The 144,179-nt window shown below is 35.7% G+C and overlaps 2 protein-coding genes, 1 non-coding gene and 1 pseudogene across 3 annotated transcripts; 1 reads left to right on the forward strand and 3 right to left on the reverse strand.

The window, feature by feature from the left end:
* Positions 1–24,694: 24,694 nt before the first annotated feature.
* On the reverse strand, positions 24,695–48,602 carry Ap5m1 (adaptor related protein complex 5 subunit mu 1). The gene is made up of 8 exons (XM_020183188.2): positions 48,268–48,602; positions 43,574–44,219; positions 38,737–38,964; positions 37,157–37,296; positions 36,355–36,440; positions 36,145–36,263; positions 32,779–32,875; positions 24,695–30,180 (listed from the first exon to the last, which is right to left on the reverse strand). Exons 1-8 carry the CDS (start codon positions 48,339–48,341, stop codon positions 30,098–30,100), a joined length of 1,473 nt encoding a protein of 490 aa, XP_020038777.1. The 5' UTR covers positions 48,342–48,602; the 3' UTR covers positions 24,695–30,097.
* On the reverse strand, positions 26,195–26,301 carry LOC141421977 (U6 spliceosomal RNA). The gene has a single exon (XR_012446646.1). It is a non-coding gene; the product is annotated as a U6 spliceosomal RNA (small nuclear RNA).
* Positions 48,603–48,698: 96 nt separating the features above from the next.
* Positions 48,699–113,411, forward strand: Exoc5 (exocyst complex component 5). The gene is made up of 18 exons (XM_020183186.2): positions 48,699–48,964; positions 66,406–66,500; positions 67,530–67,677; positions 69,728–69,922; positions 73,755–73,819; positions 76,347–76,375; positions 77,698–77,807; positions 79,071–79,115; positions 79,219–79,359; positions 80,335–80,417; positions 81,484–81,693; positions 83,323–83,470; positions 99,760–99,868; positions 103,349–103,469; positions 104,881–104,967; positions 110,123–110,231; positions 110,401–110,616; positions 111,237–113,411. The coding sequence occupies exons 1-18, from the start codon at positions 48,938–48,940 to the stop codon at positions 111,423–111,425; spliced, it is 2,127 nt and encodes a 708-aa protein (XP_020038775.1). The 5' UTR covers positions 48,699–48,937; the 3' UTR covers positions 111,426–113,411.
* On the reverse strand, positions 73,082–73,175 carry LOC141422037 (U6 spliceosomal RNA; annotated as a pseudogene).
* Positions 113,412–144,179: the final 30,768 nt, after the last annotated feature.

Raw genomic sequence — 144,179 nt, forward strand, 5'->3', positions numbered from 1 at the left:
GAACACTTGTGCCGCTGGAAACCACACTGATCAGCTACTGTTGCCAGAATCTTCCATATTCTCTCCATATTCCAGGCTTTAGTTTTGCCTGAAATGCTCTCCTTTCTCTTTTTACTTCCTAATTCCAGCCCAGGCTTTAAGGTTAGACTTAGTGTTGTCTCTTCCCAGCATCCTTTGGTCATAGTTTTTACCCTTCCCTCTCTGCTTGAGATCTTCCAGAGACACTTGTTCCCAAGGCACTGTGAAATATGCCAGCAGAACTCGCTGCCTGGTCCTGTGAACACACATTATTTGTCTTCCCCACTGAACTGCAACTTCTTTGTTTTCTTTGAAGGACGAGATTTGAGTCATTCAAATTTGTAGGGATGGCAGAATGGCTCAAGTGTTAAGAGCACCTGCTTAGCAAGTGTGAGTTCCTGAGTTCAAAACCCCAGTGCCACCATAAAAAAAAAAATGTCCAAGGACAGCCTGGGCTACACAGTGAGACCCTATCTCAAAACAACAAAACAAAACAAATTTGTTACCTGTTTTGAGTCTGACACATAGTAGACTCCCTAATTAACACCCAGTGAAGGATAAATAAATGAATGAGTGAATTCAGGGAAGAGACATCACTAACTATAGCTCTTGATGCTGTGAACCCATTCCTTTGTTGTACAAGCACTGTTAGAGTATGTCTCGTCTGAACAATAAGTCCTCATCAAAATTCCTTTTTTCTTTTTTTTGGTGGTGGTACTGAGGCTTGAACTCAGGGCTTCGCTCTTTCTAGGCAGGTGCTTTACCACTTGAGCCACACCTCCAGCCCTCATCAAAATTCCTTTGCCACCAGATTCAGCTAGAAAAAGAGTCAAATGTATTCATTTTTACAGACACAGAAACTCAGGCCTAGAGAGGTTAGATGACACTTAAGGATGGGATGGGATCTTGGGCTCCTACCTTCTCACCCAGTGCTTTTCACACTCTCTCAAGTACCTGCAGCTGCAAATACTTTTGAGTTTGTTTCTTTGAGGATGTAGATGTTTAGTCCCGAACTGAAATGGCTTTCCTGTGTATTTCAGGCAAGGAGGCTTAAAATTTTGGCTCCCTTGGCCTCTTCCACATATGTCAGAAATTCCCCAGAAGAAAAAGAAGGTCATTTTCTCTCTTCTCCTGCGGGGAGAATGAATATGGCCTCTGAAATGGGATTCACTTGCTTGCGTGGGTAATGTTCCTTCCTTGTGGTTTTTATAAAATTCATTCACATGAATGTCACAAAATGAAAACATTTGGTGCTGGTGGGCATTTATGAAGTAAATGCAAATCTGAGAGCTATTTCCATCTCTTTTTTTTTTCATAAAAATATGGACTTCTCCTCAAGGTAAACCTGGTTTTCATGGTTACTTCTGTTTCCCTCCTTTTTTCATTTTCTCTATGTGTCTGCCCCATCTGTTCAAATGAGGCCTCCTGATTTTTCTTTTGGTTTATTTCTCTGATCACAATATTTATTGCTTGGGACATTCACATACATTTAGCAAGTTAGCCTGACTTTAGTATTGAACATAAACCAGTTTATTATCTGATTTATTTGAGTTACTGTGTCTGAAATACTGTTAGGCATTTTATGCTTTTTTTTTTAAAAAAGAATGATTTGTAGATAGTTAATCTGTCAAATTACTGCCTTTTATCATCTCTTAGGTTTTAATAAAGAAAAACATAGAAATAAAAGCATACACCTAAATGCTGGGGGGTAAACTGGAAAGAATTTCTATCATCCTGAGGCTTCTAGACTGCAGAACCATAGGCTGCATGTCACCTTCATGTGTACACATGATGTGTGTATGTACTTGTATATAACTGTATACAGCCATCACACATGCTTCTTGGGGTATCAAATTAAAGCACCTTCAGAAACATATTCTCTACTAAAGGCAGAAACAATTTTGAGTACAGTGAGGCAATGCTGCGAAGTCTAATTAAGATAATTGTATAACCACATACTTCTTTTTTATGTCAGGTACTTATCACAGGATTTTAGCCTTCTTAAATAAAAGGACATTCCAAATATTTATTAATAAAACAAATCAATTTCTTGCTCCCTTGTAATTAAAGAATATTTAAAATTCTGGGCAATGAACCTGAAATTTGTGATTACACATAGAAAAGAAATGATTCTGGGACCGATGATGGCTCTGACCTCCTTACTGGGTCTGCCTGCCCAGTTGGGGTCTGAGCATTCTCATAGATGCCCTTTCCCCCTGCCCACCCTTCCCGCAGTATCCAAGAATGACTGTTCTGGCAGCCTCAAGTGTCCAGTAGGGGACACTGTTGCCTAATACAAGGCCTATTGTTCTAGACTTTGGTTATCGCTTCAGATCGTTTTTTAAACTTTGCCCTTTCCTGAGATTTAATCTGTTTAAATTGATATTGGTTATTTGCTCTTAAGTTTACTGTGAATTTAATCTTATGCTACTGTTTAATACATTAAAGTGCTATTTTAGCTGCACTGATTAGCATTAATTTCCCCCAGAATGTGTTCTGAATATCAGTGAGCTTATTCAAGAAAATGAATGGATAATTTTATTGTTTTAAAAACAATGAAATATTTCACTACTTTGAAAAAAGTGCATGAAGTGAATTTTGATGAGATCCATTCTGGAATCCAGCTAAGGCTTTTGGATAAATTAAATATACAAGTTTTGACTTGAAAAATTTATTTCTTCAGCTGGTAGAGATGCATTATATTTGCATTTTTGAGCCTGAATAGTTTTAATTCCATTTTTATTGTACAAACCCAAGAGGAACATTTGTCATGTTTTCACTGATTACTTATACAATCACTCTTTTCAGATACTGCATGAACCATGAACCATAATATTACATTCCTTGCTAATACATTTTGGCAAAAGTATTTACATGAAAACACAATACATAAATGTAATGACTTTCCCAAATGAGTACATTGTTGCCACAAAGCAATCACCTTTATTTTAATACAAGTAAAATTCATTAAAATTTTCTCAATTAGCACTGTAACTTTTCCAAGCGAATTAGTGAAGGAAAAACACTGCCTGTTTTATCCTAACCTAACTGATTTGCCTTTTCTTACCAGATGCGTATTTGGGGAGGAGAGAAAATAAAAGAGAGAAGAGTTTAATGTTAATAAACTGGATACAATGCTGATTGCTAGGGGATTAGGTATGGTCCTGATACACTTAGTTTCTTTTCAGTTGGTTTCAAAGTATAAGTTAAATTTGACAGCAAAAGCCTTTGAAGCAAAGATACTACATTCGAGACACTCTTTTGCTGAAAAGTAGAACTTGGAGGCCCAAATGAACAAATCCTTTGAGTTGCAAACTTAATTGAACAAAAGAAAATTTTATTTTTCCCTTCTCACTAAAACGTTTCAATCCTGCCATAAGTCTAATAAACAGATTATGGCATTTGACACAGTTGAGTTGAGCCCTGTACCTGTACATACAAATGTAGCTTTTTGGGAAAAAGTACAGATTTCAGATTAATTTAACTTAACTTCACCTTTATGAAGTAAAGGTAGTTGGTTATTCATTTATATGTAGTGTGAAAACTTTTTTTTTAAGATGAAAAATGATGGTAGCTGTGCCCACACTGAATGACTCAGAGCATGGGCTTGTAAAATCAATTACATGTTCCAGTAAATAGAACAATGAAACCTCTTGCAATTGCTTTAAGTGGGGCGGGAAGGCGGTCAAGATGGGGGGAGATGGTGGGTGTGATCTAACCAATGCACATTGTAAGCCTACTCAGAATTGTCACAATGAATCCCCATGTACAATGAATATATTCTAATAAAAATGAAGGAAAAGAAGAGACTAAGAAATGTTAGTTATCCTATATTGATGAGGTTCCTGTTGTTAAGATACTTAGTATCATTGAATCTAATTCTTAGAATACCTGTTTAGCAATTTTGAGATGGATTGTAAAATGTTACTTAATATTTCCAGGGGTATAAGATTAAGACCAAAAATTCCAGCTTCTAGCAATATTTTTCTAGGATTTGGAACAACTAGTCTCTGTCTTGTAGCAAGTTAGACTAAGGTATTAAGATAAATTGTACTTTAATTATGAAGAAAGTTATCTTATTCTTTCCACAATATTCCAAATAGCTTTTAACTTGACAGGGGGTTGGAATCCTAAAAAAAAAAAAAAAAAAAAAAAAAAAAAAAATCACAGCAATAAAGAAGGAGTTTGTGTTATTCTCCAATAAAAGGAACCAGGCTCCTCAGAAAAATGACTGAATATAGGCTGAGCCAAGGAACCTAGAGTATTTTGTAGTGCTAGAGAGCTAGGAATTAGTCAAAACTCAAAAGCAAACATACCAGATATAGCAAAAGGACACAGACACTAACCTAAAAGCTGCCAATTGCCAAACCTGAATAATTTGGGCAACAAAATAAATAAGGCGGTATTAAGTTATATGCTGAAGTACAAAATAAATATTTATGAGTGCAAGATTGAATAAGTAAACAAATAGGGGAGAAGATCTAACTCTTCCATATGGAAGAACTCCAAATGATACTCACCACCACCCCTCAAGGAGGTAGTTTCACTCTCTGCTCCTTGACCACCAGCTGTGCTTCTTCACTTGCTTTTGATGAGTAAACAAATAGCTTTACAGTGGAAAAATGTGACCAGGATTAAAATACGAGTAAAAAGTCATGTTGGTAGCATGTCACCATGATAATATGGCCGTTGTGGTCTTACCATGATTAAGAAAGACATCAGCTAAGCCCACTTCTGAGGAGCATTTCACAAAATACCTGGCCAGCGCCCCTCAGAATAGCCCAACGTCATCAAAAACAAGAAGAATTTGAGAAATTGTCATAGAGTAGAGGCAGTTAAGAAGCCAGGATGACTAAATGTAATGTAATATCCAGAATATAATCCTGGAACAGGGAAAAATTAGTGGAATTAAATTAGCTGCGGAGTTTAGTTAATAATAATATACTCCAGTTTTGACCAATGAGCCAGGAGAAATGGTCAATGGTATAGAAGGAACTCCATTTTTGCAACTGTTTTGTAAGTCTAAAATTATTCTAAAATTAAAAATTTATTTTTTAAAAACAAAAATATTTAAGGTTCCATTTCTGTTCCATTGATCTTGATAGGTTTGGGGGAAGTTATAGGGGTGGGGAAGAGGACAAGCATGAATGATTTGTGAAAGAGCTCCCCTCTGACACCCAAAGATTTTGACCCTTCTGGATGTTAGTGATCATGATGTCATTTGGATTTGAAGTCCACTGTTTTGTATGGAGCTAATGGCTGACATGATGAATGTGCCTGATCATAGGCAGGAATTGTGATTTTGACATAAGCTGGAGTGGCATCTATTGTCCTAGGACTCCTTTTGCCTCTCAAATGAGTACGATTCCCAGTTTATTGGATCCTAGATTTTTCCTAATTGGCTCCCCACCCTTTTTTTTTTTTTTTTTGGATAAAGGACCTCCTCTACTATTTTCATGAAAATGGATATAGGAACCAAATTTTGGGGAACTTGAATCTCTAAATGTCTCACTTAAGTGATCTTTTGACTGAGTCTAGAATTTTAGAATGTAAATTATTTTCCTTTACTTTTCTCCAGTTAGTGTTCTCTTAAGAAATCTGATCCAGTTACAAATCTTAGTTGTTTATGTCTAATCTATTTTCTCTTTTTAAAAATCTTCTGGATCTTTTCATTATCCTCTGAAATCTAAAAGGTCATATTTATTAACCTTATAAAATTCTATTTTTACTTACTTACTGGACACATATTGGACCCTTTAAAGCTAGAGTCATGCTCTTCATTCACCTGTAGAAAATCCTCATGGTGGTTTTGTTGTTGATAGCCACCCCCTCCATTTTTCCCTGTCTAACAGTAGTTCAGATGTTGGATTTCCTTTATTTCTCCTCTAATTTTTTATGACTTCCTTAAATTTTTTCTTTGTCTTTGAGTCTAATTTTGAGAGAGTGTCAATTTCTCTTCTAATCCACTTACTGGATTTCTCTGTTTCTATTACCATACCTTTAATTTCTAATTCTTGTTTTCATGTTTTTCTTAATATCTATTTTTAATAGACTCTCCCACCTCAGGAACAAGGTTTGATTATAGTTTCTTTTTTTTTTACGTTTTTATCTCCCTCTGCAGCCTTTGCTTCCTCCCAGGTGCAACTTACTGGTTTTTCTTTAGCTTTGCTTTGACCTTATTTATTTATGCTGAAGTTTTCCTCAGACATCTAGGGAGTTCTTGCCTGGTTCATGATAATTAAGAGCAAATCACCTAAAAGCTCAGCAACAATTCTTTGCTTAGCTGGGAGGCTCACTGGCCATGGGTGTCACTACAGAGTGACTGCACTGGTTATTTGTGGGAACTTCCACGCATACCAGTAGTTCTAAATTTTTTCTCCTGGCAGGATCACATTTTCAAAGAAGAAATTTTATCACTTCTGGATAGTGTCAACCTTGCTGTCTGCTTTATGGGAGCCAAGTGGAGGAAGGGGGCTGGCAGTGTGTCCAACATTTAGTAATGAACATTTTTCACTTAATCCTCTTCTTTTCAAGATAATGTCCACACCATTAACTGTGCCTAGTGCCCCCAAGCCCCCCTACTCCAGTCTAGATGTCCCCTCCTTTTTAAATATTGCTCTAAAAATCAGGCACCAATTCACCACCAGGAAAGAGAAGGGATAGAGGTCCATTTAGACTCTCAGCAATCTTTACGTTCATCCTGTTTTCAGCTTTGTCTTCATATACACTTTTTGTAAGTACTGGGGCCATCACTCCCTGAGGCTTTGAGTCAGTTCTGAGGATTATGTTACTCTCCATCACCTTAGGACTCAGTTTCCCCTGGTTTACTAGGTGAGATAGTAGCTGTCTTGTTTCCTAGCTGCCAACATTTTGCTGTTATCATCTTTCCCAGTGTTTTCATCCTTGAGATTTCATACCTGTTTTTATTAAAAAAAAAAAAAAAACCCTTTCCTGTTATTTTTGTGTGTCTTGGTAAGTGTGTCAGGAGAAATTTTTAGCTACATAACTGTCATCTTTAGATGGAAGTCAAGTAGAATATGAGGACAAAATGTCCTCTTGGGTCACATACTTGCATCACACAATTGAATCATTCGATCTGTTTTACCCTGAAATCTAGAATTGGTCTTAGAAAGGACTGAATAATTCAAGATGCTGATTTTCCTGTAATTGAGAATTGAAAGAAAGCTGATTGATGTAATAATTGTGTCAGTTAGAACAAGTAAGGAGCTCTTCTTGTAAGTACTTTTATATACTAAGACTTACATATGCAGTAATAATTTTCTTCTTTTACTATTAGATCCAAAAAATTAATGAAGGAGATAAAAAAAAGAAAAACTTTTCCTTTCTTTCTGAGCATGTCAAAGATAGTCTTGAGAAGATAACTCTTCTTTGAAGGGGCCTTAAGGGTCCCCAGGATTAAAATATAATAAACTGAGGGTTACACAATCAAATGTACATAGGAGCCATGTGAGTATAAAAAAGGAGAAACAATAGAGCCCAAGACATAATATATGGCAAAGGGTCCTTGACCTTAGAGTGAAGGGGACCATACAAAGCATGGGGGAGTTGGGAGAACTTGGGAGGGAATGTCCCATTTATGGTGAGTTCTTGCCGTTGAACTTTAACTTGCTAGTGACGTGTGGGAATGAGCAATACAAGTTGTCAAGAGAAACAAGAACTATATATTTCAATATGAAATCGTACCATGAGATATTGAGATGAAGTATTAGAATACTAGTATGAAGCAGCCCAATTTAAAAACAATTTAAACATTGACAAGTAGTTAAAAAATTTTTAAATACCATGCAGGCTAAGGAAAGCATATTTGTGAGTCCAGATTGACTTGTAGTATGCAGTTTAAAACCCATGCCCCACCCTTCTATTTGCCCTAGGTTTATATTTCAAGATCATATAGGGTTGTTCATAATTGTGGCAAATGTGGTGCCAGAGGCTGACTTCATCTCTGGGGAACATTAAGCTTATCAAGATACAAAAAGGGAGATTTAGATGATTAAAAATGGACCTAGAGATCTTAAATGTTCTTTGCCATGGAGCAATACTATTTTCTCATATACTGTTAACACAGTTCCTCAAAACCAATCTGTTTTTCCAAAATCCTAGTCAGAATGGATCCTGTAGTTCTATATAGCTATAAAAGGAATGAAGAGGCTATTATCCATTAATAGGAAAAGATTGCCAAGAAATATTATTTACTGTTAAAAAAAGAAAAGAACAATATGCTTAAAATGTTTTTGTGTTAAAAAAGTAGAAAATAGAAACACATTTTTATATTTGCTTGTATATGCATGAAGAAAACTTACAATGTTATATTTTAAAAAATTAAGAATGACCTGCTTGGCTGGTACAGGGCACTGAAGGACAGTCTGGAGAAGAGGCTTTTGCTGTATGCATTTTCTCAAATTATTATATCTTCTTAAAAAATAAAAAAGTTTCATTTAAATTATGAATTCATGACAAACTAACTCAAATTTGAAAAGGGTGTTTTATTGGCTTATGAGTTCAAGGAGTCCAAGAATAGGACCAGCTCAGTAAGACATGCTAATAAATCGGTCCTTTCTTGTTTCTGTTCTTTTGTATCTCTCCACTCTCTGCTCTTGGTTGCATTCTTTCTTACAGCATATAACTGCTTCACTGGGTTCTGGAAAAATGGCTACAAGATGTACGAATCACAGGCTTACATTATTCTTATAGTTTCCCACAGAGGAAGGTTTTCTCTTCTTCTCTGGCAGTGAAGTCCCAAGGACTGTGAGACAATCTTGGATCGCATATTCATCCCCAACTCCTGAACCAATCATTGAGGTCAGGAGCCAGTGTACTCCAGTTGGCTAAGCCTAAGTCACATGAAGATGCTGGGGTCATCTTCACTTATACCATTTAGAAAAGGGGGTAGGCTGTTCTCTCAAGCTAGAATTTATGGGCTATCAACACATATCTAACTATAAAAACCAAATGTGCTCAAAGCTTCAATGAACCTTCTATGTCCACATGTTCAGGCCTATTTATCTATACCTGTTGCAGAACTCAGTAAACTGCAAGATGCTAAGGACATGGAAAGTGACTGCTATCTACCCAAAAGTATGCTCTCCATTTCTCTGGGCAAGGAAATTGAAGCTAGAAAATGACATCTTTTCCTAAGATCCTGTAAAATTGCTATTCTATAAACTTAGAAACTCATCAAGCCTTCTCTTTAAAGACTGTTTATTTCCTCTTTGTATAAATAGTTTCAGCATCTAGAAAAAAAATGAGAAAAAAGAAAATGTATGTCAAAAGAAGGTATAAGATAGGAAGTTCTGATTTCAGAAATGGTGAACTAATCTTCACAAATCTGGCTTCAAAAAATGGTTTTTTGTAGTGCTAGGATTGAATTTAGGGCTTTTTAGATGCTAGGCAAACAAACTCTACCACTGAACTATATCTTTAGCCCTAAATTTTTAGAAAATAAAATTGTAGGAAAAAAAAAAACTTAACTAAATTCATCAAAGAGTCATGCGACCTGGGGCTGCAGCCAAAGCTCAAATGTTAGAGCACCTGCGTAGCAAGTTTAAGGCCCTGAGTTCGAACCCCAGAGTCATATAACCTGATGAAGGAAGACAACAGTATGATTGTCCAATCAGTGAGCTAGCTACTTGTTCACCTTGAGACTTTTTCAGAGCCTGGAGAATCCATATACATTAAGAACCAATGTAGGAACACTCAAAAGTAGCCATCCTTTAAGGGAAAGCAAAGTCAACCAAGACATTTGGATCCCTTGAAATATCAGTTTCCCCATGTGTAAAATTGAGATGGTAGCTTTATTTTGCAAAATGGTTAGGTGTTGTATTAGTGTCTGCTACAGTGTCTATGCTCCTCCCCCCTCAAATTTGCATGTCAAAAGTCCTAATCTCAATTGTGATGGTGTTGAGAGGTGGGGCATTTAGGAGGTGGTTAAGTAATGAAGGCTGAGCCCCCAAATGGAATTAATGCCCTTATGAAAGAGACACCAGAAATCTCTCTTCCCCTCCAGTCATGTGAAGTGCATTAGTTGGCTGTCCGTTGCTGTGACTTGAGAAAAATCAACTTAAAGAAGGAATGATTTATTTTGGCTTATAGTTTCAGTTTATGGTCACTTGGTTTCATTGTTTCTGGGCTATGGTGAGGCAAAATGCAGGGAGCATATGGTGGAGTGAACCTATTCATGACACAATAGTTGGGAAGTGGAGACAGAGAGAAAGGAGAGAAGAAGGGGAGAGCAGAAGGAAGAGAGAGAGAGACAGCAACCAAGACCAAGACCTACACCAGAGACAAGATAAAGCCCCCAAAGGCGTGCTCTCAGAGACTTATTTCCTTAAACTAGGCCTGACTTCCTACAGTTTCCACCACTTCCCAGTGGTTTATTCAGTGATGAACCCATGGGTGAGATCAGAGTCTTCATGATTCAATCACCTCTGGACACTGGATACTGCTGCTGTGGGAACCAAGCCTTCAATACATGAGCCTTTGGCAGACATTTCAGATCCAATCTATAACATAAGGTTACAATGAAAAGACTGCTAAGGACTGTAACCCCGGAAGTGGACTTTCGCTGACACCAATGCGGATTTTCTATATCAAGATTCTCTAACTTAGTAACATCTGCAAGGTCCTTGCCAGCTAAGGTAACATATTCACAACCTTTGGTGATGCGAGTTTGGACATATTGGGGAGGCCATTATTCTACTTACCACAGGAGTATAAAGTGAAATAATATTTGTGAAAGTTCTTAGCACTTTCTGCATACTGGATACCTGATCAATGTTAATTTCAGTTTGTAAGTTTTACAATTCAGATACTGACTACAAATGCTACCCAGCATTAATTTCGTATTTGTTCAATCTCCAAGTAGGAGTGGAAAACATAATGGTACATTCTCATGCATGCCAACTTAATGGCTTACATTTATGAGCTCCGTGTATGTAACCTCAAAGAGCTTTCTATCAAAAAAAGACACTTGTCAAATGGAACTATTTTAAACAAGGAGTCAACAACATGTAAGTTCTCTTCAGTTACTCTTTAATGAAGATAAGATGCAATACATGGGTTATGCAGAATTTTCACAAAATACTTAATGTTCTCAAGATGGTAGTAAAAGGATCTTTTCATCAATATACATTGCGACATTGTACTTCAGTACATTACCCCATTTGTGTCTTTTTTTTTTTTTTTGTGATACTGGGGTTTGAACTCAGAGCCTACACTTTGAGCCACTTCACCAGCCCTTTTCTGTGATGGGTTTTCTTGAGGTAGGGTCTCATGAACTATTTGCCTGGGCTGACTTCGAACTGCAATTCTCCTAATCTCTGCCTCCGGAATAGCTAGGATTACAGGTGTGAGCCTCTTGCACCCGGCAATGTGTTTGGTTTTAAGGGCATTCCAATATTCTTCTTTTGGGGATGGCCCCAAACTATACTCACAGCAGCCCTTGTTGCCCTGAACCAAGGGTCAAAGGCTGATGTTTGATCAGCCTTTTGGTCTTTTTCCTGTCCTTTCACGCTCCAGCAACTTCAGTGGTTAAGGAAAACCCCCATCACTTTGGAGAAGGTATATGGTGGCTTTTAAGAGTTTCCCAAAATGGCTTATGAAACTTAGTTCCTATATCTAAAGAAAGGTACAGATTAAAGCTTTATAAGTTTTAGTGAAAAACAAAACAAAACAAAACAAAACACCCATGATACCCAAAGGGGTCAATCTTTGCTGTAATGAAGTTTATATTTGGTTTGATGGGCCATCCCTAGTAGGTGTACTTTCTGGTTAATAATAGTCTTTGTTTAGTAGTCACTCTCCTAGGAGGGAATGCTAATGTAATACTCACTGAGTTTTCTGCTGCTGGCTGGGAATTATCAATAGGTCATAAATAAACTACCACTATACGGAAAAGACAATAAGATTATATATACTCCTACTACCTCCAATTACAGTAAGAGCAACAATTATAAGGTTGCACTCCTACAGCCACCCTGGGGAGAAAATGAGAGGAAAATGTTCCATTAGCTTAATGAAGAGAGCACGGCAGAGTCACAGTCAAATTTTCTCACTATTAGCACCTATGGTGTGCCCTCGCACACAAGGGAAGCTCGAGTTGCAGGGTAACAATTAAACTTTCTGACAATTAGCACCTATGATATACGGTCCCTGTACATTTCATTCTTTTCGCCTCTTGCCTATGAAATTTGAGTGAGTCATTTGCTTGCAAAAATGAAAGGAGTCAGAGTGAAAAGTTTATTTTACAGATGACTGACTGCAAAGCATCATTGGTAGGCTTGTGGGAGAATGTCACTGTTTGTGGGGGGGGTAAGAAAGATGAAAGATCTGCAAAGAGACATTCACACAACCTACTTGGGAAAAAATGGACTTGAATCAATGCAGTTTAGCTTCAGCATTATCTGTGTTATGAAGATGACTACTGAGGGGAAAAAACAGATGTCAGGCTTCACATTGCAACTGTCCAGGAATCAGGTTTGCCTCCTGGAAGGTGAGGTATTAAGAAAGAGAAGAAAGACGTCTCCCAACAGGCTGCCGTGAACTCACAGTCTAGCTTTACCCTTTAACCTTTCTAAGCTCCAATTTTTCTTCTTTGCAAAATGGAAGAACTAACAGAACAAACTTCCATGGGTTTTTGGGAGGGTTAAAAGAAAAAATGAATAGGGATTAATCAATAATAAGTGCTTTAGCAGATGTTGTCATCTACGTTCAGAATTAGTCTGAAACATGCATTTGTATGGCATCAGTAAATATTTGTGTGTTAGTACTATCAAAATTTCCTCCTGGAAACCATGATTCAAAACTTTGAGTGGTAGTAAGAAAACAGTTGATTTGGTTTCCTCTCAATGTAAAGAGCAGTAAAGGGTATTCATGCAATTTGCAAATATAATATGTCTGAGCTGTTCTACAAATTGTCTATAACCGTATGGACAGATACGGGCAAATAATAGAACTCTCAATACCGCATTGTCCCAAACATAAGGGACTTTTGTTTGACCCAACTTCTATATCCAATCAAGTGGAATCCTGATGTCCATAGTACCACTCCACTCCTGCTGTTGCTTCTGCTGGCCTCATGGAGTCACTAGGGACAAGTGGTTGTTCTTCTGTCCATCTTTCTGGGCAGGACAGAGCAGTTCTTGGAAGAAATCTAAATTCCCTTCCTTGGAGCTGACTTTGGCTGCAGCTGTAACGTGTTCTTTTTTCTACTTTCTACCTCACATCCTCCAGTACACCAGCCTTCCCCAGTAGCTCAGGATCAGGACTGCGTATTCATGTTCTCAGAATACTCTCTCCCCCTTCCCTTAAAATGCTCTTAAAGGGCTTTCCTGGTGCGTGAACTTGCAATTTATGACTTCCAGCTATACTTACTGATAGAAAGCTGAAGCAAACAAAAAGGCAAGTCCAAGACTTTGTCCTGTCAAGAAACAGTACTACCTAGGATACAAGATTTCAAGCATTGTTACACTTCTTTTTTACTGGTGTTTCAGAAGGTAGTTTACAAATGCAATTAGGCTTCAGGTGTCTTCATGAAATGAAAACACTTGTTTTTAAGTCTTTGAGTTTCTATCAAGATGTTGGGTTTGAGAAGTAGAAATAATTCTTAATTATACCTTCAACTGTCCTGCAACACCTGCTGTCTTTGCCAGTGCAGCACTGGTCACTTCTCTCTCTTGGTCACTTCTCTCTCTTGAATGGGGTGTGCGGATGTCACATTTCACAGCACTTACTGCTCCTGTCCTGGTTACTACATGGCTCACTTTTTCTTTTGCCCCTCCCTTCTGTTAGCATTATGCATTGTTGTAAAAATTGCACCCCACTTTCACCCCCAGAACTCTTCATTCCTCTCTCTTCTCTTTGTGAACTCTAAAGAATTTATCACCAGAAGACATATGGCAGATTATACTTACTTGTATCTTTATTTTCTGTCTTCTCTTACTAACAGTTAAGCTCCAGGAGAACAGTTTTGTTTTATTCATTGCTGAATCTCCAGTGTTTAGAAAAATGCCTTGCACTTAGTACATGCTCCAAAAATGTTGTCTGTAGGTGGAACTTGTGTATTTTTGTTTTGAGACAGAATCTCACTAAGTGGTCCAGTCTGGCTTTGAACTCATGACCATCCTGCTTCAGTCTCTGAATCTTGGGATTACAGGTGTGCACATCATGCCTGGCTTTGTTAAAGAAATTTTTTTATTGTGACTCAATATAGGAAATTATAAATGGAAAATTTATAAATCTAGCAACTATCTTATGAGCTCTCCCTATCACCAGCGGCACTTTTTTCTCAATATGATTTATGTGATTCTTCTCCCTAAATTATGTGACTACAAATGATAAAATCTGATAACCACACTGATAATAAGAGACATGATTTTAAGAAGATTTTAAAAAGAGAGGCTGATTAAAAAAGAGATCACTTTGTCATTCTACCCTACACACATTTTTCAGAAGTGGAAAGTGACAGTAGATGAAGTAGTTGTGATTGTACAGCTATCTGCACTTCTGTACCTAGAGTTCTGTGTTTTCGTTTTAAGATAGAAATTTCCTGTTACTTCCAAAAAGACTGGATAATCTGTCCTCATCAGTATAGAAGCTCCTTTAAGTTCATGAGCCCTATATGCCTATTTGAACCATGAGCAATGATTTTAGCTGTGACACTCCACCTGAGTAGGATTAATAGGGAGTTGCTGATGTGAGTTGAGAGGCAGTATGGAGATTCTAGACCCCAAAATACAGAATACTCCAAATGTCAAAAATTGCATCATTGGCCTTTGTGCTGAGCTTTACTCACGGCAATCTTATTTGAAAAGCAAATCCTCTAAATGTTGGAACACTAATACTTCAGTGGGGAGGCAGAGACTTTGAAGGTGTCCCAGAAATTCTGGAGCACAGAAACAGGGAGAGTACTGGGGAGGCAGCAGAGTGGATACTCAGACTCATAAAAGGAGGAAACAAAAATGCTGGGGTCAACCTTGCCCTTCAGGGCAGTTTTAAGTTTCCTCCACAGTTAAATGAATTTCTCTCTTGATAGGCTTTATAGTGTTAATGGTGGGATACCATGGAGAACTAATCATGTATAAAGGCACTAGGAAGCATGTGGCACTTGCTAATTTACTGATAGATTTCCTTCCAAGTGAATAATCAATGAATATACAAGGTTCAAGCGCAGACGCCTCTGAGTGTTTTCTGCAGTTGGGTGTACCTGGCACTGAACACCACAACACAAAGCGTATCTCACGGGTAGAGATGAAATGAAGTTATCCTGTAATGTGAAGAGATAGGGTCGCCCTCTCCTGATGGAGGAGAGTTATGCACAATGATAAAACTGACCAAAAGTTGACCTTTTTGTAATCGTCATGTGCCTACAACTATAAAGAATGCTAGTGATAAGTAGTTCCACCATCAAACTATCTCTTATTAGTCTAAATTCAAACAACTGCTGTGGTTATTGTTGAGTTGAAATAAGATGTATGGAGATTTCAGCACACTTTATAACTTACTCTTTAATAGACACTGGATCCTGCACTCAAGTCAATGTGGAGAATTCTGTGAAAACTCCACGCACCGTCTCTGCTGCGTTCTCTCCTTTCAGGAGAAATTAACAATTGAGAAGACTGAAGCTTGCATTGAAGGCAATTTCTTGTGGTATTACATTATTTTGCTTTTAAACAGTATATTTGAAATGAACAATTTATCACAGTGATTTTTAAAGGTGGAGAAACAGAACCCGAGTTACTTCAGGAAGGTCATCCTGTGCAGCTTTTAGTGCAATGGTGAGACCGCATGACAACTCTGATATGCAATACTTTTGAGAAATGAGATTTGATTTCAAACATCAAGTCTTTTACCATATTTGAATAATACTTTTCTATTGTTAATCATTTCTTTTAAATTAAATTATAACTGAAGAAGACAATGTTACATCAGTGGTATTATTTAGTTTTCTAAATTGTCCTACAATTTGCAAGATGTTTTGGTTTTATCAAAATTCACTTAACTGGTTATTGCAGTATTATGAGTTATTGCAATTGACCAATATTTAGGTATAAATCCTCCCTCCCTTTTAAGATACATTTATGTAATTGAAAAGGATTGGTATTTTTGTTATGTGATACATAATTCCTTTCTTATTTCTGTACTAACACAATTACTATGAACATACACACATGCATATATATTTAAAAAAAGACAACCCTCACTATCCATGCTCCTTTTTAAGTCATTGCTCTTGTTCCTTTCATGACTACTACTGAAAATAATTTTGTCATGTGGAGGTGATGGGTATAAAATACTCTAGGTCTGCAACTAACACGTACATGGATACACACTTAGATCTACCAGGATCTCTGCTAACTAGAGATAAATCTCTATCAACCAGTTGCAGCTTTTCAAATCTGCTTTGTACCCTCGCTGGTTGATTTTTCCAGTGATTACTAGTCAGTGAGCAACATAAGGCCAATTTGTGTTCCATTTTTAACTCCATTAGAAGATGAGAATTCTTATTATTGTAATTACTTTGTCTTTACTGGTTAAATTAACATTCAGTTATGGAGGTTGCAGTGCAATATATGATATTATTTACCTACTGTGTGTTCAAAGTAGTCTTGTCACAGAAACAGCATGCTAGCATGAAAAGCATTATAACAAATAAGTAAATACATGTCTTTTGTGAATTAAAAGGGGGTAATTATGTCAGCCTTACTGCATTTGTGGGTGAATAGCTAAAAATAATTGAAGTAAAAATGTCAGGAAATATTTAACATTAAATACAAATAATCACAAGATTGTCATAAGAATGACCTGTAAAACGTAATTTTTTGTTTTTCTTGATAGAGTATTCAAATCAGAATATGAAAACACATGCAGAAATACTTTTATTTTCTCTTCATTTAAAGCAGTCTCAGTCTAGACTATACACTACAGGTACAATTGCTGTAATTTTCCTGTCAAAATAGATATCTGCAATAAAGACCCCCAAATTATTATTTTTATTTTTATGATTTATCTTTATGCTTTGTACAAACAGAGCCCAAGTAAATCCTGATAGTGAAAATATTTTGACTTCCTAAAAAACATGTGAGATTGTGTTGTGTGAGTGTGCTTATTTTTGAGGTTCTTTTAAAAAAAAAAATGCCAGAACTTGTAGCTGAGCCTCAAAATAGTCTCTTTGGTTAACTATGCACTATGCAACGATTCTTCCAGTGTGCCAGGTTTGTTTTGGGAATTCCCTTCTTTGTGAATCGACTTCAAACGATGTGGCATATTCTTCCAAATATTTGTTGGGTTTTTTTCTTTTTCTTTTTTTCACTTTTTCCTTTTTGCAATGGCGGGGATCAAGCCCAGACCTTGAGCCTGCTAGGCAAGTCCTCTACCACTAAGCTACACTCCCAGCCCCCAATTTTTTTTTTTGAGTCTTATGAACGTAAGGCAATTAATTTAGATAAGTTTCTATTTATAAAGAAGAGGATACTATAAGGTTCATTTTTCTTCTGTGGCTTCTAAATTAGCTTTCAGGGCTTTTGCAGAGACATACCCTAAATATTTTCTAGCCAGTACCTTCCCTGGAATCATCTCTAGAGAAGACTGACTTGGAAGATGTATTTGGAAATATAAGCCTTTAGAGTTGTTAACGATGTGAGTCTTCCTCCATCACTTTCAAATAGTTAGACAGAGTCCAGTGCCTTTTGATGTGAAGCAAAAGAGCGGGGATGTCACAGTGTTTGGCAAGAATGAAATGCTTAAGGTTAGAAGTCACCAGGAATCTGTCTGACACAATCAGTCTCAAGATCATACTACATTTACACGTTTTTTCTCTCTTCAATTTTGTCTAGAATATTACTCAGCAATGGATTAATGACATTATTTTGCAAAAATAATTATTTCAACCTGATTTGAGGAACTGAACAATAAAAGACCCCATAGTAGAGCACTGATAAAGACCAGGGCAGTATGATAAAATAGGATACAAAATAGATTTAAGCAAAGGGAAAAGAAGAATAGAATAATAAAATGAGGACACTACAGAACTACATATCACGACATGAATATGAGCAAACTCTGCACACCTTTAATAAAGGCCAAAATTTTAGTTCTCAGCTTTCTAGTTACAGAAGCAGAGAGGAAAATGCTACAAGGATATATAGCATGCAAGTTCATTTTGTTTTTGGTATTACTGGGGTTTGAACTCAGGGCCTGTGTCTTTCTATTTAGGTTCTGTGCCACATGAGGCATGCCCCTATCCTTTTGGCTTTAGTTATTTTTTTTTTAGATAGGGTATTGTGCTTTTAGCCAGGGATCCCACCTTGCATCACAATCTTCCTACTAGTGCCATCCATGTAGCTAGGATTACAGGTGTGAACCACCACACCTGGCTTTCAGGGTCTTGCTTTTTTCCCTGGGCTGGTCTCAAACCATGATCATCCTATCTTCACCTCCCAAGTAGCTGGGATTACAGGCATACACCACCATGCTCAACTTCTAATTTCTTTTTTTGAGACAGGGTCTCATTATGTACTCCAGGCTAGCCTTGACCTTGAGATCTTCCTGCCTCAGCCTCCAGACTGCTGGAATTACAGTTGTGTACCACCACACCTGGCATATGTTCATTTTCTCTGTGTGTGTGCCAGTTACCTTACCTGGATGAAAATCTAAATTTGACTTTGTCATTGACACAACTTTTCATTACCGATTTTTCCTTATTTTACTGGAACATTACCAAAAATACTTGGAATGTAGGAAATTATGAGCTACTTGCAGTTTTTAAGTTATTAAGAAAATGGAAACAGCTGATATTGATAGTTGGGAAGAGTCAATAAGCAAACATCACCTATGTTTCAATCGCTCGATATGTACTGTCTCACTTAATTCACGCACCAGACTTATCAGGTAAAAGTACCAGCTTACAAAGGAGGACCCTGGGCCAAAGGTCTCCTTAAAGAGAGATGGCATTTGAACTGTGGTCTGCCTTACCCTAGAGCCAGGACATATTCTCCACTGACTAGCTGCTTAGTAATGCCTCCCGGGGTCTGCTGAAAAGCTGTCATGGGCAACATAATGAGGCGTCATCTCATTTTAAATGTCCTAACCATCAATCTTTGATTTTCAGGAATTTGTGTACCCTGGGTTTCAACCTTTGTGGTGGAGGACTCTCCCGTACAAGAAGCAGCTTGGGTGGGAGAGAGTGGTCCTGAGGGTGCACCCAAAGCTTCAGTGTCCTGTCATTCCTTTTCTACTTTCAGACATTAGAGAAACCTGTCCTCATGGCAGAGTTGCAGCTCTAGAAATGAGGAAGCAGGCCCATCAGACATCTGCAGCTGCAGTGTGAAGTACCTTACTCCTAGAGCTAACTTGTACAAAAGTGCTGGTGAAAGAAGACAAAACAAAATGTACCTTTTCTATGAGAATAATTCTGTACTCTTTTTAGCATTACTAAGATATAAATGCTAAAGTTCTGAAATTTTAGATGTTCAGAAGCTAAATTTGACAACTCAATATTTCATTAAATCAATCTGATTTTAAAAACTGTCAAATATTTAAAAAATTATTTTGCAAAGTTAAAAAAAAAAAAACTTGTAGGCACTGGTGGCTCACTCTTATAATCGTAGCTACTCAGAAGGCAGAGATCAGGAGGATCACGGTTCAAAGCCATCCCGGGAAAATAGTTTGTGAGACCCTATCTCAAAAAACTTTTCACAAAAAAATATGGACTGGTGGAGTGGCTCAAGGTGAAGGCCCTGTGTTCAAGCCCCCCAAAACCTCAAAACAAAAACCGAAAAACAAAAAAAATCCCCAAACGCCAAGGAATAACAGTTAATACTTCAAAGCATTCTTTATCTTTCACATAATAAATCTGGGAAAACAAGCACTAAGTATAATCTTTACATTTTTTTCTTAGGGCCTAGTACAGTATATAACAAATATGTATTAGAATATTCAGCATGTATACATCTTTATCAGATCTCTAATTCAAGGTGAATCATTGAATCATCTTAGGAAGAAGCGACTTGCACATGGAAGTTGGTTATGAATGACGCAGACTTTATCTTGAACAATGCAGAGACCTTCAGAAATTAACTAAGCTCTGTTTGTGGATTAATGAATGTATTCAATCTTCCTGTGAATGACTTTTATTTTCACTCAATACCACTTCTGATAGAATATGGCTGTTTTCTTATATGCAAATTTTGAGTGACTGTCTTTCCATACATCATGATGAATTGTTAAACTGTAGCAAACTTTACAAAATGGTTATACCCACTCTATTTTATAGCCATTTTATTAACTCCAAGGACCCATTCAAGCAACTAAGTGTTCCTGCAATACTATACTGCACATTCAAAACTAAGGGCAAATGGACAATTAATACAATTTTGATAATCTGAAGGGACAGCCACTAGTTATATGTAGAGACAGTTCCATGAAAAGGCCATTATAAACCGTTGATATAGAAAGGAATGAACATTGAATACCCATGCTCACAGTAACCCTAAGAAACTGGGAGGAAACCAAGGACCACAGAGGTTAAGTAACTTCTCCAGGACCACCCAGCTTGTAACTAGCAAAGCTGGGATTTGAAATCAGGCTTGTGTGACTTCAAAGACTATTATTTTCTCTTTACCACTCTGCCTTTATGGTTAATGGAAATGATTAAAATAATCACTTTGGGGCTAGGAGTACAGCTCAGTGGTAAAATGCTTGCTTAGCATGTGCAAGGAAGGTCCTAGTCTCTCCAGCAAGGCAAAAACAAAACAAAACAAAACAAAACCCACTTGGACAGTTTGAATACTGGCAACTCTATTTCATTAGTATATGGGATCAATGAAAGCTGTGGTTTTATGGGATGGAGAAAGTCACAGCCTTTCAGCCACAAAATATCAAATCAAATCACACCTGATTCTGGGAAATATAGTGGTAACCTAGAAAGCTGTTGTACAGAGAATTCCAGAAGAAAATTTCTAAGGTAGGAAGGTCACTGAAGCTTAACTGGAAGGATTGTGTCCTAGGATGGGCAGGTTCCACTGACGCAGTCTCTGTGAAGTGTGTCTGAAGGGCAGTAGCATTAATGTCAGTGAACTCTGGGAAATTCTGGAGATGGCAACCACGAGCAGAACTTACCTGCGTAGGTTGTGGATTGAACTACTGTTTGCACAACTAACTTATTATACACGTATGCAAAAACCAAATTAACTTAAACATCGTTTTAGGTGAAAACTTGCTTTATCTAGGTACTTAACATTTTGCTGCTTCATTACATCAACACAAAGCTTCTTCTGTGTTTCTGGTGGCCTCAGGAATACAAAGATGTGAAGATGAATGTCATTGTCAAAAAGTTCAAAATGGGTGGGAGAAATGAAAAAATCTGCATGCTCATATAAGTTAATGTAATATGTATATTTACCATATATATATATATATCCAAAGGAAATATGGCTGAGAATGCGTTACAAGATAGAAATTGTACTAGATTTGAACTATTCTAAAGAAAAACTTAGCTATCAATTGACTAAATGTAATATACATTAAAATATCAATGAATTGTACAGCATTTCCTTATAATCTCATCTATAAATTGTATTTTCTTTATTGATAATGCTATACTGGCATGTGAACACATTGAAAGTTAGCAGAGGTGAAGAGAAAACACATTTTAATATGGAGGAGTGTTTTTGTATTTGTGTGAATTTAGTATATTAAACACACTAAATGATAGCTATAATTGGTTTATTCCACATATCCAAACTCAAAACAAAGTATTGTGTTGCCTAAATGCATTCAGTATAAATCTCCCTTTTGTCCGGTTGTATTAGACATTCAGGTTTCAGGGATTCTGTTGGAGTAAACCTACAGATACGATGTTGCCCTGGGATGCCCTTCCTTCATCTGCATGGTGAACTTCAATCCTCGCCTCTTTGGATGGTTTCTGTGTTAACAATGTAGAGAAGTAGTTTTCTGCATGACGACGCCAATACATTGCAGAAGTTATGATTCAAAATCTGGAACTATTTTTTTGTCTTTATGACTAGTTCCAGAATTCACCATGTTTAACATTATGAATTTATATTGATGAAATAAGGAAGGTGTCAATTTCAACTAGATTGCCATACCTTGTTTTTGTTCAGGCCTCCCATATCAAATACAGTGAGTGGCATGTGGTATTTTAATATGCATGAGGAAAAGTATATTCTGGGCCTGAGACTAGTAATTTTCACAGTAGTTAAAAAGTCCCAGAGCTGGAAGTATAGCTCAGTGGTGCATGCTTAGGATGCTCAAAGCCTTGGGTTCAATTTCTAGCACCCCCCCCCCAAAAAAAAGATGCTCTTTTGGTGTTATTAGTTAATAAGGTGTGAGCATTCCTAACCACTTCTATTAGCAACAGCACTGCATTAGCAACAGCAGAGGGTTGATTCTTGCATTTAGATTTGTACAATTTTTCTTAAATTATGGAAAATAATTTGGTCCTAGATTTTAATAAATATATGATGCTCTGTAAATTGTTATAGAAATGGTAAATAATAATACCTGGCTTAGAAATTCTTAAGAGTTTGTAGCATAGGCTAATTATACATAGCTGTGATAAAGATTTTTACGCTGTAATAAAGAAGACTAACAACTTGTCCTGTTGATAAACGTAAGAAAGTAGTTCTTCAAAAATAAGCTACTTCATAAGGGATTGCAGAATATTGAACTCTTATTCAATAACATCTAAAGTGATCAAGTAAAATACATTATTTTAACCTCTATTAACTTCTATTACTATTTCTAAAACACATGACTTAAATTGTTCATTTGAGAAAGCTTTCTAGCATGAACAAATTTTAGAAATTTTAGAAAGCTAAACTTCTTAATGATTGACTTTTCCATTTTACTGGTACAAATAATATTTGTTAAACTTTTAAATGTCAGACTGGCATTCCTGTTATTCAAGAACTGTCTGTTCCATTTTCAATTTAGTCTGTATGAGTTATTTCAAGATGACTGAAACTCTCAAAAGTTATCACACTAAGCTGGATGAAGTGGTGCACACCTGTAATCCTAGCACTTGGGAAGGCAAGGCAGGAGGATCTAGAGTTTGAAGCCACACTGGGCTACATAACGAGTTCCAGGCCAGCCTGGGATACACAGTAAGACCCTGTCTTAAAAAACAAATCAACCATAAAATAACTACACAAACCAGAAGATATCTCTCCAAGGCACATGTAAGGAATTTCATAATTGTTTTCATTTTTTGTTATTTTCAGTGGATTGAGAGTTAAGATTATTAATTATGCATTGTAGTTTCTGGGAGGAACGTTACATAAAGAATTTGGAAGAAGACAGAAAGTGTACTCAAGTAAATGAGTTTTTTAAAATGGGATACATTTCCTAGAGAAAAAAAAGACTTAAAAGACTTTTTTAGTCTGAAACTTAAATATTTTGAATACTATTAAGAAATATTAAGTTTAAAGGTCCTTTATTTTTCTAAAGTGTACAAGTGACTCATTTTTATTATCACTTACACAGTGAAATAGTCTGGAGAGCAGCAGGCTGCTGGAAGATGCAACAAGTATTCTTTGAACACTTCAATAAACACAATGTAAACATTCACTTTAATGATGTTTCCTTTGTCAGTGCAAAACTGAGCGCATTTTTTTCCTTGCCTCTGGCTGAGCCATGACTAGCTGAGTAGCAACAGCGGAGTGCTGAAAGAATTTTTCAACAGTAATTTGCTTGTTCTAATTTACTTTTCAAGGTTGATGATCAGAATCATTCCACTGCTTGCAGAAAGATCTATTTCTATTAATTTGATCCAGTCATTCTTGTTCTCATCGTAGTTAGTTTCCCTGGCAGCTTCAACACGTAAGTTACTAAGTCAGAGTGCTACTAGTACTCTATTCTACAGTCTCATATACAAATGAACTCCTGTATCTTTCAGAATCTAATCTGCTATGTCAGTTGAGAAAGTATGGGTACACTGATATGAATTACTCATATGTACTTTCACATTATGGTGAAGAAAACATTGCTTTGCCTTTTACTCTTTGAATAGAAATATTCTTGCTAGTTGGTAGACTATCACAATAATACCAAAGCTTATTTGTTTAATCCTTCAAAAAAATAAATTCTAAGATATTAGTCATCAATCAGATCAAGATACAGAGCTTCATGTAATTTTTAATTTTCTATCTCATGTAATTTTACATGATATGTGTTGAAAGAACAAGGCTTATTTCAAATGTACACCATTCTAAAGATACAATGGGGAAAAAATAAAGGTAGTTTCAAACTCTTCAATAAATTTAAAAATAAATAAATGTTTTTCCAATCTCTTTTCTATGCTAAATGTGTGTTATTATAAACTCAACACTTAATAGTTAACTTTTTTTGGCAGTACAGGGGTTTGAACTCAGGGCCTTGTGCTTGCTAGATAGGCGTTCTATCACTTGAGCCGCGCCCCTTGCTGCATTTAAAGAGCCCCAGAAACTAAAGTTCTGGAAAGTTTACTGATATCACATTCTTTATACTAAGCATGACAATAAACCCAGCAGAAAAAAATCAAACTCCTGCTTCAATCACTGGCAAATTAATAGTTAACAATATAAATAAATTGGATCACACATTTTTTGAGATTAAGTAGGCAATGCTTTTAAAAGGAAAAAAAGAGGTTTTAAAAATGCAAATAGTCATTAGTTATCTCTTTATTACCTGTAGAGGGCACTCAAGTCCCTTGAAGATAAAGGTAAAAATTTTAAGAGGGATAACAGTTTACAAATTTCCATCATCATTAGTATTTACTAAACAACCAAATTTTAACAGAAAATATCATCTAAAAGAGAACACTTAAACAGTTTGACCTTAAACATTTAATATATTTTTTGATATGCAAGTTTTCACTTCCAACTGGAAAACCCATCAGCAGGTGGTTTCCAGTCCTGAATACTGGGCAATCTGTAAATGCTTGTGCATCAATACTAACACTGCACTGACAGAAATTACACAAATTAGCCAAGTCTTTACAGACATCAATCTGAACCTGAGAGCAACCTCGTTATAAGGCAGGAAGCTAAGGACACAGTTATGCCATTGTACTACTCCAGGCTACACATGGATAATGTTGTGTCTATAAAATAGTTGAAGAAAATTAGAAGCTAGTTGAAGACTTCATCTCCTGAGAGTGTAACAACTCTGTATAATTAATCTCATGAGATTTTCATTTTAATGAATATCTTCATTATTATTAACTAACATTGTGTTTGAAGGGAAGATATTTGAATATTTGACTTTAAAACATTCTTTCTTCCTCTGATATGATACTGAGATGTTTTACAGGGAAACTTGCCAACTGAGACACACTAGCATTGCATACATTACATAAATACACACACTCATACACGTATGTTGAATATAAATATATTCTATGATGGCATATTTTAAAACCTACTGTAGCATTTTACTAACTAAATATTTATTGCATGGAGAAGTCATTTAAAAAAAACTAGTTTCTTAGCAACATAATGATGGGATCCTGACCTCTAATACCATGTATTGCAAATTGCTACTATATAACAACAGCAACTATAAAACATTTAAAAAATCTGTTTATAAAAGCAAAACTAATAAAAATATAATCTTAAAAAACTTATTACAAAAATTATATATGCATATATATGTATACATATAAAATATCTTGAAGTATACTTGAGAAACATTCTCTCACTCAACACCTTGCAAAATACTGACATTGATACTGAAAATAGTTTTAAAAAGTGAATCTTTGAGAAACCTAGCATGAAATTAAATTTTCTCAAAAATTTTAAATTTAAATTTTTTTCTCAAAATTCCAGAGTATTTCAAATTTTAAATTTATAGAAGAGGTATCCAGATAAATAAAAAGCCAGAAAACATATAAAATAATGATTTTGAAGTATTTTGGTAATGATAACATTTACCTTTTTATGGAAAAAAACCTTCCTTCTGAAAATGAATGCAGTTATTCTTTTAATGGGACTATAACAAGTTATTTCCTTAGGAAAGGAAAAGCAAAGCTCTGAAATCAGAAGTTTTAAGATGCACAATTGTATACAACATGTTTCCCCAACCTGGATTTCTTTAGCACAGAGCATGACATGTTCTAATGGTGGTGGAGATGAGCAGAAATCGTGCAGTTTATGCTTCATTTTGTAAAAATATGGACCCCTTCACAAATTTACATGTCATCCTTGCACAGGGGCCATGCTAATCTTCTCTGTATTGTTCCAATTTCAGTGTATGTGCTGCTGAAGCGAGCACGAAACTGTGCAGTTTAATAAAGCAGAAGCATTTCTCAACCTAAATTGTAGCTGCTCTGATTTTTGTGTTATCTCAGGACCAGTAAGTATACACTCTATTACATGAAACAAAACAAGAAGCCATACTTGGGATGTAGTCTTTGTTTTTTTCTTTCTTCAAAGACTGTTTTCTAATATTATTGTTAGGCAAAACAAAAAGAAATGTTTGTTCTATTACATAAGAAATAAACTTCATTTGGTATTCAATTGACTTTCAAACTTAGCAGACAGGACTTTACATCTTCAAATACTGAAAATAAATTGCATTCTTGGCCCTTGCTTTAAAAGGTTATAGAGAATAAATGCACACCCTGGTAGTGTTCTAGTGATCTCGCTAATCTCAGTTGCACTTTGTCAGAACGAGGTAACTGGTAGTTAAGTGAAATACCCTAGATCAAAGGGGGATTAATCACCAACTGAATCCTTGCTGAATAAACCTGTCATTCAAGAAAATTATTTCCACTGAACTTAGCAGAGGATTGGAGGTATTTGCATAACAGGGACCAACATACTTCAGCCAGGTTAAAAGGTTCAGAATTCATCCCATGTTTAGCTTTTTGCCTCCTTTTCCTTTCAGCAGCCTGGTACAATGGTTTCTAATCTGATAATACAGCTAACTATCTAAATGATGTCAGAACAGGAAAGTATTGCAAAGTTTGGATGAGGGATGGATCAATTTCACTTTCAGTAACTCCTAAATCTGATTTGTTGGAATTTAAGATGTAATCCTAAAAAAGTCCCTTAAACCTGAGGACTGTTTATTAACATCCCTTTTTTGACCTTTGTCTTAGGAACAACTATTCTGCTGTGGTAGCAGTCCCTGCAGAGGTTATGGATGTTAATTCCACCTACCTACCTCCCAGGGGTAGTGTAGGAATCTAAGAATTCTTGTCTATGAAGTATATTTAGATAGTATAAAAACCAGAAGAAAAATATTAGGAGCTTTTACTATGTACAAAATGTCTGCTGTGAAAAAAACCATACAACATATAAAACTATAACAATTTTTAACACAGTTGAAACATTGAATTGGCATGAATAAATTAATTTTGTGAGACAGACATACCTATTTTAATTTTTTAAACAAATAATTCTCGTAAGAATTCTTGACAAGGCTATTTATCTCAAACTTGACAATGAGTCAATTATTTTAAAAAGTGTAAAATACTGTCAGTATATGGGTATTAAAGTTAAAAAAATACTGTTTAATTAAAAAAAAAAAAAAAAAAAAGGAAAAAAGGTTTTTCCAAAACCATGAACCATCTTTTTGAGAGTTCATTCTCAGAAATTTGATACTTTTTCTTTTCATACCTTTTGGGTTTAATGATGAATAATTACCTATGTGATAGACATCAGATTTCATAATCATATTTTGGCACTGAAAGGGAACTTAGCAATTTTGCATCTAGAGCAGGTCTGACACCATCCAAATCTTTCACTGGAAGTAGTTGCTCATATTCACTGCAAATGGAAAGTATCTTTCAAGTTAAAAAATGCAAAGAATAGTTATCAAAGAAAATGAATAAAATCCATAGTGAGATAATTTTTTTAGAAAATGATTGAAGTTTTAACCCAAGAAAGGACTCTTAGAGTGTCTTATAGCTTAGAATAAGAACATGTCAATCACGATTAAGCTTCTGGAATCGGAATCCCTTTGAAATGCAGCTGTTTCTTCTTTAATTGTGGCAGCGGACTCTGAAGAAAAGAAAGGTCCAGCCTTAAAGATGAGTAAGGAATACAAAATAGCTCAGGATTAGTTGTGGAGTTCAAAGGTCGCTAATTACACTAAGGAGTTCCCAGACACAGGGAAAACATTAAACAGGTCACCTACCAAACGGGAAACAGACTCTGTCTTCAGAAATTATCCTGAAGTGACAGGTTTCTAGACAAAATCAAAAGCATCATAGTGTGCCCAGCTGATCTCAATGGGATGAAAACATGAGTTGATTTTTAGTTCTGTAATGTTATGTTAGAATGGAATGGCAACAGATGGCTTTAGGTTCCCCATCTCCCCTCTACTTTCAAAGCACTCCCTAGATTTTCCTCAGGTTTCTAGAAATGTCAAATCAAAACTCATCAGTTTTTCTAATTTGTTTATGAAGTCTTGCCTCAAAGTTAATATTAACCCAAGTAAAATGTTAAGCTGTTTTTGCATTGATGAGAGATAAATAACTTATGGGGAACAGTATTTTCTTCTTTCAAAGGTAAAGTTTTTACTGCTAATTACCTATGATTACGACAGAATAGCAGGTTAAAGTCTTGGTGAGGCAGTTCTTTCCTTTTCTTTGTTTCTTGGGGTAATTATGAATATAGAACCTTATGCTATGGTAATGTTTTGCAGGAAATGAGGGTTTATAATGAGTAGGACTGATCTTAACTACAAAATCGTATTTAAAATTCTAAGTTTATATGTACTATCCCTTCAAACTATTATAGCTATCTTTTGAGGAGTTAGCAGCTTTTTCTAAGTTTTTTAAGAGATTCATTAAAAAATAGAACCCAGCACACAACTGAACTAAATACTAAACTGTAATGCATATTTTTATAATGCTTCTAATTCTGTTCTGTAAAAAGAATTTTGTCTTGAATTAAGTGCTGAGGATCTGGAGATGTCTTTTTTTTCTTGAATGCTCATTTAAAGCCCAACTTGACATTGAACTGCTCTGAAAACACAATGTGACATTTAGTCATAGAAACAGATAGGAAAAAAAGAATATAGCTAGATAGTTCCTGAAGAAATCAAGAAACTGGGTAACAAGAAAGTAAGAGTGATAAACTTAAAGAAAATATGCTACATAAAATAAAGAGTTATGACCTCTCTACCACAGAAAGGCTTCTTGAATTTTTATCTGAATTCATTAATTAATAAGATTTTATTTTAGTGAAAGATGGAAAAAGCAATATTATGCCTAAATTTGTCTTTAAAAAATTGGATACATATTAAGTGATCACAAAACACGACAGTCATCTTTGGAAGGTATCATGCCCATCTTGATATGCCTACTGACACATCCTAGGCCAAATGCTATTTTGGCAGGCTAACAATACTTAAAAAGTAGCTCTAAAAAAGAAAAGCAAAACAAACAAAAACAGTAGTGGTAGAACGGATAAAGATCTTAAATAGAATTATGCAGATTCTTTATTAGTCAATATGATAGACCTGATTAAAAACAGTACTAACTAAAACAATTTTCTTTTGTCTTCACTGGGTGTTTTTTTCAAGAGATTTATAGTTATTTTTTTTAACCTGGTCTCTGGTACTTTGTAACAGCATGTTGGAATAGGAGCTTAGTACTGAGGTTTAGAGAAGCAAATAGTTTCTTGCAGGTCAATTACTATCCACTGGACTGGGCTGCCTGAAGCTCTGCACTGAGAAGACTGAGCTCTTTCCCAAGAAGGCTTAGTGTAGAAAGAGGGCTGTGATTGATTAGCAATGTCTGCTGCAGGGGTAGGAAGGAACATGTGTGGCACTTTGACCCAGGACTAGTCTAAAATAATCCAAAGTGAATTACTACTTTTGCATGTTCTGAATCACAGTGACATAAAATCAATGGATAACAAAAACTGGAGACATTAACCTTTAAAATACTCCTTCAAACCACAGTAGACTAAAAACATCAAAATGAGTATTTTTATAATTAAATCATTCAATAATTTTTTTTTCAGTAACGGGTTATGTGTATCAACATTAGAAATAACACAGTGATTCTATTTAAGCTGTGTTACCATTATACAAATCCCATTTAAACACGCAACAATTACAGTAACAATGATCCATATGTTATGGGAGCAGGAGCTTTAGAATTCCAGATGTAATAGTCAGAAGAAATTAGTTTCCGTTCTAAAAATAGAAAAAGAGAGGAAAATTAGTGATAAAAACATTTTACGTTAGCAAAAAGTCAACAAGAGAGCAAAGTCATGATTTTTTTTTTTGAAATTGTGGATATGGTCATTTCATGGCAAGTTTGAAATATTCATTTTAATTTCACTTTATCAAAGGGCTTTATTATAACTTTACCACTTTAAAAGCCTATCAATTTTTTCCTGATATTTTCCCTAAGTTCTATTTCTTGTGAATCACTACTTTAACTGCAAAAACATTTTAAAATTTCCTTTATTTTTTTTTTTTGCAGCACTGGGGTTGAACTTAGGGCCTCATGCTTGCTAGGCAGGCAATCCAACACTTGAACCACTCCACCAGCTTCTCCCCTCCTTGTCCCTTTTTTTAATCACTATCAGAAAAATAAATCAATAACCAACTTTCTAGCAACACTCTAAAGAAGTTACTAGTTTCTTCAAGTTCTGATCTAACTTAAACATTATGTTTAAATAGCTCTGTAACTTTGGACAAATGGCAACTTCTTCAAACTAATTTCTTATGATATGTAACATTGGGATAATAATGTTCATTTGGAGCTAGATGTCTAGCACGTAAATTCTTAAACACCCAAATCATCCTTTTCTATTTTTCTTCTTCATGGTCCTTCTTCATAACAAACAGAATATACACCTTGTCCTTTTCTTGTTTGGTTTAGTTTAAAAGTTTGAGAACCTACTGCCACTGAGGAAACACAGCATACTGTTAAGTGGACAGGCTCCAGCAACAGACTGTGTGAGTTTGAGTCTCAGTTCTGCCAGCTACTAGTTGTCTAATCTCTTTGTTCCATCAGTGCTCCTCGCCCCAAAAAAGAACCAAAGAACTCAGAGCTACAGAATTCTAAGCAATTTTTTCTGAATGGCAGTAACTGTAATTAATTCTGTGTAGTATGACCAGAATAAACCAGTATTAATTCTTTTTTTTTTTTTTGCAGTACTGGGGCTTGAACTCAGGGCCTACACCTTAAGCCACCCCACCAGCCTTTTTTTGTGAAGGGTTTTTTCAAGATAGGGTCTTACAGAACTATTTGCCTGGGCTGGCTTTGAACGATTCTCCTGATCTCTGCCTTCTGAGTAGCTAGGATTACAGGCGTGAGCCAGCAAAGCCCTGCTGAGTTCTCAAGTTCTTTTGAAACATTCAAGTAGAGTGTTGTGCTATCCTGATTTTAGGGATCCTAATCCTTAGTGTAAGCAATAGGTATTTGGGGCTAAGGATGTAGCTCAGTGGAAGAGCACTTGCCTAGCATGTACAAGGTCCTGGGTTCAATCCCCAGCCCAGCCAAAAAAACTGCCAAGTCCCAAAATAATGAAACTAAAACCAAACAAATAAAAAAGCCAAAAGGAAAAAACTTATCTAAACATAAGAAATTTTTATAAGTTGGGGCTATTCTCATCTAAATATATATAATGCTTTAGTCTCCTCAATGAGACAAAAAGTTTCTCCTTAGCTTTATCTAACTATACCTCATTCTGAATACTTTTGTAAATATGTACTTGATCTGAATTAAATAATTTGAATTCATTTGTAAATTGCTTTTTATGTTCCTGTATTTTTGTATAAAGTATACACATTTTTTTTTTACAACCAGGAAACGTGCTGAAGTCAGGAAAGCATCTTTCTACTACCTGCTTGTTGGCAGAATAACATTTATTTAACATTTTGTTAAATAACAACAGTTATTATAACATTTATTGATAATATTTGCTAAAAATTATTTAACACTTTTGAGTAACAGTCATAATTTAACATCTATTCAATCTACACTATATGCTAAGCATCATACTAAGTGTTCAATCAATATGATTTCATCACAATCTTTTTTTCTTTTTTCGGTAGTACTGGGGTTTGAACTCAGGCCCTCATGCTTGGTAGGCAGATGCTTTACCACTTGAGCCACTCCAATAGTCCTGTTTTGTGTTGGGTATTTTAGAGATAGGGTCTCATGAACTATTTGCCAGGGGTTGGCTTCAAATTTCAATCCTCCTGATCTCTGTCTCTTGATTAGCTAGGATTATGGGCATGAGCCTCTGGCGCCCAGACTCGTCACAATCTTAAGGTAAGTTAATACTACTATTTCTACTTTATAGATGAGAAAACTAAAACTTCAAGAAGTTCATTGGCCTGTCCAAAGGCACAGAGCCAATCAAATATTGGAGCCAGATTCAAATCTTTATCTGTCCAATACCAAAATCCTGTGCACGATCTCTGAATAAAAGCAAACCCAACTTTATAGTAAGCCCATCCCCCTACCCAATCCTTGCTCATTCAGACCTTTATTTTTATTCATTCATTTGCTTTTTATTTATTTGAACTCAGGGCTTTGCACTGGTTAGGCAGGTGCTCTACCACTTGAGACACACCTCCAGCCCCAGACCTTTTTTTTAATTAGAAGGCAGAGGGCAATGTAAAGTTAACAAAATGATAAGCTGGGGTGAATCAAGCCAGAACTTTTATAGATTGGAATTATTCTCCAATCTCCAAATTCAATCCACATTTCAATTTAGGTACTAACAACATACTACCATTTTAATTCCATTAAGTTAGTTTGAATGTTTAACTTACGTGCACTGATTTTTGGTTTTCCTGATGCAAAAACTTGAACTGAATGCTGATCCGCATAACATCCAGTAAGTGTATAATCTAAGATTTTAAAATGAAGCTAGGAAAATGAGAGAAGTTTAACACATTGAGGTGATTATTTAGTAAAAATCATGGCCACATTTTACCCTGACACAATTTATTAGACACAGTTTACAAAATCCACAAACATTAAACTTCAATTGTGTACATATGTACAAATACGTATGCACATACTTTTTTCCCTTTGCAATAGGGCTATTTCTTTGTAAAGGTGCCATTTTATGAAGTGCTTAACAGATACCAAGCACTTCACCAACGTGGACTCTCACATGGCATCCTCAGTTTACAGAAGAGGGAAACAAGGTTCAGTGATGGCAGCAATAAGCATGTCTCAGTGCATAAGCAGCAGAGCTGGCATCTGCACTCAGACCTGGCTGACAACAAAAGTTGGGTGTTCTTTCTGCTGTGCTGTCGGGAATATTGTATAGTCTCTCTTATCCCTAGGGCTCTGTGAGTGTGATGTATTTCAGGTCACAATTCTTTGACTGGCAGGAATGTATAGTCCTTCAGAAAAGTACAAGAAGGAAATTACTAAAACAGAAACATAAGTTTATCTCATACTTGGGGGGAATAAATTGCTCTACTTAACTTTCTAGAAAACTGAAATTGAACTTTTATAGAACTGAGTTTAGAAATTTTCCCTTCCTCCATCTAGAAAACCTTTCCAAAATGTAATCCACACTCCTGGATTTCATTGACAATGTTGGGTTATCACTAAAAATGCCAATTATTATATTGTGCTATAACAGAGTGAGGCATTAGGCATTTTCTGAAGGCCTGGGGCCAGGGTCACAATCAACATTCTTGTCAACTATGAAAAGGTCTATGTTTTAGGGTTCCAATGTCCTTTTACTGTGGTTCTTCTCATCTCTGTTGCTAATACTCCTGATTTTGCAAGATCCTGGCAACTTTTCTACAATTTTTTTTTTTTAGTGTTGGGGATCAAACCCAGAACTTTGTGCATGCTGGCAAGTACCCTATCACTGAGCACTGCGTCCCCAGCCCTATACTTTTTTCTTCTCTTTTCCCTGTAATTTTCTCCCATTTTGTAACTTTCTCTTTAATTGCCAAATTAACTGATCACATGTGTAGGTTGTAATGCAACATTTTTTCCTGCTGCAACTCAAGTAGTTTACTATCAGTAAAGGACTTGTACTTGCTTATTGGTGTAATTGTGAATGCTAGAAGTTATGTACGGTAAGAATGACTTCCACACGAGTGAGATAATGTAACTCATTCAGTCCATTCAATGACCACAAAAACTCATCATAGGTATTTGATAAGGTATTTGTGATTGGTTACGTGATAGAAATGAAGAGAAAAATCATAATATTTAACCTTGAAGACACACAGTGTGGTAATATCTCGATTTTTTTTCCTGAAAAATCAAGGACTGTTTATAATAGTCTTTGACAAAGATTTACTTGAAGCTCACATAAAAAATCACCAGTGTATTTCTGACTTCACCATAATTGCCTTTCTGGATAGATTTCAAGCTCTCATCTTTGATTTTTTTTGATAGCATTCTATTTTCCTTTCTGATCACTCCTTCAGTTTCTCTTATTGGCTGTTCTGAATCTTTTCCTTATTTTCTCATTTGTTGCTGAACTATTTCTTCTTGTAAATAACTACTAAGTCTACTAAATCCTCTTCTCTTGGGTGTACTAGGCTTTAACTCAGAGTCATGTGCTTCCTGCCTACCAAATGCTAGGCAGCTGCTCTATCACTTGACCATGCCCCAGCCCTTTCTGCTTTGGTTAGTTTTTTGAATAGGGTATTGTGTTTTCCGAGGGCTGGCCTGGATTGTGACAAGCCTTCTATTTTATGCGACCTATGTAGATGCAATGACAGGTATGTGCTTTATTGGTTGAGATGGAGTTCTCATTAACTTTTTGCCTGGCTGGTCTCAAATCATGATCTTCCTGATCTCCACCTCTCAAATATCTGTGATTACAGGTGTAGACCCACTGTGCCTGGTCTCCTACATTCTTATGTAGAGCTGATCTCTCTTTTGAGAATCAAGCTTTAGGTTTTTAGCTACCACTAGACACTTACATTGAGATATGTTATTATCAGCAACATATATATAAAGTTTACTCCTTCCCAACTTTCTCCACATCAGTACTTTCATCCAAGTTATGTTTATCCCCTCAGCAAATACTTATGTGCTAGGTACTGCACTGAACATTGGGGATGGGGCGATGACTGAATTGAGATTCACAGTCTCTGCCCTTTTGGAGTTTCATGTCAGTTTAAGCTACATATTACTTTGAACACTGCCATTATTGACTTGTAACTATTTCTTGTTGCTATATTAGTGACCAAGGATTCACCTTCATCATGACTCCTCCAGCAGACTTTTCCTTTTTCTCCCTTTCTACTGACAGCATTCTAGTCAGCATCGACTTCATTAAACTTCATCTGGAATATTAATATAGCTAAAAAATGTTGTCTAGTTTTTTTCACTCACCTTCTTCACCTCCGTTGAAAATTAATGTTCATAAATTATCATTCTTTGAAAGCCCACTCCACTGTACTAGAAAAAGTAAAATGTCTACCAAAGGAATAAAAGATTCAAATCCTCCACATTCCAAACCTAAATGACTTATCCAGTCTTGCATACAACTTCTGCTTCTAGTGCTGGTTCCTAAGTGTGCCTCGTTTACTTTTCTTCATTCTGTTTAGTCATTTTTTTTTTTTTTTACTAAACATATGTTAGTCAATCTTCATGGCTTCACATTCATGCTTATCAAGATTTTGCCTGAACTCAATCCTTCCTTGATCACTTTGGCCGTAAGTGCTCATTTTTTCCCTTGAGGCACCAAAAGCAGTTAGCACTGGTTAATTATGGACATGCATTACTGAAAACTCCCTAGAGACCAAGGACTGACTACACTTATATTTTTTGAATACAAGTCTTGAATTTGATAACGAAGAGTTGAAGTTTAAGTTGAGTTGTTTAGGTTATATTTAACTATTTGCCTTAAAACTTGAGTATTAAATGAAACAGAAAAATGACTAGTACTAAACAAAAAAAACTCAAACAAAATTTTTTTTAAAAAAAGGACTTAGCCAGACAAAAAAGTACGTAATTAAAAAATAATGCTGGAAAATATTAAAAATCAACTAGATAAGGGCCTGAGTTATAGCTCAAGTGGTAGAGTACTTACTAGCAAGAATAAGGCCTAAATTCGAAACCCTAGTACCAGGAAAAAAAAAAATCAACTAGATATATGTAATCTACAAAGAAAGAAGTTCCAATGTAGAGAGTCATACAAACATGTTTACCTTTACATAGGCTGTACTGCCTATACAAATCTGGTCAAATGGCTGCTTATTATGGCTCTTAGATCCAAAAGTTACAGTTCCAGAAAGACTAATTTCCATTGATTTAGGGAACTTCTGGCCTAAAAATACAAATATAGAAATCAGTTATTCTAAATTAAGAAGATTCCACAGCAAAAGAAAGAGAAAATCAGTAAACAAAATTTTGCTCACCAATAATCCACACCAATAAGCTTTTCTCTCGAAATACCTCAAGCTGGCCAAAACTAACTTTGTATTCCAAATGTGTAATTGGGCCTCTTAAAAAAAAAAAAAAGAATAGGAAAAACTTATCTCAGATATAAGCTTTGTAAGATTTAAGTCAAATCTTGTTATTGTTACTTAATACAAGGATAGCATAAAAGCAGATCTGTATTCAAAGTTTGCAAAATAGAATGAGTATAAAACTAGGAAAACAACAGAAACCACATAAAACATTTATGGTGATGTTATACATTTCATTATTATTCCTAAAGACAATTACAAAATTATAAATGCTATTAATAGTTGCATGAGTTGATAGAACATTTAAACTATGATTTTTACTATATGTTAATTGGTAATTAATGAACTTAAGAGAACTATGCTGCAATGTAAATTTAAAAGAAGAGCTGATGAGAAAGTAACCTTATGATATAATTGGCTAATAAACCAGGTTGTTGATAGTTAGAATTGACTTGTGTGTGGAGCACAGAGAAATTGAAATAAAGCCAGCAGTAAAATAACGCTTAGGAAGTTAGTTACATTGCTTTAACTTTATAACCTACCAGAAAATTTAACCAGAAAAAATGAAAACATATTTAAAGGCAAATAGATTATTTTATGATCATGTTTTGATTTACAATCAGTATTCATTTGAGCAATGTAAAATTATTTAGATTTTAAAATAAGGTGAAGAACAAAGACAAATTATTGTGTTGCAGTGTGAATACACTAGTGAAGGCAGAAATCACGACATCATGCTATTAATTCCTACCTATTGTAAAAAGGTATGTGAGCTTCACAGAATTCAAAATTATTTTTCACACTCTCATGAAGTTTTAAATTAACTGTTAATTTTAGTTGTACTTCTTCTTCTTTCATTTGATAAAAACCTAAAATAGGTGGGACAGGGACCTGAAAACAAACATGAATTTTTATTTAATTCTTAGGTTAATGGATCTGAAATACCAATGGTGATTTAAAACAAAAAAGGAAAAAGAAAAAAAAAAGGCCTTGGAGTAATACACATTACATTGTACACATGTATACATTATATATATATATATAAAATAGGCAGATTATATATGTATCATAAATATACCAAATCATTATTTACAGATCTGCTTTAATGAATAGAGAGCAACTCTAAGTTATTTGATAATAGCAACGATAGATCTACATTCATTCCAAGGGGAAGAAACTCTTCTCTTTGTTCCCACAGATGAGAAAGGTGCCTTACAAATGTGTATAGTATATTCTGTTCCTCCTCCTGCTCTCCATGTTCTCTTCCTCCAAGTTCTCAGAATTGCAGAACGGAGCATGTACTATACATACTAATGATTGCCGCTCTGTCCCTTACTGCTCTCCCTCCCCTTTCACAAGCCCTTAGTTCTGGAGCAGTTTACTTGATTGGTCATCAATCATTGATTGAAGGGGAATAATCTGTAGGCTAATGCAAGTCAATCATTCCTATTGGTACATTTGAAAGTAAGATAAGATTCTTTTTTATAGTGTAGATCCTAGAACTGTAAGGTCATGTGCAAGCAGAGAAACCCAGCTGAAGGAGAAGACTGAAAAGCAAAGATGAGACAATGTGGACCTTGTGTACAGAGAGATTTGAATTTTCTAGTTCTAGTCCCAGTGAGGCCTAGGTCTACTTCTTTTCTTCAATGATAATGAGATTGCTTGTTTATTTCTCAAAATAAATTTCTTCTACTTAAGCTGATGTGCATAGGATTTTCTAACCTACTGACTGGCAACCAGGACAAGAAACAAATGATCTGGTATAGTAGAAAACATGGGGCTTTGGGAGTCTGGAAAATCTGGGGTCAAATCCAAGCTCTATACTTTATCAGTAGTATGACCTTATTGAAGTCATTTAACTTCTCTGAGGCCTTTCCTCATCTGCAAAATGGGGATAATACCTACCTTAAGATTTATTGAAAGTACTAGAGAAAAATATACATAAAGTGCCTAGGACAATGTCTGATACACAGCATTTATTCAATAAACAATAAATACCTATGAATAATACTATATATTTGTAACTAAGCTTTCCTGGGAATAGAGTTATTTCATGGTTATAGTTAAAATCATGACTAACTCATACAAAGATCTATCAGGGATTATTAAAAAGAAAAACTCACTGACTTTGAAACCTATGTAATGCTGCTACAGACACCAGAGATAAGTGGTAGCTTATTCAAAGAACTGAATCTTCATCTTTATTCATCAAATACTGTGTCTGGTAAATAACTCATGAAATGTAAAGTTTTCATTTGGACCAAGAGTACAAATGATTTGCTTATCAACAGCATTTAAAAATACATCAGTGAAGCCTCAATGTTTGTTTACCTGGGAAGTATAGTAGCATAAGTTGAATGACTCCAAAGGTGGGCTGAATGGAAATTTATAGGGCCCACTAAATGCAGAATCATCCATTGCATCAATGCTACTAGAAGTCAGAATGGCAGAATCGAGAGAAGTCACACAAGGATGAACTAGAATATCTTGAAGTGGTGATCCATTGGTGGGAAGACTCAAGCTGATGGTAACATTTGGCATGATTCCTTCCAAATCACACTATAATACAAGCAGAAACAACATTGCCAAGAACTCCCAAGCACTCACCTTCTGTGTGAGGCTTTTATCAAAGCAATTTTCCCCAACTGAACTTGTTTCTCTCTAGGTGTTATTCTCTTTGCCTTCTGTTTTCTGATTAATGGTTTTATCACACTCTTAGATACCTAAGCCATTGACCAGAGAGGCTTCACAGACTGCTTTGTTTATCTATGCTGCTTAAAAATAGTTTAACTCCATTCCCTTCTCTCCATTCCTTTTGCAGACATGTTTGTACAGGCCTTGTTAGTTCTCTAAATACATCTGACTTGCTTCCTTCTAGTCAATCCATTTTCCAATGTCAGAGCTATCTCAATGAACTGCAATTTTTATTACATTGCATCAATACTGAAAACATTTCAATGGCTCCTCTTCAATTTTGACGCCCATCTAACTCTTTCATCTTTTTTCCCCCAGAACAACTCACAGGAAAACTCTTTATTCTGTTACCCTGTGACTTACATGCTGTAGGCAAACAAGAATCTTGCATTTCCCTGAATAATTTGTTCTATGTAATGCCACCATATGCACCTTTGTATGGACTAGTTCTTTCAGCTATGTTCTTTCCTCTCTATAAACTCTTTCTTTCATGTGAGCTTATCTGATGATTTCTGTAAGCTTTACATTCTGCATCGTCACCTCTACAGCCTATACCTGCCATGTGTAGATGCCCAGTGTATTTTTCCCTGTGTGACTTGGGTTAGTTTGCAAGTGGGAGGTTCTCAGGAGAGATGTGGAAGGGAGAAGGGAAAGGAAAGCCATTATTCTTAGGAGGTAACAGTTTCACTTTTCCTTGGGCTCCTATGTTAAGGCCTTCAGCAGCACTTTCAAAGCTCTCCTTCAATTCCTACTTTGAGGCTGTAATAGACATGGCAGCTTCTCAGATCAGACTTCTTTGTGAACTCTGTTTCTGGAAGGCTGCAATCAGAGTAGAAAAGACTTATTCTTTCAACTCTTCTTATACTTGAGAAGTCCTAACATCTTTATTCCCATAAATCTGGTAGCAGATTTGGTAGTGGCCTTTTCTGACTCAACCAGACCAACAAACCTTATTGTGCCTGTGTGGGTGGATAGTTAGGGTCTTTCTTTGTATGTCTGTCTTTGTATCTCTCTCTGTCTCTCTCTCTCTCTCTCTCAGAAGGGCCAGGCAGTACTGGGATTTGAACTGAAGGTCTAAGGTGCTCTACCACCTGAGTCAAACCCTGAGCCCCTTTTGCTCTTAGGATATTTTTCAGATTTTGCTTAGGCTGGCCTCAAACTGTGATCCTCCTACTTATGCCTCCCGCATAGCTGAGATTACAGAAGTGTACCTCCATCCTTAGCTTGTTCTTTGACACCAACTTTTTTGCTCAGGCTGGCCTTGAACTGTGATTGTCTTACCTCTGAATCCCAAGTAGTTGAGATTACAGGCATGAGCTACCAAGCTCATGACATTTACCTCTTTAATTGCTAGATCAAACTGACCAATTGGGCCATGTAAGGCTTACCAATATCTTTTGTTTGGCTAAACCTACAAGAAATTTTGAGTTAGTGGGACATAGCAGGCAAAATGCTTTGCTCCAATTGCACTTCATATACAAAGTCTACACCATACACTGGCTATCTACCAACATAAGCAATTGGTCTATACCTGTGTTTCCCTCTTGAAGCTGTAAGTTCTTTAAGCAAGAAGTGTTCTATATTTCTTCATATCTCTAGTGCTTACTACACTGCTAAGCACAGGGAATACTCAAAAACTGTTTGTGGAAGGTTTTTTTTTCCTTAATAATGTATGCTACCCTCTTTTTCAATACTGGTAAGAAATGTTTCACTTTTTAATGTTTTATCTACCACACTTAACACGTGTATATTCATTAACATATCAGCTGTACATGTAAACACTTAAGAGAACAGGCAGGCATTATGAACCATATATATAATTAGTACCTTAGTAAGGTCTTTTGGTGACAATTATAATAGTATTAATCACAAATAAAAATGTAGGATATTGTATTTCAGTTTTTAAACTATCTGCTACTTTATTGTCTTTGTGTGCAGCAGTAAGAATAAAGTAGCTTTGTTTTTTGATATTTATGGAGATAATATAGGTAAACATTTAATAATTTAGTACTATTAAAATTTAAAAATATTCATTTTATGCTTATTAAATTTTTCTCTAGCAGTCTAACATTCTTTTTCTTAAAGACGTTTATATTTTATATATTTCTTTGGTGGTATTGGGGTTTGACCTCAGGGCCTTGCACTTGCTAGGCAGGTAGTTTACCACTTGAGCCATGCCTCCTAGACCTGAAGTTTAGCATTTCTAACTGGGTTAACAGCTGCACTATGGAAACTTCCAATAAATTTCTCAGTATCCAGGCACTTATAATACCAGATCAGCCATTTACTATAGGAGAGACTAGGCATTCTCGAAGGAATTTGTGTATTACCCTTTAAACTAGACTACCATATGCAAATCTGGACCTTAGTACTAGGAATTATAAAAACAGAAGGCACCTAAGACCTTATGTCATTTTAAAAATGAGAAAAGATTCACAAAGTTGTGTGACTTTTTCAAGGTCCCAAAGAAAATTAATGGCAGATTAAGGACTAGAACTTTGGTTCAAATGCACTATCATACACACAGTGCGTTTCCTTCCTTCCTTCCTTCCTTTTCTTTTTTCTTTCCTTCCTTCTTCCCTCCCTCCCTCCTTTCCTGTCTTTCCTTTTTTTTCTCTTTCTTTCCTTCTCCTTCCTCCCTTTCCTCTTGTGCTAGGACTAAATCTAGGTCCTCATGACCTGGCAAACACTCTACCACTGAAATGCATTCCCAGCTCAAGTTCACTGACTTTCAATTAACCAGATGTTCTACTATATGAGGATAATTATCTATTTCCATTTACAATGGGCTTCATAATAAAACTTGCAAATATTAGGCTCCTGAAGTACTTACAAATGCTTAGCTAACAGTCACACTACTTACACATAACCCTAAACATTTAGTGTGTAGGTTAAGGATATTCCTATCCTTTTTTCCAATTTTTTTTTTTAAAGAAGAAAGTTCTCCATTATGATAATCTGTATTAGGACTAAGAATAGGAATCAATCCAAAATTCCCACAAGCCATAAACGAGGGCCATTTATCAATGGTCGAAAACATTTAAGCATATTAATTAGCATTATATTATATAAAACATACTGCCTGTATTGACATACGATGAAAAAACAGAAATGGCAAATTTTCCGACCTTTTGAATGTATGAAAAAAAGAGATTCAACTACTTTAACACTTATGAATGACATAATCCATAAATTTAGAGCAGTTTATGATAGTTCTTTCTGGTAGAATGAATAAATGGAATGTATGTTTTTTTGGCTGTACTGGGGTTGGAATGTACTTTTGATCATAGAAGTTTAACACAGACAAAACCTTTTAGGCCATTTTAATTATGATTACAAAGGAAAAGAAAAGAAAGAAAACCCAGTTTCCCTGTCAGAACTGTTCTAATTCTTTGGTCTCAAAACCTATTTTTAGCCATAGGATTTACACATAGTCACTCAATATTAAATTTGATAAACAAAAAGTTTACATTCAGAGTGCATGAATAAATAAACAAGTAAATAAACAAAAGAAAGCAAAATAGAGTGCACAGAATAAAGTAAGATAGAAACGGGGTACTATTAACACATATTTACTAAGAAGACTTTTATTTTTGTCATTATTTAACACGGCATTAATCACTGCTAACTCTATTGACATTTCTACTGTTTTTCCTATTTTCTAACCATAAGCCAGATAACCCTATATTAACCTATTGACTTGTTTACATAAAACAAGAGCCCTTCAAAAGGATTTTAGGTATCCTGTCAGAGGATCTGCCAATTTCACCCCATTGAGAAAATGAACGTGAGGTGATTTAAAAATATACTCACAAATTCTCTGATACTACTCTTTTCAAAAGGTAGATCTAATTCCACAAGTCTTGAATGTGACTAGACTTAATGACTTGCTTCTTATTGAACAGAAAGTAGAAGTGATGCCATGTGACTTTTCAGTCTAAGTAATAAAAAGAATAGCTTCTCACTCAACTTCCTTTCCTCTCATCCTTTTCCCTTACGCTATGTGACCTGAGGGAAATCAGTCACCATTGTACAGCCTGGAGAGAAGTTCATGTGGAAAGGAACTGAAGCCTCCCTCCATGTGAGTGAGTCATCTTGCAAGTAGATCTTTCAGCCCCAGCCTGAGTCAGATGACTAAAGCCCCAACCAAAATCTTCACTTGTGTGACTGTGATCTTAAGAGGAACTTCACAGTAGAAGTTCCCAGCTAAGTTTCTCCTGAAGTTCTGACCTACAGAAACTATGAGGATGTTTGTTTTAGAGTAATGGGATAATTCATTACACAGAAATAGTTAACTAAAATAATTGGCAAGATGAAAAAAGGCACATTATAAAATGTCATGACTTAACATATAATGACTGCTGCTAAAGATAAAAATCAAGATGTCATTTAACAATGTAAAATATAGTTTGTGAAATTACTTTTCTTCATATGCTAAACGGTATGATAAAGTAAATATCTGAGAAAATCTCACCTTGCAAGTGACTGTTCCAACAACTTGCCACGTATCTGCTATATCCTGTTTATCATACTGCATGGATTTTACCTTTTCAGTGATAGAAACAGAAACTTGTGGTTTTCCTCTGTATGTTCCAGCTCTCCAGGCTGGCTGTTTCTGTGGCTGAGTCACAGAAGCAACGTTAGTGTTATCCAATGAATGCTGTAAGTTAGCATCTAATAAAGTACCAAATGGACAAGCCTGTAGAAGCAAGTCGGGCAACTGACTCAATTTTGTATTTAGCTCAGTGTCATTTTTTTGACCAGCGTAAAGAAAATCCTGTATCCCAAAAAGAAGTTCCAAGCCTTGAGAAATTCCACTAATGCTAATTAATGGTGGACGAGGGGAAAGAGTTTGTTCAACTAGTGGAACGCTAGCAAATATCATGCCATTACTCTGAAAAGCAATAACTGGCCAGAGTTCTTCACCTCCTGCTGAAAGTCCATAGATGGATGTTTTATTGATGTGTGAACAACTATCTCGATTCCCCACAAAGTCCTTATCATCATCCAATAATCTAAGTTCAAAGAGTAGTGCTTTAAGAAAGGGACCATCTTCGGGAACTGGCACATAACTTGCTCCATTGAAAACTCTGGCTCGTTTTTCAACAGTAGGATATCGTCTGCATTAGGGAAACAAAAACATTCCAAAGAAGAAAAAAAAGAATTAAAAAACAAACAATTCTAAAACACAAAGCAAACAACAGTAACAATAAAATATACAACATAAAAATACATACACCCAGAAAAGTTAAAACCCCAAAATATTTTAAGTTCCTACTACAGTTAACTGTTTGATCCTCAGGATGTTGTCTCAACTGATAAACTGCCATCTGTTATTGCAAATGATTAATTCAATTTAGTTCTTTAATTTTTTTAAAGAGGTAGAGTATATGATCCTAATTCAAGATCTTATTTCTCAGCCTCTTGGAGTTCCTCTTGGTAGGCACACAGAATATATCTGGATGTTTTGGGCATCTGGATTTATTTTTTTCTTTTGATTTCATTTAAGAAGAGTATAATCATTGTAACTCTCTAAAATTTTGGATTCTCTAGTTGTGATGAATACAATTTTAAAAGATCAGAAACATACCTGGTTAAAACAATGTTTGTCACTAGTACCATACTGATGCTTGCTAATAATTTTAAAAATAAGAATGTATTCAAAGTTATTGGTTTATGAGTGCACTGCCCTTATTTAAAGTCTGATATATTTTTCTGTTGAGAAAGGGGAGGAATTAATTAACACACCATTAGTGATATGTCTTTATTTTTCCTTTTTGGTGGTACTAGGGTTTGAACTCAGGGCCTTGAGCTTGTTAGGCAGGCATTCTACCACTTGAGCCATGCCTCTAGCCCTTTTTATTGTGGTTTTGGACATTAGGTGTCGTTTTTTATGCAGGCCAGTCTGGGCTGCAAAACTCCTATTTTATGTTTCCCACTGTAGCTGAGATGATCTGCTACCATGCCCAGCCTTTTCTGTTCAGATGGGGGCCTCACAAACTTTTTTGTTGGGGCTGGCTCAGAACCCAGATTCTCCTGATCTAAACCTTCTTCATAGCTGGGATGACAGGCACATACCACCAGTCCCAATATTGGTTGAGATGGGGTCTTGTGAACACCCCCCCGCCCCCGCCCCGTTCTGGCCTCCAATCACAATCTTCCAGATCTCAGCCTTCCAAGTACCTAGGATTACAGGATTGAGCCACAGGCTGCCAGTTTAGTGACCTGTCTTATTTTCTAGTTATCTGGACAATAGAATTAAGAGTAAAAATTTCAGTTGAATGTAAAGGTAAGGAGTTAATATGAGATTTTAAATGAGGTCTCAGTATATGCTGAATAAGTATTTTGTTGGATGACTAGACCTGTCATTTCAAATTTATTCTAGTGTTCCCCTGCCCCAAACAGAAGTCTAGCCTTAAATGGCCTTACAACTATGGGATAAATACCAACTTAAGCCAGCATTAATCTGAAACTGTTACTATCTGGACAGGAAATACTTAAACCAGATCTAAACAAAGTTTGGTTTTGCAAAGATAACTTGCTTCTTAAATCTTAAATGATGGATATTATAATTTTGCTTACATGTAAATACCACTCCCAAGAGGTCAGAAATCTGAAAACAATGAAACCTCACTAATTCGTTCAATAATACAGAATCAAACTGACAACTGAATTATGTGAACCCAACTTTCTGCCTCTCTATGAGAGATGTTGAGAAGGTCACCCAAGCATATTTAAATTCTTGTTCTAAAATATTATGTGCAAACTAGGAACACATTCTGACAGCTGTAAAAAGTGTCTGTGAGATATTAAGATAGGCTACAAAGCCACAGAGATAAAAACAGCATGGTTTTGTACAAAAAAGACAAAGCAATAAAACTGAGACAGAGCAATGTTTACAAGGGAGAACATAAATTATCAATACCCGAAAACCAATGAGGAGAAGATGTAAAGCTTAGATGATGATGTTAGGAAAACTGGCACATGGCATAGGAAAAAACAAAGTGAGATTTCTATTTAATGTCTCTCCAAAGTGTAATTCAGATGGATTAAAGATCTAAATATAATAATAAAATTATACAGTTAAAAGACAACAATGTGGAAAGATGTATTTGGAATATAAAGGTAGGGAATGACTTCAATAAATTCCTAAAAGTGCTACTTTTTATTTTGGTGGTGGTACTGAGGTTTGAAATAAATGTGTACTGTGACTACATCAAAATTAGTGAGTTAAGGGTAACATAAAATTAATTAACAAAGATGAATTAAAAACAAATATCTGTAATATCTAAAAATGACATGCACTGATATAAAAAATATATAACAAACTTCTACAAAACAACAGGGAAAAACAGCAACATTCAAAGAAAAAAAGGATAAAAGGTATGTATAGGCAACTCACTGAAGAGGATGCAAAGGACTAACAAATACTGTTACACAAACAAATACAAGTAAAAATTAGATATCCTTTATTGGCAAAAATTAGAACAAGTGTCAGGAAAGAACAAAGATACAGGAATCCTCATTAACTGCTGATCAGTGTGTTCATGGGTGTAATTAGTATTCTGAGGGGCTAATTATTTGCAAGTATTTAGTTGAAATCAGCATAGATATTAAGTCCTATGGACTTAATTGAGGATGTCTACTTTAGCACTGTTCTCATGGCTGGTGGGGGGGCAACTTGGTAGATCATCAGGAGGGAAAGGCAACAGGTAAAATGGGCAGCAAGGAAACTCCGGAGTAATACCAAACAGGTAGAAGCAATGGTAAAGATCTGCAGAGTCCAACATGGTAGACATAAAAAAGTGGTATTTAAGCTTAAAATTAACAACTGAGTTCCTCAGCTACGTTAGCCACAGTTTAAAAACTCAACAGCCGCCTGTGCTTACTATAATGTTTGTCCAGCATAGATTTAGAACATTTCTCCTTTCCATCGCCATAGAAAATTCTATTTGGATAGTGCTGCTCTACATGAACACAAAGTAACATGGATGATTTTTAGAAACAGAGTTGAGAAATCTGACAAATGTATGAGAAGGGAGTGAGCTCTAAAGCACATTACTTATGTAAGTTGGAAAATGCATATACAAGTATATACAAATAAAAGGACTGCATAGAACATGTAAGAGTAAATGGCAGGTAAGAAACAGGCAACCAAAGGGAGTATCAAAGAAAAATGAGCGATTCCTCGAATGAATCACTGAGGCTGGCGAACCGTAGACTAAAGAACATTATTAACTCCTGTGCCTGAGGCCCAACAACAAATGCAGCCAGGTATCCTGGGAGAAAATGATTAACTCCAATTCTGATGCCCACAGTAACAAAACAGTTAAGGTTGAAAAGGGAACTTTTCATACCTGCACTGTCAATCATTTTACAGTTAAAATTACACTCATCTTTATTTGCCTCAATCTCACTTTCACTATGCTATTCCATCTTAGAGCTTCCCTCAGGGAATAACAAATTGTTTGTAAAAAGAAGAGAAAGAGGGAAGGGGAAGAGAAGGAAGGGGGAGGGAAGGTGGGAAGGAAGGAATGGACGAAGGGAGAAAAAAAAAAGAACTGTCCATGGCCACTGAGAATAAAAGATGACATAGGTTACTTAACTGCCACTCACATTTTACAAGTTATCACATAGTTCTCTTTATAGAGCTATTTTGATAAAATATGGCAAATTCTAAAAGTGGGAGCAATCACACTAGCAGAGAAAAAAAGTGAATGCAATTTATTTTCTCGTACTTCTTCCTATTTTCTTCAAACCGTGACTGTAAACGACGGTGATTTCCAGCAATCACATATTGTTAAGATATAGTATAATAACAATATTTCTCAGCCAGGAGTTTTTCGTTAAAACGTCCTCGAATGACTTTATCAGTAAAGGCCGAAAATCTGGAACATACTTAGTGCTAAGTCACCCTGCATCAGCCCTAAGCAGATGGAGATGATTTTAAGGTAAAATAACACAAATGCTAGAAAGCATGCAACTCTTAATACGTGCTAGGCAACAACTCACTTAATTCTCACAACACTGCAAGGCACGGTTTTATCAAAATCTCCATCTCGTAGACACAACGATAGTGAAGTAACTTGCCATGGCAGAGGTGGGATCTAATGCACGGGAAGAGCACGCTCCATCACCCATCCGCTGACCCACCCTCCCTGCGTTTACCTGGAGAACCTGATGGTGCCACCGAGTGGGGTCCCCAGTTCTTGGCGTATGAGCCAGACTGCCCTCAGTGCCATGGCTACAACATCAGCTCATCTCAGAGCCAAGGTCGCCGCCGAGCAACCGCGCAGGGAGGCTTTCTCATCCTGCACGCACACGGGATCATCGGAGAAGCTAAATCCTTCAGGTGAGGTGACGAAAACCTCCTGGTCCACACATATCGCACCCACCGGTCTAAGAATCCGCACCCAGAACCTTGAGACGCTTTCTTACCGCCCACAACGCTAGCACTTTCTTCCTCCAAGGCTACTTCCGGGATGGTGGCCGGCAAGGACCAAGGTCCCTCACGTTGAGGAGCACGCAGTCTCGCGGCGGCCCGCTCGCTGCTCACCCAGCTTGCCCGCCCCTCGCGAGGTTTCCCCGGCGCGCGCAGCTCCACTTCCGGCGTGTGAGGCGGCGACAATGGGAGCGGCGCGGGCGGCGCCGGGAGGCAGCTGACAGGCGTCTGCGGCTTTGCTTCATGGCCGCTCTCCCGCCCTGCTTGGGCTCTGTGACTAGGGGAGCCCGTGGTGGCCCGGAGCCGGAGCGGGGGACCTGGGCACGGCGCCGCTGAGGCGCAGCATGTGAAGAGGAGACGGCATCCAGCGCGGGGCGAACCTCTCAGCTGGCCGGGATGGCTACGACGGCCGAGCTCTTCGAGGTGGGTCCCGCGGGGGCTGCTCAGGGAGTGGCAGGCCCCGGGGTGCGGAGGAGCGGCTTCCAACCACCAGCTTTCCCTGGGGAAGCCGGTGGGAGAAAGGGGTGCGAAAGCCGGGGCTGGGGTGGGGTGGCGGCTGGTGTCAGCGCGGGCGGAGCGTGAAGGGGGGAGGGGTGGCTGGGGCCGAGGTGGGCAGGTCGCCGGCGGGGGGACGCCGGTGTCCCGGAGGAGAAGCATTGGCTCTGCCCGCGGGGGCGACAGGGGAGTCCCGAGGTTCGAGTGTTGGGAGGCGTCTGCTCGGGATGGGCGGCGGGAAGGGCTGACTCAGGACGGGGAGACACCAGGGAGCCTCAGGTTGGGCGAGCCCTGTCTTGTCACGTGCGTCCGCGACAGTATTCTCAGAGCCGCCTGAGATGGGGACTTCTGATGTTGGGCCAGTAGTGACATTAGCAAATGTTAGAAGTGGCACTCCGGTGACACAGGCTTGGAAAGACGGGGAGGGATTTTTTTTTTTCTTAGGACAATAAAGGCCTACTAAGCCCTAAGACGGAAGGGAAGCAAAATTAAAATGAACGGATGTGTTTGGATCTTAAGGAATTTGTTATAAAAAACACCTAACTGCAGGCTGGAGAATCCTTAACGTGTGATTGGCAGTGAGCAGTACTGTGGTGTATTTCCTTCAGCGTTTTCAATATCTTAACCTGAAAATTTAATGTCGTGAAGTCCACTGTTAAGAAGCTGTGATGTCTGAGATGCTTGAATGGGACCACAAAACAGAGAAACCAAGTATCACCTTTTGTGAAAGAAGTGAAAGCGGAGATAAGAAGAAAAAGGGAGGAAAGACCCTTTTTTGTGATTGTTTCATATTGAGTAACAGAAGTATAAATTGTAGAAAACACAACAGTTCAAGATCGAGCATTTCTATATAAGTGAAAGTTACATCCTTTTTTGACCTAAGATTCAGTAGGTTTTGTGACTTGAATTTTAAATACCACAGCTTTCATAACAAATGGAATTTTTTATTGTTACTTTTGTTAGTTACTACATCTTCTTGGCTTTCAGTCATCCCTTGTATGGACAACGCTTCTGCTAAGAGAAATAACATGTCAATGTTATGATAAATTATAGTGAAACAGTAATTTGTGAGTGAAGGATTGTAATTACGCTTAAGATGTAAGATATATTTATTGCATTTTCTCAGATTTAAGTGTTGGGAGATATATTACATTCATATCCCTAATCGCAAAATCCTGCCATCTGTTTATTGACACTGGAGCAGGCGACATTCTTCTTGCTCTGAACTTTTACTGTATGTCCCTGGGCAAGATAATAGGTAGTTCTGTAGTTCCTTGTTTTATTTTTTTACATCTTATAAAGGTAGAAAACTTTAGGAAGTTATTTGAGATCTTTAATGAATTTCTTGACAAGAAGGCTTACTTGTCAAATTTAAAAAGTTAACTGAAAACTTTTATATTGTCATATAGTTCATAAGACATTATGTTTTGAATTCATGAATCCTCTTTGACCTTTACAGTTGTGTCTTGGGTCATATTAGCTATACTTTTTCTTTAAATGTGTGACCACAGGAGTCCAATAACTTGTTTGAAAATGAATTTGATTTCCCCAGGGACAAGAGAAGAGATGGAAAAATACATATATTTTGCTCTCAAGGGTGTCGCCATTAAGTAAAATAGTTAAACCAAATTGGGGTTTAACTTAGCGATTGTAGTTCCATAGTAGCTGGGACCATTCAATGATGATAAAGATAGTGCTTAAGCATTTATGGGCCTTAACTCAGGTAACATTTTTTTTCTAGTCCTGTGTAGCTTATTCATCAAAATTAAAAGCATAATAGTAGTTACAATTAAATATTAGTTAACTTTAAATAAGAAGTATATTTATGTTTTCCTGAATGGCTATGAGTCCAGCCCTACAATAGACTCTGCTCTTTAATAAGTTTTCATCCCTAGGTGAAAAGGTAACCTCTTTGCTTTAGAGAGAGGAAGAGAAAGAAGAAAAAGCCCTGTCTGTTGCCATTTCCTGCAGCTGTTGCCATAGATCTAGGTTGTAGGATAAGTCAAGGAGTGTCTTTTTCTCCTGCTTCCCTTTCATAGTCACAGCTGGACAACTGTGGAAAACAAGACAGGATGTAGTCAAGGGTATTTTGTTTTTGTGCATCCTGGTTTTCACGTACTATTAAAAAGAACTGTGCTTTCATTTTTCCACATTGGAGATGAGAAGTTAAATGGAAACAGAATTAAACTTTGAATCCATGTAATTTCGCTGTTAACTCTGCATCTTTTAAAATCTTTTTCTTGGTTCTATAATTCTACCCTTTTGAATATAGACAACTGCATACAACATAAACTGTAGGATATTTCCTCAGTTGACAGAAATTATTTATTAATAGATATCTCAGTTATTGCAATAATGTATAACGTGGAAATTGCTCAGAATACCTTCTTAGTTTCAACCCTTGTTGACAGATCTTTCGGCAAGGATCAACTGTAGTGTTTTTAAATGATCAACTCAGGATGGACTTTCTAAACAGATTCTGTGTATTAAGATGGCTTGGGAGGGGCTAGAGGAGTGACTTAAGTGGTAGAGTGGCTGCCTAGCAAGCATGACATCCTGAGTTCAAATTCCAGTTCCACAAAACAGTCTTGGATGATAAATTTTTTTATTTGCACTACTGAAGACACTTTCTTATTTGCTAATGTTCTCATATCATTCTTAAAGGGTCTTTTTTGCTAGGCAGGCTACCTTTCTGGGACAGTTCTTTTATTAGTAGCTAGAGTCAGTTATTCATTCAGCAAATATTTTTGAGTACCTATTAAGTTCCAGATAATGTGCTAAGATTAATGAGGTAGTATGTCTCAAAGGGCTCTCCATAGAAAATTCATTTATGTATTTACTCTATCTTAGGCCAGACATTATTCCTGGTACTGGAGTTAAATGAGGGTGAATTAAAATTACAGTTGGGGCAGGCACATGTGTTAGCTGATAACAGTGAAATGGGAGGACAGAATCTCTTCCTGGGATAATTAGGAAAGGCTTCATGTAGTAATGGCATGTAAATTGGGTGTTGATGGATGAGTAGAAACGTCTCAAGCAGGAGAAAGGCATTCCAAGGCACAGAAAACAATGCCAATTTGTAAGGTGAAGTATGTTTAGGGAATATTGATAAGAGACAGAATGTGTCCATGAATGTTTTAGGACTAGGGAGTAGTGGCTTGTGGAAAGATATTGAGGCTGTGAGTTTGAGGAAGTTTTGAGAAGGTTTTTTGTAGAACATGCTTGAAGGGGCTGACTTGATTTTTTTAGGAGGTTCTGGTGAGGCAGATTATTTTAATGTTACAATGGCCTTTAATTGGGAAGAGATTGTGAACTGGGAAAATAGGCGTCATGGGCAGTCTGGATAGTTCTTGTCATTTAGGGATTGTTCTAGAGTTGTCTGCTGATTGATTAATTTAGGTAGGTGAAACCCTAACCTAATTTAATGGGGACAGAAAGACAGGAAATTTGGGAAGACACTTGGAGGAAGAATGAAAATAATTTGGTTACTAAGAGTTAATTCTAAGTGTGTGAACTTTGAAAAATAGGTGGTTGATGATGTACTAACTGTAGCAGAAAAAAATGGGACAACCCTTTCGGGGAGAAGGAATAATGTACTCATTTTTTAAAAGCATGTATTAAGTTTTTTGCAGGATATTCTGATGAAGAGGTCCAAAAGGCAGTTGTAAATATGAATTACTAACTCAGAAAGAGATTATAGTGGGTAGCAATCTAGAAATTGTTTTATGGGGATGACTATTTAGACCTGGGGATGGATGACATCTCTCAGCTCTACTCTTCAATAGTTGTGTGATCTTGAACAAGTTACCTAACATCTTTGTGCCTCAGTTTATTCATTTGGAAAATAATTGTTTCTGTATCAGAAGGTTATTTCAAAGATTATCCTAAGTTGATAAACTGCTTAGAAGAATGTAATTAAAAGAGTGGTTGCTATTTTTTAAAATTAAGTGGTAGCCACTTTCAACTTAAGTGAATTAAGAAGACAAAATTGAGCATCTATCAGGGAGGAAAAGCTTTTCAAAGCAGACTGAAAAATGATTCTAGAGATAGGAGACTACAGAAGGAGAGAATTATGAAAAGGGACTGTGGAAGATTATATTTTTCAGGATCTCTACAAGATCTGTCATCCCACAGTGTGACTGAACTCATCCCATGGAGAGGTAGAGTCTGTGCTTCTTTCTTCACTCTAGATACTTATAACTACAGCAGAAGTGATGTTATGTAGTAATTTCTAGGGTTGATGTCATAAAAGGTACATGTTTGGTCCATTTCTGATACTCTCAGAATCCAGCAGCCCTTACAAAGAACCAAGGCCCTTAGCTCTCAGCTTTTGCTGAAGTTTCAGCAGGGAGTAAATACCAATTTGCCATCCCATGTCATAGGGAGCAGAGATTAGATTTCCTAGCTGAGCTCTGCCCAAGTTGCAGATTTGTGAACAAAATAATGATTATTGTTATTTTAAGACATTGAGTTTAGGGGTGGTTGTTAGGCAGTGATGGATAACTGGAATAGAGGCTGATCATCTTCTTACCTACATCAATGTCTAATAAAGGCTTCTACTAGTCTTTGTAGAGGTAGAATCAGATGATTAAGAGTTACAGATTTACATGTAAGTATTTTATCCCCTGAGTTCTCCAGTCAAAACTTGGAAGTGAACTTTTGGAGAGAGCAAGTCCTTAAATTGAAGACAGTTTTATAGACTGCATGTATGTGTATAATTAGTGTAAAATACTGAATCCCTAGTGCTCTTGAAAAATTAAGTAGTTGTGTGAAAGATTGATTTGCCCTGTTCTTTTAGTAGTGGATTGCAGTTTTATACAGCACTCACCCTGTAACCAAACTTCCCACAAATTAAATGAAAATTCTAACTAGTTGAATGGCATATAATTGAAAAGTTTTGATTGTTAAAAATTTATGTTTGGCTAAGATATTTTAAAAACTAGATAAATTCAGCCTGATTCAACTTAAAAAACTGACTTCTTTGATGCTGTTTTCTTGTAATTGAAATATGAAAGTAAGAAGAAAATGTTATGTATATATTTGTTTATTCAAGTTACAATAAATGAAGGAAATGAATGATTCCTTGTTTACTTGTTTAATTTCATCCCAGAGGCATTTTAAGTTCTCATAATATATTTAATATATAAATTTGTAAGTACACTTGATTTGAAGTGCTAATGGTAGATTTTCATACACATTTTCAGTGAGTTCTTCTAAGCTGTTTATCAACTTAAGATAATCTTCAAAATAACCTTCTGTGGTGGAAACTATTATTTTCCCCATTTTGCATATGAGTAAACTGAGGCACAAAGAGCCTAAGTAACTTGTTCAAGGCCACACAATTACTGAGCTGAGAAATGCCATCCATTTCCAAATCTTAATAACCATCCATAGTTTTCATATTCATATTAGAAAGGAAAAATCTCTGGGTTAGAATACTGGTATAATACCTTAAGACTTAATTTCATTGCTTCACATGTAAAAATGAGTAGAAAGTATTGGTTTGAGATTATATATTTTTATCTTTTGGCAGAACTGGGATTTGAACTAGGGTCCTCACACTTGCTAGGCAGGTGTGCTACCACTTGAACCATGCCCCAGCCAAGATAAGATGATATATAAAGGCCATTCTCGCTTTAAGTTTTTAAAATCTAGTTCTGTGATTCTGCTGAATCATATAAAAGGTATTATATTTCATTATCTTTATCTTTGGGGCATAGAAATCTGATATTTATTGTCAGAAGTGAAGTATATTGTCTATTGGAAATAGATTTAACTTAAGAGAACCTAAAATATTTTTATGAAGTTCTGAAATAACCATTATTTAGTCTCTAAAAACAATTCTGATAATATGATTACTTGGCTAATTATCTGATAGTTTAAAGAATTGACAGCTCCTTTAAGATTGAATCTTGAAATTGACATTAATTTTAAAAAGTAAAATTCATTGCATAGTGTCACAGTTTTCAAACATATTTGTCAGTTTGTCTTAGTTTTTATGTCTTAATGTGCTTTATCTTTCTTTCCATACTGAATTTGAAATCCATTTTGCTATCTTGAGACAAAGTGTTTTATAGTGCTTTTCAAAAAATAATACTTAGTAAATGTAATTTATGTATTAGTTCACAGGAGACATAAAGTATCTCATCATTAAATCAAGTGGAGTTAGAAAAGAGAGATCAAGTTCATTTACTTTCAGTGCCAGAATTAGAGGTTCATACTTGATTTTGGATTGATAGCACCATGTAATGCCTGTTTTATTTCTGGGCTGTGTCTTGCCTATTTTAGTTTTGGATGTATAAATCAGGGCATGATTTTCAAGATACTTTTCAGGGAATTCAGCCACCCCTCCAACTAGCTAGTGTTTTGGATTGCTCAGCATTGTTCTGCTGACCACTGCTGGAAAGCAGCAAAAATTGCAATAAAATAAAAAATAACAATTATTAATATATTGCTCTGCATAGGGATTTGAATTTCTAAGGTTCATAGGGATTTAAAAATGGAGGAATTAATGGGGAATCACCCACGGAAGAAACTCTTCAAAGAATAAATGGAACTCTTCAAGGAAGAATTGAGGCAGGGTTTTAGTAAGCATATAGTGGTATTGCAGTCTGTTTTGTATTGCTGTAACAGAATTCCACAGACTGAATAATTTATAAAGAAAAAAATTTATTTCTCATATTTTTAGGGAATCTAAAATTTAAAACCAAGGTGCTGGCATCTGGTGAGGCTTCTTGCTGTATCATACCGTCATGCAAGGCAAGAGGGATAGGAGAGAGGAGAGAAGAGTGAATTAGCACACTTGTGCAAGGCAACTACAGTGTCAAGCCCTTTTATAATTGGGTGGAGTCCTCATGACTTAAGTACCTCCCATTAGGCCCCACCCCTCAACACTGTTTCATAGATTAAGTTTCCAACACATGCTTTTTGTGGGACACATTCAAACCACAGGAAGTGGTGTTATTAGAAGAGAAAAAGCATTCTATAGGGTGTATTACTTGGCCACAGACTGGACGGCAGGAATATCATGAGTTTAAAGAGTAGACTGGAATAGGCTGATGGAAGTGTGGCCATTTATTTTGGGATACAAAGAAATTGGGGTAGGTGGTGGAACATTAAAACCTTAAAACATATACTGAGTGTGAACTTGATAATGTGGGAATTGCCTAGGTAAGTTTCTGACTGAAAGGAAGCAGTGTTTAGTGATTTGTTTGGCAGAACTATGCATAGTAAACTGAAGGAAGGTACATTATAGACGGTTCTGGAACCCATAGCTTAGTTGGCTTAAGGGAATACAGAAATACTTGTAACTGAAATCCTTTAATCTTTATCCTGTCACCTAGGCAGCAGGGGAATATTCAAGTTCTTTGAGTTTGGGGATAGTTCTCATGCATTGTGCTGGATCTATTTTGGGAAGTAGTAAAAAAAGTTAGTTGGATTTTCTCAGTGAAACAATATTAAATTAGGGATTTCTGTTCCTGTTTAAGGTGTCCTAGAGATTTTCAGTAGGAATGATCATAAACATGATGTTTCATGTGAAATTTGCTAGCACTTCTAAAGGCACGAAATCAGTTTAACAGAGCAATATAGTAGCCAATTATGTAAAGTTGAATTTAGTATGATAGTATATTGGTACATAGTTCTTAGATTTTTTTTTTCAGTTTTATACTTTTTGCTTTTAATTACTAGAGCAAAACCATCAGGCTTTGAAAATCTAAAAGGATTAAAAATATTTGTAGATATTCATAATATAGGAAATTGTTTGAGAAACCTTGGGAGGACTTGGTCATTTGAAAGTGTTAGAACTTGTTAATTTGGCTGTCTTTTTCTTAATGTAAATGCCTTTGCAACAAGGTTAAGTGTTAGAATGTAAGGTATTAGAATTTATTTGATTTTATAAGCAGAATGATTTTTTGTTTCGTTCTGGCTTTTTTGGAGCTTCCATCCTATAGGGGCCAGTAGCTGATTTGTCGTAAAATCTTGTTATAATTTGATTGTTTCTGAGGATGAAACCTCCTGCACTTTGCCTCTAGAACACTGTTCTCCTAATTTTCTTCCTCCACTCTTTTGTGCTTTCTGTAGGATCCTTTTTTTTTTTTTTTTTTTTTTGGACCTATATACTAGGATTTGAACTTGACCTTGCACTTGCTAAGCAAGTGCTTTACTACTTGAGACACACCCTCAGCCCTTTATGTTTTAGTTATTTTTCAGGTCTCATGCCTTCTGTCCAGGGATGCCCTAAGACCAAGATCCTACTACCTGTGTATGCCTCCTGCACAGCTGGGCTTGCAGGTGTGCACCAGCATGCCAGGTTTGTTTGTTGAGATATGGGGTCTTGCTAACTTTTTGCCCCTGCTGGCCTCAAGCCATGATCTTCCTGATCTCTGTCTTCCAGGTGTCTGGGATTATAGAGGTAAACTACTACATTTGGCTGCTTTTCCTCTTATCTCCAAATGTTGGCATGTCCTTCTCCTTCTTAGTTGATCTCATCCAGTCCTGAGGTTTTAAATAACCATCTGTATGATGATAATAATTCTATATGTTGGTGTCTATCAAATTATCTAGCTCCAGTGTCTTGCCTGTAGTATAAAGTTGGTTTTCCTACATGTGCTCTACATTTTCACCTCTATATTCAGTGGGCATGTATATTATAATATATGTAGAACAAAAACTCTTATTTCCCCATCCCTTCGTCCATCTCCTTTCCGGTCTTCATTTCAGTAAATGGCTCCTCCATTCACGTAGTTGTTCAGGCCCGAAGCCTCTATGCATGTCATGAATCTGATGACTTCTCAGCACTCTGCCCACTGCCACTTTTATGGAAGCTGCTGTCATCTCTTCATTGGACTGTACGATGTTGGGTCCTCTGGGAAGCAGACTTTGAGACACAGGTTTTTGTGCAGAATGTCTGATAGAAAAAACCCTTGGGATGAACATCTATAAAGGGGCTAAGTAAGGAAGTGAGATTGCGCATATAAGGAAGTAGAGCTACAGTGTTGGCCCAGTAACAATATCGGTAGCTCCTATGAGAAATTCTGGAACCAAAAAAATCTGCCAGAGTTGTCTGCTTTGGCCAACGTGATTGGGCCTTCATACACCCATCTCAATCAGTTATTGGACTCACGCCACATTGAGAAAGATGACATGGGGTGAAGTAGCCCTCTGTAGCTGAAAAGATCCCCGAAAATACTGCCAGGTGAAGGCTGCCTCTCTGCTGGCAGCACTATCAGTCAGCTAGAGCAAATGCCTTTTTGAAGGAACATCTGGAGGGTGCATCATTGTTCCTACAACAGATCACCATTGTGTCAATAGACTCCATATCTTCGTATGCATTTGAAGAAAAGCTCCTCCAGCATTGTAGGAAAATTAGAAGAATGTTAGTGAAATGAACTATGGTCCTCATGCTGTAGCCATTGTCAGAATTACCACTGATAACTTCCTGTATCTCCCTCCTCTAGTGTCCATTCTAACTCTACCTTACCTTCAGCTAGTACTTCTATTCTCATCAGAACTCGTTGCCATACCCTTGTTAGTCATTATTACAACACTTAATCTGTGTACTTTCAGAATTGATTGGAGGAGTTGATCCTCCCAAGAGGATCACATATGCAACTAACATACTATTCCTTGCCCCACTTCCCTCCTTTAGTTTTCATTTATTTTTGGCAGCACTGAAATTTGAATTCAAGGCTTCATGCTTGCTAGGCAGGTGCTCTTACTACATGAGCCACTCTGCCAGCCCACTTTCCCTCCTATTGATGATCAGGGTTGATTACCCCTGCTAAAGATGGTTGCGCTTGCCTTTTATTCTCTGAATATAATCAGCCAGTGTGATTAGGCAGCACTTGTGATTATAGTTTAGTGGGATTCTTATTATGTTCCTAGGCAAAAGTGTTCCCCCTTTGGCTGACCAAGACCTCTTTTCACTAAAGACCCCAGATTTGCAGGGATAGCATGCACAGATTAGGAGTTGTGGTAGGTGGGGCCATTCCTGCTTTTACTCCTTGTTCCTGTACTCATGTGTTTTTCCTCATTTAAAGGTTTTTAATTCAGAGTATACTGCATCTTGGAGGATAGTGCTCCAAGTTCATACAGTACCACCTCTGAACTAGTGCTTCTACTATGCTGGCAACGTAGATCTAATTGGTTTATTATGTTGTTTAGGTCCTGTATGTACTAATCTTCTATCTTGTTCTGTCCATTTTTGGGAATGAGGTATTAAAGCCTCTATTGTTGTAGTAGAATTGTCTGTTTCTCTATTTAGTTCTGCCAATTTTGCCCATACATTTGAATGGCCTCTCATTTGGTGCTTAAATGTTTATAATTGTTACATTTTCTTATTGTGTTAAATTTTTGTTAATATATTGTGCCCTTTTTCTCTGTAACCACTTCAGGTTTAAAGTTTGTTTCATTTAATATTAGTATAGCACCCTTCTCTCTTTTAGTTATTATTTGCATGGAATGTCATTTCCCATTCTTTCATTTTGAATCTATTTGTGTCTTTGGCTCTTAAATGAGTGTCTGTTGTTCTTTTTCTTCTTCCCTTCTCTCTTTTAAAGTGCATCTCTTGTTGAATCATGTTTTTTGAGCCATTCTACCAATCTCTGGAGAGTTTAACATAGTTACATTTAAAGTAGTTATTTGATACCCTAAAGTTCATTTGGAAACACAAAAGACCAAGAATAGGCAAGGAAATACTGAGCAAAAAGAACAATGCTTGGAGATATCACAATACCCAACTTCAAACTATATTACCGAGCCATAGCAATAAAAACAGCATGGTACTGGCACAGAAACAGGTATGAGGACCAGTGGAACAGAATAGAGGACCTGGATTTGAATCTATGCAGCTAATCCCACCTTATTTTTGACAAAGGCGCCAAAAACATATGATGGAGAAAAGACAGCCTCTTCAACAAATGTTACTGGGAAAAATAGTTATCTGCCTGTGGAAAACTGAAACTAGATCCATGCCTGTCACAGTGGATTAACCTGAAACCCTGAGGTTAGTATAGGAAAGAGCAGGGAATACCCTGGAAGCAATAGGTATAGGCAAGGATTTCCTCAGTAGAACTCAAGCAGCCCAGCAACTAAGAGAAAGGATTGACAAATGGGAATACATGAAATTAACAAGGTTCTGTACAACAAAAGAAATGGTCTCTAAATTGAAGAGACCACCCACAGAATGGGAGAATATCTTTGTTAGCTGTACACCAGACAAGGGACCGATAATCAGAATACGTAGGGAGTTCAAAAAACTAAACTCTCCCAAGATAAAGAAGTGGGCAACTGAACTAAACAAAACTTTTTCAAAGGAAGAAGTCCAAATAGCCAAAAAACACATGAAAAAATGCTCACCATCCCTGCCATAAAGGAAATGCAAATCAAAACCAGACTAATTTTCCACCTCATTCCTGTTAGAATTGCTACCATCAAGAATACCACCACCAACAAATGTTGGCAATGATGTGAGGAAAAAACCCTCATACACTGCTGGTAGAAATGTAAGCTAGTATAACCACTATGGAAAACAATATGGAGGCTTCTTAAAAAACTAAACATAGATCTGCCGTATGATCCAGCAGTACCACTCCTGGGGATACACCTGAAGGAATGAGACTCAGGTTATTACAAAGGCACCTGCACACCCATGTTTACTGCAGCAGTATTCACAATAGCCAAATTATGGAAACAGCCAAAATGCTCCACTACTGATGAATGGATTGAGAAAATGTGGTATTTATACACAGTGGAATTTATTCAGCCACAAAGAAGAATGAAATTTTGTCACTTGCAAGTAAATGGATGGAACTGGAGAATATCATCTTAAGTAGAATTTGCCAGGTTCAGAAGGCCAAAAATCACATATTCTCCCTCATATGCAGATTATAGACCTAAAGTTAATGCAGTAATATTATTGGACATGGGTCACACACTAAGGGGAGAACCATGCACAGGAGGAATTGGGAAAGGGAAGGAAACCTAAAACTTGAATGTGGTTGATATGCTCACTGTAGAGGAGTGAATATAGTAATCTTAAACTGGCAGAGGCCACTAGAGGGACTAGGAAGTAGTGAAGAAGTCTGGCAGAGATGAACCAGTGTGGGTTGCAATACACATATGCCTGGAAACAATACCTAGGAATCTCTCTGTATAGCTACCTTTATCTCAAACTAACAAAAATGCTGTGATTTCTTATTATCTCTTATGTTATCTCTTCATCAAAGTTGGAGAACAAGAGGGTGGAACAGATTCTGCCTGGAAGGGGGGGATGGCAAATAATGTATACACTTGTGAGTAAATGTAACTGAAAGGGAGGGCAAATAATGTATACACATGTAAGTAAATGTAAAAATGATAAAGTTATTTGATAAATGACTTTGGTCATTTTGCTGTTTGTTTTCTTTATACCTTATAGTGTTTTTGGCCTTCATTTCCTGTATTACTGTCTTTTGTGTTTAGTTGATTTTTATTGTGAAACCCTTAAATTTCTTTTTGTGTATATTCTGTGGCATTTACTTTGCAGTTACCATGGGGATTATGTTTAACATCTTACATTATGATACTCTAACGTGAATTTATATTAGCTTAACTTCAATGAGTTATAAAACTCTGTTGCTTTGCTCCATCCCCCACCCTTTTGCTTGTTGATAGCACAAAATTACATATTTATGCATTGTGTACCCCAAAACATAAGCTGATAACTTTTTGTTTTGTTTTGTTTTTTAAGACAGGGTTTCCTGTGTAGCCTAGGCTGGCCTCAAATTTATGAACCTCCACCTCAGCCTCCTACCTTCTGGGATTATAGGCATGTACCCCCATGCCTGGCTTAGCTGATAACTTTTGAAATACATTCGTCTCTTAAATTATGTACAAAACAAAATATAGAGTTGGAGCCAGAGTTACCATAATACTAGTCTTTAGACTAACAATTTTTAAAAATTATTCTCTTAAATAATGTTAGAAAAAAGTGTAGTTACAAACTGTTGTTATACAATATTAGCTTTTATAATTTCCTCTTTACTTACCTTCATTAAGGTCTTTATTTTATCATATGGCTTTGAGTTACTGTCTAGGGTCTGCTTATTTCACTCTGCATGACTCCCATGAGTATTTTTTGCAAGACAGGTCTAGTGATAACAGGTTCTCTCAGGGTCTCTTTATCTAAGAATATTCTAGTTTCTTCTTCACTTTTAAGGTAGTGTTGGCCAGATAGATATAGGATTCGTTGTTGACAGTTTTTTTTTCTTTTAGCAAGTTGAATTATTACCCCTCTGGGTTTCAAAGTTTCTGATGAGAAACTTGCTGATACTCATATAAGGAATTCCTACTATGTGACAAATCACTTCTTTCATAACTCTCTTTGTCTTTTGCAAGTTTGATTACAGTGTGTCTTGATGTAGATCTTTTTGAATTATTCTTTCTTGGAGTTCATTGAGCTTCATGGATCTTTATATTCATGTCTTTTTTTCAAATTTTGGTAGTCTTTAGCTATTATTACTTTACATATTCTCTTCACTCTTTTCCTCTCTTTTTCTCCTAGAACTTCCATAATGTGTGATAGGTCCATTTGATGGGGTTCAGTTTCCTTAGTTTCTGTTCACTCTCTTCATTCTCTTTTGTTTGTTTTTTAGACTCAGTAATTTCCATTGTACTGTTTTCAAGTTCCTTGATTCTGTCTTCTGCTTACTGAAGTCTATCTTTGAATTCCTCTAACGAATTTTCATTTCAGTTGTTTTTAAGTCCAGATTTTTTTGTTTCTTATTATGTTATTTATAGTTCCATTTTGTTTATGTGTCATTTTCTTGATTTTCTCCACATCTTCCTTCATTTCTTTGAGCATATTTAAGACAGTTTTAAAGTCTTTGACTAGTTGATCTGCAATCAAGTCTTTTGAAGGACAGTTTCTATTTTTTTTTTCTTTGACTTGACCATATTTTCCTATTTCCCTTTAAGCCTTGGGACTTTTTTTCTTGAAAATGTGAATCTAATAATCTGGTAATTCAAAATAAAATTCCAGGGTTTGCTAGTTTTCATCATTGGTTAGTGTGTGTGTGTGTGTGTGTGTGTGTGTGTGTTAAAACATTTTTATTAGCATATGTTAGTTGAACAGGTGGTTTTCACATTGTGATATTTCCAAATGTGCTTATAATGTTTTTGATTGTTATAGGCTGTCTGGATTGCCTTGAGGTGTAATCTTAAGGTCTCTCAGGTCTTTTTTGAGCCTGTGCCTTTACTAGGGCATGTTTGTTATTTACTTACTTTCCCTGTGTGTAGTTGCTTTTGAATGAATGTCCTACACTTTAACATCTGGCTCCCCAAAGAAGAGAAAGAAAAATGAAGAAAGGCTTTTTTTAAAAACGGATGCCAGCCGTTTAAGTCTCTGGAAGTCACTTCATCCCGAAGAAGGGAGTTGTAATAATGGGGAGAGGTGCAACCACAATGGCCACTTACCCCCCCATATGTTCTTACTCTGACAAGGTCCATGATGCCAATTAGGATCTTCTATCCAACATACTTCAAAATTTTTGATTACTCCCAATTTACTTTTACTAAAGTAAATAATTTTAACTAGGAAAAGGAGAATCATTACTATGTGTCTTTGCCAGCATTTTGCAGGATTCTTCCACTTGGGAACCTGGCCTTTTGTTCAGTCAGTTACAAGGATCGAATTGCAGGACATCCTCAAAGACCTTGGTACAAACTCTGGATCTCATCCATACCTGTTCTCCCTGTCACTTTCTTTGGTCGTGCTGGCCTTTTGTCATTTCTTGCATACTCCTGTGTATGAAGCATTCCTCCCCTGATGGCTTCTTCCTTAACTGCATACAACTCTTTTGTTCAAAATTTATTCCTAGAAAGGCCATTCCTGATCACTTGTCAAAAACAATTCCATTCTTACCCATCATTCTGTATCCATTTTAATTTTCTTAATAGTTTTTGTTAACTTACCATTTTTCTACTCATTTACCTGTTATTCTTTTCCTCTAGATTCAGACGAGCAGAAATTTCCTTTTTTCTCCACTATTTTCCAGGTATTTAGAATCTCAAACATGTAGTTGGCTCTCAGTATTTGTTCAATGAAATAATACTTTATTTTGAGAGATTTGAAAATATTTCATACAAAAAAATGCTTAGTTTTTTCCTATGTCAGTGGTACTTACTGATTTGTAAGTGTTTGGATGTGTATCACTTAATAAAATTGGTACATTAAAATTAATGAAAACTATAGCATGTTTAATTGAAAACTATAACTACTCAATAACTAATAAATGAAATTAATAACATAGAAACTAAGATTATTAAGTATTTATACAAAAATATATCCCCAAAAAGATATTGAAGAGGAGCATGATAACTATATGGAGTTATTTAAGGGAATTGTGGACTTTTGAAAGGACTGACTACTTCCTACAGTAATTTTAACTTTTCTTTAAAGACAAAGTTCTTGATTTTACCTTTAGAATCTACTAAGTCAATCTAATTTTGTATCGTGTGCTAGGCACATGTCCAGCATTTAGTAAGCCCTTAAAAAATTGAGCTATCATTTCCATCTATCACTATTTAGGAGTATTTCATGTCCTCTTAGTAGTTTAGTTTCTGAAGTTCTCAGTAGCTCTAAGGATAAATTCCTTTATCTTGAGACAGTACATCTCAATTTACACATGCAAATTAAGGATTATTAGACATATGAAATATAGGGCCTCAATAGAAGTGGAGTAGGCTGTTGGTATGATAAGCTAAATGCTGATATGTTTACTGAATGAGTTCATTCCTCAAAATTTTTACTTTGGATGAACATCTAATTCATCCTTAGGACTTAATTCTCAAGCATGTCAGCCCATATGTATATACTGAATTTTTATTTTTAAAATCAGTATCAAACTTGTTTACATTTTATGCCTTGATTATATTAGATAGCTTTTCTATGATGGAAGTCTTGGAAATACGACACCTGGTTTTCACATATTTAACCACTATCAGAGAGACTTTTATGGTAAAATGTAGGAAGTCACTTTAAAAATTTCAACACCTTCTTAAAATTGTTTTGTGTTCTTTCTGGTTACTGTCTACTTTTCTAGTAACTAGTGATTGTAGAGTAAAGGTTATATGGTTTTCTAATAAAATGTGTTCCACTTTACCCATTTGTTTGGTAAAATTACTGGTTTGCCTGATTGTTTTGCCATATGATTAATATTTATTAGTGTAGGTAGAATATTTTAAAGGCAAAATCAATGATGTACATTTGACTTCATGTGTCATTTTCTACCTTTTTACTGCTTATCCTCACTCAACTAACTTTCTAGGTATAAAGAGCTACTTGTACTTTACAAAGTTGCTGTTCAGATTATAGAACAGAGTGATTTAAATCTCACATTTGTAGTATACAACTTGTGTTTTCTTGGACAAGTACTTAATCTCTCAAAATCTCACTTTCTTCCTCATAAAGTGAGAATAAAATAGGACATTTCTTGTAAGTTTTATGAGAGTAGTGACATAATGCATATGAAATGCATAAGTGAACTCTTACTTTTATGTTATTCTCATATTATTCCGATGGGTATTCTTTTTTTCTTTCTTTTTTTGACAGTACCTGAGTTTGAACTCAGGTCTTTTTCACACTTGACAAACAGGCACTCCACTGCTTGAGCCAAGCCTCCTGCCTGCTGATAGTTACTCTTACTCTGACTGAAATTCATTCTTGTAGTCCTCTCTCATATCCCATTGAGCCATTCTCAGGTTTTAATATGATGAGGATAAGGAGGACAAGATTTTCATCTGTTGGTCTTAATTGTCACATCTCACTGGATCTTTCCATATATGGTTCCTTTGACCTAGTCTGTGCCTGCCTTTCAGTTCCTTTAATGCTTAAGGCTTATTCTTCCCTTCTGGCTAATTTTTCCTCTTTAGGCCTCAGCTTAAATGTCACTTCTTCAGAAAGTTAGCCTGTCCCATCACCTTCATGGCCGGTCTTCATCTGTAATTCCCATATTCCCATTACCTCTATTCCTCTGCTATATTCTCTTATATCACCTAGAACTTTTCTTGCCATCATTTTTATAGCAATTGTAATTAGTTATTTCTGTGATTAGTTACTTAATTGGCATCCCTACTTAGGAGATCATCTGTGAGGCCTTACAGGGAACCCTGTCTGTTAGATTCACATCTGCATTTCCAGTGCTTACAGTTAGTGCCCAGCATGTAGTAAGTGTTCAATAAATTATGTTGCCTTAATGAACAACTCATTTCTACCAACTACCATATCGAGTTAATTCTTTCACTCAGCAATATTAATACTGAAGTTTCTTTTTTATTTGTAAATAATATTATTACATTTGTAATATTGTTACATTTATCTTGTGAACTAGGAGCCTTTTGTGGCTGATGAGTATATTGAACGTCTTGTGTGGAGAACCCCAGGAGGAGGTTCTAGAGGTGGACCTGAAGCTTTTGATCCTAAAAGGTGAAGTAAACACGTTTTTTGTTTTGTTTTGTTTTTTATAACCCCAGTCTAGTACTACAAATTTGTGTTTAAAACACAGGTCATTATGTTGGGATTCTTTTCAACAGTCATTGTAAAGGGATTATAGTTAACAGTTGGCCAAAAGAACATACAAACAATATGAACAGAGCATCAGAAATTTGAAATTGTGATTTTCTTTTTAACATTCCTTTTATTTTAGAGAAGTACTTTAATTTTTATGAGGGAAGGGATTTTATTGAAAATTTGATATTCCAGCTACTAATAAATTAGAAAGGGTGGTTATACTTCCAAAATAGAAACATGGCCAGGTGTGATTGTGCATGCTTGTAACTGCATAAATCAGTAAGCTAAGGCAGGAGGAGTGCAAGTTCAAGTCCAGCCTGGGCTATATAGCGAGACATTGTCTTGAAATAAAGAACCACCAAATGATAAAATAAAAACAGGTTGAATATATTCTTTTAAATATAGTAGTTGTAAATTACACACTCTTTGGAGTGTGTAATATTTGTATTTTGTACATTTACCTTCTTGACTGTTTTAAATAAGCTATAGAAATTGATTTTATTCTGAAGGTTTAATGGTGAATCTGGGTGAAGTTTGCATTTAACTAGATATACTCCATTGAAAAGTCAATAAAGAAAGACTGGATATATTTTCAAGTGCCAAGTTTTTTGTTTATTTTAAAGCTAGGTGGCCTGGAAAAAGCAAAGAAGAAATTATGACATTGCAAAAAGACTTGATCTTTAAGAGGAAAGGTTTTTTAGTTTGGTTTTGGTTTGTTTGGAGGTACTGGGATTTGAACTCCATACCTCAAGCTTGCTGTACAGGTGCTCTATCACTTCAGCCATACCTCTAGTCCTAAGATTTGATCTTTAGATTGAGGAAATTCCTAACAGAATGCTATAGAGAAATTATTAAGATTTTCCTTACAATTATAAGTGCACTGTTTATTTCTTTTTTGACTAATAATGGATAGATTGATACATATTCTAATTTTTGTCTTATTAGATTATTAGAAGAATTTGTAAATCATATTCAAGAACTCCAGATAATGGATGAAAGGATTCAAAGGAAAGTAGAGAAATTAGAGCAACAATGTCAGAAAGAAGCTAAGGAATTTGCCAGGAAGGTACAAGAGCTCCAGAAAAGCAATCAGGTAAACATTTAGCTAAGCAATGAATAGTTTATGTTGGCTATATTATTTTTATTTCCTAAGCTTTAAACTCTTAAAAGAGCCAAGTCAAATTATAGTAACTGTTGCAGTTTCTCTCTACCTGTCCGGTCCCATAGTATAAAATGTTAATGAATTGTTATCATGCTTTTGGCATTGGCTTGTTATGGATGTTGGTTTGGGAACCACAGTACTCCCTTTTCAGATTAGGGTGGTATCCATTCAAGGTGGGTCCTTGCTGTTCACCTCTAACAATGTAAACTTTCAAAAGTAATTGTTCTGCAGACCTGTACTTTTAGGAACTCTTTATTGCAATGGATTATTTAGGTAGTTGTTTGCATTCTCTTTAATCATAAACTAATACCAGACGTAGATCAGGTTTTTCCCTAGAGAAATCTGGTCTGAGTAGTTTCACAAATGTTATGAAATGTATGCCTGAGAATTCTAGTGTAACTTTGAGAAAAGTGGATGTAAAACCTTTCCTCAGTCCACTTTGGAGTAAAACCAAACCACTAGACTGGCTGTGGGACTAAGTAGCCCAAACTTCTTAGTCACTTCTAGGCACTAGAATTAATCTGGAATCTCCAAAGCCCTTTCACAGGCTGGGCTTAATCTGGAACTTGATTGCTCTTTATAAGTGTAGTTTTAAATGCATTGTTGAACTCTGCTGCCTCCCAGGGGCCATTTGTTCTTCATTTTTGAGATTAGCAAACTGATTTCTGCTAAAACTTCATTTATTTGCATTCCATCACTTAAGCATATATGACTGTGAGAAAGTAATTAAGTCAGTAATCTAAATAAGATAAGCAGTGCAAAAGTTTTTTCAAGTAGTTGTGACAGTTTCCCTCGGTAATAAAAATAGTGTTAAGGGTTAGTTTTAACAAACTCTGGTGCCAGTCTGCCTGAGTTTGAATTGTAGCTCTGCCACATCTTAGTTGTATAATCTCAAGCAGTTCAACCTCTCTGAGCCTTATGTTTTTATCTGTAAAATGGGTTGTTACGGGAATTAAATAAGTAAATACATGTAATATATTTAGAGTAGTGTCTCATACAGAGGAAATCCTTAATAAATTATGTAGTTTTCCCTTCATTTTAAGGTTAGAAGAAAAAAATTGCTATTGACATTTTTTTCTTGTGCTGACATTTGAACTCAGAACCTCATGCTTGCTAGGCAGGCACACTACCACTTGAACCACTCCACCAGCCCTACTATTGGCAATTCTAAGACATTCATTGCACACCATTTTCATTTACCATAGAACAACCAGTGTTCCTTGGGACAAGTGAAAGAACATTCTTAGTAGAATAATTGCCTTTGTAGAATAATTGCTATAGTCTGGAAAAAGCAATTTTTACCATCTATTATTATCATTGCTTTTTTGGAGTAGGGCTGGGAGTGTTGAGACAGTCTTGTTATGTAGCTCAGGCTTGCTTAAACTCTCGGTCCTCCTGCCTTAGTCTCCCAAGTGCTGGGATTACAGGAGTGTACCACCATTCCTGACGTAACATTACTTTTTAAATATTAAATACTTTCTTTTTAATTAATACCTTTTACATCTGGTGTAGTTTTTAATCTTTTCAGTTTAGTTGCAAGAGAATTCTTCAACTGATCCCTTTGATCCTTAGTTAATTGTTTCAGAATCATTATTTAGGGCTGTATAGTGCAGAGTACTTTGTTAAACTTTGCTGTTTTGTTGATTAACAAATGTATGCATAATAAATACTGTTAAAATAGATAAAAGTGAAAAAATTTGCCGCTTGGTTAAAGGGTTTTCAGATCATATCCTGTTAATGGGCATGAACTGCTTCTGTAGGTCTCATACATAATTTGTATGTTATTCTTAGAGAGTAGTGAAGGGATTGGTAGTTTTTTTGTTTGTTTGTTTTGTGTGTGTGTTTGTGTGCTGCTGAGGATTGAACGCAGGGCTGTGTGTATGCTAGCAAAGGTCCTGAGCTGGCAGTTTTGTTTTGATGTGTATTAACTTACAAACTTAGTTCTCTGATTATATTTTATGCTTATGCACATTTTTCCTAGGTTGCTTTCCAACATTTCCAAGAACTAGATGAGCACATTAGCTATGTAGCAACCAAAGTCTGTCACCTTGGAGACCAGCTGGAAGGGGTAAACACGCCTAGACAACGGGCAGTGGAGGCTCAGAAACTGATGAAATACTTTAATGAGTTTCTAGATGGAGAATTGAAATCTGATGTTTTTACAAATTCTGAAAAGGTAAGCACTGTCATGGGATGAAAGCAAATCACCAGCAATTAATAATAATGCCCTAACTGTGAGCTCCAGTTTTGACTTTCCAGAGTCAGACTTCAGGTCCCTGACTTACTGAAAGTTTTTCTTGCTCTGAAATACAATTGAAGACAGTTGCCAGTAGAGTGCTGAAGTGTTGATATTCATATTTTTAATTGGTTTGCTTGGCATTTTTGTTAATGAAATTACATGTAGTCTGTAAGTGCTGATGTAACTTTATAATATTTCTTTACCATATTTGACTTTCAGTGTTAATGGAATTTAGTCTTTAAATAGTTAGATATCTTCAGGTGGTGGTAGGGTGATCTGTCCCACTCATTGATTTAGCTGAAATGTCTTTCTGTAAAGGAATTCAGAGCTTCTTGTTTTTATTACTTGAAAAAAGACTTATTAAAGAATTCTTTATCATACATAATTTTTTATTCTTACATGTAAAGGAAGTGGTTTGGATCATGGAGCATTGAAAAATTTGAGTTGTTTATGTTAGCTCCTAGTCACTTAAACATGGTCTATGGGTATATGGTATTGGCTGTTCTACAATCTTGAGAGAAGATAATCTAGCTTGCTTTCTTCTCCTCAGGGGAAAGAAATACAAATGCATGAAAAAAATGAACATTCTTAAGAATCCTGTACGTTCGTTGTAACATTGTTCACTCATATATTGAATAGAGCCTCCTTGAATTACTGCAGATTTATTCCATAGAATATCAGATAGCAGAATATTCACTTTGGATTAAACAACATATTTTTTGTGAGTAGGACTTTATAGGGTGATAGGATTTATAATTTATATAAATCTTTGAAAAAATGGTTACATGTGTGTAGATAACACCTCTAAAGAAATTACAGAATTTTAAAAAATGATTTTCAAGAATTATAGTTGTAATATAAATAGCCCTAATAAGATTAAATCAAGAAAAATGTAATGCTCAATTGTTTGTAAAATACTGACGGTATCTTTTGTACATTTATGTAGTTTTTTTATACATAAGACTATATAGGCTTGAACATTAAACTGTGTTTGAGGATAGTTTATGAGATTTTTACAAACTTTTCTAAAGATTAATATTTATCATACATTATAAAAGTACCTACTTGAAACATTATAAAATTCTGTTTTCTATGTAAAAAACTGGATATAATTCAGGTCTGATACCTTGGTTATTTTGGATTATACCTGTTGGATTGTGTACTATATTATGTTCTGTTATACCTGTTGGGTTGTGTACTGAAGATTATGTTCTGTTATGTATGCAGTAAGAATTAGCCTATTTATTTGAATTCAGCTCAGGATAGTCATTTAGAATCTATATTTTTACTTACACTGGCTGGTTTTATTTCTAACCTGACATATCTATTTGTATGTTTACTGTTTTCTTTAAGTCTTTTAATTATCCTCAAGTAATTAAGTAGTTCTTGGCGTTACTTATCAGAATATATTGTTAGTTCACTCACTTGATTACTCAGTCATCTGTAATTTTGGAAGAGTATTAGACTCTTGTAGAGCATTTTAAGTTTATTTTCTCTCTTTTGCTTCAGCTTCACTGTCTTCTATATCCCTTTTTCTTTTATTTTCTGTGTTCCTTCTTTTTTTTCTTTCAGTACTGGGGATTGAACCCAGTGCTTCCAGTATGCACTCTACCTCTATTATTTTCAGTTGCCAAATGCTCCCTCTATCCTGGTGCCCATGGGCACATGTATCACTGCCCTTTTGTTTTCCAAATAAGATCTTGCTAACTTTGCCTGAGCTGGCCTCCTACTCCCAATCCTGCTGCCTCCACCTCCTGAGTAGCTGGTATTGTAGCTACCACACCCAGCTAAGTTCTTTATTTTCTTGTACTTTATTCCTCTTCTCCCAGTTGCCTCGTTTTTCTATCATCTCTCCCACAAATTCTGATTTACTGTTTGCTAATTAAGAGTTGTCATGTTTTGGTCGGGTACTGTATAGCTAACCACACTTAAGCATTTATGATATTAGATTGACACTTACCAGATAAACTTCTAACCATCTCAGTTTCTGGATTCTGTGCCAGCCACCTGACACATAGAAAGAAAAGGAAAATCATCCTCATAGCTAGGGAAATAGGAGATTGTGGGAGGAATTAGAATGGGGTAAAATGCCAACACATCATATTCATTTTCCTTCTTGCCCCCTAGTAATTTTTGATTTTTAATCTTTTATTAATTTTTATTACTACATTAAAGAAGGTTGGCAGTCTTTTCCGAATCTTTTTATCCTCTTTCTTGGAAAAAAAAGTACTATATTTGTATACCTCTATTCTTATAGATATGTTGCTTGTTTTTCTTAGAATGGTAGCTTATTGTTCTTCCTGTAGATAAGGCCTAATGACCTGTTATTTTTAAAACTGTTTGATTGGGTAGTCACTCAGACTATTCTAGTATTATTAACAGCATACTATTAGATTGTGGTTTTGACACTGTTTATATTTATTATTTTAGCTAACTATAGTATATTGTAACTTTAGACTACCTGTGCTGTAAGTAATTTTTACAAAATAATTAGCTATGAGGAGTCAATGAAGTTAGCATTATTTACTGCTGTACTACTTACTGCATTAAGCAAACAGTGCACTTCTTTCTCTTAAAAGAATAGGAACAAACCCCTGATAAACAGAGCTGGCTGTGTACTACCTCTGTTCATTCTGAAGTGGGTATTGGTAAGGAGACAATGATGGGCTTTGCTAGTACACTAAATGGCAGGGGGAGGAGCAATACTGCGATGACATGTGCCAGGGTACAGCAGGATAGAGAAAGTGGCAGCTGAAAATGACAGTGACCTGAAGAGAAGAGAGATAACTGAAGCAGGAATGTTCTCATTCACTGTTGTTTGGAATAAGAAGAAGGAACAGACCTGCTGCTATCCAGGTTCTTTGCTAGGTTTCACATGAGTACTTAGAAAAATTTATACTAGTGTTCTTAGACCTTCTTCATGTTTGTAAGGCTCTCTCTTTAATGTACGAGAAGATGAGTCATCATAAAATGTTATCAAGTTGTGCCAAAATAAATGTCAGCGCTAGTTTGAAATTTAAGGGAAAAGGTGATCATTACATAACTTCCCTACGCTGTTCCATAACAAGCACAAGTATCCACATTTATTTTTATTCTTAAAATATAGAATGCTTCATGAATTTGCGCAGGGGCCATGCTAATCTTCTCTGTATTGTTCAAGTTTTAGTATATGTGCTGCCAAAGCAAGCACCAGACATCCACATTTAAAAAATTGTAGACACCTTGCCTAACTTTCTACTCATTTCTAGCTTTATTTCATTCAGGAGATTTTAGATTAAACTTTATCTTTGCTTTTAGAACAGTTGTTATAAATTTATGTGCTTATTAAGTGACAAGCATTTTGTTACTGTTTTATTCATGTAGTTTAAAGTGGGCATGTGTAGTACTGTGTTCTAAATCATTTTCATAAATCTTGTTTTATTTTTCTTGGGTTCATAAACTTAGAATAAATTTATACTTTGCTTTAAGCAAGCAAGGATTTTAATTTCTTCAGAGTAAAGTTTGAACTACAGGTTTTATTGGGAACGAATTGTGACATTAAAAAAACCCACAGATTTTTAGTACTAGAAAGACATATTTGTGGTGACTCATTATGGTGATGCCCCAAATGTTTTCTTTTTGCCCACAAGGTTTTACTTGTGGGTTTTGAAAGAAAAATGTCTTGGAGGACTGTGGGCATATGTAGGGAAATATTACTATTTTCACATATACTACTAATTTTTGATATGCATATGTTTTTTAATTACTGCTTTCACTTATCTTTTAATAGATAAAAGAGGCAGCAGACATCATTCAGAAGTTGCACCTAATCGCCCAGGAGTTACCTTTTGATAGGCAAGTTTGTCTCAAAAGCTAACTTGGAAATATTTCTATATTATAATTTATAATATAAAATAAATATAAATATTATAACTTACAGAATAAAATTGCAGTTTTTTTCTTGTATGATTTTCTTTACCTATTAAATCAACAAGAATTTATTGAGCTCTTCCTTTGTATAAGATACGATATAAAATAGTTGACTGAAAAAGTATGGTCTACTGTTAATGTCTAAAGCTATACCTTGAAATAATTTCAGTGTCTTATTTGTGTGTGTTCATTTGTTTCTGTGGTCCTGGGGGTTGACCTGCTTTTAGTCAGGTACTCTACTACTTGAGCCACTCTACCAGCCCATTGTTTGTCTTTTGAAAAAAAATTGAAGGAGAGTTGTGAAGTGGAGTGAAGTAAAATTTTGAATTTTCATATTTTGGATTTTGAGAACCAGGGTGGTAAGAAATAGAGCTTAAGCTTAGGACTAGTAAGCTGCTTTTTCATTTCTAGATGAGGGTTCATAAGTTTGGGGGTTTGGGGCACCTTTGAAAAGCTGATGAAAGCTTGAAAGTTTCTTCAGAAAAATTAAGACACAAATAGATTGTTGTGTACAATTTTGTGGAGCTTTCACCTATATCCATAGAACCCTTTCTCTAGAGACTTCAGGTTAAGAACCTCTGTCTTTTTTTTTTTTCATTTTTCTTTTATTATTCATATGTGCATACAAGGCTTGGTTCATTTCTCCCCCCTGCCCCCACCCCCTCCCTTACCACCCACTAGAACCTCTGTCTTAAATGAAGGTTTCCAGGGCCATCAGTAAGTTGGATTTCATCCTATAATAAGCTGTCAACTGAGAAGGCAAGGTTTTCATGATTTGCTCTAGACCATGGTGATAGTAGTAGCTCCTTTAAGTGAATATCTGAAAGAAATGTGTTCTGTATAACAGATAATGTAGGTTAATTATTCTTCTTTAAATATTTAAAGATCTTCAGGTCCAGATAGAATATGGAAGTATTTTAATGCTTAAAGCTTAGCCACTATCTCCAAAACATACTGCGAATTCCTCCCCAAAATAGGTCTATTTTATTGTCAATCCTGTCAGCATAGAGAAATAGGAGTAATAATTTTTAAAATCACCCACCAAAACGTCTCATTATCTCATTTCATAATTAGCCTATTTATTTAAATGGGTAACATGTCTAGCTCTAAACAGGTACATGCTAATAGTTGGCCGCACCCCCCATCCTTCCCTCCATTCTGTTCTCCTCTGGAACATGCATATTCCTTAAGTTCATACTTCTCTTACAGATTTGTTTGTGTTTTTCTATGCTGGGGATTGAACTCAGAACCTTAAGCATGCCAGGCTAGCCTTCTTCCACTGAGCTATATGCCTAGCCTTCTCTTGCAGTTTTGTTTTAACCTCTCTACCAAGCCTTGGAGTTGAATATGTTTCCTAATCAGGTCTTATTTTTTTCACATAGATCAGTATGGCCTTAAAATGTATTCTGTGATATACCGTGACTATTTTGGGGGTACTGTGAATTGAACTTAGAGCCTCACACTTGATAGGCAGTCATTCTACCACTTAAGCTATGCTGCTAATCTTTTCTTTTTTTTTTTTCTTTTAGATTGTTGTTTTAGATAGGGTCTAATGTTTTGGCCTGGGCTGGCAGTGAACCTCAGTCCTCCTAACTCTGCCTCCCAAATAGCTGGGATTATAAACATGAACCACCATGCCTGTCCTCCACCATGACTTTGACATACCATTTTTATATAATTCTCTAAAATTTTAATTCCTTCTTCACCTGCCTTTAGCATCTCTTTTTCCAGCCACTTGCCAGTCTTAAATGATAGATCTCTCAACATCAGTTTTCCATGATGTACAGTTTTCCTAGATATTTGACATTTGAAGAGATTTTAATGTATGACATTTTAGTTTTTGACTTTGTAAGACTGGTCTATGGTTAAACCACCCTGAAAAATGCCTGATCATGTCTGAATTTGCTCATTTGTCACATTGCTGGATTCTTTTATGTCCTCTCATTTTTCTAGTTTTAAATTCATTTGTCATTTTTATCATTAGTTATTTTATTTTATCATTTGTTATTACTCTATCTTATCATTGGTTTTCTTTCAGATTATTATGCTTATTATTTATAACAATCAAGTAAATTTAAAGTGGGAAAGGATAGGGATCTAGTTTTGGGACTGGCTGGGTTCTTAGTGCCTCCTGCAGAACTGTGCCCTCTTCAGCAAGGGAATTGATTACTCAGTGTGAATTTCCTAAATGAGAAACATACCCTATCTGAAATGCCTAAGTTCAGTTTTGTTACCTTACATACTTCCTACCAGTACTATCTCCTCTGACTTTGTCTTTTTCTTTTTTATAGTTATCTTTTAATTTTATAATAGTTTTAGATTCACAGAAAAGTTGCATAGATAATAAAGTTCCCATATACCCCCACACCCAGTTTCCCCTTTTGTAACCTCTTACGTTATCATGGTATGTTTGCTACAACTAATGAACCTCATCATTATTTTTATCTTTCAGATTTTCAGAAGTAAAATCCAAAATTGCAAGTAAGTGTAATCTACTTACTTAGCTTTTCTTTTCTTTCTTTTTTTTGGTGGTACTGGGGTTTGAACTCAGGGCTTCATGCTTGCTAGTCAGGCACTCTATCACTTGAGCCATTCCACCAGTTCAGCTTTTATGTTTTCGAGTAAGTAAAAAGCTACTCATGTAAAAGAAAAAAAAAATTAAGAAAAGAAGAGAATTGGGAACAATGTCCTCTTCCCTTCTAGTCCCTGTGTTTGAGTCTCCTTTCCTGAAAACAACTGGTTTTTTGGATATTCTTCTAGAGTTTTTATGAATTTATAAGCGTAAGACTTAAATCATGTGCATGTGCACACATACACACACACATCTTCATTTGTTTAAAAATAATTGGTAGCAAGTAGCTGTAGATTGTGTTTTTAAGTTAAAATGTATTTTTAGAGATTGTATTCACACATATATCTCTAAATAAGATAATAAGGTTCTTTCTTTTTTAACCCTAGGACATTATCAGCATTTCAATACCTATTTAACTCCTTACATGATTAGTTTGGTTCTTGTCAATCTTTGGATTATATTTCAGGCTAGATCATTTAAGTTTCTGAACACTTACCATATTTGTAGGCTTCATCCATGGTAGCCTGTGTCATTGTTTGGTAGGCCATTTTCATAGAAGGTAAAGAACCACTGATATTTCCAAAAGTCTTAGAATAAGGACTTCTAGGATAAGAACCATAATAGCTTTAAGAATACAATCAAGTATTGTATTATTATCTTTTTTGTTGTTTTTGGTGGTACTGGGGTTTGAACTCTGTTTTGCACTTGCTAGGCAGGAGCTCTACCATTGGAGTCACTTCTCCAGCCCATGTATTGCATATTATCTTAAGGAATTTGATGTTTAATTTTACCATTGTTATAGTAGAGGCATCTGAGCTCTAATAAAGAGTTTCATAGTCCTCCTCACTCTTTCCTTAGCTTTAGCTGTAAGGTTGAAGATTTTAAAGAATATTTTTAATCTTTTGCTGTCAGAATTGGCATCTAGAAGGTTTCCTACCTACCTTCCTTCTTCCTTCTTTTCTCTCTCTCTCGATATAGTTTGCTGCTGGTTTGATAGTGGTAAATAGTAGTCAGAATCTGGGGAGCTCAGCTGTCTTACCAGTTTGGAAGGCTTTTTTCTGTCTTGAAAATACAGATTTGTATACCTTAGGAGCTAGGTCTATAATGTGTTTATACTTCTTCCAAAAGAAGGCAGATCCATAGTTATTGCATTTGTAAATAATTTAGATACCTGTACATAACTTGGATACTTTGAATGCCTCAATGTAGCCAGATTGCTTTCTGTTTTTAGGTAAATACCATGATTTAGAATGCCAACTGATTCAGGAGTTTACCAGTGCTCAAAGAAGAGGTGAAATCTCCAGAATGAGGGAAGTAGCAGCAGTTTTACTTCATTTTAAGGTAAATGTTAAAAATTTAAAATGAAGACTAGTCTTTAAGGTTGTAGAGATTTTTTACAAGTTCTGTGTATTAGTCTCTGAAATTCCCCTATTTGTTGTGTAACTGTATCACAGTAATAACTGTTTTGAACATCTTGAATATGCATTTTATATATATCTCTAAATGATGTTAAATATTAGGTATTTAGTAAATAAGGATTTTTACACTTAGTAATATTAATATATGAACAAAGTTTTATACAGTTTGATAAAGAAGATCATTTCATCAATTTTTTAATGCATTTTATTTAGTCAAACATGTTACGAAATAGATCAGAAGCAAGAAAATCTGACCATAATTACCTGGTGGTATATAGGAACCAAAGAGTAGATGGAATTTGACTGTATAATGAAATCCAGGGGTCTCAGGTGATTAATAAAAAGAAATGTATAATGGAGCTGTCTTCCTGATAGTCTAGTTAGGAAGAGAATCCCTTTGTGGGTGTATATTTCTGTAAAGAAGGTGCTTAAAGAAATAATTCTTCCTTCAGTCTGTTTCTTCATGTTTGTATCAGGTTAAGAAAATGGAAGCTGTTTGTTAGACTTTTCATTTTGGTAACATGAATGAGTATCAAGAATAGTTTTTGAGACATTGGTGCCCTTTGTATTGCTTAGCTTACTAGTTTTTAATGTATAATTTGTTAATAGCCAAATATCTTATTATATTAAGCTTAATGTATTACTTTGTTTTAAACACATTTTATTGAAATGGATTCAGTTTTAAAAGTATTTTCAGATGGCTAGTTAAATACAGCTCTGTACAGATCCTTGCAAAGGAAAGGAAATGTTTTGAACGGAGAGGACAAAATGGAATATGTGTATGTATGTAAAAACCTTTTCTAAAGACCTCGAATCTTTGTATGTGGGCATGTGTGTACATGCGTGCTTTTGTGCTCGTGTGTGTGTGTGTGTTGAAGTTGAAAGAGATGGCTAGAAGGGATCACAAGGCAAAAATTGTTGCAAAGAACTCAGTTATACTTCAGCTTTCTTCATCTAAAATCCCACAAGGATATACCAACTGGTCAATTTTATCATAGAAAGTAGGAGAAGACACCACCCATGTTCAGTTATGGGTTCTCTACAGATAATTTTATTTAATTCCAACAACTGTTGGTCATTCACTTGGGCATAGATATAATTTTATTACATATAACATTTTTATTGAATTTGTTATTATTATAATAAAACTTGAACAATGTTGAAACGATGTGTTTCTTCTTCTTAGGGCTATTCCCATTGTGTGGATGTTTATATAAAGCAGTGCCAGGAGGTAACTTGGCAGTTTACTTTATTGAATTTTATTTTATGATAATTTATATTTTAAAACTATTTAAAGTTATGTATTCACTATGTAAAATGCTTCTGCCGTTTAGGGTGCTTACTTGAGAAATGATATATTTGAAGACGCAGCAATACTCTGTCAGCGAGTGAACAAGCAAGTTGGAGATATCTTTAGTAATCCAGAAACCGTACTAGCTAAACTTATTCAGAATGTATTTGAAATCAAATTACAGGTAATTTTAAATGTGACAAATTCAACAGATCTTAAGTCAGTATGTGATATTTTTTCTAGAATTTTTAAAAATTTAGTTATATAATGACTTTAGGAGTACCTTAGGAATAGTAATCTATTTGCTTAAGGGGAAAGGAATGATGTAATAGCACACTTTTTGAAAGCTGGTTTGTTATTCCCTGAAGGAAAGGTGCTAATCGCTTAGTATCATTAGAGCATATGCTTGAAATTTGTTATCACAGTAGTAGTAGTACTAGTAGTAGTAAGATATTTTCAGATCTTCTCTTTTGTTTTGTTTTGTTTCTCACCTTAACCAAAAGATGACATTTGGATATTGAATGTGAATTATAAGTAGGGTCTGTCTGTGTAATTTTTTATAAGATAGTGCTACCATGGAAAGGGAAAATAGTAATTTAATTTACGACCTTTGCTCCCATAGCACTGTACTTTCAGACAGCATTTCCTAAACTGTATTTACCACTGGATTATCCAACATGCAGTAAGTGTTTTTTAAACACAATTCAGGATTTGAATAGCCTTTAAAGATGCTAATACGTGTTGTGATGCTCTAGAAGTTGGGAATGTTATATACAACATTTCCAGCATTTACTGACCAAGGAATCCTATTTAGAGTAATGTCTATTAATGTCTCAAAGGACACTCGTTTTACTTACACCGCAGTTGGGAAATGCTTTACCAAAGATTGACTTTAATGGTGTTTAAAAAGAAAAAGTATTCTGTATTCTTAATGCTTACTCCCAAGACTGATACAGATCTTTTGTAGGTAAATATGAGAAGAGTAAAATTTTAAAACCTGAATTTTAAGTTTTTTTTAGGGCTGATATATTTTCCATGTGTTACCTTTCTGATTGGATTTTAAGAGTAATACAAAACTGCAGTAATTTTAGAGGAAAAATATATAGAAAAGTTGTACAATTTAATAGTTAACTAATAGAATTTTCTTTCTTTTTTTTAGAGTTTTGTGAAAGATCAGTTAGAAGAATGTAGGAAATCAGATGCAGAGCAGTATCTCAAAAATCTCTATGATCTATATACAAGGTACATTTTTAATTATTAGAAAATAATAATAGATACAGATTTCCTCTTTTTTTCTTTTAAAGTAGAAAATGGGAAAGTATTCAGTCATTTTGAATGACACTTTGCACATAGCACTATTTTTTTTAGCATTTAATGCTTGACTGTGTAGTCTAGAATTTACAAGAACAGCAGCAGCATTCTTTGTACATTAACTTTAAGAATTGAGTATCATGATTTATCTTTTTTTTTTTTATTCATATGTGCATACAAAGCTTGGTTCATTTCTCACCCCCCCCATGCTTTATCTTAATGTACTAAGAAACAGAGGACCTTGTTTAAAACTCAAGGATTTTGTTTCTGATTTTAATTGTGAGCTAGTTCTCTGTTATTTTTTGTTTAGAATTTGTATAATTACATTTATCTACAGTTAAATTTTCAGAAATTGCAGAAGGAAGTGACATATCCTTAACAAATGACAATTTCAGCCATAGGTCTGATGCAAGTTTGTCTTGTCCTTTTGTAAATGACAGAGGTATTTTTATAGAGGTATTATCTCAGAAGCTTCCTGTAGGGTCCCTTTATCTTTTTAACTCTATTGCTATCCTTCTGTCTCTTTATCTTGGGAGAAGATTCATTCAAAATAGCAACAGTGCCATCTTTAACAATGAGAAATAAAAATTTAGAGGAGAGTACACGTGAACAAACAGATAAGGTGAACAGAGAGTAAATATCTCTATACTGTTTGGGTACCTGTGATGAATGACATTAGACTGTACTTGAGGGCATTCTGCCACTGTTGCCATTTCTAGACTGGATCATTACTTCAGTTTCTTCTCCTAGGTCAGTCCTAAGAGTTTATGATAGTTTCTAACCATAATATTATTTGTAATACTCCATTCTACTTTGTATATTCCCTGTACAGCTGCTCTCTGCATCCTAAGTTCTTTCTCTCCCAAGGTTTAAGAAATGGTGGTTTAATATAAGTCATTAAAGACATTGTAAATACATATATGTATATGTATCCCTTAGTATTATTACTATACCTAAAATATGCATTAATCTTTTTCTTCCCTTTTTCCATGAAAAGAACCACCAATCTTTCCAGCAAGTTGATGGAGTTTAATTTAGGTACTGATAAACAGACTTTCTTGTCTAAGCTTATCAAATCCATTTTCATTTCCTATTTGGAGAACTATATTGAGGTAGAGACTGGGTATTTGAAAAGCAGAAGTGCTATGATCCTGCAGCGCTATTATGATTCAAAAAACCATCAAAAGAGATCCATTGGCACAGGAGGGTGAGTTCTTTTAATTAAATATTACAGTTAAAACTGAAGACATTAGGAACATTATTAAATTTGGGCAAAGTTATCAAATATTGTCACTAAGATTTTCTATGAACAACTCTTTAACCTATAGTATTGATCACATCCTGCTTTTGCACTGTGTTGATTAACATGATTAAAATATAAAGTAGATATTTGTCAGTTAAAAACATTTTAATATAAGACATAATAACAGTAATACAGAGTTCTGTAGTTTCTCTTTTCCCCCAGAGTAAATTACTCTAGGTTATTAACTAAGAATCACATTTTGTTGTTGTTGTTATTGTTGCAGATATGACAAAAAGAGCAAATAGTTCACAATTCAGGTAGCCTTCAGTTGATGAGGTTTTTGGATCACTTGGACATAAAACTATTACATTTGTATTTTAAAGCCTGCAACTATTTGCATACTAGGAGAAAATGACTAGCTGAAAGAATTGGTGGCATCTCAGTTGTCTAGGTCTTCACTATTGGGAACCTAGTTGATTCTAGAAGGAGGCAGAATGACTTCATATAGTCAGAGTCCACAGTCCACAAACTACATACCTAAATAATTTTGTTTGCCAGTTTGTATTATATACAATTAGAGGTAAGATTTAAGAACTGAAAGGCAGCAGCAAGAGAAGCTAACGAATAGTCACAGCTAGCGCCGGTGGCTCACACCTATAATCCTAGCTACCTGGGAGGTAGAGATCAGGAGGATTGTGATTTGAGGCCAGCCCAGGCAAATAGTTTGCCAGACCCTATGTCAGAAATACCTAACAATTAAAAAAGGGTTGGTGGAGTGGCTCAAGTTGTAAGTCCTGAGTTCAAGCTCCAGTACTGCAAAAACAAAACAACAACAACAATAATAAAATAAAATTAAATAAAGCACAGTCATAAGACCTAAAAAAAAAAAAAAAAGACAAGGTAACAATAGTCTGGAGCAGTATATTCTGGGAGCAAAAATGTTTAACCTGAAGATACATCACATATTAAATGTTCCAGGTGACCATCACTCACTGAGAAAAGCTAAATTATGTTTAATAGATCTGGTTAATATAGTGAAGAAATATGTAATGTGTTTAGATGGTTACATTTAAAACAGGATCTCACCTGTAGCCCAGGCTGACCCCGAACTTGCAGGCCTGCTACCTGGGCCTCTCAGCTGCTGCTGGGATTATAGTTTTGTTTTGATAGCACTGGGGTTTGAGCTTAGGCTCAGAGGCTTATGCTTGCTAAGCAGGTGCTCTGCCACTCGAGCCACTCTGCCAGCCCTTAAATGATTACATTTAAAAATCACTGAAGGTTTTGTTTTATTTTTAAACAGGATTATTTAGTTATCTGTAATGTTAGCTGACTTGAGATAGCTTACTTCCTGAGGAAAACTAAGTTCCTAGCTGTTAGAATTCTAAACTTTAAAGGACTTAAGGGATCATAACTCCAAATATACTCATTTTTCAGATGAAAGTTCATAAAACTGGTTGCTGCAATTAGAACTTAGATCTTTTATTATTGATCCTTTTTTCTGTTGCTAATGTACACTAAATTTGAGAGTACTGTAGCTGAAATCTCTATATGGTAAAGTGTTCTTTTTCTCATTTGTCTTATGATGTACTCTAGTATTCAAGATTTGAAAGAGAGAATTAGACAACGTACCAACTTACCACTGGGACCAAGTATTGACACACATGGGGAAACTTTCCTGTCCCAAGAAGTGGTGGTTAATCTTTTACAAGAAACCAAACAAGCCTTTGAAAGATGTCACAGGGTAAGAATGATTGTAAATTTATTTTATTTTACTTATATGTAGTTGTATATTTTGTTTTACCTTGTGTACACACAGATACAAAATCTACTTTCTGGTTAGTAACAACATTTTCTTTTCTTTTTAAAATTTTTATTATTTGCAGTACTAAAGATTGAGCTCAGGGCCTCAAGTGCCCTACCACTTGAGCCATGCCTATTTATTTGTTTGTTTGTTTATGTACTTATTTATGTGGAACTGAGATTTGAATTCAGGACCTTGTGCTTTCCAGGCAGGCACTTCACCACTTGAACTACACCCCCAGCCCTTTTTGCTTTAGTTATTTTTTGAATAGTGTTTCACATTTATGTCTAGGCTAACCTGGACCTTGATCCTCCTGTTTCTGCTTCCTGTGTTGCTGGGTACACATGCCACTGTACTTAGCTTTCATTGGTTGAGGTGGGGTCTCATGAAATTTTTACCTGGGCTGGCTTTGAACTATTATCCTCCCGATCTCAACCTACCAGTTAGGTAGTAGTGTAGGCGTGAGAAACTGGCAGCTTTTTGATTGACATAATTCATACACAAGTTATACATACTTACGGGGTACCATGTCATGTTTTGATAGATGTATGCATTGAGTAATGATCAAGTCAAGGTAAGCATATGTATCTTCTCAAACATCATTTTTTTGTGGTGAAAACATTCAAAATTCATTCTTCTAGCTTTTTACAATAAATAGTCTATTATTATCTGTAGTCATCCCACTAGTGCAGTAGAACACCTGACATTATTTCTTTTACCTAACTTTAACACAGTACTTGCTGACCAACTTTTCCCTACGAATCACAATCCTCCTCCCTTCCACTCTCCTAGCCTCTGGTGACCACTGTTCTACTCTCCACTTGGGTGAGATCACCTTTTTTAGATTCCACATGTGAGCAAGATCATGCAGTTACGCCATTGCATTGGAGTGTACCCCTTTAAGTTTATTAATATTTGTTTTATATATTTCGATGCTCTAGTATTGGGTGCATATTTATTTTCAGTTGTTAATTTCTTTTTGCTGAATTAACTCCATCATTATATAATGACTTTTCTTGTCTCTTTTTTAACTGCTTTTGTTTTAAAGTCTATTTTATAGGATAGGAATATGATTACACCCACTTTCCTTTGGATTCCATTTGTGTGGAATGTCTTTTTCCTTTGCTATAGTCTGTAGTTGTCTGCAGAGGTGAAGTGAATTTTTTGTAACCAGTATATAGTTGTCTTATTTATTTTACCCCTTTAATCACTATGTCTTTTACTTGGAGAATTTAATCCACTTACATTTCAAATAATTATCCATAGGTAAGGTCTTACCAGTGCCATTTTGTTACTTGTTTTCTCTTCTTTATAGTTTCTTTCTGTCTCCCTCTCTTTATAGACTTCTTTTGTGGTTAAGTGACTTTTCTCTAGTATGTTTTGATTCTTTGTGTATTATTTTTGGTGTCTATTAAAGGTTTATGCTTTGTGGTTCAATGAGACTTTTAAAAAACATCTTTCAATTATAACAAACAATTTTGAACTGATAGCAACCTAACTGATTGCAAAGAGTAGGAAAAGAAACAAACAAAAAAAAGAATAATTAAAAATATCTCTATACTTGTATCCATTCCTTTTTACATTTTGAATTTTTTGATGTCTCATTTCACATTTAGTGTAGTTATTATTGCTTTTGCTTTTTAGATTTTATGCTGTGATTTTTATGGTTTATATACCATGTTTACATTATCACAGCTTTCTGAATTTATCTTTGTAGTTTTGTTCTTTGGGTGTTTTCTTCCTACTTGTTAACATCTGTTTCAGTTTGAAAAACTTACATTAGCAGTTTTTCTAAGAGAGGTCTGGTAGTGATACTCTTAGCTTTTATTTGTCTTGGAATGTCCTTTACCTCTCTCTTACATTTCTAAAGGATGTCTTTGCTGAGTATAGTATTCCTGGTTGCAGTTTTTTCTCTTCAGCACTGTGAATATCTCATTCCACTTCCTTCTGGTTTGTAAGGTTTCTGCTGAGAAGTCTGATATCAGACAAATTGGAACACCTTTATGTGTTATTTCTTTTTTTCTTGCTGCTTTCAGAATCTTCTTTCTGCCTTTAGCCTTTGAAAGCTTGGTTATAATGAGTCTTTAGTTAGGCTTGATTGGGTTATATCTGGTTGACTTTTGACCTTCCTAAGCCTAGATATTTGTATCCTTTACTAGGTTTGGGATGTTTTCTGTAATCTTAAATAAATGTTCTACCCTTTTGGCATGTTCAAATCCCTCTTTAATCCCAATAACCTGAATATTTGCTTTTTAAATGCCATCCTGTAGTTTGTATAAAATTTCTTCATTCCTCTTCGTTCTTTCTTCCTTCTCTGACTTTGTATTTTCAGGTAGTCTGTTTTAAAGCTCATTGATTTTTTTTTTTTCATTTTTCTTTTATTATTCATATGTGCATACAAGGCTTGGTTTATTTCTCCCCCCTGCCCCCACCCCCTCCCTTACCACCCGCTCCCCCCCCTCAATACCCAGCAGAAACTATTTTGCCCTTATCTCTAATTTTGTTGTAGAGAGAGTATAAGCAATAATAGGAAGGAACAAGGGGTTTTGCTGGTTGAGATAAGGATAGCTATACAGGGCATTGACTCACATTGATTTCCTGTGCGTGGGTGTTACCTTCTAGGTTAATTCTTTTTGATCTAACCTTTTCTCTAGTACCTGGTCCCCTTTTCCTATTGGCCTCAGTTGCTTTAAGGTATCTGCTTTAGTTTCTCTGCATTAAGGGCAACAAATGCTAGCTAGTTTTTTAGGTGTCTTACCTATCCTCACCCCTCCCTTGTGTGCTCTCGCTTTTATCATGTGCTCATAGTCCAATCCCCTTGTTGTGTTTGCCCTTGATCTAATGTCCACATATGAGGGAGAACATACGATTTTTGGTTTTTTGAGCCAGGCTAACCTCACTCAGAATGATGTTCTCCAATTCCATCCATTTACCAGCGAATGATAACATTTCGTTCTTCTTCATGGCTGCATAAAATTCCATTGTGTATAGATACCACATTTTCTTAATCCATTCGTCAGTGCTGGGGCATCTTGGCTGTTTCCATAACTTGGCTATTGTGAATAGTGCCGCAATAAACATGGATGTGCAGGTGCCTCTGGAGTAACAGTCTTTTGGGTATATCCCCAAGAGTGGTATTGCTGGATCAAATGGTAGATCGATGTCCAGGTTTTTAAGTAGCCTCCAAATTTTTTTCCAGAGTGGTTGTACTAGTCTACATTCCCACCAACAGTGTAAGAGGGTTCCTTTTTCCCCGCATCCTCGCCAACACCTGTTGTTGGTGGTGTTGCTGATGATGGCTATTCTAACAGGGGTGAGGTGGAATCTTAGTGTGGTTTTAATTTGCATTTCCTTTATTGCTAGAGATGGTGAGCATTTTTTCATGTGTTTTTTGGCCATTTGAATTAGTTCTTTTGAGAAAGTTCTGTTTAGTTCACATGCCCATTTCTTTATTGGTTCATTAGTTTTGGGAGAATTTAGTTTTTTGAGTTCCCTGTATATTCTGGTTATCAGTCCTTTGTCTGATGTATAATTGGCAAATATTTTCTCCCACTCTGTGGGTGTTCTCTTCAGTTTAGAGACCATTTCTTTTGATGAACAGAAGCTTTTTAGTTTTATGAGGTCCCATTTATCTATGCTATCTCTTAGTTGCTGTGCTGCTGGGGTTTCATTGAGAAAGTTCTTACCTATACCTACTAACTCCAGAGTATTTCCTACTCTTTCTTGTATCAACTTAAGAGTTTGAGGTCTGATATTAAGATCCTTGATCCATTTTGAGTTAATCTTGGTATAGGGTGATATACATGGATCTAGTTTCAGTTTTTTGCAGACTGCTAACCAGTTTTCCCAGCAGTTTTTGTTGAAGAGGCTGCTATTTCTCCATCGTATATTTTTAGCTCCTTTGTCAAAGATAAGTTGCTCATAGTTGTGTGGCTTTATATCTGGATCCTCTATTCTGTTCCACTGGTCTTCATGTCTGTTTTTGTGCCAGTACCATGCTGTTTTTATTATTATTGCTTTGTAATATAGTTTGAAGTCAGGTATTGTAATACCTCCTGCATTGTTCTTTTGACTGAGTATTGCCTTGGCTATTCGTGGCCTCTTGTTTTTCCATATAAATTTAACAGTAGATTTTTCAATCTCTTTGATGAATGTCATTGGAATTTTGATGGGAATTGCATTAAACATGTAGATTACTTTTGGGAGTATAGACATTTTTACTATGTTGATTCTACCAATCCATGAGCATGGGAGATCTCTCCACTTTCTATAGTCTTCCTCAATCTCTTTCTTCAGAAGTGTATAGTTTTCCTTGTAGAGGTCTTTCACATCTTTTGTTAGGTTTACACCTAGGTATTTGATTTTTTTTGAGGCTATTGTAAATGGAATTGTTTTCATACATTCTTTTTCCGTTTGCTCATTGTTAGTGTATAGAAATGCTAATGATTTTTCTATGTTGATTTTATATCCTGCTACTTTGCTATAGCTATTGATGATGTCTAGAAGCTTCTGAGTAGAGTTTTTTGGGTCTTTAAGGTATAGGATCATGTCGTCTGCAAATAGGGATATTTTGACAGTTTCTTTACCTATTTGTATTCCTTTTATTCCTTCTTCTTGCCTAATTGCTCTGGCTAGGAATTCCAGTACTATGTTGAATAGGAGTGGAGATAGTGGGCATCCTTGTCTGGTTCCTGATTTTAGAGGGAATGGTTTTAATTTTTCTCCATTCAGTATAATGCTGGCTGTAGGTTTGTCATATATAGCTTTTATAATGTTGAGGAACTTTCCTTCTATTCCTAGTTTTCTTAGAGCTTTTATCATGAAATGATGTTGGATCTTATCAAAGGCTTTTTCTGCATCTATTGAGATGATCAAGTGGTTTTTGTCTTTGCTTCTGTTAATGTGGTTTATTACGTTTATTGATTTTCGTATGTTGAACCACCCCTGCATCCCTGGGATGAAGCCTACCTGGTCGTGGTGAATAATCTTTTTGATGTGTTGCTGAATTCGATTTGCCATTATTTTGTTGAGGATTTTTGCATCAATGTTCATTAAGGAGATTGGCCTATAGTTCTCCTTTTTGGAGGTGTCTTTGCCTGGTTTTGGGATAAGTGTAATACTGGCTTCATAAAATGTGTTTGGTAGTTTTCCTTCCCTTTCTATTTCATGGAACAGTTTAAGGAGGGTTGGTATCAGTTCTTCTTTAAAGGTCTGATAGAATTCAGCAGAGAATCCATCAGGTCCTGGACTTTTCTTTTTGGGGAGACTCTTGATTGCTGCTTCAATTTCATTTTGTGTTATAGGTCTATTCAGGTGATTAATTTCCTCTTGGTTCAGTTTTGGATGATCATATGTATCTAGAAATCTGTCCATTTCTTTTAGATTTTCAAATTTATTTGAATGTAGGTTCTCAAAGTAGTCTGTGATGATTTCCTGGACTTCCATGGTGTTTGTTGTTATCTCCCCTTTTGCATTCCTGATTCTACTAATTTGGGTTTTTTCTCTCCTCATTTTAGTCAGGTTTGCCAGGGGTCTATCGATCTTGTTTATTTTTTCAAAGAACCAACTTTTTGTTTCATTAATTCTTTGTATGGTTTTTTTGGTTTCTATTTCGTTGATTTCAGCTCTTATTTTTATTATTTCTCTCCTTCTATTTGTTTTGGGATTTGCTTGTTCTTGTTTTTCTAGGAGTTTGAGATGTATCATTAGGTCATTGATTTGGGATCTTTCAATCTTTTTAATATATGCACTCATGGCTATAAACTTTCCTCTCAAGACTGCCTTAGCTGTGTCCCATAGGTTCCGGTAGGTTGTGTTTTCATTTTCATTGACTTCCAGGAACATTTTAATTTCCTCTTTTATTGCATCGATGATCCATTCTTCATTAAGTAATGAGTTATTTAGTTTCCAGCTGTTTGCATGTTTTTTGTCTTTACTTTTGTTGTTGAGTTCTACTTTTACTGCATTGTGGTCAGATAGTATGCATGGTATTATTTCTATTTTCTTATATTTGCTGAGACTTGCTTTGTGCCCTAGGATATGATCTATTTTGGAGAAGGTTCCATGGGCTGCTGAGAAGAATGTATATTGTGTAGAGGTTGGATGAAATGTTCTGTAGACATCTACTAGGTCCACTTGATCTATTGCATATTTTAGATCTTGGATTTCTTTATTGAGTTTTTGTTTGGATGACCTATCTATTGATGATAATGGAGTGTTAAAGTCTCCCACAACCACTGTGTTGGCGTTTATATATGCTTTTAGGTCTTTCAGGGTATGTTTGATGAAATTGGGTGCATTGACATTGGGTGCGTACAGATTGATGATTATTATTTCCTTTTGGTCTATTTCCCCTTTTATTAGTATGGAATGTCCTTCTTTATCTCGTTTGATCAATGTAGGTTTGAAGTCTACTTTGTCAGAGATAAGTATTGCTACTCCTGCTTGTTTTCGGGGGCCATTGGCTTGGTAAATCTTCTTCCAGCCTTTCATCCTAAGCATATGCTTATTTCTGTCGGTGAGATGAGTCTCCTGTAAGCAACAAATTGTTGGATCTTCTTTTTTAATCCATTTTGTCAAACGGTGTCTTTTGATGGGTGAATTAAGTCCATTAACATTAAGTGTTAGTACTGATAGGTATGTGGTGATTCCTGCCATTTAGTTATCTTAGTTGTTTGAAGGTTTGATTGTGTGTACCTAACTTGATGTTACTCTCTACTGTCTTGCTTTTTCTTATCCTGTGGTTTGGTGCTGCCTGCCTTTTCATGGTTAAGTTGGGTGTCACTTTCTGTGTGCAGGATCCCTTGCAGAATCTTTTGTAATGGTGGCTTTGTGGTCACATATTGTTTTAGTTTCTGCTTATCATGGAAGACTTTTATTGCTCCATCTATTTTGAATGATAGCTTTGCTGGGTAGAGTATCCTGGGGTTGAAGTTATTTTCATTCAGTGCCCAGAAGATCTCACCCCACGCTCTTCTTGCTTTTAATGTTTCTGTTGAGAAGTCTGCTGTGATTTTGATGGGTTTACCTTTGTATGTTACTTGTTTTTTCTCTCTTGCAGCCTTCAATATTCTTTCCTTAGTTTCTGAACTTGTTGTTTTAATGATGATATGTCGTGGAGTAGTTCTATTTTGATCTGGTCTGTTTGGTGTCCTGGAGGCCTCTTGATTTGTATGGGAATATCTTTCTCTAGATTTGGGAAATTTTCCGTTATTATTTTGTTGAATATATTACGCATTCCCTTCGCTTGCACCTCTTCTCCTTCTTCGATGCCCATGATTCTCAAGTTTGGTCTTTTGATGGAGTCGGTGAGTTCTTGCATTTTCTTTTCACAGGTCTTGAGTTGTTTAATTAATAGTTCTTCAGTTTTTCCTTTAATTACCATTTCATCTTCAAGTTCTGAGATTCTGTCTTCTGTTTGTTCTATTCTGCTGGATTGGCCTTCCGTTTTGTTTTGCAGTTCTGTTTCGTTCTTTTTTCTGAGGTTTTCCATATCCTGGCTGTTTTCTTCTTTATTGTTGTCTATTTTTGTCCTGAGTTCATTTATCCATTTATTTATTGTGTTCTCTCTTTCACTTTGGTGTTTATACAGTGCTTCTATGGTTTCCTTTATTTCTTCTTTTGCTTTTTCAAATTCTCTATTTTTATTGTCTTGGAATTTCTTGAGTGTCTCCTGTACATTTTGGTTGACCCTATCCAGTATCATCTCTATAAAATTCTCATTGAGTACTTGTAGTATGTCTTCTTTTAAATTATTCTTGTAGGCTTCATTGGGTCCTTTGGCATAGTTTATCTTCATTTTGTTGGAGTCTGGCTCTGAGTTTCTGTTCTCTTCATTCCCCTCTGGTTCCTGTACTAATTTTTTGCTGTGGGGAAACTGGTTTCCTTGTTTTTTCTGTCTTCCTGTCTTTGTCCTTGGTGTTGTTACTGTCCCTGTACTGTGTGTAATTAAGTATTTTCTAGCTTGTAATAATAACAATGGTAATATTGGGAATGGAAGAGTGAGCTGAGATGGAAAGCAAGAAGTTAAAGAAAAGGGGAAAACAAATATACAGACAAGAGGGAGAAAGCAGAACAAGGTATCAGACAAGAGAGTTTCAAAGGTATAAACAGGTAGTGTTAGTGTACTAATCGACAGTAAACTGAACAGACAATAGAGTGATAGAGAGAGGATTGAAAATCAAAGATAAAAAAAATTAAAAATAAGTATATGAAAGTAATATCTATTTATAAAAATGAATTAAAATAAAATGGAAAATAGAAAATTAAAAAAAAAAAAAAACAAAAAACCAAAAAACTTCCAAGTTTATATGCAATGCAATTTCAGTCTTAATAATTTGGATGTCCGTCTCAATCTCCAGTCCTGGAGTTGGTGCCTCAGATGTTGTTCTGTAGTTGTCTCATCAAAGGGGATGCATAAAGTAGAACAAAACTACACTCACACACACACAGAAGATAAAAAAAAAAAAAAAAGCCCCACCAAGTGTCCCCAGTTCAAATGCAATACAGTTTCAGTAAGTTTTTCGGCTTGCAGGTGTAATTCGGTTGTTCTCTCATCAAAGGTAGGGAGAAAAAGAAAAAAAAGCGTCTGGAGGCAGTTCTGAGGGTGGTATCTGCAACTGTGGCCTGCCTGCCTGCTGCTCTCAGCCTGTAGCTGGCGGCGTTATTTATGCAGATCTCTGGGGTGAGCTAGCACTCACCTGGTCCCACAGGCTTTGTTTGCTCAGAGTTCTCCTGTGCAGCGGCCTCTGTTACAGGCTTTCCCCTTTGCAAGCACTGGGAAAGGTGCCACTGCCCCGCGTTGTCAGGCCTGCGTGTTTATTTACAGGTCACGTGGGAAGTGGGTCTTCCCTCCTCTCACAAGCGTCCCTGCTCCTGGTTTCTGGGCGCGCGCCCCGCTCCCGCCAGAGGCTCTCCGGCCCGCCCGGCTCGTTTATTTCCAGTCCCGGGAAGGCTTCCCTTCCCCCAATCTTCAGCGCTCAGGGCGCCCCACCCTCTTTCCAGCGAGTCTTAACTGTTCTTATTGCTTAGTACTCAGTTTCTCTTTTTTTCCCGGGTGGAGGTCAGTCTGTCCAGGGGGCTATGCTGCTCTGGCCCAGGCTTGTCTGTGGGGGAACCGCGGTACCGCGAAGCTCACCTGGTCCGCGTCTTCCCAGGCCGTATGGGCGCCGGCCCCTGGCGGCCCGGGGGCCTCCTCTGTTCTCCGTTTAACGTGAAGTGGAGATTCTCTGCGCCGGCTGGAGGTGTGGAGGGGCCAAAGTTATGCCTTTTCTCGGTGATTATGCCTGTAAAGTGTGTCTCCAGCGTCTCTCCAAGATTTCACTATAGGAGGGTCGCTTTCTGCTTCCTCCCTCTAGCCGCCATCTTGGAATCTTCCAAGCTCATTGATTCTTTATTTTGATTGACTCTGCTATTGATGCCTCCTGTCATAGTTTTTATTCTGTTTATTGAACTTTTAGCTCCAGGATTTGTTTGATTTTTTAAAAATTATTTCTGTCTGTTAAGTTTCTTTGGTAAATTATGGAACTGTTCATGTGAATTTTCTTGAGATTCTCTGCATTTCTTTATAAAGTATTTTCTCTGTGTGTGTATGTGTATTACTAGGCTTTGAACTCAGGACCTCACACTTGCTAGGCAGGTACTCTACCACTTGACCCCACTCTGTTTTGCTTTTAGTCATTTTTCTGTATGGTCTTATGCTTTTTGCTGGGGCCAATCTCAGACTGTGATCCTCCTACCTCTGCCTCCCATGTAGCTGGAATTACAGTTATAAACCCCCATTCCCAGCTTATTTGTTAAGATGGGGTGGGGGGTCTCACTTTTTGTCAAGCTAGCCTCCAATCCAACTGCAGTCCTCCCATTTTTCACCTCCCGCATAACTAGGATTACACACCACCTTAAAAATCTAGTTTGAGATTTCTGTCTGAGAGATCATATATATTGGTCACCTTGGGATGGTTTTTGGTGCCATATTGTGTTCTTTGGTGAGGTTGTGGTTCCCTGAAAATTCTTAATGCTTGTTGGCATTGGAGGTTTAGGTATTTATTCCAGTCTTGATAACCTGGCTTTGTTTGTACTTACCCTTCCAGAATAATCTAAACAGGCTGTTTATTGTTTTCACCAAGAGAATGGTCACTGCCACTATTTCAGCACTAGATGGCACTCTAAGTCTAGATTTTTCCAAGAGTCTATGGTTAGTTTGTTGTAACTATTTTAGCACTAGAGGGTGCCTCAAGTCCAACTTTGCCATAAACCTGAATTTTCCAACTCATCCTAAGACCAGCACTACCCTGATATCAAAACACTACAAAGACATTAGGTATTCCTACAAGTTGCTACCTAGTGCCAGGGTGAGTCCACATACTACACCTTCAGTTATTGGCCTGTGGTCAGACACTGCAAGATTTTGCCGAGCACTGAGCCTTACCAGTAGAAGATCTGACTTTTGGCTCCAAAGTAATGACTTGTATCCACCACCTTCTTCTTCCTCTAAACAAAGAATGATTCTGTGTTGTGTTGCCTAAGGTTAGAGAAGGATAGGATAGCTGTACATGTCATAGATACTGCAAGGCTGCATGTGACCCACCAAGGCAAGTGTAGCACAAAGGCAGGACAAAGGCCCACACTACTGTGACCTACCTACTGCTGTGGTCTATTTGTGGCCTGAGACCTCTGCAGCTGACTGGAGGTGATGCAGGCTAGAATATAAGTCTGTCCTGCTCGGGCTGCAGTTTTAACTTGGTGTTAGTTTCATCTATGGGCACTGGCTTGAAGACAGAGGCTGTTGGGTTCTGCCTGGTATTGAGTTTTCACCATTGTAGGTTCAGGGCTAAGTTCCAAGGCAAAATCCTGTGCTTACTTCCCTGTCTTACTCTCTAGTCAATGGACTTTTTCCCACACTGTGTTCCTTGAGGGAGAGCATAGTCCAAACAGTCCCTTGGCTCTCAAGGCTGATGCTACACTGGGCTGCACCTGAAGCTCATGGCCACAGGGACCAGCATGGTTCTGGGGGCTCACGTAAGGCTCAAGTCGCAGCTGATGGTGCTGTGGGTCTGAGCATGTCTATCTTGGTAAGGTTGTAGGTTTTGCCTGGCTTTGAGGCATGTCCAGAGGCTCCATCCACAGGCACTGGCCTGGGGACAGTGCCTGCTACTGGATTTCATGTGGTGTTCCAGGCACTAGCCTTTTATGTTATCTAATCATTAAAATCCTGTGAAGATATTGTTCCTGTTTTACAGATGAAGAAACAGAGACGTAGCTCTCGAGTAATGGGATTAAGAGTTAAGAGAGTCAGGGCAAATGAAGAAGATGAAGGTGAGGGTTTATGGTTGATGGACTTCATATAGTCACATGAAATAAAACAGTGAAACTTCTTGCAGCTGCTTTAAGTGGGTTGGGGAGGGGACTGAGGGGAAGAGTTGGTGGGAGCAATCTAACCAGTGTACAATATAAGCCTAATTGGAACTATCACTATGAATCCCCCCCATAAAGAATATATCCTAATAAAAAATTTTTATGATAAAAAAAGCATTGAGAAAGTCTTAATATTTTATTTATAGATATATATAACCTATGAATTTATATTAAAGGTCAGTGTATCAGTGTAACTTACACATATAAATCAAAGACTACACATAACCAATTTACCCTAAGTGTGAATTATCAATATGATATTCAATATTATAAAAGGAAATAAAACTTAAAATAAGCATCTAATTTTCATTAGGTTGGCATAAATTAAGTGTGACAAAACCCAATACCATATGTTGGTTAACAGAAGGGGACAATAGGAGTTCTCACACACTGACAGTGAGAGTAAAAATTGTTAGTTACTTTGAAGAGTAATTTGTCAGTTCCTTAGAAAACCTCATATGTGGGTGTGATAAGTCTGTTATTTTAACAGCATTGTTTGTTGTGACAAACAAAAAATTAGAAGTAAACTCAATAAAAAGGAGAAATTGAAAAACTAGCATTGTTCGTAGTCTCAAAGCTACTACAATTTAAGTGAGTAAACTAGAATTACATGTACCAACATGAATAAATCTCAAATATACTTAGTAGTGGTATGGCATAATCATAGAATTTCTTTTTAGAAAACTGCCAAACTAATAATAGTATGTAGTGATACCTTCTGGTGTTAGCTTTCGTTTTCCTAAAAATACGATGCTTTAATGTTGAGCATCTTTTCGTGTGTGTATTTGACATCCGCATATATTCTTTAGTAAAGTGCTTGGTCACCTCTCAGGCATTTTAAAATCAGGTTGTCTTTAAATTTTTTTTGAGAGTTTTGTATTCTGGTTACAGTTTGTTTAGAAGTTGTGATTTGCAATTTCTGTTCAGTCTTGAGTGCTTTGTCTAATTTTTTTTTAACAAATATTCCAAAAGATGGAAGGTCTTAATTTTGGTGAATTGCAATTTATCAATTTTATGGATAACATTTTCTATATTGTATGTAAATCTTTAAATGAAGATCACAGATTACCTTCTGGATTCTCTTCTAGTGATTTTATGATTTGAGATTTTATATTTACGTCTGTTATCAGTTCTTAGTTAACTTGCATATATTATAATAAATGGATTGAAGTTCATTGTTTTTACAATTAAGTCTCCCATTGTTTCACCATCATTTATTGAAAAGACTATTCTTTCTGAAATGCTTTTGAACCTTTGTCAAAAATCGTCTGACCACTTATTTGTGGTCTGCTTCTGGTTTTGTCCATTTGTCTTTATGCCAATATTTATGCCATTTTAATTGTTGTAACTTTATAGTGGGTCTTGAAACAGGTAGTGTGAGTCCTCTTAACATTTCTACATTATTCATTTTATATTTTATATAAGTCTCATAGCACTCGTCAGTTTCTAGGGAAAAAAGTCCAAAATTTTGATTGGGGTGACATTGAATGTATAGTTCTGTTTAGGAAGGATGGATTTTTTTATGTTAATATGTAAAAGGTAGTTTTTAAATTTATATTTAATTTATAGTTTTAGTTGTTAGTATAAAGGAATGCAGTGGATTTTTATTTGTTCATCTTAAGTACCCTGCAGCCTAACTAAACTTACTTTTTAATTCTAATAGCATTTTTTTGGTAGATTGCACCATATTTTCTATAGACTATCATGTTGTCTGTCTAGAATGACAGTTTTACTTATTTTTTTCAATATAGATGCCTTTTATTTTGCTCTTTTGCCTTATTGTCCTTGCCAGACCTTGAGTTCAGTGATGAATGAAAACAGGATGTGTAAATAACTTCTATTATTTCTGGTCTTTAGAGTAAAGCAGTTAGCCTCTCATTAAATGTGCTGCTAACTATAGGTTTTCATAAACACTCTTCTTTCATATTGAAGAAATTCTTTTATTCTAGCTTCTTAAATTATCTTTATAAAGATTAGGTGTTGAAAAAAATTAGGTGTTGGATCTTGGCAAACGTTTTCTTTTTATTCTATTTATATGACGAATCATATTGATTGATTTTTTTTTTTTAATGTTAGCCTTGTATTCCTTTGATAAGCCCCAGCTGGTCATCAGTTGGCTATTATCCTATTGGGTTTGTGAAAAATTTTAAATCATTTTTATATCAGTATTCATAAGAGATATTGGCTTATGTTTTCTTTGTTTATTATGTTTTTGGGTTTTTTTTTGTCTTGCTTTGGTATCAGTAATGTGGGTCTCATAGGCTGAGTGGGAAGTATTTTTATCTCCCCTGTCTGTTTTCATTTTTCTGGAAAAGTTTCTGTTAAACTGGTATTCTTTCTTAAACATTTGGTATAATTCACTAATGAACTCATTTGGGTCCTGCAGTTTCCTTTGTGAGGAATTTTTTGGTTGTTGTTTTTGTTTTTTTTGGTGATGCTGGGGTTTGAACTTAAGGTTTTGTGCTTGCTAGGTAGGCGCTCTGCCACTTGAGCCATGCCTCCAGCCCCCTTTTGAGCAGTTTTAACCACAGATTCAACTATTTACCATATAAAGAGCTATTCAGGTAATTTACTTAGTTTAAGTTAGCTTAGGTAGTTTGTGTCTGTAAAGAATTTTATATTTCACAAAAGTTGTTGAATTTATTGGAATAAAGTCATTCATGCTATTTTCTTACTTTCCTTTTAGAATTTGTGGGAATTATAGTAATGTCACCTTCTCATTTCTGATATCAGTAATTTATTTCATTATTTTCCTGATGAATCTTTCTAGAAGTAAATTAGCTTATTGCTTTTTTCCCCAAGAGCCACTCATTTTTTTTCTATTTTTCCATTTTGTATTTCATTGATTTCTACTCTTTATTATTTTCTTCAGCTTAGTTGGGTGTCATTTGCCCTTTGTTTTCTAGTTTTTTGAGGTGGAAGCTGAGATTATTGATTTGAAACCTTTCCCAATGTAGGCATTTAGTTATAAATTTCCCTCTCTGTGCTGCTTTAGCTGTATTCTAATAATTTGGGGATATTGTAACTTATTTTTAGCATTTATTTATGATTTCTCTGATTTTTTTTGGTGCAAAGGTGATTTAGTAGTATGTTGATTAGTTGCCAAGTATTTGGGAATGTCTTTCTGTTACTGATTTCACACTTCATTCCATTGTGGTCAGAAGACATATTGTGTATTATGTGAATCCTTTTTAAATTTATTGAGATGTCTTAAAAACCCAGAATATGGTCCATCTCAGTAAATTTTTTTTTTGTACTTGGGAAGAATGTGTGTCCTGTTGTTGGATGGAATATTCTACAACTGTCGAGTCCCATAGATTGTATTGTTCAAGTCTTCTGTGTCTTCACCAGTTTTCTGTTTGATTCATCTATTATGCATAGATTTTTTTTATGTAAACAGGACGAGGATGAGAAATTGAATTTAGTCCTTATTGCTCATGATGGACGAGGAAGAGAGTGAACATGGGGGTAAGGTTAAGGTAGTTATTCAGATCTAATACCAAATCAGTATTTGTAATCAGTGGGGATTTTAAGTGGGTTATAGAATGTCTCTTAAACTCCCAATTTTATATGTTAGGGCTATGTTATTACATTAGGGTTGAGCATCCCTAACCTGAAAATCCAGAATCTTTTGTGCTACAAAATCCAAAACTTTTTTGATTACCAATGTGATCCAACAGTTGAAAACTCCACACTTGCCCTGTAGGATGGGTCATAGTCAAAATGCAGGCACACTAAAAAAAAAAAAAAATTGTATAAAGTTGCCTTTGCACTATAAGTAAAAGGTATATATGAAACATAAATGAATTTTTTCTTTAGACTTGAATCCCAACCCAAGTCATCTCATTACATATATGTAAATATTCCAAAATCTGAAAAAATTAAAAATCCCAAAGAGTTCTAGTCCCAAGCATTTTAGATAAGGGATTTCAGCCTGTAATAAGCATTACTCTGAGAAGAACATGAATGGAGACTACAAATAGATTTGAGAAAGGCAGAAATCAATTTATAATGTAGAAAGCAGCTAAAAGAAGGCAAGAGTGATTTTCTAACATTTTAAGAAGGATTTAATTTTCTCAGTGTAACTACTTAGAATTCTCTTACTAAATAGTTTATCAGCAGCAGTAGCATCAAAATGAAAATCATGAGCTTAAGATGTGTCAAATTCTGTTATACTTTCCATTTTTCATATCATTCTAACCTTAAGACTAGACAGTAAGTACTGTTAATGTTATACCACCTTACAAATAAATTGAGGATCGGTGAAGTTAAGGAATATCTTAAAGGGTTCCTGAACTAGGAAATGGTGAAGTTAGGATTCGAGCTTACCATATTTTATATTTTATACTATATCTATAATTGGTGTCTCATCTTGACTCCACAATAAAATAAAAATCCTTTTTTTTTTTTTTTTTTTAGAAAATGTTTTACTGGAATAGCCTTGTTCAGTTAGTGGCTCTGAAGACTCTTGACTACAACACACCATAAGAAATTCACTTTACATTGTAGCAAAGTATACACATCATATGTGTGTATATGTATAGATATGTGCATGTGTGTGTGATGTGTTTCCTGAAGATATAGCTGGATCACACTAATGGATTGCAATCTAAGTTTGAAAAACATTGCTCTAATTAGGACAGTTATAGACCAACATGGGGCATTGTAATTGTGTGTGGGCAAGGGGAGGTGGAGTGTAAGTTATTTTGATACCTGAAATACTATGTTTTATAAAAAATTGATTGCTTTTTAAAAAAAGTTGGCTTTTTTAAAAGGTAGACTTGAGGAGTGATATTGTTTGGTTTTTGTTTTTAAAGCTTTCTGATCCTTCTGATTTACCAAGGAATGCCTTTAGAATTTTTACCATTCTTGTGGAATTTTTATGTATTGAGCATATTGATTATGCTTTGGAAACAGGACTAGCTGGTAAGTATACTTATATCACACTTTCTGTTAAATCTCTATGACCCTGCTTGGTTAAACTATGTATGATATCATTTTATATATAATCATCTCTATTTTAAGTTCTGTTTAATGCAATGAGTTTTGAGTTTCAAAAATGCAAGGATTTGCCAGATGCTGAAAGCCATACGAAGGCATGGTTCTTTCATTGTTTACATGCAGTAAAGTAAGATAATAATTTACGTAAGTCATTATAGTGTATTGCAGAGTCTGGAAAGGAATAGGTGTATATTAAAATTTGTGTCATTATGACTTCTTCCCTGAGTTCCATTCTCATTAATCTAGTTGCCCACTTGACCTTGTCACCTGTTCAGTATCTATCTCAAATTTAACATACCAAAAATGAAACCTACTATCTTCCTCTAAAACTTGTTCCTTTCCCTATGTCTTTAAAAGACACTTCTCTTTACCAGTTGCTGAAGTCCCAAGCCCAGGTGTTGCCTTAATTCTTCCTTTCACCAACACTGATGGCCAGTTCATCAGCAAACCTTGTCAGTGTACTTGCAAATATAACTCAAGTTTATTTATTTTTCTCTGTCTCTACTGATGCCACCCTACTTTAAACACTCTCATGTCATAACTGGTTCCCCTGTGCCCATTCTTGCCTTTCCAAGTTATTAACTTCAGGTAGTAGCCAGTTTTATTATCATTTTCTTGTTTAAGACCCTTTAGTGGTTTATTTCCCTCAGAGGGAAAATAATAACAGCATGATTTTTGATCTGCTTTTTATGTATTCATCTTCATCTCACACTGCACTTCTACACATTGCCCTACTCAGTCAGGTCTCCATTCTTTTCCTGACTTAGGCTCTTTGTACTTGGTATTTCCCCTCCTGCCAAACCTTTTCCCTTATCTCATCTCACAGTTGACTTTTTAACCTTCAGATCTCAACTAAGATGTCACCTTCTTAGAGAGGCCTTGCTGATCATCCTAGTTGAAGTAGTGCTCCTGTTCAGTCCAGTTACTCATGATCTTATTGAGATAACTTCTTTAAATAAAATTTATAACAGTGAAGTTTTCAATTTCTTAATGTCTACCTCCATTCACCAGAATTCATTTATTTAATGTATATTTATTACATGCCTATTCCTGAACCCATGGAATTTACATTTTTGTAGAAAGGAATGATTAGGAAATACAGTAAAGAAAAATAAAACTAGATAAGGGACAAAGAATAGTAATGGGAGATAAGGGGGATGATTCATGAGCAAAAAGCTTTTTTTTAAAGGGCAGTCAGAGAATCCCACTGAGAAGACATAGAATCACAGAGCTGAATGAAATGATAAACCAATTATTTGGAGTATTCTACATAGAGACAACACCATGTAAGCGCTTATGGGTAGGAATCTTAATTTGTTTTATTCAGTGTTATATTCTAGTATGTAGAAAGCACATGGATGCTTGGAAAAATCTTTATTGGCTATGTAAAACATCATTCTGTGAAGTTTCTGATCATGAACCAAAATTAGCCATAAATCAGTTACTTTGGTTTAACTGGCTTATCCATTTTTCACATTGTTGTTCTCATAAGCAACAAGATAAGTATTTTTAACTTAATTACAGTAGACACTTGACATCAAGAATTTAACTTTTGCCATTTGTAAATGACTTAATGTGGTAATTTGTAGTGGAATAATAACACAGTTCTTCAAAGATGTGATGATTAAGAAAGATCATGAAGGCAGGTGCCAGTGGCTCTGTATTCCTAGCCACTTGGGAGACAGTGATCAGGAGGACTGCAGTTCAAAGCCAGCCTGGGAAAATAGTTCATGAGACTCTTATCTCAGAAATACCTAACACAAAAAAATGACTGACAGAGTGGCTCCAGTGGTAGAGTGCCTGCCTAGCAAGCATGAGGCCCTGAGTTTAAACCCTACTACCAAAAACTCATGAATAAAAACATAAATGTAAATTTGAGTCTTTTGGTCTGAAGGATCTATTGTTTAGCTAGTATGGAAACCTACCATCTCTGTTTTAATGGCAATATTCTCTACCTAGAATGCCTTAGGAAGTTTTCTATATAGGATGGAAAGAGTCCTTATATTTGTAAGTGTTTTCCATGCAGCTAGTTAGTACTCACTGCTGTTATTTCTAAGATTGTATAAATTCTGTCAAGCACATACAAGGCATCCATTCCCTGTGGCTAGATACCTTGCATCTTTTCAGGGCTTTAGTTATAAGTAATGCTGCACTTAACATGGTAGAGGTTAAATATTCCTTATTTTGAATTTTCTTTGGGAAAAAAAAATCCCCAAAGTGAAAATACCAAATCAAAGTGTTTTCTGTACACATTTTAAAATTTTTATGCACAATTCTTTATTTTTTCATTTTGATGTAAACTTTTTTTCTGAAAGGTTTTTTTCCTACAATTTATACTGCTACTGTCCTCTGTGTGTAACTAGTTTATCTGTACATTAGTGTATAGACATCCCTTCAAAACTAATAATTCAGTGCTTTAAAACATATATCAATGTTGTCTTAATTTTTATTTCTTATGATAAAAAGGATTACTATTTTCTACGTATGTATTGTTTTTTTTTCTCTTGTAAGTTTGTGTTGGAGCCTTTAATTTTCTTGCTAGGCCGGTGCTCTACCACTTGAGCCATGTGCACCTTAGCCCCAAGAGCCTTTAATTTTCTTACAAATTGATTTTGTCTTAAAACACCTTTGTTTTCCATTTTTAAAACTGAAAAAAAATCACCCTATAAAGAATTCTAGGTACTAAGATTATATATTATTAGCCCTGGATATTTTTCTTGGTCTTGTATCTTTTAATTTTGACTAGAAGCTTAAACATCTAGATCTGAAAGGGACTTTTGAGTTCATCTGTTATTCTTTACAAAAAAGAAATCCAGAGAGGTCAACTGACTTTCTGGTGTCAGAATGGGGAATTCTTGATTACCATACAGAATTGTCAGGAATTTACTCTTAGTAAGATTTTGAGTATTTTGGAGAAAAAAGTAGAGAACATGGTGAGTGGAATGCATAAGTTAGGCACATTACTATAACACAATATATAGAACAGAAGATAAAGAGATCTGAACTAGAAAACCAGTAAGAAAACTATTTTAACTGTTGTTAGAGATAACCTGGTTGTAAGAAAAATGATCAGAGTGTATTCATGGCACATGTAAATCTTTGGGCACTAGAGAGTAAGAAAGGGAAGGAGAGGGTAGAAGCCAGGATGGTTTGTTAATTGATTAATTTTTTGGTTTATCTAAACAAATCATGAAGATGTGAAAATTTGGGCATAAAAATAATTTTGGATGCATTTTATTAAGCTATTAACAAGCTTTGTTTTCTTCTCTGCAAATTCATTGCTGATTTATTGAAATAGCAGTTACTTTTCTTCATGTGGTATATGTAAAACCACATTCTTTTTCTTTTGCCTAAGATGAATTTCTTCAAGGTTGATTTTCATTTGTCTTTGCTTTCCAATTTTAGGAATTCCTTCTTCAGATTCTAGAAATGCAAATCTCTATTTTTTGGATGTTGTGCAACAGGCCAATACTATTTTTCATCTTTTTGACAAGCAGTTTAATGATCACCTTATGCCACTAATAAGGTTAGTCACATCATCTTTCATTGATAGTCAATGAATATTATTTTTCTTAAAATTTAAAAATAATACATGATATGAAAACAACAAACAGGACAGGTGATGTGAAATAAAAAGTCCTTTTTCTTTCTTGCATTCCTGTTTTCTCTTCCTATTGTGCTATTAATTTTGGTGTATTTGAAAAACTTAACTCATAAATGTAATATTGAAATCTGATGTGAAAGAGACCCTCTAGCTTAATGCATCTCAGCAAATTTACATCCTTCAAAAGATCCAACAGAGCCAAGTTACTTACTAGAATATAAAGCATACAAAAATTTTTAAGAGACTAATAGGATATTTTGATGAGGCATTAGAGTTGATTTATATTTTCATATCAATTTATATGAATTTCGAAAGCGTGTGAGAATTAAGGTAGTGTATATGTGAACATACTTTACAGAATTACTCCTTTAGCACTACTGTTGAGGAAAAACAGTCATATAAAAGATAAAATCTGACAGTTTATTGTCAACATCATTATGCCAAGATTAGTCCAGAAACAATTTCAAAGGTATACTCCTGCTTCCACCTCTCAAGTGCTGAAATTATAGGCATGTGCCACCATGCCTGGTTTAGGAAATTTACTTCTTATTCTGCTTTTTAAAGAGCTGTTAAGCAATGTAGTAGAGAATTCACACAGTTCTTAAGGTTACTTATTCCTTAATATTTTGGGTATTTGGGACATTTTGGTAGCATTCAGAAGGCAAATCTGATTGCCAGGTTTTGAGTTTCTTTTTTTAATGTAGGAAAGCTAACTATAACTGTATTGACTGTTAACCTTCCACATTTTTATTAGTATGATTTACTATTTAGAGTAAATACCTTATGACTTTTCTGGTATAATAGTACCAGATATTTAGTTATAAAGAAAAGTAATAGTTCAAAATTTCAAAACCACATGTTTATATTCTTAATGGGTGTCTCCTCAGAGATCAGAATAACAAATTTAAATCTTTTTCTTTCAGCTATGTATGATGTACACACCTGTAATCCCAGTTTACTGGAAAGGTGGAGGCAGGAGGATCACTAGTTCTAGGCTAGCCCAGGGAAAGTTAGACCCTATCTCAAAACAAAATAAAAACCAAGGGTCTTTGGGTATAGCTCACGAGGTAGAGTGCCTGCTTAGCATGTACAAGACCCTGGGTTCAATCCTCTGTACTGCCCTCCCTGCTAAAATCTTCCTTTTTCCTTTCCTTTTAATGGGCTAATTGTTCCTAGTGTGAATAAATTGGGCATATTTATATAAATTACTTTGTATTTCTATAAGCCAATTAAAGTAACATGTGTTTGTGTGTATTTATAAACATATAATATGCATACAAAGCTTTTACAAATTAGGCTATTAATGTGATTTTTCCCTTTAAATATACAATAGCTCTTCTCCTAAGTTGTCTGAATGCCTTCAGAAGAAAAAAGAAATAATTGAACAAATGGAGATGAAATTGGATACTGGCATTGATCGGTAAGTTACTGTTTTTTTCTGTTGCATTATTTTAAATTGTAGAAACACTATCATAGCATCATGAAAATAGTTTTTAGAGAATAAAACTTTCACCATCTTGCTATAATCGATGTTACTGTTACTTATTGATAACATCCTTATTAGAATTTTTTTTAATTGAATCTCCAAGTTTTATCTTTGAAAGTATGTTTAGATGATAGAAATCTTTTTTTGTAAACCTCTCTCCTCCACACTATACATTCACAAGCTACAAACTCCCTAAAAATGGTGTGTCACATAAAGGATTATGTTTTAATTTAGTCTTTTCAGATTTATATGTGAAATGTTTTAAATAAAAATACTAATTCTCTAAAGTAACTTCTGTTAAGTGAATTCAAAATCTTCAGTAATATTTATTGAAGATAATGTCCTGCTCATAGTATAAAGCAATGGTGGTGAGATGGTGGTGGTCTTGTAACTATTGATGATCATCGTAGTTACCAGTTATCAAGTATTTGCTAGGTACCAGGCACAATGCAAGGACGTTTACCTGCATTACTTCGTGCGTTAGATAGGAATTGCTGTTTCCATTTTACAGATGAGGAAATGGAGATTTAAAGAAATTAATTTGCTGAAGATCAAACAGTTAATGGTGGTAGACTTAGAACACTTCACTCTAAAGCCCACAGTACTGTTGTTTTATTTGTTATAATTGCACTTTCTTTTCTATTTAAGAAAGCATATTTAAAGGCAATTTTTTGACAGTACTGTTTAGAAGATAACCTTGAATCTAGTTTATGGAAGTATAAATAATTTTTGCTTTATTAGTAATAAGAAATTACTTATAATTAACCTCCAAGTTGATCAGCACGCTAAAATTGAGAACTGCCCCACAGTATGTGATAAGGGAGAAGAAAAAAAAAACAGAAGACCAAACCTGAAAAAAATAAGGAGGTTATACAGTTAATTATTCAGAAGAATAGGTTTAAAATAACTCTAAAAACTGGTATCTCCCTTTGTTTTGTTTTTCCAGTTTTATTGAGGTAAACTTGAAAAATAAAAGTTGTGTATATTTAAAGTATACAACTTGATGTTTTGATATATACTTTGTGAAATGATTACCACTATAAAGTTAAACGTTTCCATCACCAAACATAGCTACCATTTGTTTTCTTGTGGTGAGAACACATAAGATCTACTCCCTCAACAAATTTGTATTAATACAGTATTCTTAATCGTAGTCCCCATGCTGTACATTAGATCTTCAGAACTTATTCATGTGCATAACTGAAATTTTGTACCCATTAACTAACTCTGTATTCCTCCTTCCACCGCCTCCCTGGCCCTTGCCAACCATCATTCTACCCTGTGCTTTTATGAGCCTGACTCTTTCAGATTCCACATGTGAATGAGATCATGTAGTATTTGTCTTTCTGTGTCTAGCTTATTTCATGTAGCTTATTGTCTTCCCACTGACCACTTGGAAGATGTATGCTTTGTATGTGTTTTCTCCTATTCTGTAAGTTTTCTCTTCACCTGTTATTTCCTTTACTAAGCAGAAACTTTTTAGTTTGATGCACTCTTGGTTGTGTATCTTTGCTTTTGTTGCTGGTGCTTCTGGAGTCATATCCAAAAAAACATTGATAGGACCTATGTCAAGAAGCTTTTCTCTATGATATCTTGTAGTAGTTTTATATATTAAAAACTAATGTTCAAATCTTTAAACCATTTTGAGTTGGTTTTGTGTATATGGTGTAAGATAACAGTTCAATTTTATTCTTCTGTTTGTGAGCAACCAATTTTCACAGCACTGTTTTAACCGAAAAACCTGTCCTTTTTCTCTTGTATGTCTTTGGCACCCTTGTCAAAAAAATAGTGGATCATAAATGCATAGATTTATTTCTGGGCTTTGGGTTCTGTTCCATTGGTCTGTATATCTGTTTTCATGCCAATACCATACTGTTTTAATTACTATAGCTTTATATTTTGAAGTCAGGAAGTATGATGCTTCCAGTTTTGTTCTTGCTCAAGATTGCTTTGACTATTTAGAATCTTTTGTATTTCCATATGAATTTTTAGATTGTTTTTTCTACTTCTGTGAAAAATGCCATCAAAATTTTGATAGGGAATACATTGAGTATCTAACTTTGGACAGTATGAACATTGTAGTATTAGTTCTTCCTATCCATGAACATGGGATGTGTTTTCATTTATTTATCTTTTCCTTTCATTATTTTTAGCAGTGTTTTCTAGCTTTCAGTGTAGAAGTCATTTATCTCCTTGACGGATTCCTAAAGCATCTTATTCTTTTTGATTCTGTTATAAATGTGATTGTAATTTCTTTTTTGGATAATTCATTGTTAGTGTATTGAAATGCAACTGATTTTTGCATATTAATTTTGCATCTTACAACTTTTCTGAATTCATTTATTCTAACAATTTTTTGATAGGGTATTTAGAGTTTTCTATACAGGAACATCCCTTGCCAGCTTAGATGCCTTTTCAGTTTCTTGTCTAATTGCTCTGGCTGGGACTTCCAATACAGTTTTGAAAAGAAGTGATGAAACAGGGCATCCTTGTCTTGTTTCTGATCTTAGAGGAAAGGCTTTAAGCTTTTCACAGTTGATTGGTGTTAGCCATGGGCTTGTCATGTATGGCCTGTATTAAGTTGAGGTGTATTCCTTCTATACCTGATTTGTTAAGAATTTTTACCAGGAACAGATGATCATATGATTTTTATCCTTCATTCTGTTAAGTTGGTGTATCATATTTATTGATTTGCATATGATGAATCATAATGTGCATTCAGGAACAGATCCTGCTTGATCATGGTTTTATAATCCTTTTTATGTGCTGTTGAATTCAGCTTTCTATTATTTTTTTCTTGTTCATTGTTAACATTTTTAGTTTCACTTGATATTTTTAAATTATGTTTACATCTAAGCCCACCAGGGATACTTGCATTTTATTTTCTTTCCTTGTAGTGTTCTTGTTTAGCCTCAGTATCACGGTAATGATGGCTTTGTAAAATAAATTTGCAAGTGTTCCTCTGTTTCATTTTTTGAAAAGAGTTGAGAAGAATTGGTGTTAATTCTTCCATGAATGTTTGGTAGCACTTGGCAGTTAGAATTAAGAAAATTTAAGCTATCTTTTCTTTGCTGAGAGGTTTTTGAGTAGTAATTTAATCTCCCATCTTATTATTAATTTCCTCATCAGTCAGTTTTAGTAGTTTGTATGTTTCTAGGAGTTTATACATTTCTTCTGGTTATACAGTTTGTTGGTATATAATCTTTTGATTTTAGTTAGGACCACATGGGATCACATATAAATAGAACATTTCATGTCATTATAATGTATATATATACATTACACATGTTATGAACATTACATCTAAGAATTATATATTTTTAGAACCTAAGTCCCTCACACTAATTTGTTTCTTCTTGCCTTGCCTCAGGATACCTGAAAGAATTTTGGGGCAGTGGGAAGACTAGATATATATGTTAAGCTTTCAAAGTTATATGAAATACGTATTTCCCTATTAATACTTTTTTTCATCTTTCCATGTAAGCCTTAATCTCAAGGTCTTTGCATTAGTTACTGTATTAAAAGTACAGTGGTCTATAAAGTTCTCTTTAATGTGACCTTGAGTATCAGCTCAGTTTTTTGCATCCCTGCTGATATTTTCAATCCAGTATCAATCCATTAGGCCAGAAAACCTTTGCTTTTGAAGCTCACATCTTTCCTTTCTTGTTGCTGTCATCCTCTCAGTCTTTTATATCAGTGTCCTATATTTATTGAGGATTTAGGTGTCTGTCTCACATTTTTTCTTTCAACTTTAAGTTAGGTTATTCTCTTTATTGGTCATCTACACTTAACTAGTGTAACAAAAACCAACCATTGGTTTTTTTGGTTACTGATTATTGGTAACAAAAACCTTGAACCAGAATGTGCTAGTCATACATCCTCTTGTATTTCTAACTTCTTAAGTGATAGGTTTTTTTTAAATTATTTAAAGTTTTTAATTTTATTTATTTATTTATTTATTTATTTTATGTTGCTGGGGATCATACCCAGGGCCCTACACATGCTAGGCAAACAGCTATGTAACTACACGGGGCTACATCCCCAGCTGCTATTTAAGGTTTTGTGGGGTTTTTGTTTTCTTTCTTGTGATACTGGGGTTTGAACTTGGCCTCACAATTGCTAGGCAGGTGTATTGAGCTGTTCCACCAGTCCCCCCCAACTTCTTATTTTCCACATATTTTCTGACTTCAGCAGGACCTCTTCCCTTTAATCTCTTATTTTTTCTCAGTCTATTAACCTTTTCCTGACTTGACCTTATTCATTATTGTGCTTAAAGTACTTGATCCAGCTCTTGAATTGTCTTGTGTTTACCCAAAAATCCATTTCCTTCAACTGCAACTATCTCATAAACCCTAAATTCTGGATCAAGCAGTTTATTTTATTCCCCAAACTAGGTGATTGCCTATTGTTGGAGAATATTCTATAGCTTAGATATTATTGATACCATTACAAATTCATGCTCTCATTTTCAGCTGGATCTTTTCCATCTCCCTGATTGTCCTTAGACTATAAGAGTAGTGGTTTTCTCACCTGCTTTTCTAAGTCATAGCCATTCTATAAGCCCTCTATCTTCCCACCTTCCTAAAAATTTTCTCTATAGAATTTTGCCTTTGGCAATTCTTAGTTGTGAAGAAAATTAATTAGTAACAGGTTTCTAAGATCTTTCAAGAAAGGAAGGTAATAAAACCATGAACTCTTTGATATCAAGACTTGGAATTGAGCCTGGTACCAGTGGCTCACCTCTATAATCCTAGCTACTTGAAAAGCTGAGATTGGGAGGATTGTGCTTCAAGGCTGGCTTGGGCAAATACTTTACAAAGACCCTGTCTCCAAAATAACCAGAACAAAATGGACTAGAGGTGTGGCTCAAGTGGTAGAACACCTGCTTTACAGGTGTGAAACCTTGAGTTCAAACCCAGCCCCACAAAAACCAAAAAAACATAGAATTGATATATTCTAAAATATGAAGTTTAACAATAGCAAAATAGTTTTATGGTGATATGAAATTAAGTAATTTAATTTAGTATAAATAATATAAAGTTAAATATCAGATAAATGGATCAAATATATTGTGTTCTTTACTCTCTAGGACTTTAAATTGTATGATTGGACAAATGAAGCATATCTTGGCCGCTGAACAAAAGAAAACAGATTTTAAGCCAGAAGATGAAAACAATGTTTTGATTCAGTATACTAATGTGAGTATACTAATTTGCTAATAAAATTATCTGTTCTGTTAATAACTTTTAACATTTTCATCAGTGTATCTTACTATGCCCTAAGATGTTTTTCTGTTGTACTTAGAGAAACTATTTTCTTCTTACTTAAGCTGATACCTATATAATAAATGTAGAAAAACTTTTATAGGCCTGTGTAAAAGTCTGCACTTATGTAAGAAAACAAGTTGAGAAGATTAAGAATTCTATGGATGGGAAAAATGTGGATACAGTTTTGATGGAACTTGGAGTACGTTTTCATCGACTTATTTATGAGCATCTTCAGCAATATTCCTACAGTTGTATGGGTGGCATGTTAGCAATTTGTGATGTAGCTGAATATAGGAAGTGTGCCAAAGACTTCAAGGTATGTATACACAAATATAAATGTTGTGTATATAATAAGGAGCATAAGTCAGACTGTTAAAAATCTTCATTGACTTATGATTTTTAAAACGTTTATAACTTTTTTGATATTGTAATGAGATGGATTTAACACTGAACCTGAAAAAGTGTTGTTGTACTCATATTTTCAATATTAACACACTTTTTTCTTTGTGCTTTATTTTAGACAAGGTCATATTTCGGTTGCACAGTCCAAATCTATTGACATCCCTGACTAATTCTGTGCATGTCACACAACTTGAAAATAATACTCTTTCTTCACATATATAGCTCTCTGAAATAATTTTCCCTAAGGTTTAAATTATTTAAGAAAGGTGCTATATTAATGATAATTAGTTCTACTCTACCAAATTAAAAATTACTGAGAAAATTGAGATATGAATCTTTTCAAAAGATTATAGAGTTTTTATAACGACTGAAATTTTTGAGTATTATTAGAGAGGCTCCAAAAAAATTCTAATGCATTGAACTCCTCCTACACTAGTAAGTCCTGACTTGGCAGTCTATAAGACGAATTTGCAAAACTAATTATAAAATGGAAAATGATTTTGTTTCAATGTTATTTTTCTCCTTTCAATTTAGATTCCAATGGTATTACATCTGTTTGATACTCTGCATGCACTTTGCAATCTTCTGGTAGTTGCCCCAGATAATTTAAAGCAAGTCTGCTCAGGAGAACAACTTGCTAATCTGGACAAGAACATACTTCACTCCTTCGTACAACTTCGTGGGGACTATAGATCTGCCCGCCTTGCTCGACACTTCAGCTGAGGTTGAATTTACAAAGGAAATGTATTGTATTTCAGCAGACCTCGGTTGATAGAAAGCACAGGAGATTCCTTATGATAAAGCCAACATTTTATGGAAAAAAATGACTGTTTGGAAGAAAACAGCAGCCATACTGACCCTTGAGATTTTATTTGAAATTTGGACACTTCTTGGCTATATTTTGCTTTTTGTGTTCTTGTTGAATTTTAATTTCATACTTGAATTTATGAATTTCAAATTTTGGAAAACTTTATGTCACTGTTTTCTCCTGGAAAATGTTGGTGTCAAAAGGCAAATGATTTTACCAGTGTTCTGGTTCTTATTCTTTAACATATTCCATCTGGAAATTTTACCATTCTGTTTTGCATTAATAATAGGTAAAATACAGAAAAACCACATTTATTGTTCATCAGTTTTTAATGACCTTTTCAGCACTGATAATTGTTAATCAAAGTATTTTGTGTTTTCCTAAAGAATTTTTTGCCTCTCTCAAAAGGTTAACAATTGAGCATAATTTCTGTAGTTGGCTGATTGAAATTTTTTCTGAGATACAACAGCAGTGCTAGTCCAAGAAAAATGTTATAAACTAAAATGATGAAATGTTTTATGTAGACATTAGGAGTGGATCAGAATACATCTGCTTTCTTGGTAAAACTTAAAATTTATTATTTCTTACTTGGTAAATAGATTTTAAGCCAATTCTAGCAAGTAATTAATAAAACTACCTTATTTTATATTTCACTTAAGATAAGGTAGAGAACCTTAACTAAAGGACTGTATTTATTCATTTTTTAATATTATAAGGGAAACTAAAGAGTGAGGTATAGTCTAAATGTTGCATATGAGAAATATTGATGATGTTTAGCAACAGTGCAATCCTTTAAGATTTCTGTCTTAATGCTGAACTTGAATTAGATGGGATGGCTAAATATGTAGGTGGTCTTCTATTTTCAGAGGAATTGGGAGTTGAAAGATAACATGTATACCAAGTTTGCAGACAGGCATTGCAAAGACTGCATTTCAGATCTGTAGATCCTTTTATTGTCCTTTTTCAAGGAGTTTCTGAAGTTATTCCTACTTGAATATGGTTAATTGAATTGGCTTAATATGGTGACATAATAAACACTTAAAATTTTTAAACATCAAGTAACAATTTTTAAGAGCCATTACTCTATAAACCCTAAAAACTTGCTCTGCAAGAATGCATTCTAAATTATATGTAGTGTTTCAGCTTCCATTGTATTGTTCATAGTCATATAGTAACCAGATAAACTTTAATATTCAATTCAATCTTGGCACTTTTTTCTTTAATGTAGGCTTTTTGGCCTAATTTTGGAAAACTGCTTTTCTTCTGAGAACTTGATTCTGAATGGTCATCAACTTTCCCAAACCTTCCAGGTCCAGAGCTAACTACTGTTTAAGTTACTGAATTTTCTTGTTTAGCCCAGTGTTATCCAGGTAAGCAAGGAAAATGAACTATGCCAACTTTTCAAAGCATTTGAGGACATTGTGGCAGCTTTAGAAAGCTTTCCAGGTTTTTATTCCTTAGCCAAGGGTGAGTTAGAACAGGTTTTGGATACTAGAAAAAGACATATGCCTGTACTATTGCCATTTTAGAAAGCTCTGATGTGAATTCAAAATTAATACCTCTGTTACTTAAAGCCAACAGTTTTAAGGCAGTAGTTTTACTGGCCATTTGAACTCTTTGTACAGTGTCAATTTGTAAAAAAAAGAAAAAAAGAAAAAAATCTCAAATAAAACATGAGATAACATTTTAAAACTTATGAACCAGAGAAGACTTCAGATTATTTTGTTTGGATTAATTTTTAAAATGTAAAGCATATACTTGTTGCTTAGATATTTTGTTAATTATTATTTCCATGCTTGAGTTCTGTGCAATATTTTCTATTATGTCCATTGATAGGACAGTGATGAAATTCATAATTTAGAAGTGTTAACATTAATGTTCAATAAACAGATTCCCTGCAATTGTTTTTTTTATTTCACTATTTTTACATTTTGACATCCATACAGAATTTTGTAAATTTTTTTATTTAAAAATTTAAGATATTCATTATTTTTCATAGCATGGGTCTTCTCAGTTTTTTTTTTTTTTTAGGAGAAAGTGCTTGACTGTATAACGAAAGTTAGCAATTTAGCCTAAACAGATGGTATTTTTCTAAGAAAAAAATGTGTTGGGTGAAGCCATATGTATTCTTCCTATTCTGATTTTTAAAGTATTTTCGTATGTAGCCATCACAAAATTTCTGATTCAGAAAAGATGACCAATCAATAAAATTTTATGCACACATAGTAACATTTTTGGTAGAGATAAAGAAGCCTAATAACGTTTACCAACATTTAAATAAGGAGAATCTTTAATATTCTTCAGTTCCACATGAGCTATGTGTAATATTTATGCAATGTATAGAAATTGAAGATATACTCTAAAAAATACACTGCAAATTATTTTTCTAAAACTTTAGTATATTATGTGAAATATAGAATACACTACTTACTTTGGAAAAGACTATATTGCTGAACTAAATAATGTTACAGTAAAAATAGCCTTTTAAAAGTTTTAATACATAAAGACAATTTTAGCTACATTTATTGGACTTCAGTCCCATGTACTATGCTAAGTACTTTGTGTGTATTATCTTATTTGATTGTAAAGCAACCTTAGTATTTGAGTACCATTTATTTCATTTGACAGGTGAAAAAACCTAAGACACAATAATGTAAGTAGACCTATAAAGGTCTACAGCAGGTAGAAGGCTCAAATTTAAATCCTAAATCTTTCCAGATTTAGTGGGGAGACAACTTTTCAAGTGCATGTGGGAGAGAAACCTGACATATTAGAGAATAATGTCTCATTCTTACATTCTGTATATTATTTTTCTTACACAACATTAGGTTCTTTAGTTTGATAGGCTCATTGGTTTTGCTTAATCTAATTTTCTTTATGAATAATGTTTGGCTATCATGTGAGGTTTAGATTATGAGGTTGGAATACAGGATCAGTAACCAAATTACTATTGAATTTTTTTAATGTGTTCAGTGTGTCATCAGTCATACTTTTTCAGTTTTTTAAATTAAGTGGTTATAAAATGTTAATTGAATATTTTAATGGAAGTTTGTCCATCATCACAAAGCTCCCCTTAGTGAGTATTATTTTATACAATCATGATACTGTTTCTGCTTAGTAATTTTTACAATAGAAAGAATCTAGGTATTTTGTAAAATGGAGAAAATGACAACTCTGCCTTCAAAAATGTGAAGAAATCAATATTTCTACATTCAAAAATAGACTACATCTCATAGGCTTGCTGGTTCTGTTAGCTATTTAGTACACTGACAGTTTGTTTGATTTTGGCAGTACAGGTGATTAAACTCAGGGCGTTGTGCTTGCCAGACAAGAATTCTACCACTTGAGCCATGCCCCAAGTCCTTTTGCTTTTTTTTAGTTTGTTTCTTAGGTAGGATCTTGCACTTTTGCTTTGGCATTCCTTGGACCGTGATCCTCCTGCCTCCAAGCTGGCACATTGGTACTTTTTAAATGGCTAATACTAGAGTGAAAATGTAGGGCAAAAAGTAGTATATTAAAAATCATTTTATATAATCAATATAAGTCATTTTATATAATCAATATTATATATTAAGTCTTTTAAAAATTTAACTTTCCTTTTACTCCTCCCATTGATCAATCATTTCTCTTTCCTAACTTAGTGGGGAAACCTCTTAAGTGTATATGGGAGAGAAACCTAACACATTAGAGAATTAGAATTTTAATGGTGAGTTGGAGCTGATAACCCTGGGCTTAACAAAATTTATATTTTTAAATTAGTCACTGTAATCTTATCACTATTACTTGGTGTAGGTACCAGCAAACTATGATTAAATATTTATTTTTTAGGGGAAAAGATAAGTAATTAAACACAGTTGCTCATTTTCTAAGTGGCTGGGTTGCAGTCTGCCTCACCATACAAAGCCAATTTAAATAGGAGTATATCACATCATACTCCAAATAGCAAACAACCTCAGAGGAAAGTCATTTATTCAGAAAGCATAGATTTGTGCTAGGCAGCAGTGATGCATTACAAATATATAATTATTCGCACTAATATTTGAGCAGGTGGAATGGATTAGAACATGGTCAACATTATGCTGCTGATAACATGTATTTTTCTATATTAATATGTACTGTGCAACATGTATTAAAAGTGTCAGTAATTCATTTTAACCAAGATACTAATATTTATATTACTGTATTTAAGAGACAGTATCCAACTGAGCCACTTTTAATTTAAAAGTCTGAAACTGGAATTAAGTTTGCTTTCAAAAAATCACTTAAATTACTTTATAATCAGTGAAAGGTCAGTAAAACATAGAATTATCGGTGCCCGGTGACTTAATAGGAAGAAATATGGAGAGTTAAGAATGGGAGTAGTAATCTGAAATGAGAAAGTTAAGTATTTGTAACTCAGATGAGTGACTCCTTTCGTTTTTACAATTTGCAGTTTGAAATGAAGAAAATATCTTGTCCCTTCTTTGTATTAATAAATTAAGTGAAGATTGAATAGAACCTAGTTCAAAGGAACTAATCTCCAATGGTGGACTTTCAAATTTTTTGTTTTTTATTTTTTTTCAAATTTTTTAGATTAAACTTTGAAAGACAGGAAACCTTCCTGATGTTCCTGTAATCTTAAATAGACAGGTACCTTTGAATGTGACCATCCCTTTTTTGCCTGCCTGTCATTTTAAACTTTATACCTTGGGTAACCTTGGTTCCTTTGAACTCTGGCCTTTTGTTATGGCAGTTCAATCAAACCTGCAGTTTTCTGCTATGGAGAATATTACCCAAATAGAATGTGGACAGTGCTGACTTGAAGACTACCTCTAAGTATACTGTTTGCAGATACTGTGTATTATTTAGAGATAACATAGAGTATTCACATGAAATTTTATGAAAATACTAAGTGCCTATTTGGATTCTCCAGTAGAATATATTTTCCAATTTTATTACAAGGGGGAGAAATTATTTTTATTTTTATAGTAAAATCTGCATTTTTTATTTCAAAAATAGAATTCATATAACTTTACTGTATAGCACCAATGAACATCTCACTATCATAATAGTAGGGTGTGTGTGTGTGTGTGTGTGTGTGTGTGTGTGTGTGTGTGTAAATAAGGTTCCAAAAGTCATTTATGAGAAAAATTCTGGGAGAATATGGACACGAAAACAAAACATGTATCTATACAAAGGATACAGGAATTGGACAAAGTTCACCACAATTAAAATTTTGGTTTTAGAGTCACATGTCACATTAAAGTCCTTTATTAACTTTTAAAGAACAATAAGACTTGGTTGATTTTCTGCATTATAGTTTTTAAAGAAAAACTTTTGATATAACCTCAAACTTACAAAAGGGTTGTAAATGCTGTATAAATAAAAATTTTTCCCTTTGAGAATAAGTGGCTGCCATAATGCTTCATCACCCTGCAATATTTTTGAATTTCCAAAAAGAAGAAATTCTGCATAACCACAATATAACCACCAAATTTAGGAACTGTCATTAGCATATTACTACCATCTTATCTTTAGATCCCACTCAAGTTATGAGTTGTCCAATAATGCCTTATTGATGTCTGCTTGAAAATCATGTTTTGCTTTGAGCTGTAGTGTTTGTAGTATCTTTCATTCTGGAACAATCCTTCAGTTTCTTCTTAAATTTTGCAACCCTTGGCATATTTGTTGATTATAGACAAGTTACTTTGCCCCTACATTTGGATTTCTATTTCCTCATGATTAAATTTCACTTGTGCCTCTTTGGGAGTATTGCAGATGCTATTCTGTGTTCTCATTGCATCCTATCAGATATTGCATGATTTTAATTTGCCCCATTTCTGATGTGCTCATTTTGATCACTTAACTTTAAGGTATCAGCCTTCTCCACTGTAAAGCTATTATTTTTCCCTTTGGAAATATTTTGTGGGGACTTTGAAACTGTACATATACAGCTCCTACCCAAAATTTCAATTTATTGATATCACTACGGATTCATGGTTTTTTATTCAGGAGATTATAATTTTTTTATCAAATCTTAAATTGTTCCACATTTGGTCACTGGGAGCCTCTTCAAGTTGGCTCCTGTATTCTTTTGACATGTTCCAATCATTTTAAAAACTACTGTCATCCCTTCAGCACAACAGGATTCCAAATTCATTTCATACTTGCCTTGCTCCAGTTCTGGTGGAATTCCTCCACCTTTTAATAGAAATTGGTAATTAGAAGCCATGATTTATATATGAGATGTGCTGATTATAGTTTAGATGTTTCTGCCTCAACTTCTCAATGGATAGTGCTAGAGGGTTTATGTGGGTAAGCACACAAATATATACTTTAAATACACACATGCATATGCTTCCTCCCCTGTGTGACACCCTTCTCACCCCATCTGAGCTTCAGTATCTCATACTGGGCTTCTCATTTTCCTGCTCTGGAGGAGGACATCCTCAACCCACTCAGCTACTGAAGTTTTGGCTTTAGGACCAAATTGGGGGAATGAGAATGGTTATTACAGAGATCATGTAAAGATTTTAAAATTCTAAATAAATTACACAGAATTTTGTCACTTAGAAACAACCTTATTTTAGTGTGTGTTTTTTTCCTAATATAGTGAGTAAATGAGCAAAGCTAAATTGAGGAGTGTGAAGTGTTAGCCAAACACACAGAAGTTAAATTTTGAAAGAATTAAATTTAAAATGCATACCATATGTTTTTCTATAATATATCTCCTTGATACTGTAATTGCTATTTAATGATAGCATATATCAGAAATTATGTGGATGGGAATCTGACCACTAGGGACTGACTAGAATTGGATATTTATGCTAATAAAATTCAAAGGAAAAAATGATCATGCAATTGTTTTTGTAGGCCTTGCAAAATATATATATTGCATAAGACGGGCTTCGTATGAAAAAGGAGTCTATATTAGTGCTGAATTTCATACTAAGATAAATTTTGTGTGAAATAGGAGACAAACTGAGACACAGAGAAGCTAAATAATTACCAAAATTATAGATCTTAAAGTGATTGAGTTAAAATTCAAACTCATATCCAGTTCCCAGAGCCAATATTTTAACCACTTTGTTCTGCTACCTGTAGAAAGATTTCACAAAGGAGGTAACATTTCATTGGTCTTATATAATGCAAGTAAGTTCTTATAACATAGGATAGGGAAGGGGCAGAGGTGACTCAACTTGTAAAGGTGTGAAGGAATGAGTCACTGGTATATTCACTGAATAGGATACCTACTGTAAGAGTAGAGCTCAGACAGTGTGTGCTGTTGAAACAGGCAAGTAAAACTGGAGTAATTGGGCTGAGGATTTCTCTTAGAAGTCTTCAGTGGGATGTACCTTGATTTATGTTTTATTATAAAGACAACAGAACCATTAAAGATTAGGTAGGGGAATAACATAAACAGTTCTGTTTGTTAGAGAACACAGTAGGAATGTGTTCCTAGAGGAGAGAAGACAGCAGAAGCCAAGGCATTAATGTGGTTGGCAAAGGCCAGGGGAGTGGTACAGGCAGGAAGAGGATTCATGATTCAAGAAACAGTTGAATGAATGAACGAGTATGACTTGTCTGCTCTTGCAAACTGGGATGTGGAGGATATGTAGGAGAAGAAATTGAAGATGATTCCAAGATTCCTGCTGTACATATCTTGATGAATACTAATGCTATTGACTTATGTATGTATTGTAGGACAAGTAAGCTCAGGAGGAATGTCATTGGGTGCTGAAAGAACAACTGCCCTTTCACCAGAACTTTGTTCAGAGTATGTGAAAATTTAAACTTTTTAATCTTTATTCCAAAACAATGTGGCAGGAGAAAAGTACTCATTCCTTCCATGACTTTGAAATGGGAATGATTTTGAAACTTTAATAATATATTATTTGATAAATGTGTAATTGTTTGCATTGTTTTTTATTTTTTTAAAAAAGCTTTCTAGCATTTCAGTGCTAAAAAAAAGTTAAACTCAAAAATAAACCAGGTGTCGTTGAAGTCAGTTCTTTAGAAAATGTAAAGTGGAAAGTCTAATGACAATATCTAGTTGAACTGCTCACATCCTAAGAATGATTCCCAATTCTAAGCAATCTTCTAACTTTACACTAGTGTTGTCTAATAGTCCCTTCTAAAAAGACATTGAGGGTTTTTAACACGATTCCCAGCCATTATATTTTAACTGTAATCCCAAAGATTGCACGTTTATCTCAGTAAAGTTAACAAAATGACTCCTTGGCAATAGTATGTGGAAAGTGTAATTGCAAATTACAGATATGACAACTAATTTAATTTGATGGTTTTCAGTGTTTTGAAAGCACTTTTTTGATCATTTGGAGGTTTGACATACTAAGTTATTTAAAGTGGGCTACTTGTCAACCAAAGGATTAGCAAAACTCTGCAGAGGTAATTTTCTTTCTGAATCTGGTAGAAAGCACTCCACACATCATCATCCTTATATTAAGGATGCTTTTAATTCTGCTATAAGAATTTTATTAACATAATGAAGTGAAATTATTTTCATTTGGATTGCTAATGGCTTTAGCCAAAAGCACATGTACAGAATATTGAATATTTTAATAGCTAAGGAAATTTCATTAAAATTCTGAAATTGCATTTATTTAATAATTTTGATGCATATTTAACTTTCATTAGTAAAGAAAAATGTGATTTTAAAATAAGAGATTTTAACTTTTTATTTTTCTATAGAGGATATTATGTAAAACTAAATGAAAGTTGCATGTAACAACCACAGAATACACAAGCATTTCAAGTGCACATGTAGACTTACAAAACTTGTATGTATTGGACCATGTGTCCCAACAATCTTAAAAATTCAGAGTATGTCATGTGACTACAGTAGAATTAAAGTAAAAATAACAAAAGGTTTACTAAAAAATTGTACATTTAAGAATCAAGCAAGGCAACTCTAACCCACAAATCAGAAAAAAAAAGTACAATGAAAGAAAATATTTGGACTGAATGTTAAAAATACAACCGCCAAAACTTATGGGATGCAGCTAAAGTAATGTTCTATAAGCATTAAAAAGAAAACAACTTGCCAATAAACTTTAAAAATTAAGTAGTTTTCATTTTTAAAAATTTATTAATACTTGTAGGATAAAAAAATAGTTCCATGTCTATTAGAACTAGTTAATTCATAATTAAAGATTTCTCTGTGGAGAAAACTTAGGCCTAGATAACCTCCTTGGTAAATTCCTTCAAATATTAAAGAGAGAATTTTGTATAAATTCTTGCAGAGAATAGTAGAGAGAATTCCCAACACGCTTTATGCAGCCAACATAACCTTGGTCCCCAAAAGTAACAAAGACATTAGAAGAAAGGAAAATTACAGAAAATCTCTCATGAACATGTATGCAAAAATTCCAAACAATATTAATAACCAAACCCTGTCATATATATATATATATATATATATATATGTGTGTGTATATCATATATATGTGTATATATCAGAAGGAAAATACGTCACAACCACATATTTATTTCAAGAATTGGAAGGCTGATTAAATATTTGAAAATCAATGAAATTTATGTTCAATGAATTGAGAAAAATAATCTCAGTATAAATGGAAAAAAGTTAGTGAAATTCAATATCCATTGATGTTTTAAAAACAAAAAAGCAGCAAATGGGAATCAAAAGGAATTTCTTCAATCTGAGAATATATACAAAAATATAGCAAGGTTATAATGTGAAATATGGAAAACTTTCTTCCTGAAATCAGTAGTAAAGCAAGGAACTTTGCTATCACTTCTGTTTAACATTATACTGGAGATGTTTGACAATGTACTTAGGCAGAAAGTAAGAAATAAAATTGCATCATTTGCATATATGATTGTGCATAAAAAGTTCATAGATAAACTATCATAACTGAACTTAGTAAGGTTGAGTACAAAATCAGTAATACAAATTATTTTTTCTTTACAACAGCAGTAACAATTTAGAAATAAAAATTTAAAACATAATACCAATTTAAAAAATTCTCTGTAAAGTGATCTGTACATTTAATAAAATCCTAACAACAAAAAAACAGATTTATTGTGGAAATTGACAAGCTGATTCTAACATTCATTTTGAAATGCAAACGTCCAGTAATAGTGAAGATGTGCTCAAAGAATGAAAGTGAGAACTTTTACCACTAGATACCAACATTTATTACAAAGTTAAAGATAGTGTGTGGGTTGAGGATGTAGCTCAGTGATAGAGTGCTTTCCCAGCATGGACAAGGCCCTGAATTCAATCTCCCCCGCACAGCAAAAGAAAAAAGGTAGTGTGATATTGGCACAAGAATAAAGAAATAGAACTGAATAGAAGCTCCAGAAGTACTTGCTTTATGACAACACTGGCACTGCAGAGTAGTTGGGGAAAGGCAATTTCTTAATGGGCAACTGCCTATGTACATCAAGTGGATCTTGACCCCCTTATTAATGCCATACACAAAACCAAATTCTAGGTCAAGTATGTACCCAAATATGAAAGATAATAAAGCTAGAAGATGACATAAACAAAAACCTTCATAATCATGTGGGAAAAAAATATCTTTGCAAGTAACAAAAAGAATCCTAAATAGAATTAATGGAAATTAACAGCTGAGTCACTTGGGCCAAGAGTTTGGGGAATTGGATTTAGAGTTGTGAAGAAAAAAAGTTTTGTCAATAGGAGTAAAGATATTTAAAAGGCAAAAAAGAATAGGAAAGTATTTGCAATATCAATAGTTGACAGAAGATCGCTATCCAAAATATATGAAGAACCTGTACAAATCACTAAGAAAAAGACAATTTAATAGAAAACTGGGCAAGCATTTGAAACACAGTCCACAAATGAGAATTCTCAATACCCAATAAAATATGAAAAGGTACTCCACCTCACTGCTTATCAGAGTTAAAACCCACAGTGAGATACCATTATACATCCACAAACTGGCTGATATTAAGATAACTGGCATTTCTATCTCATGGTAATTGTGAAGCTAGTGGAACTCATACACATTTCTAGTGGGAATAAATATATGGCTATCTGGACTGTTTTTTTTTTCAATTTGCATATGCATACCCAAAAATTCCACTCTTGCCTTTAAAGAGAAGTAATGTCTAAGAAAAGCAAGAGGGTAACTTCTAGGATGTTTTATTTCTTGCTCTGAGCAGTTTACATGAATGTATTCACTTTGTAGTAATTCACTGAGAGCACATTTGCAATTTATACATTTCAGAATTTAAGTTATAGCCTAATAAAAGATTTCTTTTAAATAAAAGAAAGAAATTGAATGAATCGTAACTACTTCCATTTTTTATTCATAGCAACTAATGGTACTGTTAAAGGTACTGTAGAATCCAGAAGCACATTTTTTAGAACTTTCAGGATATAATACAACTCTTGGCTTGTGCTATTTGTTGAATAACATTATTTGCCCTCAAAGGACAAGAACTATTGTAGTAATTCCTGTGTAGAAATATTAAAACATACATATAACCCATTGTTTTCTCATTTTTAAAGTAATATTCTATAAATACACCTAACACAGAAATATACAATGCAGCATAGTGTCATGTACTCCATTACTAGCTTGAACCCAAAATGGTCAATTAAAAATATATTAAAATTATAACTTCAATCCTACACCTTGAATCCAACACCAAGCCTAATGTTATTATAATTAATGAAACTTTACTGAATACTTGAGCTATAACCAAAGAACAGCTCCAAAAAATTATTTATTCTGACATTGGCAGTGACTTTTCAGGTTCATGAGCCCCTAATTCATTATCAGGACTCTGTGGAGTTTTCATCAGTTTCCAGATCTTGAAGCCAATTTAATGCCCATCAAAAAAACTCAACAACTTTCATGCTGTGTTCCGAGCTCTCTAGTGAAGAAATTAAATTTTATTGTGTATTTGTTGAGATTCAGTTTCTAAACTTGATTATACTTCTTTGGTATCTCATCTGGATTTTAATCTTATTTTTTAAAAATAAGAATTTTTCCCTCAAAGTTAAATACCCTTTCAGACTGAATAGTGTCTTCAGTCAGTCTATTGTAAATACAAACATTTTACAATCAATTAAAAAAATTTTCATGCTCCAAATCCAGAATTTCTCTGTCCTCCTTCCTCACGGCTGACTCCAAGCCTCTTTGTTTTTCTGCCTTGAAATGATTGGGAGTGGGATCAGAAAGTCCATCACAGTTAGAGTTTCTCAAATCCCAGGTTAGTTCATTTTAATACTACCTGATAGGAACACTGAGACACACAGGAAAGCACTTCTTTAATGCTTCAATAGCCCAGCACAACCAATCCTATGTTTCTCAATGGAACTCCTGATGATAGCTAACACTCATGGAGCAATTATTCTATGACTATATGCTATTTTAATGATTTAACATTTCATCCACACAAAAACTCTAGAGTAGATACTACTACTGTTACAATTTTATGGGTAAAAGAGTGTAGGCATAGAGAAACAGTGCAAATCTACCTAGGTAAAGGAAGATAGAGCCAGGATTAAACACAGTCAGTCATTGGCACCTGTACTATTAAACATCAATGCTACATTTCGTCCAAAATCAGTTGCTCAGATTTGTATTTTTGATGACTTCGTATGTTCCTTCAAGAACATCTGTTGAGATGAACTCTTTTAAGTTCATTTTGTGTAACAAGTGAGCTCTCTTGATAATTTTTCTCCAAAACAAAGAGGATTTCTCAGAATAAATGGATTTATTTATTATTAGTAATACAAACTAAAGCAGGGCATGGTGTCATGTACCTAATCTCAGCACTCAGGAAGCTGAGTTTCTCCAGCACTCAGCAAGCATGAAGAGGATCATGAGTTCAAGGAGAGCCTAGGCTACACAGTCTGATCTTGTCTCAAAAAGCAAACTAGGGGCTAGTGGAGTGGCTCAAGTGATAGGGGTAGAGCACCTGCCTAGAGGGTGTGAGATCCTGAGTTCAAACTCCAGGAGCACCAAAAAAAAAAAAAAAACACTTGCCAGGTGCTGGTGGCTCATGCTTATTAGCTGCTCAGGAGGCAAAGATCAGGAGGATCGAGGTTCAAAGCCAATCTGGGCAAATAGTTTGTGAGACCCTATCTTGGAAAAAAACCCGTAACACAAAAAAAAGGACTGGTGGAGTGGATCAAGGTGTGGGCCCTGAGTTCAAACCCCAGTACCACCAAAAAAAAAAAAACTAGCACCCTCCTACCTGCTAAAAGGCATAAACAATCCAGAAATAATAATAATAATAATGGAGGTACCTCAAGCTTGCTAGACAGGTGCTCAACTCTAAACCAAACAATTTTTTTTCATTTATTCATATGTGCATACAATGTTTGAGTCAGTTCTCCCCCCCACCCCTGCCCCCCCCCACCCCCTCGCTTCCAGGCAGAAACTGTCTTGCCCTTATCTCTAATTTTGTTGAAGAGAGTATGAACAATAATAAGAAAGACAAAGCATTTTTGCTAGTTGAGGTAAGGATAGCTACACAGGGAGATTCCTAGCATTGCTTCCATGCACAAATGTGTTACATTCTAAGTTAATTCTTCTCAAACTGACCTTTTCTCTAGTTCCTGATCCCCTTCTGTTGACCTCTTGTCACTTTAAAAGTTCTGCATTAGTTCCTTTGCATTGAGGACATCAAATACTATCACTTTTTTTGGGTTTCTTGCCTATCCTCATACCTCCCATGTGTGCTTTCGCCTTATCATGTGACCCAAGTCCAATCCCCTTGTGTTTGCCCTAGATCTAAAGTCCGCATATGAGGGAGGACATGCGATTTTTGGTCTTCTGAACCTGGCTAACCTCTCTCAGAATGATGTTCTCCAGTTCCATTCATTTTACTTGTGAATGATAAGGTTTCATTCTTCTTCATGAGTAGAATTCGAATTCCATTGTGTATAAATACCACATTTTCTTAATCCATTTGTCAGTAGTGGGGCATCTTGGCTGTTTCTATAACTTGGCTATTGTGAATACTGCTGCAATAAACATGGTTGAGCAGGTGCCTCTGGAGTAACCTGTGTCACAGTCTTTTGGGTATATCCCCAGGAGTGGGATTGCTGGACCATATGGCAGATCTATGTTTAGATTTTTAAGAAGCCTCCAAATTTTTTTCCAGAGTTGTTGCACTAGTTTGCATTCCCACCAGCAGTGTATGAGAGTTCCTTTTTCCCCACCAAACAAATTTTAAAGTGAAAAATTCCCAGAGTGGAACTTGTTAATAATCCTGGCATGGATTTTGATTGACCTATCTTGTGAAACTTGTTCTTTATATTGAAAATTTGTACTTTATGATTAATTATGCAGAATGTTCTCTATTTACTCAGCCTTTCACAGCATGGACAGAGGTTGGAAGTATGTGAACTAACATGTAGAACATAAGGAGTGAGCCTTTTCTTTGTAATTCTGAGCAAGAAGGTGAGCACTGAAGGGCCAGTTTTAGTAATGTTACTTGTATATAAGGCTAGTCCAGCTTCAGAATTCCCTTTATTGGCTTACCCAACGCCTGATCCAGGTTCACAGATGACCAATTAAGACAAGTTGGACCCATTTACCCAGTTAACTAACAAACCAGCAAATCACAGCAATACAAGTATGTGAGTAGAAAGCCTCCCCCCCGCCAAGATCTCCTTTGTTCTACATGGAACAGTACCCAAAGTTCAGATGTCAGAGCAGCATGTTTCTAGAAAAGAGTCAGCACAAAACTCTACCTCATGGCCTCTCATCAGCCTAGGGTAGAGGCAGCATTGACGGTTTTATCTTCTCATTCATCAAGTTTGTAATATTAAGTTAGGCAAATGGACAAAGTCAAAGACATTATTGAGCTTGCATTCTAGTAGCTGAAAGCCAGACAACGTAACTAGTAAGTAAATAGTGATTAAGTGCTATTCAGAGGAAGGGGAAAGTAGATAAGGATATAGAGAAAAGAGTTGGCAGGGAAGAGTTTCAGAAATGGAGGTCAGGATATGCAGGGTAAGCATCAAGTGCATGTGACCTGTGCAGTTGCCAGCACCCATTCTCAGAAGGGCCTACACTTGGCAAAATGCTCTGCTGTCATTATCTTGAAATTTTTTATTATCTTACCTTGGAACTTGCATTTTTATAAAGTGAAGTCTGATAGAATTGAAGTATATGTGCAAGCAGAGAGATACACACAATGCAAATGTCTGCTCTTTTGAGATTCTAATTGAAACCGAATTTTGTTGATATATTAATTTAGGGGACAATTGGCTTTTTATAATATTATTCTCCTTCCAACCAAAAAGATGTGTTTTTTTAACTTCAGTATATTACATATTTTTATTTAACTTCACGTTTTAAAAGAATTCATTTGAATTTAAATTCTATTTAGATTTATTCCTAAGGCTTTTCTGGAAAAACAGGTGTTTCAGTTCAAGGCACATCAGTTTGACAGGAAAAACCAGCAAGTTTTTGATTGATTTATAATCCCAGGAGAAAGAAGAAAGTTTTGGAGAAATATACAACTAGAAACAGAGTAGCCAGTTGTTTTCTAGCATGTGTCTTCTTCATTGATCTTCCTTTGCAACCTTATTCTTCTCATTCAAAACCAAAATTAAATTTTGTTTGCAAGCTTGTTCTCACTAAAAATTTTCCATCACATTCACCCTCCTACATCCTTTCCTTGTATCTCCCCCCATTGCATAGGTACCAACTCCTAAGACAGGACCTGTCTTGCCTTCCTGTTCTCCATGTACACCTTATTGTAAATGACAAAAGACACATTTGCTCACCAGACACATTTCCCATCAGCAGTGTGAAATGTGACAATACCCAGAGATGGAGAAAGTAGATGAAAAATTAGGGTAACAGCTTCGTGGCAGAAAGATGTGTACATTCTAGATTAAAATGAAGTGGATACATAGTGTTTAGTGTATTTCCACAGCCATTCTGTGGGAGACATTGTGACTCATGAAAGGCATCAACTCAGGAAGGACAAGCAAAAACAAGAGGAAGGAGATAGGAAGAGGTGGTATAAAACTAGTTCTGAGACTGTGATTATATCCACTCTGGACTAGAAGAAAATACCTAGTCTTGGAGAAAATGCGTGAAGTAATTTACTCATACAGATATTGTTTCTAACCAATTTGTTCCTGTTTACACTAGCCAAGGAGATGATAATTCCGTTGTTAAAACAGACAGAAACAAAGGAATTTTCTGCATCCACCTAACTTGCCATAATAGGCTCCTGCCAGGACATGTAATTGTCAGGCTGTAGTTGTGTAGGCCACTGCAGTTTTGACCTTATAGGAAGGTGAACAGGAGGCTATTGTTTGGATCCAGGAATAGCAATACTACATTTGAGTATTCATTTTTCACCTGTGCATTGAGTGAATCACAGGCAGGGAAAGAGTTAAGTATGTTAAACTGCATACTTGAAATAAGAAGTAGAGAGAAAGAAATGTTACCAGCACATTTTTAAACAAAAGGCATGAAAATGGCATTCTGGGTTTAGAAAAAATGTCCCTTTTCATACATATTGACAGCCAGAGGGGGTTATTATTGAGAATATGGGTAAAGTTACTGCCAGTTTCTACTGCTACTCATGTTTAAAAAGAAACTATGGAAACCAAGAGAAGGAATATTAATTAAGTTCAAATTTGGAATGTCTTTGCCAGGAGTTGATGAATAAATTCAATGAAGCAACCTGTTGGGTTATAATTCAGTGTTTTGTTAGCATTTTAATAGAATGCTGAACTTTTCATAAATTAACACTTTGTTTTAATAATCTTATTAAAAGGTTACATTTACAGATTAAAAGTAGAAGGCACCAAATAACATAGATAAGAAAATGTCTTCCTCCTCCCAATCTCAGTCTCCCCACCCCAATCTCAGTCTCCCCGTCCCTAATTGAAAAAACCTGTTACTATTTTGTTAACTATTTTAGAGATTTTATTTGCACATATTAATTTCTCTTTCATACAAATTCACACAATCTACTTGTTAGTACTTTATAATTCCTTTTAAAAGTTCCCTGTTAAATGTAAAACATAAAATATTTCAAGGTCTGTGATGATTATATCTTTTAGGCTTTATTTGCAACACATGCCTCTTAAAAGACTATTTTCTGTGAATATAATACAGCTGCCTAGAGTGGGTAATGCTAATGAGAAGATACAAAATGGGGACATTATCCACCTGAATAAACCTAGAAGCATTTACAAGTAAAGGTTCTCTGGTGACCTTGGGCTTTAAAGGAAGTTTCCACTTTATAATGTTGCGGTCGTCTTAGTTCTTAGACAAATTTGCTTCTTTCTCGTGGGGAGGATAGCAACATTGAGAAAACACTGGCTAAACTGAAAATCAGCTCCCTTTAAATGGGAAACTGCGTTCTACGCACAAGCATGGTCTGCTGGAGGGCTCTGCACATTAAGCCGCATGCCTTGCCGAGTTTTATTCCAAATAGGCAACAGCAGATGGTAACAATGCACTTCTCATAGATGGTAGGAGGGAGGCAGTCTTGTTTCAAGTAATACTATTTCTGGGCGATAATCCAAAATGCGCAGTAGGCAGAAGTTAAAAGGAAGCGCTTGCTTTTAGGTTTTTAAAATATATCCCTTAATCCTGGGTGATGATTGACAATCATGATTTAGAGTATGAGGGGCCTCTCTTTAATCCAGCAAGTTTGATGTTATTTGCGTATCTAGTAGGGCTTTTATTCAACTAAAACTAAGTGGAAGCCTGTGCAATTGATGCCACATTTCAGAATTGATATTTGGCCTGGTACTCTATTTACAGATTAGTAAGTACACAGGATCCATCCTCCTCATCTTTTTGAAATTTAAATGCTCTAAAAGGCACATTTACAATTAAAATGTTTCTTGCTGTGTAAGAGTATGACCAGGAGATGATGGTTTTTTTTCCCCTCTACTTTCTTGAGAAAAGAAGCAATCTATAAGACTATATTAATACTGATTTAGTTATCAAAATATAATATTAGTAGTATTTACAAGTGATTAAAATATTGTCATTGATAGCTTTGTACAGTTTGTTGTAAGTACATTTGAGAAATTTTAGTGAATTACTTCCAAGCCTCCTTCTCCTATTGTGAGGTGGCTAGTGAAGCTTTTCTAAACAGTGTTCAGTCATTGTATGCCCATTGTTTCTATCAGCTATGACAATAATTTGCTTCAAACACACATTATTAAAATATAATTTGTTGAATCATAACCTCTAAAACAAGATATAATCAAGGAGAGAAAATGCACAGGAATGAAACTTAATGGATGAATTTTACTATAGTTATAAAAAAGTGATTTTCTTTGAGACACTTGAGCATTTGGGCTGCTGTCTCTGCCACAGCTGCACTAAATACAGCAAAATGGAAGTGAGAAGTGAGAAAGGGCTTATTAGAAACTCGCCACAGTTTCTGTCTGATTTTGTAGGTGCATGAGCAGAGCATTCTGCTAGAAAAACCTCAGTGATGGGATTCTTTGTGTTTAGAATATATTCTAACCTAATAAGTAAATGTTGATAATACCTCTTTCTGTTAACATTTCCAAAGCCCATTTTTGTCACAGAATTGTGCATTTGATATTTAAAGGCTAATAAAACAAATCCAAGTGACAGAAAAATAGTAGGGAAATCCCACCCAAATATCCATCGCAAAACAGTTATTAAATCCAAATTTCCTTTTTGCCTTTAAATTTAGAGATTCTTGCTATAAATGATTGAGTGATTGCTACAATGAAAAAACTGCTTGCCTTAGCTCTGCTTACTTTATTCATTAAAACTGCATAGGTAACTCATCAAATCTTAATGAGGATTTTCGGAGACCTGTAGTAGATGGCTCAAAGTCTATAGGCTCAAGAATTAAATCCCAACTCCTCAGACTGCCAAGTCCAGGGAAAGTCAAGGCAGTTTCTCCAGTCAGCAGTGACCATCATCCTAGAAACCTGAATTGTCATGAGTTTTCCTCTGCCTAGAAGATTCTTTCTTTCCCTGTCTTCCACTGTCACATGATTGATGTGGCTCTTCCTTTAAAATGCGGCTTTAAGGGTCTCTGGTGCCATGAAATCTTTGTCTGCTGTCATTGCCTCCTCCCCAAGTTCTCTGACCCCCCTCCGCACAGCAGGGTGCTGTACACACCCCTCCACTGCAGCCCTCACCACCTCCTGTTTCCGTTATTTGTTCACTGTCTGTCTCCCTCTTACCTGTGAGCTCCTGTAGCCTAGCACAGCATAAAAAAATGGTTTATTTGTTGACTGATTTACTACATAGATGAACAGACAAATGAATGGATGTATGGATTTGCTCATGAGATAGTTACCTAGCATGCATCTAGCACATAGTACACATTGGAGCAATAACAATCTCTGATGTTTATTACTCTTACTGGAAGTTACTAGGCATTATGTTCAGTATTTTAATGAATTACTTGTTTGTAGTGATCTTATTAGTATTATCCACATTTTACAGAGGCGATAACTCTGAAGCTTAACAGAAAAATTACTTGTCCAAAGGCACCAAATCAATAGCTCACAGTGTGGGCACTCAAACTCATGCTATCTCATTCAAAGTGTGTGTACTTACCAGTAAGTATCGAATACTATCTTTTTCTACAGCAGGAAGTCAATGTTTGTTGAATGAATGAACGAATACTTACACTATCTGAGAGAAGTTGTAATAGGAATTTATAGTAAGCAGTTAGCACCAGATGCATAGTAAGTGCTCAATAAGTGCCAGTGACATTGGCTCAGTCACATAGTCTATCTGGAAACAGACACTTCAAATAACTTCAGCAAAATTTGACTTTATATTAGGATTGGGTGATGAAAATAGTAGTTTAACATCTGTTTAGTGGGAAGGGTCAATACTGGACAGCACACTGTGTGTTGTTTCTTGTTTCAGTTTGCTTCTGAGAGGTCATCTACTTCAGTAGAAATAGGACTGTGTTACATTTTGTCTTTTCATTAGGATGCATGTAGCAAGACCTGAGTCACTGGTGACATATTTCCATGGTATTTTTTTTTTTAATTTACCAGTTCTACTGTATTAGTGCCAGAAGCATTTGTCTGATTGGTCCACCTGATCCTTCTGTCACTACCACAGTCTCACTCTCAGAAAGCAGGCCTCTGTTTCAAAGGCAAGAAGAAGTGAATGCAGGGAGCACGGCTAACTATACAAATCTCTTAAGCAGACACCTCCCTCACCTCTACCCCATAGACATGGTTTTCTAGAAGCTCTCTGGAAGCGTTTTGTGAAGGTACTGCTTTGGTTTGTATCTTCACTGTACCATTATTCTTGTTAAGAAAGTTCCTGACCTTAGTTTTCTAAGCCAAGGTATAGGCTGGCCAACAGGATCAGTCAATTTGACAGGTCAAAGAGCTGAAGAAAAGTGGGGACACTGGAGTTAGGACTGTGGTATGGTAGAATTGCAGGCGCCATCACACAAGGATCTGATCATCTTCAAGGGCAATGATAAAACTGGTTCAGAGCCCACAAAGCTAAGAACCAGACCCTGCTTTCTTGGCAATCCTACTTCATTGCTACCTTGTGAGGCTTTTTCAGAAAGAGACAGCCAGTTTCCTCTATCTCTGTTACAGGATGACCTGGAAACCACTGCCAAAGCACTGACAGTGTCACCTTACACCCTTAGTTGAACACTGAAAGTTATGGGCAGAAGGGAAATCATCATCAGTATGGAGAGAAAACAAAACTAACTGAAAAGTCCAAGTATCACCAACATGAACACCAGTCAAAGGTTGGTGTGTGTGAGAGTCAAATCATCAAATGGATTGATTTTAGGCCAAATGTAGGTGTCTGAAGGACCCTATAATTGTTGGACTCATGAAGCTCACTAATGAAGATGAAACTCGTAGGGTATCCACCTCTACAAGGAGCAATTCAACACAGGGATCTTCTCTTCCTATAATTCTTTCTACTTTACACCAGTCTTATTGCCTGCCTGAAAAATCCTAGTACTAAGGCTTTGGTATGGTAGAAAATACAAATGGTTCCAGAAAGGGAAATATAAAAAACTTTTCCATTAATATATAATACAGTGATTTTCAATCCTCATAGTGTGAATACCAGAAAGAATGTTGTTTTGTGTTGTGTTTTAAATATTGTCCACTATCAGAGATCCTGATTCGGTTGTCTAAAATACAGCTTGGGCAGTGGTACATTTTAAAAAATAATAATAAAAGGTGACTTTAATGTGCATTCAAAGTTGGGATCCATTGGTCTAGAGTGTGAAAAATTTGATCATATCCTTTCTGCAGGGCAAATTTTGATTGGGAAGGACAGAAAACAGAGTCCTTGGCTGAAGGGAGGTACAGAGAAGCACCTGGGGTTGTTATGGGAAGATGGAGGGGAGTGCAGATTAGGAATGGGGAGGGAGGTGGTGCAGAAAATAAACTTCTATTTGTAAGTTTCGCCTAGGGCTGGCTCTGACCCAGGACATAAGAGAGATAAGAAGCAAGGAGGAGAATGAGCTTATGAGGAAAGTGCATCTTCATGAATACATATTTAAAGTGCTCTCAATAAGCATTCTCAACATTGCTGGCTTTAGAAACTGATCACCTTTAACAAAGCCATTTTAGTTCCTGTGTTGGTGGTTCTTCCTGGATAACCCTAAAATAAAAACTTTAGCAAAAGTAAGTATTAAAATATGTCTATGGGGTAGAGGTGAGGGAGGTGTCTGCTTAAGGATTCTGCAGGCTAGTTTATGTAGGAACCTTCAAGGGTGCCCTCCGAAAAGTAAATTTTAATCTGTTATTGGGAAACTGCTATGTAAATGATTTTTAATTCAATTCCTTTATCTTGTTTTTGTTTGCTTCTTCATTGTTTGCTGGCCACACAGCTTGCCCCTTGCCCTGTTCTTTTGTTGCTTTGCTTGGCGTGAAGCATTTTAATGAGTTCTGGGTGCTCCTTTCGACTTGTGTTCAGAACCATTTCCCAGGGTTACAGCTGTACATCTCCCCTCCGGACTTTGAGAGGCGCTGTGGCACCGTGCATCATGCTTATACTACCTTTGATTGTAGTTCCTTGACCTTGGATGAACCTTATCAGATTCCCATGCCCTCATCTGTAAAATGGGAACCATACTGTTGCTAATCCTCACAGAATCGTGAGAATCGAATAAGAATATATGTGGAAACTGCTTTGTCAACTGTAATGTGTTGTGCTAGGGTTTTTGTTTTGTTTGTCCCTGCATTGATCCATTCCACAGCAAAGGCCTGCAAAGCTCTTAAGCATAGCATAAAAAAGGTTGGACTATTTGGGGATTTTTTAAGGGATCTGTCCTGGATTTTTGCATCATTTCAGAACAGATGTGCTGAGATTGTCCTGTGGCCTATGTGAGATCACAGCTCAAGACCATCGTCATCATTCATTGGCTGCTCTGCCTCAGAATCTGCATCATAGAGATTTTCATGGATTCTCTGAGTAGGGCTCTAGATTAAGTCACTTCAGCTTTTGAGAATCAGAGATTGAACTGTGTGACTTTTTGAGGAAATAGGACCAGAGTTTCCTCTCCAAAGCATCATCTTAGCTATAGCTCCACCAACCTCTCAACCCTTCAAGGATCCTCTTCTTGATCCACAACTCCCTGAGGGTGTAAGAGCCTCCAAAAGCATCAACCCAAGGCAACCTCTGAGCAAGAGTTCTATTGGGAGGACTTGTAGTTGTTATCAGTATTGTATGACGGAATCTGATATGTAAAATAATTCAAAGAAAACAGGAGTTTCTTTATCCTCTCCTGCTCCACCACTACCCTATCTTGATCTAGGACATTGATCCTTGGACCAGCAGCAATTAGCATCAACATCACCAAGGGAACTTGTTTATAATACCAATGAATCACTAGCTACATCCTAGAACTCCTGAAATAACCTCCCCTCCCCCAGGATGGGGGCTCAGTCTGACTTCAGCAAGCCTTGCAGGAAACTCTGGTGCTCACTAATGTCTGAGAACCCCTGGTTTACAAGTCAGCTACCTAGATAGCTATAATTACCAGTGTTTTCTCCTGGGTTCATTAGAAGTAGAAATGATGAAGGGCTGGAGGTGTTCAGTGGTACAGCATGGCTTATCATGCATAAGACCTGAGTTCAATCTCTAGCACTACACACGCACATACACACACATGAAGGGATGATCTTCCCATGCTTCTCTTAGGTACGTTCAGTGTAGTCACCGCCTTTGGGAGTTGAGCCTTATTGGCATGTATTGGCCTCTATCTACTATACCAATGGAAAGTTGACTACCTGAATTCCCAAACCGTGTCCTCTTAGAATGTACCTCCCAGTTAGTGAGTTCAAGGACAAACCCAGCCTGGTTGGTATTAGCAGGATAGGAAGACAGGATTCAGAAGGAAATGTGAGGTATTCTCTGGAATTCTGTAGCTGAGGAACAGAATCTGCCCTGGGTGGATGGTGGGGATACTAAGAAGCAGTGAGAAATTGTGGGTCCTGTTTACCTGGATGGTTGGCAGTGGCATAGGATGGATTTGATTCAAGCTGTACATTTAAAAAATTAATTTCTACTGTAAATTGACAAATTCTAGGGTACAAAGCAATGTTACAATTTATGAATATAATGTGGAATAAAATCGTACTAATTCTTATTTTTGTGGTGCAAACATTCAAAATTTACTCTCAGAAATTTTGAAATGGACAAGGCATTATTATTAACTATATTTACCATGCTATATGATAGATAACACACACATGAAAAACCCAACCTATTCTTCTGCTGAGGCTCTGTATCCTCTGACCATCCTCATTCATTCCCTCCAACCCCCAGCCTCTGTAACCACCACTGTGTTCTCTGCTCCTACGAATTCAATTGTTTTAGCTTCCACATATAAGTAAGAACATTGAATATTTTTCTTTCTGTGCCTGGCTTATTTCACTTAGCCCATTGTTCTCTAATTTCATTCAGATTGTCACAAATGACAACATTTCTCTTTTTAAAGGCTGTGTCTACATACAACATCTTCTTTATCCATTCATTTGTTGGTGGGCATGTGGGTTGATTCCATAACTGAGTTATTGTGAAGCATGCTACAGTGAACATAGGAGAGCAGATATGTGTCTCTTCAACGTACTCATTTCAAATCTTTTGGATAAACTAGAAGTGGGTCTGTTGAATCCTATGGTGAGTCTTGTTTTAGTTTTTTGAAGAACTGCCATACAGTTTTCCAGCATGTCTGTAACTAATTCATATTCCCATCAGTAAGTCATAATTTAGATTCAGTTGAGAAGTTTAGATGTCAGAGAACCATATAAAGCACAGAGACCAGAGCTGTTGGCCTAATTAAATTTTATTTCTAACCAGGATGTTATTTGTGTAGAAAGCATTTCCTTCTTTCCTTCTTGACTGCAAAACAATATAGCTTAGTGGAAAGAGGCTGACCAATGGGCAGACCATGTGTTTCAGTCCTGTCTTGGCACCAGCTTGCTGTGTTTTTTGGTCCAATCAACCCTCTGAATGTTTGTTCCCAAAACTGTAAAAGGGGGGCTGACTATGTGATGCCTCAGGTCTCTGTTCCAGCTCTAAAACTTATAGATTAATTCTCTCACAACCCTACAGCACTCCATCCCAATCTCAGTTGTCTGTTCCTTCTTAATGTCATGAGCCATCTGATTTGGCCCTTTCCCCATGCAAGGAACCATGTTTGAAATGTGGGAAGGAAAAGGTAAAGTCCCTTTCCCTCTCCCTGCCAATGCTGTATTGCTCCTAGGTTGGCCTCATCACAGCAATCTTTGGTGGTCCTGCAGCAGGTCACAGTCTTGGAGCCATATGGCCATCAAGGTGCCACTGGCCCTGGCCCGTGCTCTGGAAGCAACCTGACCAGTTGCTATAGGCTTTTCCCTCTGCATGGCTGTGTTCTCAGAGCTCAGCTTCATTGACTTCCTGGCCTCAGCTGCTTTTACTTTCAGAACTCACAACTTTGGGAAGAAAAGCCTGTGATTTCTTTCTGGGTAAATGTGCATTTTGTTATCTGACCTCAAGAAATAGCATGAAATTAACTTATTTCCCCTACCCTTGGTTAAAAGAAATGTAATTTGGTTCTGTGGCTCTTCACACGTTTGGTAATATCTGACCATAAATAGTTTTAGGACTAGAGAGGGTCAAGCAAATAAAACAGCCGTGCCCATAGGCTGGGGAAAAAAAATCATGCCCAACAAATTTAAATTGCCTTTCCTTTGATCATGCCACATATTGGTGGCCTGGAGGAGGATAGCACTAAGTGTGCTGCAGGCTAAAATTTCCATTTCTATCACTTTTTCTTTACCCACTGGAGTGGCTATCTAAAGAACTGTTGGTCATATTCACTAAGTGGGGTTCCATGTCACTTTCTGCTTTCAAAATGTGCTGGAGAGCTGTGTAAAATGGCACTTTTTAACCAATGGTAATGAGTGTGCTCTTGTTTTGCATATGTCCACCACTCTGATATTGGTATCTGAAAAGTCACATTAGGGAAGCATGAGAAAAATATTTTTCTTACCTTTTTATTGGTTTTTGAACCCTGAAAGTTTGTTTCTCAGGTTCTAAGTGATCAGGCCAAGAGACATTCAGGACCTCATTCAAAGGTGGCTGCTGGATGTTATTGAACTCTAAGATTCTATTAAGTACAAAGCTAAAGAAGATACCCTTTGCAGCTAATTGTGAATTTAACATTCAATTGTGTGATACTAAGCCCTTTACCAAAGCTTTAATGGTAAATGATGACATCAGATTTTTTCATTTCCTCACCATCAAAAACTTAAGGAGAGAGACAGTGATCTTTGGCTTTCATCTCATTTTAAGCTTTTCTTTTGTCATCATAAGACATCTAATGTGGTAAGTTGGGGTTGAAAATAGTAAGTTCACTTGAATACAGGCCATAAGATAGCAAGAAAATGGGCGGAGCAAGCTTGCTCACCTAGCTTCTGGATAATGGACAACAATGAACCATCCTAAGCCAAACCCTTGCCCATTGCAGCAATTTTGTCACTTTGGCTTACATATCAATAGGGATAATTCTAGGTGTGGTGGCTCTCTAGGATTTATAGGACAATGGTAGTACTTGCAAAATTCACCCAGATAATTGCCTTTTCTCTTTTTGACCCAATGTGGAAGATTGGACTGGGAGGATACTGGGCTGTGGGACCCATCTTCTGCTTCTCTGCTTCCAAGTATCCTCTCTTCACCCCAACCTGCCCTGGCCTTACCCTCTTTTGGCAGTAGATAAGGACTTTAACAAGTCCCCTAGGAGAATAAGGGACAATGGAGGATAGAAGTCATTTGGAAATCTTGATAATATCTAAATTAATTGGGATTTTCTGTAATAAGACTGTTTTTACACTCAAAGGAAGAAGAATGTTCTATGTTTGATGAACTTAAAACATAGGTTTTCCTGGGGGAAGATGCTAATTTTAATTCATGAAACTTAAATTTATTCTCCCCCTCATTTTATTAAAGCTTTACATTATGGCAGGCTCTTCCATGATCTACATTTTCTTTGTAAATAAAAATGCTGAGGCACATAGTAGGCAAACACCTTGCCCAGTTTTTCACAGTAAAACAGTAGTGGAAATGTGACTCGAATCCCAGCTTGTGATTCCCAGCCCAAATCCTTTTCCACCTGTACCTTGAAGCAATGAATATCAGCTTATCGATTCTATAGTGGAGATACCATAAACTTTATTCTTCCTCCCACAAAAGGGTATTTTCAAACAAAGGTCTAACATCAATGAAAACAGAAACACCTTTGAAAAAGAGAGTAAAATGAGAATTGGATCCCAAAGAGGACAGATTTTTATAAATGCGCTCCAGGTGTCAGAGATGATTTTATGCATGCACACGCACCTAGCATCTTTATTAGCCTCTTCAACACTGATGCGTGTGGGCCTGGCAGGTTCCCCTTTTTGTCCTCCCCATGTTCACAGGTAAATGTATGCTTTATTTTGGCCATTGTGAATGTTTTGAAATTAATTTCTATATCTAGATGAGACTTTAGAGAAATGGAAATCACTTACACTCCAGATCATTATTACCCAGCCAAATGCTATTTAAGTAATTGTTTAAATTAATTGAAAGCAATGATTTTTTTCCTCTAAACTTACAGAAATAAGTTCTTACTAGTATTTCTTTCCCCAACTCTTTTCTTCATCAAAGAAATGTAGATTTTTACATTTACCCTGTGAATTGTTTTTTTTTCAGTTATTCTTCATTATTAAAATTAACCAGGCAAATATATTTCCTTGTTATTCCGAGACAAAGAAAATAAAAGATGATGCTTTTATTTTATAACTTGAGTGCCTGCTGGAGAAAGTTAGCTGGTAAAAATGACTTGGTATTTAAGTTCAAGGTTGAGTTTTCTAGGATTTGACTATGATGTCTGTGTATAACAAGTCAGGCATATGGAATAGTCTGTCCTGAATACTGTATATCAGGTTCAGTATTTCTGCTAGCCTAAGGTGTCAAGAAGTTTCTTTTTGGAGGTAAAAATCTATATTGCAAGCAGTGGCTCCTTTATCTAGGGTGGCCCATCATTATCTAAGGTGGGATCAACAAACTTTTTCTATAAAGAGCCAGATAGTAAATATGTTTGGGTTTTGGAGCCATAGGATCTCTACCAGAACTACTCAGCTCTGCCATGCACTGCAAAGTAGCTGTGGACAATATTGCAAACAAATGAGCATGACTGTATTCCAATAAAACTTTATTTGCAAAGACAGGCAGGGGGCTAGATTTTGGCCCATGGCCCATGGTTTTCTGATCTCTGATCTAAGAGTTTCTTAAATTCATTATTTTAGGTTATAAAAAAAGGTTATATCAGAGAAAAAAATAAAAGGGTCAGTCAGTTGTAAACAAGAAGCTATGCCTTTTAAAAAGGGACTCCCTTGTCCTCAAATCAGAAATTAGAATGAGTGACCTAAAGGAACGTTGTGTGCTTCATTCTAAAACACAACTTTTAAATGGGATATGGTCCTCCGGAAAAAATATATTACATGCTTAGATATATACTTCCAATATATATTGTATTTATAAATCTAAAATGTTTATACTTATACAGTCATCCCTCAGTATCCATGTGGGATTGGCTCCAAGACCCTGTGGACACCAAAATCCGTGGATGCTCAAGTTCCCTGTATAAAATGGCATAGTGTTTGCCATATCACATGTCTACACACATCCTCCCATGTACTCTAAATCCTCTCTAGCCTATTTATAAAGCCTAATACAATGAATGATGTCTAAATGGTTGCTATACTATATTGTTTAAGGAGTAATGACAAGAAAAATTTATCTGTACATGTTCACTTACAGACATAGTTTTTTTTCTGAATTTGCTGTCTATGGATAGTTGAATCCACAGATGCAGAACTCACAGACAGAGAGGGCCGACTGGGTCTGATAGGCTGTGAAACCCTCTACTGTTTTTTTAACTTTTTTTTAGTAGTTACTTTCACTGACAACAAAACAGGGTCCCTCTTTGTGAAAGAAGCATTCCAGATCCACCACATGTCTGCATGAAATTGAGGTTTGGTCTTTTCCAGGTGGGAGTGAACCACAGGGTTAGGATGTGGATATTGGTGTGCTAAGTTGTTTGATGGAGGTAAAGAGATGGTAATCAGAGCCTGGGCCATGAAGACAAGGGCTGGAATCTGATAAGATCCATCAAAGTGACAGGCTAGGTGGACAGACAGAAGAGGCTTAGCAGACCAAAGGAGAGATGAAACAAGGTAGAAAACAGACAGAAGGGTAGTTCGGAGGTAAATCCTGTGAACCCTGAATTTCACATTTGCTGGGATGTTCTTTCTCAAAGGCAGCCTGGGCCTAAGCTTTCAGTAACTGAATCCTGTGAGTTGTGCAGCTATTCTAGGGTCATATAGGGATCTTAGGGGTCAATTCACCTTCACTTCCATAGCATAAAGTTTACTGGCAGAATGAAGGCCAGTAAAACTGGCATCAAATTGGTATTAAGCATAGAATCTCCTGTTTTGTCAATGGCAGTTTCAAGGTAAGGTAGGTGTTGAAGTATCCCTAGAGGTGGCCACAGCTGAAAACAGGGCTCTGAAGTTCATCTGTCAGGGATCAAATGCCAGCTGCATCATTTATGAGCTGTGTAATGGTGTTGCATAAAAAAATCTTTTTTAAGTCATCTATTTTGTAAAATAATCTATTCTTCCTTCTAAAATACTGTCTGTGCTTGCCTGTCCACATCACCATCCTGACCCCCCCCATCCCAAATATTTTCCTCTGGCTGCCACAAATTGCTGGATGAAATCATATGAATTCTAAATTGCTTTTTAAAAATTGACATTACTTTGCTGTGAGCCAACTACTTCATAAGCTGTGTCAGCTAAAGGTCTCCCCACCAGTTAGTCTGAAGAAGTTTTTGCTGTCATATCTGTCCTGTTAATTTAAGCAGAAACTGTAATTAGATGTAAGTGGTCCTGTTCCCACAGAAATGAATGGCAGCATCTGTAGAGAGACAACCGTTCCAAACCCTTTTGGCTACCGGCGCTCTACAAGTTAGCAGTATGGAGCGAGGCCCAGATCCAGACTTCTGTCGGCCTAATTTTATATCTGTGGACACACAACACTAAATCCAATATTTCTAATGCCTTGCTGTGATGGGTGCAAAGCCAAGCACATTCCAGACTTTTATGGTGGTGGCTCCTCCTGAGAAGGGCACAATATTAGGGTGTGTGTGTGTGTGTTTAATATTTCCTCAATCACTTAGCATCTAGAAGAAAAATTAAGTAGAAGTTTGATGAGTAGCTGTGTAGAAAACTAGAAAATCAAAAAAAGTAGAAAGTTGTGTTTATAACCAAGCAAAAATGTTTTTAATACAGATTTTTAAAATTTCTTTGTTTACTTCTCTGATAAAGGAATTATTGCTTATATCCTGAAAGTCTGTGTATAAGGGGCTGTCACTGGGGTGACGAGTGTCTATGCTAGACAGGTTTATTTCCAGGTAGTTAAAGACCTCAATATGGAGACATCACATTCTGTGTTAAAGCCTCAATCGCAAGTCCTTGAGTACCTACCTCTCCTCTCTGGCCTACCAGACACTGTGACGTATCAGATACGATGGACGATATGATTTCTCTACTCCATAAACTTGCAATTTGGCTGGGGGTTGAAATGAACAAACTCAAAAATAGTAAGAATTGTGAACAATTAGAAGTACAGTAAGACTTTCTCATGATGGGAAAAATATGGTCCAAAAATTTCACTTACTTTAAATCTGATGTCATATTGCAAGATTAATTAAATGACCAGAGTGAAGGTTGCTCAATTAGCCATCCATCTGGGAGTTCAGGGGTCTGTGCCATCTAAATTCATCGTGGTCCGGGCCACAGTTTGGTGATACCTGGTGGCAGTTGTCCATCCCAGCTTAACTATACATGGAAGGATTCCAGGACCTGTAGTAGGGGCACATCCAGAAAAGATGTGGTGAATTTAGGAATCTCCTCAATGGTTGGCACCCACCTCATTAGCACTGTGCAGAGAAATTGGAATGTGGGAATGGCCCTTGGCTTTCCTGCTACCTGATAACATTATCTGCCTAGGAAGGCCTACGTTCTCTTTGCCTTCCAAGCTGCTTCTTCCCACTCAAAAATGTCTTCGACACTTGCAGGCAATGGGAGCCAACCACTAGTTTTATCATATCAAAATTTGACTTTCACCAGTTTTTTTAAACTTTAAAACTTGAAGAGGGGTTATCTAGTATAGGTTGTAGCAGCAAAGGTTTCTTGAAAGACAGCAGGCTTAGGCCTTAATGGAAATGTGAAATTGAGTTGCCCAAGGGATCATGAGGGCATTCCCATAGAGATAAACTTTTTAACACTGAGTGAATAATATTCACCTACCTGGTTTTGTCATGTTCTAGAAAACATGAATGTGCTTTAGCAAGTATTTGACCTAAATAGAATACAATTGGAGAACTTTGGAATCTCTTTAGATGGCAGAAAGGGACAAGAGTCCATATTTGGTACCTGATATAGTGTTTTCTGTTTTTGAGCTATTTAATGGCTTTATTTTGGATATTTAAGTAAAAGCCTCTTTTCACAGGTAAACATTTAGCTATATCTATGCATGACTTGAGATGCCATCAACTGTAACATCTTTAATTATGTACATCAACAAACGAGAGGGAGAGAGAGAGAGAAAGCCCTAATGTTCATTTAAGAACTAACTCACCTCAAATTTTATAATTAAAAAAATGGACTGACCCTTTCATATAAATATAGCAGTTTTGCCTAGAGTTCTGAATTTAGTTAAGTCTCAATCAGGCAAACTACAGATACTCAAGGGATCAAGACAGGAAATCTAAGTTTATAGCAATTTTGTAGCTCATTTTTAGTGAAAGCTTACCTTCTGGTTGACTCACTTGTTATTAAATCTTCCCTTGGTGATTTTCCTAGTCCTCCCTATGAGTAATGCTTTTCCTTTTTTATGTAGTGCATTTTAATCTTTAAAGTGCCATGCAGACAAGAATCAATCTCTGCTGGAATTTTTCCATTGTCTCAATGGAGGAGATAGTGGAGGAGATGTAGATAGATTGTCTGGGACTGTAAAGTGGAGCATTTTGAGACCTGGCAGCCCTGGAAATCCAGAGACAGAATTAACGTTTCTGTTTGCTCCTATATTATAGATCCTCCTAAACCAAGTTTGCATGTATGTGTATGTGGTGAAGGGGATGAGAGATAACCAAGGGATAGAAGTAAAGTAGTGTGCTTTCACTTGGTCCATTTTAAAAAAAACATCACCCAAATGAGAATACTGCTGACAGCATCAGACATAATAAAAAGCTCTGGGAAATCACTTTCCCATTTTGGACTGCAGTGCCCCCACTGATATGAACAGAAGCAAAAATACGTGTTGAGATATAATGCATTGCTATATGCCTAGAACTGAATAGGTATTTTCACAATGGTCACTGAATTTCCCCATAGTCCACTAACTTAGAAAAAGAAGATTAGGACCTGCCATAATTCATTTAATAAAAAGGGAAGAGTGTAGTCCTAGCTATCGCCTAACTGTCTTGAAAGGGAGGACAAGACCGGTTGATCTTATAAGTTTTGATTAGCTTTAATGCCATCTGATCTCGTGATGTCTGAGGAGGCAGTCTGTTGAGTCTGAGTGGAAGACAGTGAATGATGAAAGGACAGGTCCTTAAAGGAGTGATTCACTGAGTCAAGACAATGGGTCTAAGTCTGCATTCCGTATCAGTATCTCCTCAGGAAATTTTAAAAAGCTCTTAATGCCTCAGTTCATCCCCAAACATGTTTAACCCTGGGAGAGAGGCTCAGATCAGTGCTTTTCAATCTCCCACAGTAATTCTAGTGCAGCTATGCTTGAGTATAACAGCTTCAGACTTAGGAATTCATGCCAATGAACTTGTATTTGGGAGGTGGTTTGCTAGACTCCTCTCTCCCTCCCTCACACCTCATCTCCTTCTGCTCCTGCCAGCGAATGGGAACGATAGCCATCTTGAGCAACTTACTCTTTCTCCTTACCATTTACAACAGAATGTGATTGCATAGGGGTGGAGGAGAGAAAATTAATAACAACAGGCATGAACAACAAACATTGGCAACAGGTTTGCTCTGACAAAGACTTAGCAGTGCATAATCCTGACATGCCAAAACGTTAGCAAGGAGACTACTCACGCGTGACTGGCTTGGGTGGCTTTGCCAGCAGATATCAAGAGACTCTTGG

This window comes from Castor canadensis, chromosome 3, assembly GCF_047511655.1.
Source record: "Castor canadensis chromosome 3, mCasCan1.hap1v2, whole genome shotgun sequence".
NCBI lineage: Eukaryota > Metazoa > Chordata > Mammalia > Rodentia > Castoridae > Castor > Castor canadensis.

What these genes read in the sequence shown, in the direction of transcription:
- Ap5m1 (XM_020183188.2), bottom strand. Translation starts at nt 48,341, where the DNA reads ATGGCACTGAGGGCAGTCTGGCTCATACGCCAAGAACTGGGGACCCCA. An exon ending in TATGCTACTATACTTCCCAG is followed by an intron (nt 37,297 to 38,736) that starts GTAAACAAACAT and finishes GTTTGTTTTCAG; the next exon opens with GTCCCTGTCCCACCTATTTT. An exon ending in GCAGTACAGCCTATGTAAAG is followed by an intron (nt 32,876 to 36,144) that starts GTAAACATGTTT and finishes TCATTTTCCTAG; the next exon opens with CTTCATTTTAAAATCTTAGA.
- Exoc5 (XM_020183186.2), top strand. Translation starts at nt 48,938, where the DNA reads ATGGCTACGACGGCCGAGCTCTTCGAG. An exon ending in CACCTTATGCCACTAATAAG is followed by an intron (nt 103,470 to 104,880) that starts GTTAGTCACATC and finishes AATATACAATAG; the next exon opens with CTCTTCTCCTAAGTTGTCTG. An exon ending in AGTGTGCCAAAGACTTCAAG is followed by an intron (nt 110,617 to 111,236) that starts GTATGTATACAC and finishes CTTTCAATTTAG; the next exon opens with ATTCCAATGGTATTACATCT.